Here is a 124,166-nt window from a genome sequence, read left to right on the forward strand (position 1 = left end):
TCTCTGAGAGAGAAAAACTAGCAAGGAATTGCGAGCAAGATTAGGTATAGAAATGATTGGTATGGTAATGCGACGAAATAGACTAAGATGGTTTGGGCATGTGGAACGTATGACAAGAGATGACTGGGTAAAGAGATGCACAATGATGGAAGTAGGAGGATCAAGACATAGAGGAAGACCCAAGGTGACGTGGACAAATGTGATAGCGGCGGATATGAGAAGCATGAATCTTACAAGTATTGATGCTCAGGACCGTCAAAAATGGAAAAGAAAAATCAGAGGGAAAACTAGCCTACCCGGGTAAACCTGGAAATCGCCATAAAACGGAGAAGAAGAAGAATATACAATTATTCAACAATTAGCCCGATATTGGATAAAAAAAATCACTTTACTTTAATAATTTATAATATTGTATTCCCCACCAGGTAAAATTTGTTTTAAAAATTATAATTGATTATTTAATATATTAAATCACACATAATTCTTTGAGCGTAAAAAATAATATATATATACAAACAAAATTTACAACCGCATTGATATGTTTGAATTGAAATTTACACCTTTACTCATTATTTTATTAATGATTATAGGGTTCGAACTCCTCGCCTCGCTAATTGGTTTTTTATTTAAAAAACATATAAAATGCATAGAGGGAAGGATTGATCCCTGTGGATCAGATTTTTTTCTAAAGTGTGGTAATCATCAAACAACGATTTGCTACTTTAAAAAAAAACAAAGATAAAATTATAATAAATTGGCTAGGATTTGCTTTTTAATTAAAAATGATATTTTGATCATGTGTCCCTGATTAACTAAGGAATTTTTGGCATTTGTACTTATATCAATGAAATGGGTACTATTAGGTATATCATAAAATCTTTGTTTCAAGGTTTTGTCGTGATAATTTTTAAGAACGGCTCCGACTATATTCAAATTGTTGTTCCGAATGCTGATTTTAATGAAATTACGAAGTTCACGATCATTCCACGGCGAAGAAATTGGGTAGGTAACGGTTTGATTCTTACTAAAAATAACGATCGAAAAATATAAAGGAATATTATAATTTAAAGGACCAAACAATATTATAAATTATATAAAGTGTTCTTTTTCATTAGCAAATATTCGTGCTGTAAATATTATAAAAAATCGAACGCGTTCAACGTTCATCTAGTTCAAGTTCACTTTCAAAAAAAGGAACGCGTTTACGTTCTTTCAAACCTTTATAAAAAAAAATTTTTTAAATTAAATTTAATATAAATAAATACTATATATTTTTTTACACAATTTATTAGCTATGTTCAAAATTACTAATTTTAAGTATATAGAAAATTATTTTTATTTGTTAAAACAATATTAATTTTTAATATATAAAAACTTTTATCTATCATATAAAATTTAAATATTTATAAAATATATTAAATATTATTTTAAATTGTGCTCAACTATTAAAATATGGAAACCCTTGATAAAAACTTAAAGATAATAGAGAAATTTCAAAAAATCAAACTAAAAATAAATAAATTCGAAAAGATATTAACTATTTTATATCTATGTAAATAATACATCATACAACAGTCTAAAATAAATTATTAACAGGATATTTATATTTATATTATATAAAATAATAAATATTACAATTATGTATCTCTTTAAATTAGAACTTGAAGATTTTGAAACTGATATTATACTTTTAGGACACATTATAAATTTGGTAAGGATAGAAATAGTTTTTTAAAGATATGATGTTATTAAATAGTATTTATTATATTTGAAACATGGTATGTTAATTCATCAAAAATAGTGGCTAGTTAAAAAATTCAAATGTGATAAAGGAAATAGTTGATTAAAATATAACCCTTTTTTTAAAAAAAAATTTGGATAAATATTTTTTTTCAAATGAATAAAAATAAGAAAATTTTCTAAAATTGAACGAACGTAAAAAACGAATGCGTTTGTCAAAAATAAAAGGAAAGTCATACATCAATTTTTCCAAAAAAACGAATGACCGCGTTCTATAACATTAGTAAATATTACAATTATATTGAAGGACACTATAATTTCAAAAAGGATAACATGGGTTTCAAAATCGACATCATATGACAAAAGAGCTATACATTAAAATTGGCAATTTGGACCCTTGATAATTAGGACAACTCCCTAATATGAGCAAAATTTTGAATCCCAATCAAATTTATATTAAATATTATCTATTAGAAAATCCCTTCTAATTGGACAAAAATCTTGGTCCCAACAGTGCCCACATTAGACAAGTTTTACTGTAAATGTTATAAATATTGTTTTATGGTTGCGTCCATGTGTTAAAAATCTAAACAAATTTCAGAAATTTCAAAATTTTAATGAAATCAGATGTTAAATTTTTGAAATTTTCCTAGAAATATATTTATACATGTTATTTATTTAAATATTAAAAAGAATATCTTTATTCATTTTCTGTTTGAAAAAAGATTTTTTTATTTTCAATAAAGTTTTCCAAATTTGTAAATTTTTTAAAAAATCAAATTTTGGACACAACCTCAAAAGCCATATATAAAAAAAATGAGGAAAATAATGAAAAAAAGAAAAAAGTAGAATTAAAGGAACCTAAATCTTAGTAAAAAGTTATTTAAAAAATAACATTTTTCAAAAAAAATCATGCTCATGGAAAACATAGTTAAGCACAGTGACACTGGTATAAACAAGGCTGGGGGGTTGGATTGTTAATTTGGCAAATTATTAATAATTCTTTTTTATTATATTGGTTAAAGAACTCGTAGGTAAATCTACTAGAATATGAATCAAATATTTGCATTATTCGTGTTTCGAATTGAATTATTCGTATTTGTACAAATGGAAAAACATTATTCCATTTGATTCGTCAAATATTGAAAAATTAAGTTCTTAAAAAATATTTATAAAATTGATTTATACATGTGGAGAAATAGTAAAAAAAATAAAAAGGTCCACAAGGAACATGTTAAATAATAATTTAAGATATTTAAAATTATTTTGAATAATTTGCAATTATACGAATTTCGAAAAATAGATAAAAAAAATATTTGACGGATATTATATTTTCCTTATTCGTAGTCGATTCGAATAATTGTGTTATTCATATTTGTAAAATACCAATCGAAAGCCTGAAATATTGAAATAGATTTTAGAATTAATGTTTCCAATTTTAAGACCAACTTATAGGATAAAAAAGATATAAAGCATTATATTTTTAAAAATTAATCAAAATTTCTCATAGATGTGACCCCACCAAAATCCAGGTAAATGAGGGTGGGGGGGGGTGTTGAAGGCAAAGGCTAATTCCTCCCCCTATCCACTCCCAAATAATTCCTAGTTACATCACTGATTGGGCAGTATCGCAAATATATTTTAACAAATTTTTATATAGATCAGAGACCTGCAGAGGTACCATTTGCAGGGCGTGGCCCGGGTATAATATTTTCAACTCAGGTCCGAATTTTTTAAATTATATTATATATTTTTTGATTTAAAATAGTGGTGATTTAAAATATACGGCTCCCTCTGGATATTTTTTTAAAATTTTAGGCCCAACTTGGCCCGGGTATTTTTTAAAAAAAATTTTAGGCCCAGCCTGGGTATATATAAAAAAAAATTAAAATATGGCTCTGCCCGGCCAGTTCTCTGATCTAGATACCTTTAAAAAATATTTTTAACAACTAGTCTTATAAAAACGGCTAACTCAATATTCCATCCAGAATACTATCATGCAAGCTAGAAGATTTTGTTTGCAGAAGAAACAAAGGTTTTGGACATCTATTAGAGAAATCTCGAGGCTTAGGCAATATTTTTCTGGCTAAAATATTGAGTTAGCCGTTTAACAACACTATCTTATATATAAAAAATGATAACTTGAAAGCGGGATAAATTTTCAAAGTAGGATAATATTTGACTCCGTATTTTTTGGGAAGTTCGTTTTTGGCTAAATTTATCCTGTATAATAAAAAATATAAAAAGAAAAAAATATATGTGCATCTTTCGAGGTTAATTTATTAATTGTAATAAATAATTTTTAAATATTTTGGTGTCAAATTTATAATTGTTTTATGCATCGGAGACAAGCTATAAAAAAACCCAGATCAAACCTAGCCGATTTTTTATTTTAAATTTAACAAACCATTAGTTTTTACTAAAGCTACTAGAGCCAAGTACGGAAATGTCCGATCAGATAAAACTGTCCGAGAACCATTTTGCAAAAAATGTCAGCCTCAAAAAAGTGTTGTTAAATGGATTGATTTGAGCAGATTGAAAAATATTCCCTAGGCCTTAAGAATTTGCTAATAGATACTTAGACCTTTGTGCCATATATGAGAAAACCTTCAGGCTTGCATAATATTTTACTGGATAATGAGTTAGCCGTTTTAAAAAATTCACTTAAATCAAACCGTTTAACAACTTTACCTCAAAAAATTCAAAAAATAATTTGATAACAAAATCTATTAGTAAATATGGAATTTGTATTAGAAGAAATTAAAGGTGACTCAAAAGTTTCTATTTTTATATAAAATTTCGGTATCTCCATAAAAAATTACATGTGATTTGTGAAGCCTGCCATAATAATTTTTTTTAAATATTTCCTGTTTGTGCGAGGGCTGGGGCTTTACAAATCTCTAGTACAGAGAGATCTACATCGGGTACCTATTTTTAAAAGTCCAATACAATCTGATATTGTTTTTTTCGTTTGAGTGATTCTATTCATCAGGTTAGCTAATAAAGGACCTATACATGTTTAATAAATGTAATTTTTCCTGTTATATTATAACTTATGATATGTACAATAATATTTTAAAAAAATTAGATTTAGTTATGTTATAATTGCTTGTTTTAAAAAATAATTATTATTTTCAGGGATGTTATTCTATCTGGATCCGAACTTAAATGCACATTTCATTAGGTTCCAATCATTGCTGAAAATAGGTCCAGTTACATGGCTAATTTATATTTATACTAGGATGGTGTCAATATTTACATTTTTTTAAATCGAATTGGACCGATATTTTCAAAAAATCCCGATCAGATTTGTTTATCATTGTTATGGTTATTTTATGAATATATATAATCATGTAAATATTTTTTACATATAAATTTCTAATTTATTTAAAAAAATGAATAGAGAGAAGAAAGACAGCTAAAAATATAATTAAAAATAGTAAACGAGTCACTCACATTCAGCGATAAACATAGTAAATATTTAAAATGAGATGACTAAGTTTAAATAAAAACAAAATACATGTAATTTTGATACACTTTAAAAAGTTTATTTTCTCATGGCCAAGGTGCTTTAATGAATTATCCACGTTTGGCCCCATTGATGTAAGTATACTACAATATTGACAATTCATGCATCATATTTCTTGAATTTAATAGTGTACATATATAGGAGTCAGCAGCAGTGCATTGAGTGATTTGCACGTCGATTAGACCACAAAATGGCGCTTCAGCGGACTCCTAAACCACTTTTAATTAATGATAGTATTATTGGTTAGCCCATAGTTTAGTTATTTTTTTAGATAGATAATATTAATTTTTTATATGAAATTTGTTCAAAGTTAGATGGTAAATATTAATAAAAAAAATTAAATATTTGATCAGTATCGAATCGGTTTTGTATGAATATCGGGTTTGTAAAAAAGGACTTAATTTAAACCACATTTATGTAATGTTATTAAAGAAGTATAATAATAAATATATTCACCTTGAAAATAGAGTATTCTTATTCTCACGGGATTGATGAGCAATTAACATGAAAATGTTGGTTACGGATAAACAATAGCCACAATAATGGGTGTAAAACATCACTATCACATTCTTAAGTTATTTTTATTTTTAAAAATCTTGATATTAGAAAAAATGTAAATTGTGCTGTAAAAAAAGATTAACAATCATTTTAATTAGAAATCTTAATACATAGAGGTAGACTATTTTAAAAACCTGGGCTAGGGTCATATTTAAAATTTTTCCAAATTAATATAAAAATTATTCAGCTGTAATTTCCGGCTTATATTCTTAAATTCCAATTTGCTTTTGAAGCAATCAAAATTGAACCATAATTTAATCAAAATAATTTCGGAACAAATGATAAAATTTAAAAAAAGATCATCGCCGAATCCAAGCAGAGTCTGAAAATAGAAATTTATTTCTAGGTAAGCCTTAAAATTTTGATCTCTGCTCTGCAAATCCAAAGTTAAAAGAAGAAATTGGGAGAAATATAGAAACCGTAAACCCCCTTTAAAATTCATGTAAAGCGAAAGCGATTTTAAAATTTCCATGAAACCGGCTTCAACAAAAGTGCAACAATGCAGAACTCTTTGGTCCGGCTAAATTCTAAAATCTGGTAAATCATATGTTATATATGGATGTGTACTTTGGAAGCCTGGTAAATAATGGATTCAAAGTTGACGCTGTTTAACTCGACGATATTGTTTTGCATTGATATAGGAGGGGCGGGTAAAATTTCGGATATCATAAAACGCGGCAACAAACCGTTTGCATAATCCAGTATAAATTTAACTATATTATTTTATCGTTGTAATATATATATATATAAATATCAAAGATTTATATCGGAACCTAGAACTAATAGGAACCAAAGATGGAAAATTTCCCAGAATCAATTAAACAATAGTGCGGGAAATGGGGTAGGGAAGGGGTAGTATGATACTTTTATTTTAAAAATTTAAATAAAAATTAGAATAACAAAATTTATCACAAATGATACTATATAAAATTTCCAAAACGAACCTAGATTATTGGGATTGAAATCTTGGTGTTCAAGCAAATATTTCGTCCGAACCTTGATATATTTTTTTTATAAGATTTGATTTTATATATTCTCAGAGAAAACTAATAATTTCTCCTTTAAGTATTATAGAGAGTAAACACACCTCATAGCGCTTACCTATTTTTAACATTTTTCATTTATGCTCCCTGGAGGATCATTATAAGCGCGGTTTTAATTATTTTTTTTTAAAAAGAATACAGGAAAACTAAATGTTTAAATAAAATTATCATATTAGATATATATACCTTTTAAAAAAATTTTTACTTATGAAAGCTGCATCATAATCGGAGCGTATGAGCGTCTTGGTATAGCGTTGCGAAATCGGTAAATTCTGTGGGTGAGTACCGAAAAAAATTTGGGAAATATTTAAGGCATTAAATTATTTTTTTTCCCACCGACTTTCCTCAAGATTGAGCCACACTTTGGGGCTAAAAACTAGAGAATCCACTAAAAATCGATTTTCACGAAAGTACACGTTCTAAACGTGCATGCGCGCAATGATCACTCATAAATTCCGATTAGGAGGCAGTGTTAAAATATAAGGATTAAGCTAATACGTTTTAAGTAAATAGTATTTAAGAAAGAAATAGAGGTAATTCCGGAAATAATTTTTTTTTCTTCATTCAATTACTTTTTCATCTATTATCAAAACGGAGGGATTATCTTTGATCAACGAATTGAAATCGTCGACACCCAAAAAGAAAGAGTGAGCGCCATCTAGCAAAGACGTATCGAGTATTTTAAAATGCAATTTCGTGTGTTTAATATTTTTAAAACTTTTTCGAATTTGAGCCACGATAGATTCGAGATGGGTAATTGTTTTACTGACTATGTAGATTTCGCTAGACGCAGTCCGATAGTCGTTAAACAATTTTTGGCAAAATTGTAAGGCTCTTGTTTCCAAGGGAGAATTTCTTTTCCAGGAAAATTCGCGATTAGATAAGCTTTCACGTATGGATTCGATGTAAAGTTTATGCAATATTTTAGGGTAATAGATTAACAAGGTATGGGGCGAGTAAAAACTCGATTCATAATAATATGGAGGTTCGATATACTCATGGCTATTATTGCGAAGCGCATGGTATAGAGTTTCCAAGTTTGGGCAACGCTTTTCCTCGTTTTTTACGGTGGCAAAGGATCGTAAATAATCGTGGTGCAGGTTCTTGCATTGAAAATTGGCGGAAGCAAATGGATGACGAATAGCTAGGCAGTAAGATAACGATTCGTTGAAACGTTCTAGAGGGTTATTAGGGCCGAGCGTGTAAAAGGAATGTTTGAAAGAATAGTTGTTGGTAACGTCAAAATCGGAAATGGCGTAAAGGTAGATGTCGTAAATAGTATGCATCTTTATATTTGTAAATTAAAAAATAGTGAGTATATTTAAAATTTCTATAAAACTCCAAAATAAAGGAACTACAAAATTAATTGAATGAGTGAATTAGGAAAATCAGATATGTAACGATTTACAATATTAATAAGGATATATAATTCTTTTTAAAATAAAAATCTAAGAATGGGGGAAGGGCTGTTAAAATTAAAATCACAAATTAAAACAAAAAAAAGAGTACAAGTAATGGGCTATAATAGTATTTCCCCAAATGTATTTTAAAAAAAAATACTTTCTATCGCCTGCAAACTGGAAAATCTAAGCGTTCCGTAAACAAGTGATTCAGCAAAGTTTTTTAATATTAGAATTTTCTTGTTAGCTATTGACCATCTTTTTGTAAAACTATTTAAAAATTCTCAGTCACCATTCCTCTCAAATTTTCATAATCATAATGCTTAGGGAAGCAGGAATGTTTTATGAGAACCCAGAAACTGAAATCATAAGAATGCATTCCGGATATGGCTCAATTCAACATTTAATAACGGATCAAGTCCGATACTAATCATTTTTCGGATTGGACGGATATTTAAAAAAACCCGATCCATTATATTTGTATATATCGAAAATTAGTGATCTGCATCGGGCCTAATTTTTCAAGCCCGGCCCGACTCGAAATTTTTTTAGAAAAAATTTACCGGCCCGTCGCAGCAGAATTTATTTAAATATAGAAATTAATTTTTATAATTACTCTACATAAAAAATTCAATATAAAATTGAGAAATTTAGATATATTTTAAAAAAATTCGAAGGTCCGACCCAACCCGGCCCGAATTTTTATAAAAAATATTAGGCCCGGCCCGAACCCGATTTTTTTAAATAGAATTGGCCTAACTTTGCAGATCTCTATCGAAAATAGTTGTAAAAAAAATGTCGAAATTTTAAACGTTTGTATGTATAAATTTTTGATGGACGAAAATTTTGGGTGGAGATTCATATATATATTTTCTTTGACATTATATATCATAGTATCAAGCAAAGAATTTAAACGAAAAAAAAAATTCGAGTCATAATAAACATTGCAAATATTTTAAATTAAATTTTAGTCTTGGATGTAATTCTAAGATATCATATCAGTTCTTGTCCTTTTAAATGATTACTTGTCCCCCAAAATCATTTGCTGCAAAACGATTTTATTCAATTTAAACATATTAATAGGGTTAATCAACCCGATTTTGTCAAATCTTGAGGCTTACATAATATTATTTTGGCTAAAATCTTAATCGGATCGTTTTTAAAAATCGACCCAAATCAGGCTTCTTAACAACCTTATATATTACATAATATTTAGCTAAACCATAAGTAATGATATAAAATATAGTTAATTATACCAGGTTAATCGTATTGTCGAAAAACGTATTGCTAAAGTTGACAAGTAACAGCAAAGAGGTCTCATCTCCCTTGTTGTATGAATTGTAGTTGGAGATATCCTTCTCAGTTAAAAACTCTATTTTCTAATTTAAATATTTAAAATAATTTTATATAATGAATAATGATGGTAACAAATAATTTTTCATTTTAAAATATTGGATTCAGGCAATATTAATTATCAGATCTGATCTGAAAATAAAAATGGTAAATAGATACATTTACAAATTTGATAAAATGCTAATAATGGATCATATATATTTTTAAATACTAATTAGTATTAAAATAGATCAAAAGTACTAGAGGCCAAACTTGCTAGCCCAAACTGGCTTATAGAGATTTTTATATTCGGTAAAACCTGTAATAATTCTTATGAAGTAAAACAACAAAAATTTGCCTAATAATTAGCTTTAAAAAATTATACCAAATTTTGGCCAGGTTTATAAAAATATTTTGTACAACTATTTTTTTGGTCAGGCCATACAGATCTCTAAATATTAAAACATGTGAATTGAATTATATTTAAAAGAACTAATGAAAATAAGGGGATTTGAGATTAATGTTAAATTATTTCAATTCATTGACATGTAAACCAAAAATAATAGATGATTGTCTACTATTCTTGATTGATCAGTGATGATAATATTATATTACAAACATTTTTAAAAATGTAACCACACCTATGTGGCCACATTAGGAGGCTAAACTGTAATCTTAAGAAAATTATTATAATTTTTTGAGGGTTTAAGAGTAAAATAAAATAACCAAATTATTTTTGAAAGAAACTACAAAAAGTTTCTAATGAAATTATAGATTATCTTCCTTTTTGTTCCTATAACTTCATCAGATTTTAAAGAATAAAATGTAAATCAGTTAATATTTTTAAAATTTTAACTAACTTTCTCAGCATGATTTTGAAGCCATTTTAAAACATCAAATGGTTTATTTGTTTCAATCAATAACTATTATTTAATTTTAATATTATAATATAATAAAAACAAATTACTTCTTGTTTTTTATAGGAATCAAAAAATATAAAAAATGTCTTATTGATATAACCAGGATATATTTTATTTTGTAGCTTAAAATTTGTGCTCAACCCAAATCCAATGGTATTTAATGCCTCTCCTGATATGATGATAAATTATTTTATAATATTAATCTATTTTCTAACCTTTTGATTTATATTTTAATATTTCATGTAAGAAATCATCAAAATAAGTTTCTTTAAATGAAGGAGAGTGATATATTAAGGTATACTAAAAAAATTTATTATATTAGAGTGTAAAGTCTTGAATAACTTGATAATATGAATTTAATATTTGTATATCATTTATATTACGAATATGAATAAAAGGTTCATATAATATATTATGTAAATATTGATTTAAATATTTGATATTTTGAGAGCCTTGATAATGAATAGTTGGATAATTGCCATAAAATAAGTAATATGATGGAATATTTTCTAATTCTTTAAATATTTTATTATAATCATATTCACTTGAATATTTTAAAGTGGAGAAATGTATCTATATTTATGAAATAATTTTTTGCTTTTATAAGTATTTACTTTGTAATTGTGTAGAAGCTTGAGCTTCTTTAAATTTTTCAATTGTAATTTTGAATTATATTCCCAATTTGTGTATATTAAGCAAAATGTTATATCATAATTTTTATATGAATTAAAAACAATAGAATTTGATGAGGCAACTATGATGATATTCCAACAATATCTAAATAAAAAGATTGATTCATTAGAATTTATATTAAATCATATTTACATCAAACAAATGATAATGCATGATTTAACTAGGGCTAAAAGCATTAGAATAATAACTGAGCAAGGTTGGACGCTTTATTAAAATTAGACGCATCAAAATAATCTGAGAATAAATTCAAATAGCGAAGCCGTACGTGTAAAAAAATTGGTATGGTGCTATAACATTTAATATAAAAGTTTTGCAATATTTGCGAAAAAATAACTAAAATGTCACTTACAAAATTGCCTTGAGATCAGTGGCGTCGCTAAGGGAGGCGCGCAAGGGCTCGAGCCCCCTGAAAAATTTAAATAGCCCCCTGAAGCAAAAAAAATTTTTTTTAATGGCTTCTTAATATCCCCTTGAACTAAAAATAAATTTTTTTTGATTACCCACTGGATTTCTTTTATAATTTAGAAATTAATAAGACTATTTAAATTTTTATTAAATGAATATTATTTTAATTATTAGATTAGATTTATACATATAAATTATATTTTCATTATGTCAGCTTGCAATCAAATTCTGTATAAAAATATAATATCAATAACTCAGTAAATTTTAATTTAGCTTTAACACTTGAAGTTTAATTGACTTTTATTATTTAAATTATTATTTAGCTCTAATTAAATAAATATAATCATATATTATTTGAAAATTAACAAATTTAATATTGTAATTAGCTGAGTTCAAAATGACTAATCAACTGTATATTTATTTTGAAATTTTATTATTATACCTTAAAAATAATTTCAAGGTCCTAATAAGCATAAGAGATTTCTTTATAAAAAGTAAGTAGACATATAGCCTCTACTATATACAGTTGTTTATAAAATATTTGATATAATGCCACTTTTATAGACGTATTTGACAGTTATATAATATATTACAGTTAATATTATAATAAATTTTACTAATAAATATAATAACGAATTGCAAAGTTTTTAACGCCATCTATTTAGTTAAAAAAAGGTTTTTAAAATAAACATTTTATTATTCATCCTGCAATAGATGTAATAAATTTTATAACTTTTCTTCTCTTTACGTGTTTTTAGGAAATTTTTTTCTTTTTCGAAAAACAGTCTTGAGTTAAATTTTTAATACAAGTATATTTTTGATATTATTACAAACTTATTATTTTAAGATATAATATACCAAGGTGGTGCGTCATATATAAAATCTTAATTGTTTCATCATATCATTCTGGTCCTAATTTTATAGTTAATAAATGTTTCATTTCTAATATGGCATTGCTGTGTAAATAACTCCAGGCTTCAATATATTTGTTTTATTTTATCAATTTATCCAACATAATAAATTCTGATATTAGTTTACATCGTGAGTGTCATGGCTATTAATGCAAATTAACCAGCATCTATTATTTGTGTTGCTATGTAATTTAAGATTATTACTATAACGGCTGAGAGCATATAATTGCATATGTTAGATAAACAATAATGGTCAACTTTGTAGTCGTTTATATATCATTTAAAATGGAAGATAATCTTTTAGAAAAATATCTCACAATAATTTTCTCGATTACTTATCTAGCTTCCATAATGTCATCTAAGAGGAAGCTATAACCACCATATAGTTTTATGATTTAGATTGGTCGTTTATACTCTCTTCTACAAAAATTGTTGATTTGGTCTATAAATTTTTCCTTATTAGTCCACTCTATAAAACATTGTCTAAAATGGTTACAGAGAATTATACTAGTTTGATAACCTTTTGTGAATGTAAGTTGCTAAGAATTATATTATTGAGTTATGATTTTTTATATGCCAGTTTATTTTGTATGCATAATATAATAAATGACAAAATATGAAAATCAGAATAATTGTTCAGAGTTAACAAATTTTAAAAAAGTATAATATATTAATATAAAACCCGGCCGAAGGCCCGCAAATTGGGGGGAATGAGGGGCGAAACCCCCCATAAACCTTTTTTTTAGTTGGAACCCCTGAGATTGTGAAGGCTAGTGACGCCCTTGCTTGAGATATAGCTTTAATTTGGGGGATTACATTTTTCTTGTTAGTTTTTTTTTTACTATTTTTATAAACTTTTATTTTCACTTCTTTACTTTTTATTTTGTTTATCACCTTTTATTTTACGGATTAAAATTAAATTATGATTATTGGATAAATTAAGATTATTAAAAAAGAATTATTTTATTAATTATGACTTTTATATTTATATATAAGAATTTCTTACAAGTGTTACTCTAATCTGCTTTTACAAATATTATCTAATTATTAATTTACAAATAAATCTTAAAAAAAAAATATAATTTTCTTATAAGAATTAAAATTTAACCTAATTGCTCTAATCTTAATTAATCATAATTTATTCTAACGTCTCCCACATTTTTAAAAAAATTTTTTCGGAATCAAATTAATATAATAAAATGGAGAATTAATTCACAAGCACGTTGCGAATTGCTTCCTTTAATATAAATGGAATGAAAAACAAATTAGCAATTCTCTGTAGGAAGTTTGAAGCAAAGAAAGTAGACCTTATAGGTATTCAAGAAACCCACTGTCAAGGAAATAACAATGCTAACTTAAATGATTATAAAATATTTATCTCGGGCACCACCTCCAAGCCAACAGTTCATGTGTGATAGCACTCTTAATAAATAAACGAATTCAATATTTCATCATCAAATTTGTATCAATCGCTGAAAGATTTGATTTTTTCTATTTGAATAAAAAATTTAGGCCCACAATATTAGCAAATTTCTATGCCCCACCTAATAGAAATGAAAGATTAGGCTTCATCAATATGATGATAAATATGATTCACTCCCTACAACGTAGATAAAATATATTAATTTTAGGCCATCTAAATAAAATATTTGTAAAGAAGCCGAATATATTAGTAGAAGTTGTTGTATCTGTCAATTTGTATTTGACTTTTTATCAATATATTTTATAGAATAAATATCATCGGTGCCGCGTTTTAAAACTATATGATTGATACTTTGAGAAAATGGAACAATACTTTGAAAAACTACTATACAGAGCCAAAATAAAAAAGTAAAAGAATTATGTATGAGATATGATTAAGAAAAGGTAGAGAAAATTAATAGATGGGAAGGATAAAGGAAAGAGAAGAAAAAAGAGAGGTTTAAATGTAATATGTTGTGAAAATAAAAATTTGGGTAATTTAAAAACTAATTAAGTTAATTAGTTTTTAAATAAAAAAATATATTAATCGAATTAAATTAGGTGACAAAATATATATATTTGTAAATTAATTGAATTGGTTAAAAATCAGAAATTTATTCGAATTTATAAAAAAGAATGTTGAAAATATTGACAGAAAATGAAGAATGAAATATAAAAATAATATGTTAAAATGAAAGTATGTTAAGTCCCAGATATGAAATTTAGATGAAGAATAATTAGAAGGTTGAGGTTAAGCACATAATGCAAATCAGCTGGAGACGCGATTAACGCCATATTAATTTCTGCTTAGTAAAATCTGTATAAAAAATATGTAAAACTAAGGCAATGATTCTAAATAAAATATTTTATCAATTATTCCAAAGCTATTCTTATATATTTACCAGAAATTCAAAATATCAATTTTTAGCTCTAGCGCTAAAAGAATACCTTTTGCAACTAGGCTATTAAAAACTTGAACTACAAGTTTAAGCCATAAAAAAAATATTTTATAAGTTTAATTCTTTTTAGTGTACATTCATTTTCTGCTTATGTTACTCAATATGAGACCGGCCAATTTTATTCGCAGCTCTTAGTCCTTCCTTTTCCTGTGAATCATGAGGATTTGTTATACATTTCTAATTTATTACCTATTTATATAAAATAAACTACCTTTAGGAAATACTTTAAAAGTAATTACTGCTCCAGTATTATCATCGGATAAAATTTCACCGAGCAGATTTCTAAGTAGCTTCATTTATATTTCATCTATTTTCTCTCTCAAGAAAAGCCTTTATCTTTTTTCATAACTTTTGATATATATCTCTCGACAAATCGCTTTCCTTTTTAAGGATGATATATTTGTGTCATATATATGATTATCTCGATATTTGAAAAATTTAGGGTCATTATTATTAGATCTTGCATCTCCATTGTTATTTACAGTTGATAAAAATGTTTATATGGAGAAGTTTTTTAACTTAGTATATCCTATTAATATTATTTAAAGGTATTCATTCAGGTTAATGATTCATTAATTTTTAGTTAGAACTCTTATTAATTTTCATCGTTAATGCATAAAATTAACTAAAAAAAATGTTAAAAGTTGGTTAAGAAAGTCGAAATATGGCGAAGAAAAGATTTGGATAGCAGTGGCAAATTATAATGATAGCCTAAAATGGGAAGAATTGTCCCCGGTGGAAAAGTTTTTGGGCCGTAGAACTCGCATTCAGTTAGATTTCTTAAATAAAGAGATAACTCGAGAGGTGGATTCGAAAGATAATCCATCCTAATATGTGGTTGATTAGGTCTGGGCTAGAATTATACTGGGGTACCCGAAAAAGGGAATCAGGAGTGCTTGTAGAAAACATTGGGCATAAATTAGTGAGTGAAGTTTGTGGACGGAAAGGAAGGAGTTAGATACTTGGAACAAATACAAAAAAGGGTAGAGTGTGAAAGATTAAGATCAAGCCATGATACGGTGAGAAGAGATGGATTAATACCTTAGTAATTTTTTGGGGTTAAAGCTCATATTTAAAAAAATATTTAATATAAATGATGAAATGAAAAGGGCTGAAAAGGAAATGCAGTTCCTTAATAATTTTCCATGAAAGTAAAGTTTATGTTGGATAATTGTTAAAGAAAAATTATGAGAATAATTAGAGACTAGTAGAATTATGTTCTATTAGCGGCAATTCTTTGGTAAAGTTCTGCCTAATGTCAAAACCATTTATTACTTTTTTAAAATTTGCTATCTCTGAACAAATCCTGAATTTCATATTTTGTCATTTATTATATTATGAATACAAAACAAACTAACATATAAATAATTAAAACAATACAAGACATTTATAAATCTTTTTAATGCAAAATCTATTCATTATAATATAAAATATTTTCGATTGTTGATATAAAAAAATTTTACGTCTAAAAATGATAAAAAAAAGGTTAATTAATTCATACATATGCCTCATTTGATAATAGTTTTTTCAACCACATAATATAATGTCACAACGACAAGATTGTCATTGTGCATCAAAACCTAAATATAAAAATAGAAAACAAATATATATATATATAAAAGGAAATTAATAATAATTAGGAATTACGAAATCATAAAATCAACTTTAATTCTTTATTCAAAATTATAATAGTAAAAATCATAAAAAAATAAAATTAAATTAAATAAAATTAAAAAAATTAATAATTTAAAAAAAAACAAAGATTTTTTATATCGTAAAAATTTGCCTTTTTAAACTCTTTTCAATCTTCTTATAACTAATCATAACTATTCAAATATAATCTTTTTATCACGCGTTATAACAATAAATCCACAAAAATTCTTTATGCAAATTACATATAAAGTACAACAAAATCCAAAAGAAATCTTTATGCAAATTAATTCTAAATTCACAACACCTCCCTACTTAAATTAGACCCAACATTCTGCGAATGATCAATCTTCTTTCGATCTCGACTTATTCTTCTTAATTTTTGCTGTCTTCTAAGTTCTAACGAAGGCTTTGTCGCTTGAAATTTTTGAATTCTTTCTGTCGCTTGTCACCCTGGGAAATGATCAGCTTTTTATCTCTGTAGGCCACTGACGAACTTGATAAAGGCTTGTTTTCCACGATCCACGCTTGATGAACGATTACCGATGCCATCCAGTTTCATCGTAGGTTGTTTTCTATCATTCTCTTGTAATCCACGATTAGCTTTTTATCTCGATAAACGATTGGCCTGCGATAAACGATGGTTTTCACGAATTCTTGTTCCTATGATTGTCGATTTCCGTATCTTAGACTCAAGTCTCGATAATAATTGGCTATTATTGATCCGCGATTAACTATTGTAGCATAACGTCTTGACCCTCCTTTCTATCAATTTGCTTGTTTTCCCCCTTTCTCTTGTAATTGATTGGTTGTTGCCTCTAATTCTTGTAATCGTATCTATCTTTCGGGTCTTCTACGACAGTTTGCCCTTGCTGAGATATCGGGTAATCACATCTAATCTACTTCTACCTAACATAATCTATTTACATATCTACATTTATCTCCTCTAAACTAATTCTGCCTTTAATAAATGGCGTAAATTATACTAAATCTTAAATTTTATAATACGTAGCAAAATATAATAAATTATATAAATATATCACATTCTATCACCCCTCTCCCCTTAATGAAGCCTAGACCCATATTTTCATTGAACAATTTACTTGTACTCATCCTTTAGCTATTGATCTCATTCAGCCATGTCTAAATTTATATCTAAAAATCCTATTCTAAAATATATATCAAAACCTATCTTTTTAAAAAAATTATCATTGTGTATTTATTTCCTCATGTACTCTTTGACACTCAGTCTTTAAAAAAAACTGCTGAAATATATAAATCTCTTTTCATACATACGTTGTTGAGAAATCAATGACCTAATCATAAAAGCTTTCATACTTACGTTTATGAACAACCTCTTAATTCTAATCACTATGGTTTTCACCCCACGTCTTTGAAGAACTTATGAAATCTAATCATTATAATTTTTCGCACAACCGTTGTTGAAAACTGATATGTATATTTCTAAAGCATGTTTTTCCTTTTGTATTATTAGAATAATATTGTATGATTCTTCTTAAATCTTATTCATGATTCAAAATAAAAATCCGATCTCAAATTGAGCTCTATTGCGGCATAAATTTTCTAATGACGAAAAGCCGATTCTCTCTATGAAGATTTTTTGGTTAATCTACAACCTAATATACTAATTCACATTAATCCTTGAGGCTGTTTTATCTCTCGCAGCCCTTAAAATAAAAGTTAAACGTAAATCTTCAATAAGAATTTAATCAACTATTTCCTAACAATAAAGTTATATTCTAATCTTATTCACCGAATTTTTTAATTATTATATCTCAGCAACCTATTAGTTAAATATTAACTTTCGCAATTTATGTTTCTATTTCTTTGTCAAAGTTATTTCTAGTGATCACTTGATAATGATTCTAAAATCTAAAATATCATAGTCTTTATTAGTTTCAAAATTCCATTGGTTTTTAGTTTATCAGTAACTTCTAAATATAAAATTCCTAATTATCACCTTTAAATAACTAAACACAATTATCTCTATCTACTATGAATGTTACCTTTGTCTTTAATTTTAGATTTTATATTCCTACATAAACATAATCTTAACAACATAATTTTTCCTTTTCATCTTTATTTACATATTTTTCTTACGTTCTTCTGGAATTTTTTTTTTGTATTAGAATACAGTTTGACACATCTCCTTGTTGTCCCACCGGTCACAGACTGAAGGTTGTAAAGGGTCGGTCTCCTCCGCTCTCCAACACCATTGTCACAACGACAAGATTGTCATTGTGCATCAAAACCTAAATATAAAAATAGAAAACAAATATATATATATATAAAAGGAAATTAATAATAATTAGGAATTACGAAATCATAAAATCAACTTTAATTCTTTATTCAAAATTATAATAGTAAAAATCATAAAAAAATAAAATTAAATTAAATAAAATTAAAAAAATTAATAATTTAAAAAAAAACAAAGATTTTTTATATCGTAAAAATTTGCCTTTTTATACTCTTTTCAATCTTCTTATAACTAATCATAACTATTCAAATATAATCTTTTTATCACGCGTTATAACAATAAATCCACAAAAATTCTTTATGCAAATTACATATAAAGTACAACAAAATCCAAAAGAAATCTTTATGCAAATTAATTCTAAAATTCACAACATATAATATAATTCTTAGCAACTTACATTGACAAAAGGTCATGAAATTAATATAACGCTCTGTTACCATTTTAGACAATGTTTTATAGAATGGACTAATTAGGAAATAGGCTTTACCAAATCAATAATTCTTGAAGAAGAATATAAACGACCAATTCAAATCATAAACTATTAGAGCTTCCTCTTAGATGATAATATGATGAATGGAAGCTAGATAAGTAATCGAGAAAATTATTGTAAGATATTAAATTTCTAAAAGAAAATCTTCCATTTTTAATGATATATAAAATACTACACAGTTGACCATTATTGCTTATCTAAAATATGCAATCATGTGCTCTCAGCAGCTGTAGTAATAATCTTAAATTACATAGCCATATTAATAATAGATGCTGGTTAATTTGCAGTCAAAGCCATGACACTCACGATGGTAATGCATATCAGAATTTATTATGTTAAATAAATTGATAAAACAAAAACGCTAAAAATAATTAGAAGAAATTGTGCAAATATATAGAAGCCTTGAGTTATTTATACGGCAAGGATGCCATATTAGAAATGAAACATTTTCTAACTATAAAATAAGGACCAGAATGATATGATGAAACACTAATAATTTATATATTATCGCACCACCTATAGTTGGTATATTATATCTTAAAATAATAGTAGTTTGTAATAATATAAAAAATATACTTGTATTAAAAATTTAACTCAAAACTGTTTTTCGAAAAAGAAAAAAATAGCATTCCTAAAAACACATAAGAAAAGAGATAAAAGATATCTGATTTATTACATCCATTATGGGATGAATACATACGTCTGTAAAAGGGGTATTTTACCTAATATTTTATAAATAATTATATATAATAGAGGATTATAAACTATATGTCTACTTACTTTTATAAATAAATCTCTTATACTTATTTGGATTTGGACTTTTAAAATAATTTTAGGAAGAGACATGATAATTAAATTTAAAAATCAATAATATAGTTGATTAGTGATTTTGAATTCGGCTAATTACAATATTAAATTTGTTAATTTTCAATTAATAAATAATTAATAGTAGAAAGCCCGTCAAAAATGACGGGGAATGAGATTTTTATTCATTTTTTTATGATAGATGTCATGCCAGATCCAAGCTCACAATATTAGCGAGCATATAATTATTAAAAAGTTTATCCAGCCGAGCTCAACCCTTAATAATATGTTAAAGATATTCCCATGTCAGGTGCAAGCTAATATAAATTTTGAAGTTCCAAGCCCAGTCGTATCCAATATAATCTTGAAAATTTTTTCCCACCTCGGAGATAGTTAAATTTTTAATTGATTTATCATCACATGAAGGGGAATTATCTAATTTACCAATTAGTTTAAGATGTAAAAAAAAACATGTGAATTCCGTATTAAGGGAAACTGGGAAGGCCTGGGCAAACCATTTATTAGAGAATCATGACAAATAAAATAAAAATAACCGACTCTTATACTTTTTGGTAATATGATCAATTATAATTATATATAAAAAATAAATTGTTGTTTTTCGGATAAATTTAATGTATGTCTTACATTTCCCAAATTATTTGTCTATATTTTATGTCAAGTAAAAAAAATGCTATCTATTTAAATAACAAAAATGCCATTAAACACTAATGAAACTTATATGCAAATTATATATATATTTTTTAAGAAAATATTTTTTATTGACATATAAATTTTGGCTAATTTTTTTTAAATAATGAGGAATAATTATTATGTTGTGTATTTGTTAAAATTAAGAGCAAATCCTTGTTGACATTTTTATTTTTGATGGAAAAAGCGACAAAATAAATCTGGAAGGTTGTCTGGAAAGGAAATAATTAATGTACAATTTCATATCATTTAGGGTTGTAGATGGAAAGTAATGACGGATTACCGAAGTAGTGTACAAAACACAATACGTCCTGATAAGGATGAGTCATACGCCTATGCCTTGGGATACTGGTAAAAGAAGAACGCAAAATGATATTTCTGTTAATGTCGGCATTGGTAGCCCCCTCTAAAATAGAATCATGAACGACAATGTTAACTCAACCATAAAAAGGTAGTAAGAATTGTTATAAAGGCCACGACAGAACTACTGCATATTTTTCAATTAATAAATATGATGAAAATGGCCGTACTGCACATTCAAGTTTGAACATTCCTCTAAATAATCATGAAAGTTTCTCAGAGATTTGGATAAAGTAATATTTATAATAACTCCTAGTGAAGTGAATGATAGTACGGAATTGAATGCTTATATTTGTTAAAAAATAGGCAGAGGTGGCATAGGGATTGTGGTAGTGGTGATAAATATCATTTGGAGGCAACTGGGTGAAAATAAAATAAACATAAATATAAAACATAAGATAAAAAAAATAAATAAACCTCCGGAGGAGTTAATTTCAAGCATAGTTTTTTATTATTTTGGCTACCAGTAACTCTAGAACGGGCAAAGCGTTTGTTTATTCGTCATTATTTTATTTGCTTATCTTTAATAGATTCATCATGTTTTGTAGCAATATGAGGGATTAAGGTTGGGTTAGAACATTAAAATTCTGTAAACCAGTAGATGGATCAATATTAGATGCATATATCTAGTAGTTGGAGGGATATCATCAAAAAATATTTTTGGGGGGTGGGCTTATCAAGCCTATTATGATATTCTAAAGGTATATTTTGCATTTGTGCACTATTAATGGCCGATATATCAATATTTGAACAATTCTAAAGAGGAAATAAGATGGAGATAGTTATATAAAACATAAAATAATTCTCAAGTTGAATTTATAAGGTAGGAATAAAGTAAAATACCATTCGGAGAGATCAATTGGCAAATTTTAAAAAAATTAATAGGATCCTTGTGAATAAGTATAGAATAATTTAAATAATATATATATACCGTAATATGTATTTTTTTTGAATAAATATAAAAATAGAAAACCCCGTTTAGTATTTTTTTATTGAAAGAATAAAAAGGAGTAATGTTAAAAAGGTATGAACCTTAAGAATAGATATATAATTTTAATTGAATATAAATAAATATTGTAATATATAATGATTTTTTAGAATAGATATATCATATATAAAAATAATAATAATAAAAATAATATACTATGTATATTATTTTGAGCATTATACAAAATAATCAACAGGAATAATAGAGCAATGGTGGATCCGACAAAATGGTTAGCTTTTAAAAAAGTAGGATCCTTAAAAATTGTTATATTAATTTAGTTAAATTTTAAAAATGTACTTTGTATAATTTTCAGTTAGACAAAATATTCATCAGAGATAAAAGGGTATATTGTGCGGCCCGAGAAAATGGATAGCCTTAAAAATACGTAGGATGCTTAAAATAATATAAATTTATTTAAATTATAAAAAAATATTCGATTTTTTGGAATAGATATAAAATCATATATATAATTATTTAAAATATACATAATGTACTTATTTTTTTGTGAGTTATTCAAAATAATCAGCAGGGATGGTTAACCTCTCTAGAAATAGTGGGAATATCATCCATCAGAAGCTTAAATAGATGTATTCTAAAATGAAAAGTATAAGAATTTTTAGTATATATAGATGAATAACTTTATTTTGCATTTGGTATATTTTATTGGGCTTCACGTCATATGAAGTATAATTTTTTTGCTTGAATATGAGTTGAATTAAAAATTGAATGTTATTTTTTTTTGATAAGCCCAGCCTTCGGCTGGAGTGTGTAGCCTGAGGTAGGGAAATAAGAGAAAATTAAATGGAAAGAAAATAGGGAAATTAAAAGGGAAAGGAAGGTAAAGATAATGAAAAAGGAAATTAAAAAGTGAAGATAGGAAAGGGAAATGATGAGAAAGGGGAAGATAATAAAAGAAATTAAAAGGGAAATAAAGGAAAAGGGTAGTAATTTTAAATTTTGATTTTTCCCATATTATTTGAGACTGTTGTTAAAATAATGAATGTTAGTGATATCTTTAGTAGGGATACATATGTTGTCGGCATAGCATAGACAGTCTACATTTTGTATGCTCCTGAAAACTATTCTTTGAGTTAAAATATATATCTTTATAAAAATATTAACATAAGACTAACATTTAACATTAAAAAATCCCAATCTAAGTTCAAGCCTACAATATCTGTAAAAAATATCCAAGCATCCAAGATCTTAATAATTTAAAATGATTTTCTCAAGCCCACCTCAATCCCTAATAATTTTGAAACCAAGCCCAGAGATAATTAATGAAGGGGATATCTCTGATTTACCAATTAGTCTACGGGTAAAATATAATATTATAAAAATATTAACATAAGACTAACATTTAACATTAAAAAATCTCAATATAGGTTCAATACAATATTTGGAAAAAATTTCCAAGCATCCAAGATCTTAATAATTTTAAAAAATTTCTCAAGCCCATTTCAATCCCTAATAATTTTTGAAAACCAAGCCAATATTAATTTTGAGAAATATTTTCTAAGCCCAGTCCAACCCATAATAATTAGAAAAAAATTTCCCAAGCCTAGTGATATTAAATTTATTGAATTAACTCAGTTATGAATTTCTATATAAAATATTAATAACTTGTAATATTTAGTAAATAATGTATTACTATGACAATTGGTTTTAATAAGCCTCCTACAGTTGCACTAATTTTGAAAAAAAATCATGTGAATTGGTAATAAGGGAAACTGAGAAAGCCTGAACAAAGCACTTATTAGAGAATCATGACAAAATAAAGTCTGCCCTAATATTATTTATGTTTTTTTTTTACATTTTAAACTAATGGGTAAATCAGATATTTACCCATCATGTGATGATAAATCAATTAAAAATTTAACTATTTCCGAGGTGGGAAAAAATTTTCAAAATCATATTGGATACGACTGGGCATGGAACCTCAAAATTAATATTAGCTTGCACCTGACATGGGAATATCTTTTACAAATTATTAAGGGTTGAGCTGGGCTTGATAAACTTTTTTATAATTATATGCTTCTTAATATTGTGAGCTTGGACCTGTCATGACACTATCGTAAAAAATGAATAAAAATCTCATTCCCCGTCATTTTTGATGGACTTTCTTAATAATTTGTAATATTTAGTAAATAATGTATTACTTTTCTATATATAAACATTGGTATAAACTCAAGACTGATCAATGGACATGGGAATATCTTTTACAAATTATTAAAGATTGAGCTGGGCTTGATAAACTTTTTTATAATTATATGCTTCTTAATTAGCTTCCTAATATTGTGCCTCCTACAGTTGCATTAATTTTGAAAAAAATTTCTGAAGCCTAGAGATAATATTAATAATTTTTAATATTTAGTAAATAATGTATTACTTTTTGGTTTTAATATGGCCTCCTACAGTTGCATAGAAAATTTAAGTTATAGGATCATCTGTTTGTATAAAATAAATAAACAAATAATAAACAAATACGTACCGATGACATGACGTAACGATGACATGACGTAGCGATGACATGACGTCACGATGACGTAGTGAGGACATCGGAAAATTATAATATAGATATTTATTTTATTAGGGTTATATAATTAAATAATAAAAGTCAATTAAGGTTAAACGATTAATGCTAAATTAATATTTAGTGAGTGATATTGATATATTTTTAACACAAAATATGACTGCAAGCTGACATAGTGAAAATATAATTTATATGTATTAATCTAATCTAAATTTTTATTAAATAGTATTCATTTAATAAAAATTTAGATAGTCTTATTAATTTTTAAATAATAAAATTAAATCTATATAATACTCATTAGAATTATAAAATAAATCGTTCAGGGGGAAATTAAAAAAATATATTTTTAGTTCAATGGGATATTAAGGAGCAATTAAAAAAATTCTAATATTACACTAAGGAGGAGACGTATGGAAAATAAACAAAACATAAATTAGACGACTCCTACGCTTTATTAATAATTGTCTCCAAATCATAAATTGTATCTTCCATCAAAAAATCACCTCAAATACCAATCTTTGGAAAAGGTCAGATTATACGCCAATAATTATAACATTAAAAAAACGCCAAATTCAGTTTCTAGCCTACATAATAATAAAAACTCTGATCACAATCTAGTGATGATATAACATGGCTTCCTACATACATAAGGAAACAGTACACAAAGTACAAATCTCTATGATACTATAAACCTATAAAAGGTGTGATGGAATTAAATATCAATAAGACACAATTTATAAAACTAAATAACTGTAAGAAATCTATCAAAAAACTATTTCGGATCAAAGAGAGATACTTCAAATGAAAGCTCACAATCCAAAATCTCATGCAATCAAATAACAAACAATATTATTATCAAATACATCTCTAGTAGATTTTATGTTTTGACAAATTATTATAAAGATATGGAATTTAAAAGATGAGATATATTAAATTCGTAATTTTTCATGGGCGTTTCCAATAAGGAATCCCAACCCGAACTCAGAGTTTTTCCCATACAAGTGAATGCTACAAAGAATATTAGAATTGAACATTTTATTTTTACCAGAAGTTAAATAATAAATATTATTAAATTTTTGTTCTTTTAGGATGAATTGAAATTTAATTGAACATTAATTCTTAAATATCGTCAGTAATCATTTAAAGCTTACATTAAAGGGTTTAAACTGAAAATCTGCCACTTCCCACCGTTAAGGTACTTTATACTGTAGTTCACGGTCATTAGCTTTTGTCTTGCCCAGAACTTATTTTAATAGCCTGTGGGAGTTTAAATAACAGTTCTCTAACTGTTGTGTATATAGTACGTGCGACTTTCACACAAGTAGAGAGCTAATCATTTTTATTATTTCACCAAAATTTCCCGCTGGTTCATCATTATTTCTTCCCCTTCTAAAACTTAGAGTACAAGGTATTGTATTGGTATTTGTTTTCATATGTGTCATTTCATTATTAAGAGGTATGATACTCGTTGACCTTTTTTTGATTTGGTCTAAATGTCTTTTAATAATTCTGTTTCCTGTATCTATCTCATATAATAAATTCCCATTTTTGCGTTTTACCGTGCCTTTGTCCCATATATTATCCTTGAAGGTTTTATACCAATCTTTGTCACCATTCATGATATTTTTATTTGACGATATATTACGATTAAATTCATTCTTGTGGTATGTTTAACTCCCTTCCAGTGAGTTGGAAATGAAGAATACCTAGCGCAGCTCTATTGAATTTTCAAAGTCAGAGAGCTATAAATCACATATCACCAAAATTTACCCAATCTGTAAAAACTTTTCTCCAAACATTTTGCATAAAATTACATCTTTAACATATTATTTACATCATAAAAAAAAAAAATTCTTCAAATTTATAATGTATAAAAAAACAATAGGTTAAATATTTATGAAATATTTTATGAAATATTTTATTTTCAATAAAAATAAATAGAGACCCATTACCTCCACTGTTTTTAACTAATAGAATGTTATTATATTTTTATTTCTAATTTTATATTTAATACCTCCAATTTTAGTTAAATTTATGAAATATAATTCCATTTTTTGACGTTGCAAAACTTTTTTTAAAAACCGACATATGACTTTTAACTTTTCCAATTTATCATGATCAAAGACCTTTTTCGCTATATAATCTATCACTCCATAGAGTATTTTGTTTCTCTGGAAAAAGGAAAAAATAACCGTTTGTTGTGTGGTGTTCGTTGCTGGATAGTCATAAACCGATTACTGACTAGTTTTTGCCTATTCACTGGAATTTTCACCTATTTTAAACAATTTGTGGTAAACCCATTTTAGCTTTTCCTTATTTTCATGAATAAATTCTAATCTCAATTGATATGAACACATTTTCAATTATTTGTTAGTAACTATCAAGGCTTACATTAGATGTTAAACTTAAAATTAGCCACCACCCACCCTTAAAGTAATTAAATTATTTTGGCAGTTCATGGGTATAGGCTTTTGTTTTGCCCATTTCTTTTGTTGATTAGCCTATAGACGTTTAAGCTACAGTTTCTCGGACTCCTGCATGTACAAGTACGTGCGGCTTGCCCACAAACGCGTGAAGGGCTCCTCATTTTTTTTCTCCCCTAAATTAACTATCCAGTTTGATGGATTTTTGAGGAAAACCTAGCGTAGCTCTGTTGTACAACCAGAGGGCAAAAACTCTTTTATCACGTATCACGTAAATGATCATATAAAATTTTATCATTTATATGCATTATTAATTTTTACTATATCTTTATTATAAATTAGCAATATTAAAATCCTTGATCTAACACATAAAATGTTCTGATTTTGTGAGAGCAAGTATAAAAATATTTATATAAATATCTAAATTTTTTTTAAAAAATGTCTAAAAGACATGGAAATTTTAAAATTTACCTTATAGAAAATTTATTTTTATTTTGTTTTAACATTTTATTAATTAAATTCAGAGATGCACTGATACTCATGGTATTTTTATTGATGATTACCATGTCAGTGTTGGTTCGTACTTTCAATCTGATATTCATAAGAGTTAGTATTTAAAAAAAAATATATTTATTAAAGCATGATTCACAGATTTTTTTTAAATAGATAAAAAAATTATTTAGAAATAAAATATACTGTTAATTTAATGCCTAATATTTTAAATAATAAGGACTAATATTAATTATAAGGAGATTATTCTTTTCCTAATTAAAATTTTATTGTGGAATTAATATTATAAACTTACAAATATATGAATCATGACTCTAAGCTTCATTAAAAGTTAAAGGCATTATGGCTTAAATTTAAAATCAAAGTCTAATTTGTGGAAATAAAAGCTGTAAAAATATCTATATTTCAAATACCAAAGTTTTTTAGATTATTATTTAATTGTAAAAAAATGGTGTAGTTATGATGATATTTAAAATATTCATTATCATTTCTATATTTACAATGAAATATAAATAATTATATTTGCAATTAATATATTTAGTGATATTATATACTAGTGATATGCATTGGGCCTGGGTAATTCCATACCAAATCGATAACTTTTTGGCCCGACCTTTTTAATTTCAATAAAAATTTTTATGCTGAGAGAATATCATTAGAAAGCATCGAATGCAAAATTTTGCCCTCCTAGTACTCATAGTTCCTGAGATATCAATGGTCAAAAGTGTCAAAAATGACCTTTTTTCGAAAAATATGATTTTTTGAAATTGAGATAAGTTAAAAAATAATGATTTTAAAAATATAAGTTATATGTCATTTTGTAACTCTATTAAAGGCCTTTTATTAAATATTGAGGATTTTTTTGAAATAATATTGTGGTTTTTATTTACGTTATAAATTTTAAACATAAAAATTACAGGTGTTTCGCTTTCCATATTTTTTTGAACTTAATATTTTCTTATTCTCTAACCTTATATCTATTCATAAAAAAAATTTAAACTTGGGACAGCCATGGGTTTTTTACTTATTACTATAAAAAATCAAAAATTAAATATTTTTTCAAAAATAAATGGCTCCTTTATAACGCGTTTTGTTAAGATTATTATTTTTTTAAACTTTTTTTTATGTTTAAACATAAATAACAAGATTTTCTATCATTAATATCATGAAATGAGATTATTTAGCTGCGGTTATAATCATTTTTTTTATAAAAAATTTTAACTTTCGAAAAATTATTTTATAAATTTTGAAGATATAATAGATAAATTAAAATTCATGAAAGATATTACCTATTTTCGGGTTTTCATTAAATTTAGTTTTTTTGACGCCAAGTTAATTTCGTATTGCGATAAATTATATGTACGCCCAGTAGCCGTTGATGGGCTAACTAACTATTGTTAAAATATTATTTTTTGGTATGAAAAGGATATCTTGTGCAGCTGGATAAACAAAAAAATTTGCTGGTCCTTTAGGGTGAAGAAAATTATTTTTTACTTCATCTCTAATTACATTCACTTCTTGTACAAATCCTAACCACCAATCATTTTCATATGCACATGTTACATATCCTCTAATCTCATTGATTAACAGAACCCCAATCAAAGGATCCTCACGTGGATATATTATATTCTCCAAAATAAATTTTTGCGATTTAGAATATAGTTTAGTGTTGAGTTTAGTTAAGCCAATCGGAAACACTGCATGAATTTTTTGTCTGCCGGGTATTGAGATAGATTTACTAAAAAAATATTAAGTTCAAAAAAATATGGAAAGCGAAACACCTGTAATTTTTATGTTTAAAATTTATATCGTAAATAAAGTCCACAAAAATATTATTTCAAAAAAATCCTTAATATATGACATATAACTTATATTTTTAAAATCAATATTTTTTAACTTATCTCAATTTCAAAAAATCGTATTTTTCGAAAAAAGGTCATTTTTGGCACTTTTGACCATTGATATCTCAGGAACTATGAGTACTAGGAGGCTAAAATTTTGGATTCGATGCTTTCTAATGATATTCTCTCAGCATACAAAATTTTATCCAAATTAAAAAGGTCGGGCCGAAAAGTTATCAATCTGGTATGGAATTACCCGCCTAATTTTTCAAGCCCGACACAGCCCGAAATTTTTTTAAAAAAGTTTTGCCGGCCCGAACTTGAATTTTTTTAAAAAAGTTTTGCCGGCCCAACACAAACCCGAAATTTATTTTAAAAAAATTACCGGCCCAGCCAGGCCCGAATTTATTTAAATATAGAAAATAATCTTTATTATTACTTAAAATCAGAGACCTGCAGGCCCGGCCCTAAGCCGGGTCAATTTAAAAATTTTAAAATATACGTGGGCCGGTGTAGTATTGTAAAAACAATACCATCTAAATTCAATACGGTATTGATTCTACAATATTGTAAAATCAATACCGTATTGATAATTTATGACCGAACCTCAACTTTTAAGAATAAAACCTAAAATTTATGAATGAAATCGGTACATTTAAAATTTTAATTATATTTATATCAAGCAATAACAATTAAATATCAAAATAAGAGAATATAAGTAACAGAAAAATATCATTTGCTGCTAATACTTAGTGACAGAAAATATCCTTCCTTTACTGCTTTAAAATATCACAAATTTTTTAATGATGTTACACTTAAATTTATTATAATTTTATATCAAGCAAGTACAGATAAATGTCAAAAATATTCTTTATTGCTAATACTTATAACAGGAAAATATTCTTCTTTATTGCTTTAAAATATCACAAAATTTTTAATGAATCATATTGGTACATTTAAATTTATAATTATATTTATATCAATTGCTGCCAATACTTGCTTTAAAATATCACCTAATTTTTAATGAATCAAATTGGTACATTTAATTTATAATTATATTTATATCAAGCAATAAAAATTAAATATCAAACAATAAGAGAGTATAAGTAACAGAAAAATATCATTTTCTGCCAATACTTAATGACAGAAAATATCCTTCCTTTACTGCTTTAAAATATCACAATTTTTTAATGATCAGATTGGCACATTTAAATTTATAATTATAATTTTATATCAAGCAGGAACAGATAAATATCAAAAATATCCTTTATTGCTAATACTTATAACAGGAAAATATTCTACTGCTTTAAAATATCACAAAATTTTTAATGAATCAAATTGATACATTTAGATTTATAATTATAAATTTATATCAAGCAATAACAGATAAATATCAAACAATAAAAGAATGTCTAGTAACAGGAAAATATCCTTTACTCCTTAAAAATGATCCAGGTAAAAAAAGTAATTTTAGATGTACGGCAAAATTTTATTGTTAGAGAAGATATTCTTTATAGAAAAATAAAGAATAAAGAAGGTAAATGTGATCACAAAATAATAATTTTTATTTATTTATTAGCTTTAGTAATAATGGATGAAGCAGAGAAACAAAGGGTAATATCTAATATTCACCAAGGATCAGATATATCCCTAGAATCTAAAGCTATTGGTGCCCACCTAGGCATTAATAAAACTCAACTTAAACTCTCTGAAAGGTATTTATTATGGTGTTAATTTGTTAATTTTGTGTTTATAGATATTGGTGGCCAAAATTATTTCAAGACACTATTGATTTTATAAAATCATGTGATAGATGTCAGAAGGCCAATACAAGATTTTCTAAAATTTCTTCTACATTGAATCCAATAGATGTACCACCTCTTTCATGGGGTCAAATAGGAATTGATCTTTGCAGCCTGCCCACTTCAGAAGAAGGCTACACATGTATTGCAGTTGCCTCTGATTATTTCACAAAATAGGTTGAGGCAGAACCTATGAAATCAAAGACAGCTGAAGAGACTTGTAAATTTATTTATGGTCTGATTTGCCGCCGTGGCTGCGCAACTGTAAATCGAATTATATAAATATATATCGGTTAAAAAATGTGCATTGATAATTTATAAACTTTTGATTTTATACAATATAGATACAAATCAATGATCAAGACCGAGAGTTTGTGAATGGAATGGCCACGAGATTACATAAAATGACAGGGACGGAGCAACGCATTTGCAGTGCATATCATCCTCAAGCTAATGGGTTGACAGAAAGGAATAATCGTACTATTCAAAACTTAATGTTAAAGGTTTTGAGTGATGATCAAACACTATGGCCTAGGGTTCTTCCGGGGGTACTGTTTGCAATGGGAACCAGTGTCCACAAATCTACAGGATTCACCTCATTTTATATGATGTATGGTCGGAACGCAAAGCTGCCATCAGACTTAAATTCGAAAATTGAGCCAGATATTGTTAAGGAAATCAATAATAATATTGAGAATAACTTTGAAGAGAGTGAATTATTAGAAAGAATAGTTAGCCTATCAGTCATATGGAAAAGGGCAAAAGAAAATATACTTTAGCCCCAGATAGACAAAAAAGGGATTATCAAAAAAGACAAAAGGATAAAATCCCTTATGAAGTCGGGCAACAGGTCCTGATCTGGAACTCACGACGTGCGAATAGAAAGGGTGTAAAAATGTCCGAATCGCTGCTTGAGCAAAGAGATCACAGGCAGCGAGGATCACCATGCAATTATAAGGGGATCTATAATCTCTTATATGATGCTGTTGGAAAATAATGATATTTTTACTGATTTTATGGGGAAGGACATAATAAAACATTTGGTTGATACAAAAAAATATCAACTTGGAACGTGGGCGTATGAATTAGATATCGTAGCATCTGCTACGTTTTTCCAGACATTATTATTTATTGTAAATATGGAAATGAAATGAAATATATTACATATTCTGCATTATCAAAAATGGACTATAAAAAATTTTAATTTAAATATATATTTGATAAATGCATCTTCAGATCATTTTAATCGTATTATAGTGTAATATACACTCAATTTTTTGTGATAATTATGTTTCCTTTTTATGGGATATATTTTCTTTTTATAATATTTTTCTTGTTTTTTTGAAATAAATTTATTTAAATAGTATTAAGAAATCAGCCAGTTTTAATATCATTGCAATAAAATATATATATACAAACAAAAATAGTTGTTTCAGTTTAAAAGAATAATTTAAACATTAAGATTTGATTTTAAACTTAATTTTATATCTGTATAAAAAATTTTGTATTCCATAAATATAAGTGTTAAATTTTAATCAGCTAATAATATAATTATATATACATCTAATAAATAAAATGACGATTTTAAGAGGCCAAGAGGAAATGATTAATCAGAGTGATAGATAGTGATTGAGATGCTTGACATAATAGAAAACCTTATTTGTTTGTGTGCTTACTTTTGTCTATTAAAATTTTAAGGCATGAGATTCCAATAATACGATGTATGAAGAAAATTTGCATACATTTTATTTATTTAAAATTTTCTGCAATAATTATATATACATCTAATAAATAAAATGACGATTTTAAGAGGCCAAGAGGAAATGATTAATCAGAGTGAGTGATTGAGATCCTATGACGTAATAGAAACCCTTATTTGTTTGTGATTAGCTTACTTTTGTCTATTAAAATTTTAAGGCTTGAGATTTCAATAATATGATGTATGAAGAAAACTTGTATATATTAAACAAATAAAATTTATATAGTATATTAAGAATTGTAAAATAAATAAACTCCCTTAAAAATTATATAAAAGAATAGAAAATCATTTATATAATCATTTAAATCTATTTTAAATAAATTTTTACAAATCGAAAATGGCCGCCAATATTTTTGAAGCGATGAAAAATATATATAATAAAAAATATTTTATAATTTTAATGGCCGCCATTATATTTGAAGCGATGAAGAATATATATATAAAAAAAATATTTTATAATTTTAATGGCCGCCAATATATTTGAAGCGATGAATAAATATATAATAATATTTATTTTAAAATTTTAATGGCCCCCAATATATTTGAAGCGATGAATAAATATATAATAATAAATATTTTAAAATTTTAATGGCCCCCAATATATTTGAAACGATGAAAAAATATATAATGAACAGATATTTTACAATTTTAATGGCCGCCGATATATTTGAAGCGATGAAAACATCTCTTAAAAATCAATACAGTATTGATTCTACAATACCAAAATATCACTACGGTATTGAATCTACAATGATAATATCAATACGGTATTGAAACTACATTGGGTATTGATTTCACAATCCTACACCGGGCCTGAAATTTAAAAAAAAATACCTGGGCCGGGCCGTATTTCTTTAAAAAATTTATACAATATGAATCATTATATTTGTCAATTAGATATGGTTATAATGATTATATATAGTTATGATTAATATAATGTTTGGTGAAAGTTAACACTAGCTAACACTCAAAGTATCTCTTACATAATAAAATTATAGTTTTCCTGCCATGGAATAAATACGCAAAGGATTAAATACATTATTATATAATATATAAAATATGTTATATGTTTTATTTTTTTTATAAATACATAGTATATTCTCAAAATATTATTTACACAAATTTTTTAGAGTATCAATTTGTAATATACTAAATATCTGTTTAGAATAAAAAAAAATAAAATATGTTAGTGTTGTTAAACGGCTCGTTTTGAGCCGATTTTAAAAAACGGCTAACTCAGTTTTTTATCCAGAAAAATATTATACAAGCCTGAAAATTTTGCTCATAGAAGGAGCAAAGGTCTAGACATATAGTATCGAAATTTCGAGGCTTAGTCAATATTTTTCTGGCGAAAATATTGAGTTAACCGTTTTTAAAGGTCAAAACGAGCCGTTTAACAACATTAGCTAATATACTTGCTTATTAAATGATAATACTCGCCGAAAAATATGATAAAATACGAAATAATCATTTTTTTGTATATACCAGGTCGAATATTATTTTAAAAAATTCCGGGGCCTAAAAATTTTTTTTAAAAAAAATCCAGGCCGAGCCGAGCCCCAAAATTTTTTTAAAATAAAAAAAATGCGGGCCGCACCTGGCTGAAAATTTTTTAATCTGGGCCGGGCCGTACAAATGGTACCTCTGCAGGTCTCTGCTTAAAATAAAAGACATATGTTATATAGCGTTTAGTTTCAATAAATTAAATCAAAAATTTTTATTTTACATAAAAAATTCAATATAAAATTGATAAATTTAGATATATTTAATAAAATTTCCAAGGTCCGACCCGACCCGATTTTTTTAAAAAATATTAGGCCCGGCCCGAACCCGATTATTTTAAATAGAATTAGTGCCGGACTCGGGCCGGGTACGGGCCGGGTCTAACTTTGCAGATCTCTATTATATACTACAATATATTTATCTTCTTTTTTTTTGCAATACTTATTAAAAAATTTTTTTTAAATTATCCATTGTTATTGCTTCTTTATTCAGGAAAGCACTGTTATGTTAATAATATGAATACCATTCTCTCTATCTTTGTATCAATAATTAAGGGGTTTCAGTTGTAGTGTTTTTTATATTTAGTATCCTAGCTAGTGGTAAATATTAATTTTTGAAGGTTGGTATAAATAATTTAGGAAGAGGAAAACCTGCTGATCTTAGACATATTATATTTAAAATCCATTTTATTATTATAAAATGATGATTATATTAGAATTGTAGATATAATTTTGAAAATATTCCTGACACAAACTATTTAATTCCAAGAGTCCTTCTAGGCATAAAAATATATAATTTTTATTAGAGTTGTATAAATTAGTTATATGCATCTGCCCTAATTTTCTGAGCCCAGCCTGGTCCGAAATTTGTCTGGACGATATTTTTTATTTGTTCCAAAAAGGCTGATCTTAAATAAAAATGAAAATTATTTATCCACCTGGCCCGACCAGAATTTATTTCTACAAATAAATAATATTAGTGTCTTGTTTATGGCAAGAATTTTAAGATATATTAATTTATTTGACAAAATGTAATGATATAAAGTAAAAAAATTTAAGCCCAACCTGGTCCAGCCCAAAATTTTTAATAAATGTTAGGCAGCCAGCCCAGCATGAAGCAAAATTTTTTAAAAAATAGACCTGGCCTGGGTATGGGCTGGGCTGTGATTTACAGATTTCTAGTATTATGTATAAATATTAAATTTGCATTGGTTCTTGTAACTTATAATTTTAACAAAATCTAACTATTTTGTCAGATAAGAGAGAGAGCTAAAAAGTACATTATTATGAAAAGGGGTTTCAATTTATCAAGTCTTCAGCCATAAAATTGATCATATTTTAAATGAGACAACGTTTTAACACATCTCGGATCTCCAGTAGGTAAAGACGAGTCCTTTACCAAGTTCTTTGCCGATATCCTACGAGAGATATCCCTGCTCCCAGCTCACCAAGCTTTCTTCTTATTAAAGAACTACCTTTTAATTCCAAGAATTTTATATACACTTCGAGCGTCTCGGATCTTTCAATATGACGTCAACCTCGCTTCACATGAACTGGAGATTAAACGTCTAACAGAAGATATACTCAATCTTAAATTTGGGGAGTTATCATGGCTACAGGCTACCTTACCAACCAAATCCGGCAGTATTGGTATAAGGTCACCTTCCCTACTTTCTGTTAGTGCGTTCATATCCTCTCGCTTGTCCTGCGAGTCCATCATTCAAACGCTAACACAACATCCTGACCCCTTACTCCAACAGGCAATTGATCTATGGAAGTCCCTCTCATTAGTCGATCCTCCATCGTCGGCATTACAGAAGGATTGGGATAAACCCCTAGTTGGCAACTCCGTTGCATTCCTTAAATCGAGGAGCCGACCAGAGGACCATTCTCTACTCTTCTCCATTTCCGAAGGTAGTAGATACGAATTTCTTGAAGCCTTCCCATCCCGAAACCTTGACCAGCTCCTAAGCAATGATGAGTTACGTCACGCCATCGGTCTTAAACTGAATTGCGATATGGTAATACCTTATAACTGTATCCTCTGTCAAACGTCGGTCAACTCCAAAGGCCTTCACTCTCTACACTGCAAGCGCTGTAAAGGCAGATTCATTAGGCATTCAAAATGCAATGATACCATTGCCAGGGCCTTAAAATCCGCCGGCATCCCATCAACCCTCGAACCTACTGGTTTTTACAATTCAGATGGTAAGCGGCCCGATGGTTCGACTATGATCCCTTGGAAGAGGGGGAATTCCTATTGGGATTTCTCATGCATTGATCCTCTTGCCCCTTCCAAATAGAGATGCCATACTAGATGCCGAGGCGAATAAATTAGCTAAATATTCACCATCTCTTCCCGCCAATTATACATTCCTACCATTAATCGCCACTACCTTAACGTCGTTCGGCTCTCATGCCCTAGACTTCTTTAAAGAGCTAGGAAAACGGATCTCTGCTAGGACCGAGAATCCCAACGAGGGATTCTACCTACGCCAACGATTAGCCATAAACATAGTAAAATACAATTATCTCAGCTTTATTTTTTCAATATCCGAAACGCCGTAATTGAACATCCTATGCATAGTATAGACTTTGGCCATTTTGTTGCATATTATTATAATGTTAGCGCTAAATTTATATTAATGTATAATTAATCTATGATATTTTATTTTATTAAATAATTTTACTAATAATGTAAAATATCTTATTATTATAATGAATATAATATTTATATTTTAAATAATCGCTTTTTATTTGTAAATTGATTTCTATAATCATAAAATATGTCCAATTTTTAAAAAAAAAATAAAAAAAAATAATGGAATAAAAAAAACAAAATACATTTGATCTTTTGTGATTATGCACCTAATATTGCCATAGCTACAAGAAATAGGAAATTTTAGAATGCTTATTGTTTTGCACATAGCTAGCAGTTTATTTATTTGCATAGAAAGTGTTTAATCTTTTTTATAACATTGATTGAAAAGTAAGATCATAAATAAAAACAATGAAAAGATTGGCCATCAGATTGGTTTTATTTGAGTATCAGGTCAGATTGGTGAAAAATTAGTGGATCAGCACATCGTCTAAAAATACATTATGAACATGATATAATTTTATTAATTTCTTTTACAACTCCAGTAGCATTGTGACCAGTTTAGGTATTGAAAATGGGTCTAAAGCAAAAAAAATGCAAATATTTCAATTTTAAGCCTTAAATTGGCATCACTCTTTCACCTTTATTTAATTTATTTTAGCATCTTTTTTATATTCTGCTCAACACTTCCTATTGGTATATGACTTTCTTGTGTGTATAAAGTGATTTACATTTTATTTTTATATTGGCGCATGTTGAGATTTCCTTACATCAACATTATTAAGTCAGTATATTTCGATTTTATTAAATTGTTTTCCTATGGACATATTTGTATGTTTTAAATTTTGATTTAGCTTAACTACGTTTGATACTGTGATACTGTTAATAAGATTTCATTTGGTTTATTGTTCAAAATTTAGAGTCAAATAAATTGATTTAAAAAGCTAAAAAAACCTCATTTTCCGTTTATTCAGATAATTCGAAAGAAAACAATAATTATTTTTACCAAACATTCTAATATATTTTACCATTTTTATTAGTCATAATTTCAAAGATTAATATAAATTTAGTCAAAAATACAATGAATGCTAGGTTGCTTAATTCGAAAAGTCAAACCAAAAATGCCAAAGAACATTGCGCAAAAGTGCTAATGCTTGGGGATGTGAGAATAGTGAGGGATGAGAATAAAGATTACAATGGAAAGTATCTTAAATTTCGGAATGGACATTATTAAGAAGAAAAGGTAAAATAAGGTGTCTTCTTCTTGAATATTTAGAAAAGAAAAACACTCCACGAATTCAAACACCGAAAGTAGAATTGAGAAAGAATAATGTTAACGAGAAAAGAAAATCATTTCGTATTATAGAAACCAGATTTAAAAGGCCGAAGAAACAAAAAATAAGGGAAAACACTAAATTAAAAGGTTTAATAGAATGTTTGGGTGTATATAATTCTTGGATTTTTACGATCTTTTTCTCCATTGGATTTACGGAAAATGAGATGTAGAAATCACCATTTTGATGATTATGTTTCTAATCATCCAAGCACATTGACAAATTTTTTGAACCATTGAAAAATCTAAGTTTCATAACCACAAAATATTACCGGAAAAATAAAATTCCTAACCCTGCATTCGTATTAGCCAGAATTCGCGGCGTAGTATACAAAATACGAAGATATCTAAGAAGTGGTGGCCTGCATAGAGACGAATAAAATATCTATTCAAAAATTGTTTTTATTTTAATTAAAAATATATGTAGACGTAATTCCATTTCACGGTACCCATGTTGGTAAGTATACCTAAAGCTATTCGATGACCTCGTAATTCTTAAAGGTCTTAAGGGTGAAGAGGTATTAAATGTAGCTTTAATAACATTCATGAACAGATTAGACGTTGCAAAAAATATTTACTCCTAAGACTATGCTCCTTTTATCAAAAGATTGGAAGGGGGGATCATACGTGTGAGTTTGCTGCAACTGTCTCCACCGAGGTTAGAAATTTTTATTTTCGGGTACAATAACAAAACAGTTATAACAGACGATAATTGCACTCCAATGACGATATAAAGTGATTTACAACAAATAGAGATGGCCTGCAGCTAAGTTTTCGCCGGAAACGAATGAATTACAAGAGATATAAGAATAACGACAGGTTTCTCAGTAATTTTACAATTAACGTAAAAATAAATGATACAAATTAAAAATGTTATTTACTTAAAACTGGTTCCACAATAACAATGATGCCTAGTACCTTCCAAACATGCATAAACTAATTATTTATTGTGAAAACAGATGTAAACAACATTAATTTTTTTTTTAAACATTTTTTTATTTAACCATTTAAAAAAAAACAATTATGATTTAAAATATTTTTCGAATTATTTAAACTCTTGTCTAATAATCATAAAATTGTTGTTAACTAACAGACGATCTTATTCTATTTTATTTCATAATTTATATTTAAAAAATTCGATTTTCAAATTCATTTAACTTGTAATCTTAAGCAATAAATAGATAAATGGATGAAGATGTTTTCTTGTGGCCAATAACTGATATCGATTTCCCTAATCGTGAACATCCTGGTATATAATATTATATTTAAGAATGATAAAAATAATAGGAATATATAAATTTAAATTTATAGAAATTTATCCATTGGTTTCTTTTAAAAAATATTTTAAACTTGAAGAATTAAAAGCAATTAAACTTTCTACCTAATCTGTCTAAAGTATTTTACAGTTTTAGCACTGATCCAAATTTTAAAAAAAATATAGGCTTAGTTTAGATTTGGGTTCATAGTACAATAACGGGTTAGGCTGTTTGTGTTGAAAAAAAAAATTTCGGTTCGTTTTGTACATTTAGATTAAGGGTCGAACCATTTATAATATTAGAAATATGTATAAACAGGCAAATTTTTAAAATTATATTATTTAAAAACCATATACTATTATATATGATATAAAGCATCTAATGTTTTTAAATTATTTATTGCACATACAAATAATACATACCTATTATAAAATTATAACTAATAAATAGTATTTTATTAACTATTATATAAAATATTTATTCTAAAAACGGTGACTGACACTGACCTGCAAATCAATATTGAATGTTAATAATCTTCAAAATAAATAAAATATCAAACGGCTCAAACCTGTTTAACATTCTTTTAGAAGTTTAAGCTCGGCTAACATATCTTTTATAGCCCAAGTTCCGTTTTGGTTCAATAAATTAAATATCGGTTTAAATCCCCTGAGTTTAAAGTGATACTTTTTAAGTTTAAAAATAATATTTTACACGGGTCTTGTAATGATGAGTTAATTATAAATTTTATTATATATTCCTCAAATAAAAGATATCCACTTAACATCAAAAAATTCATTCGATTCTAATCATTCTGAATCAATTGCTATCTGGAGAAAGGTTGCTCGGAAAGCTTTCCATTTGAATAAAGATCCTTGGGACGATTTTGATGTTGACAATGTAAATGTAAATTTTGATTCATTTTTGAATATAAAAAAATTATAAGAGCCCAAAGTAGTGTTGTTAAACGGCTCGATTTTTAAAAAACGGCTGACCCAATATTTTAGCCAAAAAAATATTACGCAAGCCTCAAGATTTCGCTAATAGATCCCCAAATCTTTCTGCCATCTGTGAGCGAAATCTCCAGGCTTGCCTATATTTTTTGTTCCCAAAATATTGGATTAACTTTTTTTAAACCAAAGTTGTTTGACAACATTTTTTGTAAACTGTAAAAAAAACAAGAAGATTCGGTAAGTTGGTAGCTATTGATTTTTTTTGCTTTTGCTAGAATATACGCTGGGATTGAAATTTTTGTAACTAAGAAATTCTGTTGTAATCTCGTGATTCATCTAAATTTCTATTGGGTCTTATGTAAATATATGTTACCATGCTGCTAACTAAAATACTACAATGTTAAAATTAATTAATCTCACTCTACACTGTTTTAACCTTTCTCGCCCGACTTTTTTTCCCTCGATGAAAAATTTTTTTTTTTAAAGAGATACTTATTATAGACACAAATAACACATTTTTATCAAAAAAACTTATTTCGAGTATTTCTATCAAAAAATATTCAATGATTCCAAATGTCATCAATGGGCAAAACGCAAGTTCATTTAAAAAAATATTTTATTTCATATGAAATGACAAATAACAATTTCGTTTATTATTTAAACATAAATAAATATTACACTTTTGACACATAATTCTTGAATATGAATCTACGCAATACTTGCACCTTTGTTTAATTGTTACGGGCTTTGGGAAATGACCTACTTGGTCATACCTTATATCCGATATGGGGACAATATTTATGGCTTTTCTTCTCTTTACAACTATACTGGAAGGTCTTCCAGTCTTCTTGTTACTATCCTTTCCTGCTAGCATCAGCCCTTTTGCTATTTGAGATTTAAATACCAATAATGTCTTAAATTTGATATTATTTGCTTTCATATGGCGTCTATAAAGGAGCCATGCATTTATTACACAAAAATCCAATAAATGGAAAACCATTCGCATATAATATCTTTTCCATTTAATATCTGTCCTATGTAACTCCACCAGCATATCGTGAAGATCTACTCCACCCATTCCCTCATTATAGTTTTAGTTTTTAATTATAGCAGGCATTTCTACGTTTATAAAGGTTATGTCCGATACAGACCATCGTTTAATTTTGGTCATAGGTAAAACACCTATAAAATTAGATATTGTAATAACAGCTTTATTGTCCTGTCATTTGCAGATAATAATACCGTTTTTTTCACTTTTATAATCTACAGCGCCTCTCCTTTTTTCTTATCGTTTTTAAGTGCGCATCCTGATAATCGATTAGACCTTACCGTTCCGGACACCAAATTTCCCTTTTTTTTAAGAATTATAAATAATTGGTATGAGGAGAAAAAATTATCCATATATAATTTATGGTTTTTATTTGATGGTATTATTTCAGACAGGCGAAGTACGATATCTCCACTGATACCTAAATATGATTTTATAGTATTAGTAGACTTTCCCTGGTATATTTCAAAATCATACATAAATCCAGAAGAGCCACATAGGGCAAACACTTTTATCCCCCATTTACGGGGCTTCGATTTAATGTATTGCCTTAATTTAGAGCTGAAAGGAATTATGAATTCGTCTACAGCTAACTTCTCTAGTTGAATTTTTTTTTAGCTGGCATATGAAAAGTTGAATTTTGAATAATTTGTCGTAACCTTTATCTTCTCTATTTACCATATTTTTGTTATTATTAATATGGAAAAATTTTCGGATCAAAAGAAAACGATTGCGGGACATAGTTTCTGATACTTGTGGAATGGATGTCTCAACCGACCAATACTGCCGTATAGAAGGCATCTTAACTAAGCTAGTCAAATGTATTCCAATAAATTTTTCAATTTCATTGCTATCAGTATTTATAGATTTTCCACAACATTGGAAGGAATAAATATTTATTTCTGATACAAAATTGCTGTTCATTTGGTTGTCCAAAAATTTACGAAAATAGGTTAGAGGAGTTGAATCTGGTTCAGGAATTTCCACCATAGGAGTAAATTCTGTATTCATGTTTCCAATGTCTTTCTTAGACCAAAGAGGGTTATCTTTTATTTTAGTTATAGTAATATCTTCGATTATATCCTCCAATTCAAGACCTAGTTCATTTGTAATATAAGATGAGGTTGGCAAATCATCTCCTACCAAAGGATAATAATTGTCTTCTTCATCTGAGCTCTCTATATTAGCTTCAGAAATATCACCCTCGGGGATAAGTGTAGTCATATCTAAATGCATAGTGATTAAAAGGTATCTCATATTATTTATTACATGTTATATATAGAAAATATTTATTAGGACCTCTCCCTATATCCAAGAAAACTATTAAACATTAAATAATCAAAACAGTTAACTATTATCAAAATATAATCTGATTACCCCTCCCCACTTCCGTTTTAACCCTAAATCTAAATATCCTAAATAATTTGACTAAAATTCCCATTTATTGATATAAAAATATTTTAGTGCATAAGAAATGATCATTGATGCCAAATGGCATTATGCTCAAATTCCAGCACCTAAAATGTTTAAAAAGATGATAATTTTTATATAAAAATATTAATTATATATATTAATAATAAAATTATTACTTATATTTTTAGCAAGTTTTGATAACCGAAAATATGAACTAAAATTTTGGCGCGAAAATGGTAAGAAAAAATTGATTTTTTAAAACTATAATATGATATAATAACATATGAAACAAAAGAGTTAGTGATAAAATACGAAAGAGCAAATATTAAAAATTAAAAATATGATTTCAAAAGTTATCAGTGACCATTTTTAATGCATATAAATTACTATTAAAAAATTATGATTCCAAAAGTTATCCATGGGCGCGAAAGGGAAAAAGTTAAAATATTTAAACAAAAAAAGAGGATATCTTCTTTAAAAAATAAATAAAGTTAAAATAGACATTTATGTACCAAATATGCATTTTCAAGGTCTTTTCATCTTTTTATAAATTGGCATAAACAAAAACTTAATAAAAACACGTTTGCAAGAAAAAAAAATACCAAAGAATCCATCCCGAATTTTATGAAAGCGAAACACGAACTTAATAGTAAACTTAATTTTTTTTGAAATTGGATTTTCATTCCTAAATTGTTTTCATGAGAGTGAAAGTAGAAAAAAAATGACACTCAGCACGCTTAGATCTTACTAGATTATACATTATACTTCCCTACATTTTTATTCCTTACCACTTTAGAGATTACCCCCCCCCCCCCTTCGAAAGGTATTTTAAGGCAAATGGCTCCTGCTCCTCCCCGCCATTCACGTAGACACTTCATAAATTAAATAGTATATATCGGGGATTTAAAGATTTTTTTTTATAGCCAGATATTTTATAATTGTTATAAAAACCATTGCAGTTTTGAAATTTATTTTTAAACGTTATGAAGGGAAAGTTTGACTTAAAGCTTCAATTTTTCTTTCTTTATTTTCGGTGCATAGTTATTTAATATTGGCCCGCTAGTTATATTTATATATAATATTACTCATAGATTAAATCCGAGTTAGCTATTAGATATAAATACCACCCAAAGACTCAAGAATGGGCCCATCAAAACATTCGCGTTAAACTCGAGGACCAACCTTTTGATTCTGGTGCTCAAAGGCTTTGCTTTAGATTGTAAATTTTAAAAAATATAAATATTATTATATCATGGAGAAAAATAGAAATGTAATATAAGGATATGAGAAACCGAAGAAGAAGAAGCTTTAAAAAATGCTAAAAACTAGAAAATAAAATGGAGTCACGATCTAATATTAAATTAAGCATAAAATATTTGTGTTACTCATGAGAACTAGAGAATAATTTTTATAGTTTTCTAAGAATTTGAAGTTTTGAATTGATGACAGGGGAAAAAAATGGAACGGAGAAATCTATGGGTAATAATGTATAGCGTTGAACGTTATTGATTTTTTTAAAGAAGCGTATATGGCCTACTCGGCGAGTTCATATAACACCTATCATATAGATCTGGGTCCGAATCCAGCAAGGACCCTTTTTTTCTGAAGCCATTTACGTGGTGTGCTAATGCTGGATGGAGTATATTATTAAGAGTATCGGATGCGATATCGCGATTCTGTAAATTTTAGTCATTGTTTAGAAAATTGCTATAAACGCTATAATATCATTACCCGAAATTTTGCATCAAATTTTAACTAAGGATGTAAAAAATATATGAACAAAAAATTTTGTTTATTTCAAAAACAAAAAATGGGGAAAAACAACGAAAAAAATGTATAAGCGCAAATATCATTTTAACGAAATTTTTAAACATTTTTAAAAAGGTCAAAGCAAAATATCAAAAAATACGGTTCGCAGACTTTTCAAACTTTATGGGGGAAAAATATATAAGCCTTCTTTAATATAAAAATAAAAACATGTTCAAAATATAATTCCAGAAAATTTCAATAATTTAACATACTATTTCATTAAAATTTTAAAACTTTTAAAAATAATTGCTCACCGTTTTCCTTTATGCTTTTGACATAAAACTTACATATTTTTTTTTATATAATGACATCTGACCTTTTTTTCTGATCTGGGCAAAATAGAAATGTCTTCTTCTGACTAGTATCCAGTTTAAAATAAGGGGCCACGTTCTAATCCTGATAAATGATAAAAGGTCTCGTCTTACTCTGCATTATAATGAGAGCGATTCGCTCAAATGATGCGAAATTTATATAATCAAGACAATTATAGGTATAATTTATAAAAACTGAGCGAAATAATGAAATCGCATAAAAACATGTTGCTATGTGATAATAGACGAATAATTTGTTATTTCGCATCGTTTAAGCGTATCGCGCTTGTTATTTGTCTTTAATATTTGGCGTCTTTGGTTCACCGCTATTTTTAACGAGTAATATTTTGATCATAAATTATTAAAATATTTGTAAAGAAAAATAATATAATAATTTTTATCTAAAAATGCAATGCGTTTAATTATTGAATACTTTTGCTCTAATTATTAAAACTTTAAATTTCAACAATTGTTTGTTTGTAGTTGGGTGTTAATAGCACCCTGTTAAATCCTGAAAAATAATTAAGAAGACCCCCCCCCCCCACCACCCGCTAAGATATTAGGTATTAGAGTTAAAACACCCATTTTTAATAATGTTTTTCCAAGTTTTTTTACCGTATTTTATGCTTGACGCATTCTGGATAAAAAATAAAAAATAATGAATAGCTGCCGATTTAATGATATTTATTCTTTTTTACTATTGAAGATATACGAATAAAATTTAAATATATTTTTTAATGATATAAAAAATCTACTTTCCACGTGATAGAGTTGAAAAATATATTTTTTTAAATAAGCCTCAATACCGAACTCTACCCGGTAATTAAAAATTTTTTAGGATCCGATACCAGTGAAAAATTGCATCTATTACCAGTGAAAAATTTTTATCTGGTACATCTTTCTTTACCTAGGGGATCTACATTTTGACAGAATCAGATGTTTATGAGTAATTTTAACAGTTAAGATTAGTAATTTCTTTTTTTGTATACAAAAGGATTTATGGCTAGAATTGCCGAAAAAAATAGGCTCTAGTCAAAAATAATTATTTTGTTAATATTTAATATTTCTTGTGGAACATTATATATATTTTTTTTTAAATTTTAATTCTTCATATTTGAAATATTTGTAAATAATTTTAGTATCGCTCAAACTAGTGATCTGCATCGAGCCTAATTTTTCAAGACTGGGCCAACATTTTTTATTTGTCTCGAAAAGCCTGACCCAAAATAAAAATAAAAATTATTTGTTCGCCAGGCCTAGTCCGAATTGTTTAAATATAAAAAAAATTAATCTCTTTTTTTAATTAAAAAAAAATATTAGCGCCTCGTTTCTTACAAGAATTTTAAAATATATCAATTTTTTTCGAAATTGAATGATATATTTAAAAATACAAGGATAACTCGGCCAGGCCCTATTTAAAAAAAATTATTCGACCCGACCCAGCCCTGTACGTCCCATAAGGCCTCCAGTAATATATGCACATATAATAGAGGTCTGCGGAGTGTCTATAATTATTGTTTTCTCAGGCCTGGTCCCGTAAAATAAGTCTTTCCAGAATCATGGTAGTTTTTTTAATCAGGGGAAAAAACCATGAATGTTTCTAATTCGGGATCGTAAAATTTTTTGGTCCCACCAGATTCTGAAATCAAAATATCGCTAATATATAAATGTTTTTGCATTACGCCATCTAATGGATTTTTATATATTACATTTTAAAATCGTAAATAAATTTTTCGGACATATTGTGTTAGAAACATATGTTTTACTTATAGTGAATATTAAATAAACGACATATTTATATAATATAAAAATTTATATTTTGCACTTAAAAATATTTTTGAGTAGTTATTAAAAACTAGATTTCATAATAGTTACCGCATTACAAAACATTCATGACTTAAATTCATCTACCTATCTTATTTTGCGTTTGACCTGTAAAGGGTGGGCATGTTGTATTGTTTATTTAACCAATAATATATAATAAATATATTATTAATTTTTAAGAAGAACAATGTCATATATAAAATGTAAACACATCACGATTTTGATGAGATGATTTTGATCAATTTCGCACGCACCATTCTTAAAGTGGGTAAACAGACAGATTTGGGTCGATTTTTATAAACGGTCTGATTAAGATTTTAGCCAGAATAATATTATATAAGATCTGGAGATTTCGCTCATAGATGGCAGAAAGGTCTGGACCTCTATTTTCCAAATCTCAAGGCTTACATGATATTATTTTAACTGAAATTAATAGAATCGTTTTTTGAAATCGATACAAATTGGGCCGTTTAACAAAACTAGTTAGGACCATAAATTCGTGATCTGGAAATGGCAAAATTCTCAGGTCCGTAGTGTTTCAATTTTACACTAAGGTTGTCAGGTCCAGCCCGGTTTTTAATTTTTTTTTAAATATAAGGCTTAAACCAAAATATTAACAAAAAAATTTCCCCTGGCCCTATTACTTTGCCTCGACCCGACAAAAAAATTTTCAGTCGTTACCCGGCCCAAGTCAGACCGAGTATTGCGGACCATTTATAGCATGAATTAATTTTAGGTTTTAATGAGTAATTAGGCTTGGCTGGTTTTTCTAAAAAAATCCCCATGGTTGATTGGACGGAATCTTTAATGAGGCCAATTTTTCACAATATTTTTTTACTTCCAAACAACAAACGTTTTTTATTATTACAGCTGATTTTTTTATATTACAAAATTATTAAATATAGTTGAATTGTGCAAAAAAAGTAAAAACTAATGTTACTTAAAGCTAATATTATTTAATTTACTTATTAAAATAATGACACAAAAATGTAGGTAATAATTAAGAATATATAATAAATACATGTTTTACAATATTCAATTAAGAGATGCATTTAAGAAAAAATCAGGAATAAAGATAGAAGATGAATTGATGCAGCTATAACTTTTAAAGAATGATATTAAGTGACATTCCTTATTAATGTAGTAAATAATTTTCAAGGTTTTTATTTGTAAATATGTGTTTATAATACTTTAATAAATATGTGCAAATTGTTAAAAGTATCTAAATAGAAACATATCTATCCTGTTACTATTTTTTACGGTATTTAATTAATAAAAAAATTCTTTGATTAAAAGTTATTGATAAAGAGGTGTTTAGTAAACTCTGCATGATAAGATGCAATATCAAAATACTTTTTTATATATAAAAATCACAATTCATCTAATACATTATTTGAGTAATTATATTTCATATGGTTTAAAGTGATTGCATAATATAAATTTAAAAAAAACAACTTGTTCACTTCAATCGTTTAAGACCCCATTTAATCGTTATATCAAGTTTGACATGAAAAAAACGGAGAATTTTTCGCATTAAAAATATGTTGTGTTTGGTAGGTTTTTTAAGCTGTTTTTTTCTGGCAACATTTTGTTTGGAAATGACCATTGATAGAATACTTAATTTTTTAAATTATTTTAAGGAATAAATTGCCCACTCCTATGATATCTCTTTACTTTAGCTCAAAATATATTACTGGCTTGATGCCTTACCTAGTCAGAATTTAGGGATATTGTTAAGTGACGAAGAATTAAGAATTCCAGTAGGCCTTCACCTATGATACGACATTATAAGCCACACTAGTTCGCTAGATGTTTCACATTAGCCGATAGTAAAAGGGAAGAATTGACGTTCTTACTCTAATTCTACAGGTCGTGTCTTGCGACATTGAACAATCAATGCATTAATAGCTAAAAAAAATACTAGATAAGGCTGATTTTCCAGTTAGGCTCTTCTGCGGCATAGAAAGGGGGTCATTCATTTGGGATATTCATGCGTTACCAGGTTTCCTTCAACATTTTGACTTAACCGAGAACTTCAATATAAATAAATACTCTTAATTTATCATCAAGATTCATATTCATACCTCCTTATTTCGAATACATTAGGATGTTTCGGTTCCCAAATTTGAATGCTTTTTAAAATCAAATATATCAAAAACTAAAAATCCTGTCAAACGACCCTAATCATAATTTATACCTAAAGCAAAAAATTCCATTTGAAATATTCAGAGGTAACATGTCTTCGGAATACATTTCATCTATTTATTTATAGGCATACTAGTGTTGTTAAGCAGCCCTATTTTTAAAACTGCTAACCCAAGGTTTTCGTCAAAAAATAGCATAATTTTTTTGTCTAAAATATTGGGTTGGCCGTTTTTAAAAATCGATCCTTTTAACAATACAAATTTTTACAAAAAAAGTATATTAATTAATAATTAATTTAAATACTCATAAATTTTTTTTTATAAATTGTAATTGTATACTTTTTTTAAAAAAAAGAAAAATCCTTGAAAACTAAGCATCCACTTACATTTTATGTTTATCAGAGACCTTCAGAGGTACCATTTACATGGCTCGGTTCGGCTCGGATTTTTTAAAAAGGCTTGGCACTAACCGTGTTTTATAGACTCGGCCTTAATGTGCATTTATTCTTGATCATAGCTAATAATGTCGATTTCAAATATTCGGTTTTAAAATATCCAGCCACTCCCAGTTATTTTATGTAAAAAGAATTTTAAGCCCGGCTCTTTAAAAAAATTGGTCTTTTATGTCAGGCCCGGATATAAAAAAAAAATTAAAATACGGGTGGCCTCTTCAGGTCTCTGATAATTATTATATGCACTCAAAATGCAAAAATGAATCAAAAACACTTTAAAGAGAAATGAACGGAAAAGAGAAACGTGATATATAATAGTAAGCATCAAATAAATAAGGTATAAGGAAAAAATAACTGTGGGGGAAAAAATTAAGAATGACCAAGCTGGAATCCTCAGTCTTCTATAATTGTAAATATTCTTGTTTAATTAATTACTGTTTATAGTCAAACGCATTTGCGATTTGCTAAAACGCTTGTCACAATTTGGAAAATATAAAAGATATTTTTTGATGTCTTGAAAGGAGGAGGGTAGAGGCAAAATTTATATATGTCCCTGTCATTGAGATTAGGACGATTTAATCTTAAGGATACTATAGTTGTGTAATGGCTAAATGATTAGCTAATTTAGTTAAATCTTCAAGCACTTGCCAGAGGAAATCCGTTAACATTACGGCGTTTTAATTTATATTAATTTATTCCAAATTTGAATTGCTATATTTTTAAGAAAAATCCCGATGACTTAATGATATTTTTCGATTAAAAACTTGGTTTAGCCGGCTAATAATTGCCTTAAAACGGCTTAAGTTACTACATATATAATTATATTTATATATTTTGACCTGTCTCTAAAGTTGCTATATCAGTTTGATGATGATTTAAAAAAATTATGCAAAAATGTCATTATCAAATCCTTCTTTTATATATTATGAAGAAATTTTTTAATTTGTTACAAGATAAGAAAAACTTAATGCATAAAATCAGGGCTTCGAACTAGTGTTGTTAAACGGCTCGATTTGAGCTAATTTTTAAAAACGGCTTACTCAATATATTATTCAGAAAAATATTACGCCAGCCTGAATATTTTGCTCATATATGGTACAAAGGTTTGGACATCTATTAGCGAAATCTCAAGTCACAGGCAATATTTTTCTGGCTAAAATATGGAGTCCGTTTTTAAAAATCGGTTTAAATAAAGCCGTCTAGCAACACTACTTCAAACCTAAACGCGAAACCGGAATAAACTGTTATATCTGAACCATAGCCATAACCGAACCCTTATAAAGGAAATATAAAAAGAGCGAACCGAACTGTTATAAATGCTTTGAACCCGTTAATTACAGTTTTTATTAATAATTAATTTTAAATTATTAACCTAAATTTGAAATTTTGATTTTTCTTGGGGACAATTTTTAAATTCGTGATTTCTCAAATTAAATTTTTTAATATTATCTACATATCAATCAATACCAAGTTTATTGTTTTTACTTTATATACTCAATTTAATAGAGATTAGGCAAATTAATAGTTAAATAGATAAGAAATAATCTTAATGGTTAAATTAAATAAGGAATTTAAAAAAAATATATATATGGTTTATGATTAAAAAATTAAATTTAAAAACCGGAATGAACTGAAAAGAACTGTAAATTCCAAACCGAACCGATATGAATTTCTTCAAAAATAACCGAAATGGAATAAAAATTTTACTAAAGTAAAAAACGAACCTAACCGCTATACTTAACGTTTCGAAGCCCTGCATAAAATCATGATAGTGGGAAAATATTTTTTATTATCATATTTTGTAAAATTAGATATATATTGTCGAATTAAATTTAATGCTTAATATTTTTTAAATAAATTTGAGAATAAAAATTAATTTCGAGTTTTGAGATGTATCTTCTGATTATTTAAAAGGTCAGGTCACTGGTCGGGTCTTGATCCTAATAATTAAAAATTGCCACACGCCTTCTAAATTGAATTTACAGGGATCTTAGTTTGTATAGTTGAACAAAATTGGGAGAAAGTGGACAGAGTAGAACAAGTATATATTTATCAAAATAAGAGTTATGGAGTGTGTATTTAAAACGTATTATTTTACGAATAATAAACAATTATTCATTTCAAAAATAATAATTCAATTCATAATAAACCTTTTTATTATATAATAATAGCCTTTTTTAAAAAATATTATTTGGGGAAAATATTGGTAATTATTAGTGTTGTTAAACGGCTTGATTTTTAAAAACGGACCCAATATTTTAGCCAAAAATATTACGCAAGCCTGGAGATTTTGCTCATAGATAGCAGAAAGGTTTGGACAACTATTAATGAAATCACGAGGCATGCTTAATATTATTTTGGTTATCGGCTAAATCGAGCCTTTTAACAACACAAGAAATTATTTGTTTATCATGTTCTTGAGGAACTTCTTATTTGTACATTTTTCATTTTTGAAAAAATTTTTTTTTAAAGAATTTTTCGAATCAATCATTCGATTAGTAAACCTATGGACTACTAAATTATTCGGGAAATGTATAAAGAAAAGTGATTTACGGCAATAAAAAAGCTGTAAAATAAGATTGAGCTTACAAATTAAAACAATGAGTGAAATGACTGTCAAATTTTAATTTTTTTCTTATACACAAAGGACTACCTAAAAATAATTTAAAATTCAATATTGGCCTATTTTTAAAAAAATATAATCTATCAAAACCAATAGAAACTGGCAAATTTTCTGTTCTAAGCCGAATGTTTTAAAAAACCTATCATTTAGTTTTAAGCTCTTTTCCTGTAATTAAACATAGATCAGAATTGGCCCGGTTAGTAAAATAATTTTTTATGAACGAAAAAGCCGATAAATTTGTTTAATTCTAAGCGTAAAAATATTGCGAAATTGTGGTCCGACCCTTATACTTTGTACAATTTGTTGAACTAGCAAAAATATTTTAGCCCTTCCCCTATTTCTAATATTAAAATAGCGCAATTTTTTATCATTAGTTTTGAAACGATATTTTAAAAATCAATCCCTTTTTACTTTACGCTATTTAACGGATTTTTATATATTAAATGTTAATGTCGTAAATTTTCTTTTCGCACATATAATGTTAAAAATATATGCTTACCTTTATTGAATATGAATATTTACAAGATAACATATAATTTATATTTTGTGCCCGATAATATATTAAGCATATTTTTCAGAAAAGCTATTATATTACAAAAATTTAAAACTTATAAAAATTTAGCAATATAATTCATATTTTGTATTTTGATTGTGTAATACGATGTTATGTAATATGGTAATTAAATTTTGTAATAATCTTAAAAATTTTTTATTTAAATTTTGGGCAAAAGAAATTTTCATATTCTCATTTAAAGATTTTTTCTAAACCCTGATCAAATCAAAATCAATAGAAACTGGCAAATTTTCTGTTCTAAGCTGAAGCTGAAAAGGTCAAGGTTTAAAAAAACCTATCATTTAATTTTAAGATCTTTACTTATAAAATACAGGTAAATTAGAGATTGGACTGACCCGTAAATTAATTTTTATGAACGAAAATGCCCTTAAATTTGTTTAATTCTAAGCGTAATAAAATACGAAATGCTTGACCCTTAAAAATATTTTCCCGCAAGTTTTTCAGCCCGCGAAAATCTTTTGGCCCAGCCCCAATCTCTAATATTAAAATATCGCCAATTTTAATCATTAATTTTATCTACAACAATATTTTAAATATAAATTACTTCTTACTTTACGCCATCTAATGGATTTATATTTATTAAATGTTAAGGTCATAAATTAACCTTTCAGACGTAAATGTTAAAAAAATATGTTTACTTTTATTAAATACTAAAATTTACAAGTTTATATAATAATAAATAATTTATATTTTATACCTGAATATAAAGTTACTAACACATGCATTTCATGAAAATCATCGTATTACAAAAAATTTATAACTTATGAAAATTTAGATATTCCAATCATATTTTACCTTTGAACTCTTGAAAGGGGGAGTTGTTGTAATTGTTGATTATTTAACTAATAATATATAATTAATATATTATTAATTTTTCAGAAAGGCGATGACATTTAAAAAGCGTGACAGGTTATTTCCGTCAATTTAGTTTTTGGTACCTGCACACAAATATTTTTCTTAGAGGAGGATGCGGATCATGAGAATCTCCGTGATGAGCATGAACGAATTTTAAATTTTGAGCCGTACTATCTTTTACCAGATCGATTAACGGACCAGATTTTTTTCAGAGGACCGAGGTCCATATCGGCTCTTAAATTCTTTGGCCCGGTCTTTCATTAATATTTAAGTCGACCTTTACTATTCAATTCATATAATTTTATATGTGTATTTTATTTTATTTTTTATGATTGTTTTTCCTTTTTAGTACATTTTTATTTTGCAATATACTATAAAAATGAAAAGTTTGTCAAAAAAGAATTTTACTTTTTAAAAGTAAAATTTTAATAAATTTATAAATATTTCTAGAATAGTTGTCTAAACTTGACCATTTAAATCACTATTAAAAAAAATATAAGATATCAAAACCAATAGAAGCTAGCAAAATTTCTTCTAAGCCGAAGCTGGTAGGGATACTATAAAAAAACATTCCCTTACCTCTCCACCTCCTTATCTTACTTACTTTCAAACCTTCCGGAAAAGAAAATTTGATTTGCACTACTTTATTTTCTGAATATTACCAGATGATTTTACCGAATACAAAACAAAAGAGAATCCAAGACAATGATAATTAATAATTGCTCCACGAGCAATATATGTATAAACATTTCATATATAATATTATAAATATATGTATGAATACAAATAACGTTGAAAATAATTGACATCTCCTATATATAAATATATATATATATATGTATGACTACATATAATGTAGAAGTTAACTGACATCTCGTATCTAAAATTATATATATGCGTAATTGTAAAAGTACAAAACACAACATAACAAAATTAAGACTTTACTTGAAACCTAATCTTATTGTTTTACAGCTAACTCAAAATTTACACAACCTTTTTCTATAACTCAATTTATTTTTTCTACGAAAAACAAAATAATAATTTATTATCCATAATTATATATATAAAAAATAAATAAAATTTTCTTCCAAAAAAATAATAATCATCTTTTTTTAATTTTTTAAAAAAAATCTAAAAAAAATATATCACGTGTCTTATTATTATAATTATTAACCAATCAACCTTATTTTCATCGGTTGATTGGCATTACGCATAAAAATGTATAAATTCGTATAAAAATACGACATGCCACCCCTTTATGGGATCAGGGCATGTCGGTAAATCAAAAAAATTTTTTTACATGTATCTATTTATATTTGCGAGGAAAAAAAAAATTAACATTCATGCTTACATTAATGTTACACGAATATTCCCATACATAGTCACCTTAGGCCGACATGGGACTGCTCCAAAAATCATCGGCACTAGTCGTCGGTAGAACACCAGTGGCTATAGTGGCCATAGCTCTCTGCAACACATCTCCTTCTCTATGTCCACGAGATTCCCCCAATTGTTGCACTCATCATTATAATTTTGTCTTTTCGGAGGACGTCTATCAGTAGGTATGGCCGGTCCTATAAGAACGGAAGATGTCGGCTGCCCCAAATTCATCTCGTTATATATCCTCTTTTGTCCCTCATGTGGCTCTACCCGCGGATTCTCCGATAACACCCCCATAGGTACACGATCCCTGAATAGTTGCGTGCATTGATGTCTAAGATGACCCCCGCCCTGACAATTATAACATCTTTTCCGTCTAATCCCATATGTCGGTGGCTGATTTTCATTCCGGCGTCCTTCTCCCAGGGTCATACCATCATGCTTCTTGATTAACGTGACCTGGAGATAAAAATCTCAAGGTCCACAAGGCGGGAGGTTGTCTCCATCTCTCGAATGTGATGAAATATTTATGGATATCTGGCTCAAGGATATACGTTGACTTTTTCTTTATCTTAGTTTTCAGAAAACTAGTAGTAATGATTTAATTTAAAAAAAAAATGACTTTACAACAACAAAAATTTCAATTTAATAAAAAAAATATAATTTACTGGTTCAAGGATATACGTTGACTTTTTCTTTATCTTAGTTTTCAGAAAACTGGTAGTAATGATTTAATGTTAAAAAAAAATGACTTTACAACAACAAAAATTTCAATTTAATAAAAAAATATAATTTACAATTTAAAAAAAACAGATATTAAAAAAACTATTATTTAGTTTTGTCTTTACCTGTCATTATACATAAATAGAGGTTGGCCTGATTTTAAGTAATATTTTTACGCCATCTAACGGATTTTTATTAATAAATGTTAATGTCATTAATTTACTTTTCGGACATATAATGTAAAAAAATATATGATTACTTTTATTGAATATGAAATAAATGATAATAAATAATTTATATCTTATGCCCAATGATATTTTAAATAGTTATTAAATATATATTTCAGAAAAATTATCATATTACAAGAAGGCATAAGTTATACATCTTTGTAATATGAAAAATTATTTTCTCCTCTATTAGATATAATTTATATGGATTATAAATGCCTAAATGTTATTTCTAATTTTTAAAAAATAATATAAAAATATATTATAGAGGAATTTGTTGAACCCTTTATCATTTTTTTTGTACAGGTTTGACTCAGCCTGCACATTGTCTTTTTCGACTTAAATTAATTTAAAAAAATTCCATCTAAAATTTTGAGATTTGATTCAAAGGAACGTATTTCCATAATTTCACTTTCATTACCTTCTTCCTCACTATCATGAGTATTAATCATCCTACAAATTAAAAAATATTACATAAAATTGGTAATGATATTTTATCGAGTTAAATGTATATATATAATATATTCTTTACTTATTTCGTTTTGGGTTGTTATTTTTATCTATCTATCTTCAGAGTTATAAATTTTCCAGCTGATTTTGGTTGTAAATAATAAAAAATGGCGGGAAAAGATAAGGAAATTAAATTAATACAAAATTTTAGAAGAATATAAGGTTATATTCTGTTATATGATTTTAGACAAGTATTAAAAGTATCTGTATCTTTTTGCAAGAAAATAAAAAAGACACAAGATTATTTTCAGAAAATGTATCTTAGATACAGTTACTAGTATCTTATTAAAAATGTAAAAAGATACTGAGTACAAGATACAAAAGGATCTCTATCTTAGATACAAGTATTCGCTGTACTGCCCAACTCTGTGTAAAACCTATAAAATTTAGCAATGCCATTCATATTTTGTATTATGATTTTTTAATGTAATTATGTAAAATGATGGATGTTTATTTAACCAATAATATATAATAAATATATTATTAATTTTTCACAGCAACAATATTATAGGAATTTTAAAGATCGATTTAGACAACAATTAAAGATATTTATTTTAGTAATAAAATAATGATATATATAACAATTAGTATATATATATATATATTTCGGTAAAAGTTAATTGTATATAAAACCAATTAAATAATATTTCAACGAGAAAATAATTATATTATCTATTTAGTATATATTATTATCTAACAAAAAGAAAGTTAATATATAAATTATCCATTATGTTAACCTATAGCCGCAAACAATATACATATTATATTGTAATCTTCTAAATACATTTTAAACAGTATTTCTCCTAACGAACATTCTTTATTTTAAACTATATTTTATAATTTATGATTATTTAAATCTCAAAATCATCAGAGAATTTGGATTTTGAAAACCAAGACAATTATTTTGGCAAAAAGGAAAATGGACTAAAAGTACGTAATAAAACTGCTTACAAAAATAAAGATTAACAAAACTGGAAAATCTCTGCCGGTGACTACGGTGTCCCTAATTAATAAATATTCCTTTTGATAAATAATTGTTTATAAATTGCTAAAATTCAATTATTGTCTTGTCTTGTTAAAGATAATTATAAAATTTTTGATTTATTTGTGCAAAAAAAATATTGGAAGGAGTTGGTAGATTAAATAGGCAAAAGTTTTAAATGTTGTTGTGTCAATAGGAGAGTAATCTTTTTAGAGACATCTATATTTCGATTTAGACAACTTATTATTTCTTTTAAACGGTATTTTATTTGTTTCTAATATATAAAAAATCTATAGTATAAAACTGAAAGCATATCATGAAGTTAAATACAGGGTTTCCCATCCAAAAAAGGAAAAGTCCCAATCAAAAAAGGAAAAGGTTCAATCAAAAAAGGAAAAGTGTCAAACAAAAAAGGAAAAAGTTCAATCAAAAAAGGAAAAGTCCCAAAGGTTAAGGAAAAAGTTCAATCAAAAAAGGAAAAGTGTCAAACAAAAAAGGAAAAGATTCAATCAAAAAAGGAAAGTGTCAAACAAAAAAGGAAAAGGTCCAATCAAAAAAGGAAAAGTGTCAATTGAGAAAGGAAAATTCCCAAAAGAAAAGGAATCAAAAAAGGAAAATTCCCATTCAAAAAAGGAAAATCGTAATTTTTTTAAAAAAATATATAAACTTTTCAATTTTTCTTAAATTTATTTATTTTTGTCATTCCTTCTTATTTTATTTCTAACTTTTTGCGATTTCTTTATTTTATTTGTATCTTTTCTCACTATATCTTTTCTCAATTTTTTTCTTCTCATTCTTGTGGTTTGACTGAAAGTCTTCATTCTTGGTCTGGATGGGTATGACTTGGTCTGAGGGTGGTTGGGGGGGGGTGTGTAGGGGGGGGGTAAAAAATAATTTTTTTTGATATGGGTATCAAATAAAAGCTAATAAAAATATTTTTAGATTTAAATTATTCATTTTTTGTCTTGATGGGTATGACTGTCATGCCCTCAACATACAGGGTTTCCCATTCAAAAAAGGAAAAGGTCCAATCAAAAAAGGGAAAGTTTCAATCTTATAAAAGGAAAATTCCCATTCAAAAAGCAAAATCGTAATTTTTTATAATTTTTCAATTTTTCTTAAATTTTATTTATTTTTTGTCATTCCTTCTTATTTTATTCCTAACTTTTTGCTATTTCTTTACTTTATTTGTATCTTTTCTCAATTTATTTTTCTTACTATATCTTTTCTCTATTTCTTTTCTTCTCATTTTTGATAATTCTTTTTTAAAATGCCACCATAATATTTATGGAAGGCACGGTATAAAAGGTATAGGTAAAATAAACTTTATTTCAAAATATTTATTATGATATTTTACATTAATATTTTACAGTTTATATACAATTTCTTTAATCAGTTTTATAAGTATTCACAAAATAAGTGAAGTTGTTTGCATTTAACCTTCACATTTCCATTTATCTGCTTTCAAAATTTATTTTTATCAAATATTTTATTTATTTATAATAATCATGTTTTTCTAGATCGTAAGTCATAATTCCGGTTTTGAACTTGAACTTATATTTGACTTTGAATTTCTTCACCTCTTCCCCCTCTAAAAATCCGTGTAATATTATTGTTTGTTATTGTGTTTGTTGTTCTTTTCTTTATTTGATCAAGATGTCTCCTAATAATGTTATGTCCATTATCTATTCTATATGTCAAGTTTCCTTCTTTTTGTACTACTACTCCTTTGTCCCAAATATTTTCTTTGAACGTTTTGTACCAAATATTGTCTCCTATTCCTATTTCTCTATTCTTGCATATTTTTCTTCTTAAAACATTCTCGTTATCTTCCGTAGGTTTGATTAAGTCCCATTTCGCCCTGATATTTCTTGAAAACATTACTTTACTGGGTATCATATTTGTTTTATCATTCGGCGTATTTCTATAATTAAGCAAAAATTTTTCTAAAGCTATGTCCAAATCTATGTTCGTGTTATTTTCCATATTTCTTTTAAGACTCATTTTCATAGTTTTTATCATCCGTTCACATTGCCCATTCGATTGTTGATGATGAGGTGCTGTAAGGATGTGTTTTATGCCATGATCTTCACAAAACTTTTTAAATAATTGACTAGTAAAATTCGTACCATTATCCATCACGATTTTATGTGGTATTCCGAATAAGCTTATTATTCTCATCAATTCTTTTACTGTTGATTCCTTCGTAATGTTTTTCATTCGTTTTATAATCGGAAATTTGCTATATGCATCCACAAATACCATAAAATTGTTGTTTTCAAATTGTGCAAAATCTACATGTACACGTTCAAAAATCTTTGTTGCTGGTCCCTTGGGTTTTGTATATTGTGAGGATTGTCCGAAAATCTATTACATGAGTCACAATTTTTTACCTCCAGATCTCCGTGTTTATACCAGGCCACCACAAATAATCTCTCGCTAACATTTTTGTTTTGCCTGCACCCAGATGTCCTTTATGTAGTTCGTGTAAAATCTCTTTTCAATGTTTTATCAAACTCAATTCCATTTCCATGTTTCTGTATGTTTTGTTTTTTATTGGTTCATTATTTCTAATATTATCAATTATCTCCATTAATTCTTTATCATTCTTTGTTTCTTTAACTAATTGATTGAAGTTTATTGGTATATCCCATAATTTATCATCAACTTTTTCAACTACAACATTCTTTTTCATGTTTTCTTTATTTTCCTGTGGTAATCTCGATAAGCAATCTGGCACTAAATATCTTTTCCCCGGTCTATGTACTATTGTATAGTCATACACTCCCATTGCCAAGTTCCATTTTTGTAAACGCATCGATATTGTAGTGTTTTCTTTGAGTGTCTTTGAAAAAATGTATATAAGAGGCTTGTGGTCGGTTATTAATACGAATTTGGTCCCTATTAAATATTCCTGAAATTTTTTTACCGCAAATATTATAGACAACGCTTCCCTTTCGATATTTGTGTAATTTGTTTCAGCTTTTAACAAAGTTCTTGATGCGAACGCAATAGGTTTTTCTTTACCATCTCCTTCGATGTGAAATAAGACTGCTCCTAGTCCTTTTTTCGACGCGTCCGTCGCAATTCCAATTGGTAGATCAGGGTTGTAAAAATTTAAAGTTGGCGGACTACTAATCAACGTTTTCAAATCATCAAAACTCTTTCGGTGCGCATTATCCATTTTTCCTTGTTAACCATTTTATAAAGAGGATCAGCTAAGTCAGCAAAGTTGCACAAATATTTCCTGTAATAACTGGCCATGCCTAAAAATGTCGCTAGTTCTTCTTTTGTTGTCGGTTTTGGCATGTTTGTAATGGCATCTATTTTGTTTTCGTTCGGGTGAATGCCAGTTTCATCTATATCGTGTCCTAAAAATCTGACCTCTTTTTTTCATAAACACGCTTTTTTCGAAATTTGGTGTGAGCCCATATTTAGTTATTCTGTCGAAGACTTTTTTTATATTATTAATATGTATTTCATCATTATCACCAGTTATCGGTAAGTCATCTATGTAGAATATCACGTCCTTCATATCCCCAAATATTCGATCCATGGTACTTTGAAATATCGCAGATGAAGTTTTTAAACCAAAAGGTAATCTTGTGAATTGATAATACCCTTTGTGTGTTGAAATGGTCAAAATGTTTCGGCTATTCTTGTCGATCGGAATTTGCAAGAAGGCCTCTTTGAAATCTATTTTGGTGAACTTTTTTTCCTTTTGATAATTTTGCAATTAGATCGTTTATCCGTGGAATTGGGTATTTGAAGTCCTCCAAAGCAGGATTTACCGTGCTTTTGAAATCCGCGCATAATATGAGCGATCCATCACTTTTGTAAACAGGAGTAAGTGGACTTGCCCAGCGTACCTCTTCTACTGGTTCTATTATCTTGTTGTCGAGCCATTTCTGTAACTCTTTTGTTATTAAATCAATTCTTTTGTATGGAATTCTTCTTGGTGGTATTATTTTGGGTGTGGCGTTTTCTTTTAGATATAACTTGACGTTGCTTCTACAGATCTATTTTTTATTGATTTTTGACTTGCATTCTTTTATCAAATTTTCTATCGTATCATTATGATTTTCTTCGATCTGATTTACAAATTTATCCAATATATTTCCAAAAACTCTTATCCAGGTCCTTCCTAGAAGTGCAATCTTGTCACTTTGGACCACATACGCGTTTAATTTATGAGTTTTCTTTTAAATCTTGCATTGACTTGTGTAGTTCCCAATACTTCTATTCTCTTGCCATCATAGCCCGTGAGTTTTATGCCGATTTATTTAAGATTTTGATTCCTATCTTGCAATATTAATCGGCAATATCGTGTATCTTGAACCAGTGTCTATCTGTATCATTGTTGGGACATCGTTTATGTATACTGTTACTTTATATGCATCATTTGCTTTATTGTCCTCGTTCAAGTTCTTTGCACCCAAATTAAATAAATTGTGTTCTTTTTTTATTATTTTATCATTATTATCTTCTTTTATTTCCTATATATCGACAGTGTTTACGTTGTTAGAGTATCTGAGTTGATTGTTATTGCTCTGATTTCTATTGTTATATGATTGGTTGTAATTTTGATTATTGTTGTAACGAGGTGTGTATCGTGATTCATTTTGATGTCTATCAAATCTATTATTATAATCATTGTAGTATCGATTATCATTATTATAATAATTATTTCTATTATAGAATCTTGAATTACAGTTGTTTCGATATCTATAGTTGTTTTGGTATCGCGGATTAAAATTTTGTTGTCTTGGGTAATAACTGTTTTGATATCTTGGGTTGTAGTTATTCCCCTGATAATTGTTCCATTGATGGTTGCTCCCTTGATAATTGTTCCCTTGATAATTGTTCCCTTGATAATTGTTCCCTTGATAATTGTTCCCTTGATAATTGTTAAATCTTGATGTCCATTGATATCTATTTGTATAATTCATTTGTGCGTTAGACCCTTTGTTATGATCATCATATTTAACCATGCGCCTATCCATTTTATCATCCCTGCGTCCTTCTATTTGTTTGATAGCTCCATTGCTAGTTTCTATTTTTCTGTTTTATTAATTATATTTACGACAGCTTCTTGTTCCTCAAACTCCATTCCTAATTTTAATATTTCTGATATTGTTAACCCTTCTGACTTTGCAATTTTTTTTTGTAATTCTTTGTTAATGGTCGACACTCTTATTTTTTCTATCGCTCTATCAAAATTAGCATATTTACATTTAGTATTTAATCTACATACTTTGCTTACCCAATTTTCGAACGTTTCACCTATTACTTGTTCAGCTGCATTGAATTCTTTTATGTAAGAGTCCACCGATTTTTCCGGATCTAAAAGCTTGAACCTTTCGATAACGATTGCCGGGTTAGTGAATTCTGCCACCGTACAAATAGCTTCTAATTTTAGATATTCCTCTTCTGGAAGTCTCTGTGTGAAAGCATACGCCTTTTCAGCCTCAGTATACTGTGGATCTTTTAGTATTGCATCAAATCTTTTTAAGAAATATTCTACGTTATTACAATATATAGGGCATTCAAGTATAGAATTTTTCAATGGTTTCATTTTATTATAATCTTATAATATTTTAATATTTAATTATTTATAATTTATATGAAATTCATAATATATATCATACTATATTTATTTAATATTTTTGATACATCTTCGCTTTTAAAATAAATCTTTTTCCATCGCTGTCTATATTCCTTGTTGTTGATGCTCCTGTAAACGTGTTGCATGTCGTCAAAATTTTCGTAATATACATGAGCAATCGTCCTGGTTTTGTGTCTTAAGTAAACGTAATTGTTGGTAGCTTCATCATAAATTCGTTTAATAGTGTATTTCGAAGGTAACTTTATGACTAACAGGTAGTTATTAACTGCCACCATAATATTTATGGAAGGCACGGTATAAAAGGTACAGGTAAAATAAACTTTATTTCAAAATATTTATTATGATATTTTACATTAATATTTTACAGTTTATATACAATTTCTTTAATCAGTTTTATAAGTATTCACAAAATAAGTGAAATAAAAAATTATATAAAATTAACGTTTTTTAGTATGTTGTTACTATTCAATACTAAAATATCTTACAAAAATAAGATTTTATAAAAAAACTAATTTTTAAGATACTTTGAATATTACTCAAGGTAAGAAATATAAAATTTATCTAAAAATTATATAACTTTATTTTTTGAATAATAAAATATAATCAGTCATATTAACATCTCCCCCTTTTTCAATTGACTTCGTTCGTTCCTCCGTTGTTCGTCTCCTTCACTATTTATTTGTTGATCTATCTGTGCATTGTACATCGCTCTTTAGATATCGTCGGTTGACTGTTTGCATTTAACCTTCAATATTTTATTATTCAAAAAATAAAGTTATATAATTTTTAGATAAATTTTATATTTCTTACCTTGAGTAATATTCAAAGTATCTTAAAAATTAGTTTTTGTAAAATCTTATTTTTGTAAGATATTTTAGTATTGAATAGTAACAACATACTAAAAAACGTTAATTTTATATAATTTTTTATTTCACTTATTTTGTGAATACTTATAAAACTGATTAAAGAAATTGTATATAAACTGTAAAATATTAATGTAAAATATCATAATAAATATTTTGAAATAAAGTTTATTTTACCTATACCTTTTATACCGTGCCTTCCATAAATATTATGGTGGCAGTTAATAACTACCTGTTAGTCATAAAGTTACCTTCGAAATACACTATTAAACGAATTTATGATGAAGCTACCAACAATTACGTTTACTTAAGACACAAAACCAGGACGATTGCTCATGTATATTACGAAAATTTTGACGACATAACACGTTTACAGGAGCATCAACAACAAGGAATATATAGACAGCGATGGAAAAAGATTTATTTTAAAAGCGAAGATGTATCAAAAATATTAAATAAATATAGTATGATATATATTATGAATTTCATATAAATTATAAATAATTAAATATTATAAGATTATAATAAAATGAAACCATTGAAAAATTCTATACTTGAATGCCCTATATATTGTAATAACGTAGAATATTTCTTAAAAAGATTTGATGCAATACTAAAAGATCCATAGTATACAGAGGCTGAAAAGGCGTATGCTTTCACACAGAGACTTCCAGAAGAGGAATATCTAAAATTAGAAGCTATTTGTACGGTGGCAGCTGGAGACCATCCTGCAAATCTCGAACGACATATAGAAAGATTCACGATAGGCAATTCAAATAATTTAAAAAAAAGAAAGAAAATTTGACTATTAAAAAAACTCAAATAACGACAAATGCAAATCAGTATAATATAATTCAAAATGCTCTTGAGCACAGAACTACTACAATATAAATTGTTACAATTCCTTATTAAATTGTAATCAAATTGTCGAAGGCTCGTGTGAGAGACTTTAATGAATTTAATGGAACCTAGTATTAATAAAAAAGAATATATAAAAAATTAAATAAATCGGTTAATAAATCTTACGACTCCTGTTTTTTGCTAAACAAATCTTATATCTTGAATTTTTCACAACAATACTAAATTTCTTCAAATTATAAAACCATACACTAATTTTTATTTTAAAATTTTTTCATTTATATACATTTTTTTAATATGCAAAAAAAATTACAAGAACATTCAAAATTCATAAAAAATAATAAAAATTACAAGTATTCATAAAAAATAATAAAAATTACAAGTATATTAAAGTCCATAAAAAAATAAATTTATAGACTGCATATTCAAATTAATACTTAACAATCGTCGGTAACATATTCACAAACTATCTAATTATATAAAAATATAATTTATATTCAAATGATTTACACGAATATAACACCTCCACCCTTAAGACTAACCTTCCACTGCATCTTTCGTTGGTTCCCCATTCTCCCGCACCGAAAACGCTGTATTGTTACTTGAAGTCTCTACTGCTATTGGACAGAACCTCAACTTGTGCATCCCTCTGCACGACCAACATTCTAGACGGTTTTTCTTCACCCAATAGGGTTCAATTCTTCGTTCGAATCGTCTGTTGGGTACTTCCTGCAAGAGTTCCCCATATCTTTGTTGCACTTCCGTTCTCGCAGCTTCCATCCATCTGTTAGATTCTACTGATCCGTCCACCTCTCTAATTTCCATCTTTATAATCTTATTTCCTAAGCGGAAGTATGATGCCATCTACAAAAATTACTATAAAAATATATATATTCCATAATCTTCTAATGATCTACAATACATTCTATGATAATTCTCTTAACCGTTTTAACCCTTATAAATTATGATTCTCATAATTAGGTCTATCATCAATTTTATTTCATCAAGAATTATGATTCTCCTAATTAAGTCTATTATCAATTTATGCCTTTATAAATTATGATTATCCTAATTATGTCTATCATCAATTTCATTTCATCCGAAAATATGATTCTCATATTTAGGTCTATCATCAATTTATCTCTTTATAAATTTTAATTCTCATCATTATGTCTATCATCAATATGATTCTCATAATTATGTCTATCATCAATTTATCTCTTTAAATTATGATTCTCATAATTATGTCTATCATCAATATGATTCTCATAATAATGTCTATCATCAATTTATCTCTTTATAAATTATGATTCTCATAATTATGTCTATCATCAATTTCATTCTATCTGAAAATATGATATCATCAATTTATCTGTTTATAAATTATGATTCTCATCAATTTATCTGTTTATAAATTATGATTCTCATCATTATGTCTATTATCAATATGATTCTCATAATTATGTTTATCATCAATTTATCTCTTTATAAATTATGATTCTCATAATTATGTCTATCATCAATAAGATTCTCATAATAATGTCTATCATCAATATGATTCTCATAATAATGTCTATCATCTATTTATCAATTGATCTCTTTATAAATTATGATTCTCATAACTATGTCTATCATCAATTTCATTCTATCTGAAAATATGATTCTCATAATTATGTCTATCATCTATTTATTTCTTCTAATTATATCCAATATCTCTTTCTTGCCCTTAGCTTCTAAGTCTTACTTGTTTCAGGTGTCTAGTAAAGGCTCCTTCTTGCCCTTCAATTTCTACTTCTACTTTTTTTCTTCCTATATTCTTACTTACTATACCCTTCCCCCTTTTAACTGGACCATCAAACAGTCGAATCCATACTAAACTTCCAACTTTAAATTTTTCATCATATGTATTATTCTTTTGCTTTATTTTTTCTTTCAAAAAATCTAATTCAGTTCTAGTTTTTCTACCTAAAACATCTCTGCTGGTGAATTTCCTTTGCCAGTCTTAGTATTGTTATATGCTAATAATAATAACCACCATTTTCCCTCTCCACATTTTTCTTTTTTTAGCCAGCTTTTAACAATAGCTACCATTCTCTCGGCTTGCCCATTACTTCTCGGGTAATGTGGTGGCGATACTAAATGCTTAATATTCCACCTATCACAAAATTGGTTAAAAACTCTACCTTTAAACGCTGGGCATCCATCTGATACCAAAGTTTCCATTAATCCATATTTACCTGCAAAATCTTTTATTTTAGTCAACGCTATTTTCGTCGTTAAACCTGAAACCTATTGACAATCTATCCATTTCGATCCAGCATCTACCATGATAAAATATTTTCTTTTTTCATATTCTAAAAAATCTACATGTATTCTTTTACCTGGCGTTTCTGGCCATTTATCTGCTTTATTCTTTGCTGGTACATTAGCCCACATGTTACAAGTCTCACAGCTTCTAGCTAATTATTCAATTTCACTATTCATCTTGGGCCACCAAATATATTCTCTTGCTTTATTCTTCATTCTTTCTATGCCTTGATGTCCTGTATGTATTACGGCTAATGTATCTTTTCTTAACTTACGCTGTATCACTAATCGATATCCTCTCTATAAACAATTGATAAACGACAAAAAGCAAATAATCCTCTATGCGCTGTAATCGTTAATATCTTACTTGTTTTCTCACTCACCTTTATTTGCAAGCAAGCATTTGAAAAGTCTATCTTTGAAAAAATTGTTGCTCCTCTTAAATTAACTAGCAATTGCTCTATTCTAGGTAATGGATATCTTTCGTTTAATTCCCACGCTTTAACTGATACTCTACAGTCTATACACAGTCTTAAACTGTTATCTGGTTTTCTTATGGGAACTAACGGTGTTGCCCACACACTATGCACTATTGGTTTTATAATTCCTTCTTTTAACCATTTGTCTAATTCTTTATCTATATCTTATATTCACGAAAACGGCAATCTTCTTGTGCAGCAATATTTAGGTCGATAATTTTGTTCTAATCGTATATCTACCTCAATATTCTTTATTTCTTTGTTAAAATTATCCTCAACAACATTCAATTCTACCATCTTATTAATTCCTTGTTGTTTGTCGTCGACTGTATTTACCTCTATTGTCTTTATATCTTCTGTTTCCTTATTTTCTTATAAGTTACTATATCTAATTAAAACTTCTGGTGTTCAATTTTTGAGTTCATCGAGAATTATATCCTGTTTGACTCTTAAACAAGGTAAATCAGTCTTCTCTTTATTCTAACTTCTTATTATCTCCTTCTTTATTTTGTTGTTCTCACGGACATTTTCAAACAAAGACCATCAATTATACTCAGGACCCATCTTCTTAATGTCATTCCAACCTAAAATAGGCTCCATCTTTAGTGTCGTAATCCATAACTTTATTTCCTTATTTATATCTAACAATTTTATAACATAAAAACCTAGAATTTTAACCATGCTACCGTCTAATTGTCTAACTTTTACTCTCTTTGCAATGAATCTTTCTTTGAAAAATATTTATTAAAATCTTTTACACTCATTAAACTAATCTAAGCTCCTGTATCCAATAAAAAGCATATTTCAATTTCACCTATTTTTATTTTAATCCTCGGACATTTATTTTTCCTAATTATTTTTTCTAAATCAATTTTGCATACGTTTTCTATTTCAACTTTTTCCTTTAAAATTTTTTTATCATCAACATTATATTTATTCATATATTTTAAATCAATATTATTATCATTTATTACTAAATTATAACTAAAATTATAAAAATCAGATATACTATTAATATTATAATTTATAACATTAACCTTATCTTTATAGTCATTTATTACACGCTTCTTGAGCATACCCTCTTTGACCACATTTTAAACACACTAAATTATTGTCCAAGAAACTTCTACAATTGGTAACTATGTGCCCTTTACGTCCACATCTCGCGCAATTTAAATGGTGGTTAATTCACATTGCCTCGAAATGTGTCCATATCTTCCGCAACTGTAACACTTGACTAACCTAACATTATCTAAATGATTTATCTTGTTTTCATTTCTTATAACATTTTTAATTTTTTCTAGCTCTTTATTTTCTAATCTTATAAAAGATGTATTTCTTTCTACTATTAATCCTAAAGTAAAACTTAAAACTAGAAACACAAATATAACTATACTTATATTTTCAAGTATTAAACTTAATAAATTTATTTGTGTAATATACATTTTAACGTACTCAATAACCACTTAATTAAAATAATCTTGATTAATCTTAAAAAATTAAATAAATATAAAAATACGAATTAAACCAATAATATGATAAATTTATATAAATAAACAAAAATTTTCCTTTTTAACCGAAAAATATCTAAAAATTTATATATAAATATTTATTTTTTTACCTAGTTCCAAAGTATATTAGACTGACCTTCGGTCTTCTAAAGCCTGTATCAATCAATAAGGCACCAATGTTACAATTCCTTATTAAATTGAATCAAATTGTCAAAGGCTCGTGGGAGAGACTTTAATAAATTTAATGGAACCTAGTATTAATAAAAAAGAATATATAAAAATTAAATAAAACGGTTAATAAATCTTACGACTCCTGTTTTTTGCTAAACAAATTTTATATCTTGAATTTTTCACAACAATACTAAATTTCTTCAAATTATAAAACCATACACTAACTTTTATTTTAAAATTTTTTCATTTATATACATTTTTTTAATATGCAAAAAAAATTACAAGTACATTCAAAATTCAAAAAAATAAAAATTACAAGTATTCATAAAAAATAATAAAAATTACAAGTATATTAAGTTCATGAAAAAATAATTTCCTAGACTGCATATTTAAATTAATACTTAACAATCGTCGATAACATACACAAACTATCTAATTATATTAAAATATAATTTATATTCAAATGATTTTTTGAATATAACAATTAATATCAATAAAAAAAACTTTAATTCGCTCCTGCACCGAGTTAGTAACAGTTCATGGTAGACAATCAATTGATGACAAAGCATTTGAAATATTATAGACCATTAGTTATAGGATTGGATAACTCCACCTACATGACCTAATTTGTCAAGTTGGATTTCCTAAATTTAGTAGCGATGACAGCGCCTACATAGGGAAATTGCAAAATTGCTTCGATACAAAGAAGATTTCCAACAGAGAAAACGCCGCTTTGTTTCTTCGAAGTTTTCCTGACAACGAGAACAACATTGGTGCAATCTGTACGGAGGCAGATCTCCAAGACCCAAAACTCTCCTTATTCTACGCAGCCACGCAAGGTAAGGAGGAGACGTTTATAGCATGGGTTACGCGCATAGCCAGACTCAATAAAGAATGCATATTTGGTGGCATTCAACGCATATCGAGAAGGTCAGAGTGGCTACTATTTCCAAAGAGATCAGGAGAGCGGTTAGGTCTATGACCATAGAAGACATGTATATAATATAGGTCTAGATGAAAATATCAGGGAGCCAAATGATATCAAGGGCATGGTGAAAGTAGACACCATATATTCGGGTGAATCATCTGGAATACAAGAGGAGATCAATTACATGGGCAAAGCTAAGAGTAGCTACGAGACCGCGAAACCCAAATAGGACTTGCAAATCGTAAATCTCTTGTTAAATATGATGTTTTCATCAAGCAACCTTAGCTCATGTATGGCAACCGCCACGAACAACGTTTCAAAGGACGCTACGACAACTGCCGCGACAAACTATGATATTAGTCGACAACCGTTTCGATCAACGCTACGATAATCGTCATGACAGTTTCAACAATCGCCACGACGATCGATACGACAATCGCTACAACTACTATGTCTACCGCCACGACTGTCGTTATGGCCATAGTCAAAGTCATGATCAACGCGAGAGGCGACAATTGAAACAACACCCACGTCGCGGTCATCATAGACATAACCCTCATAACATCAATGGTTTTCCGAAATGTTCGCCTAGGCTCAACCATTACAATAATGACAACGATACCAATAACAGATCTTATGATTATAAAGATCGTACTTTTCAATCGAACATTAACTATATGAGGATGTCTCAAACACCGACGTCAAAGAGTGCAATCTTTAGGATCTGAAGATGAACAATCTGGGAGTCAATGACATCAGATAAAATGCTTAAAATATTAGGGTGAACATCATCGACACCCATGTTTATGCAAGTGGACACCGCACCAAGTATACGATATTACCGAGGCACACAGCTAAGGCTGTAGGCATAGCCACGATACGCAAGACTGATATGAGGCTAACAGGATATAACGGCAGCGCTATCAAGATCATAGGTTTAGCCAATGTTAACATGAAGCTTGAAGGGAACAAAACGCTAGAGGCCATACTGGTGGATAATGATAAGTACCCCTTGCTAGGACGTGTATGGCTCCACGCCTTCAATAATATATTAAAAACATTCATTGTTGGTAGCATAGACGATGATCTCGAGAAAGTGATTTTGTTTTGACAATAAAACAATGGCTATTCTGTCCAAATTAAATTTGAAAAAACCACGAATAGATTGTTGCACAAGATGGAACTCGATCTATTTAATGTTGGAGAGATTACTAGAGTTTGCCAAGAAATATCACTCCAAAGCAATGATCGCGAAAAATGTTTATCAAAGAATGAATGGAAAATAATTAGCGATATATTAAAAGCTTTATATCCAGCTTATATTTCGACAAAATATATACAAAGTGAACAATTGACAATGGGATGCAAACGAGCAAATTAGACACTCCATTTGCCAGACTTTTAGTTTCTACGATAAAAGCACCAGAAATAAATTTGTAAAATTATGTTTTTTGCCCAACTTATATCTCGACCCATGATATAATGTATTTTTAACATTTGAAGAAAGAGAGATCGTCAAAAAACATCTTTCTAAAACTTGGAACTTATTACAAAATTTAAATAATCAGAATATTGAATATGCCCACGTGTTCACATTCGAAGAATAATTTAGATGATGATTTTGAAGATTTATTAAAGTCGCATGAAAGCCTTAATAAGAATAATTGTCAGGGCATAGAAAATTATACTAAATGTATAGAAATAGAATATATAATTCGATCAGAGATTAAAAAAAGATACTAATCTTTTGAATGATTGGGAAAATGTAAAGAATAAATAGTATGCCAGAACTTTTTAAATTAGCTATAACTGTGCTAACAGTTCCAGCTACGCAGGTATCCGTAGATAGAGCATTTTCTAGCCTTAAGTTTATACTCTGCGCAGAGAACTAAATTAAATCCTGAAATATTAGACAATCTTTTAATTATCTGTTCTAATTCTCTTTAACATAAATAGTATATATTTCATTATATTTATGCGTTATTTTATTTCTCATTGTATTTGCGCATGTTTGTTTATATTATTTATGATATAAAAAAATTTAATTTGAAAAAATATCCATTATCATGGTTAAATTAAATAAGAAATTATAAAAATATAAATCAAAAAGATTTTTCTCTAAGATTAATATATATTGTTTATGATTAATTTTTTTTAAAATCAAATTTATAAAATTCGAAGCAAACCGAAAAGAACCGTTATAAACCGATATGAAAATTTTCAAAAAAAACAGAAATGGAGCGAAATCTTTATATTAAATTAAAAACCGAAACTACTTAACGGTTCGGAACTCTGCTAAATAGTATATTCTCATTTTTAATCTATGCAATTTTTTTCTTAAATCTATATTTAATAATCAACGCTTTTCATTTGAACTTTACGCCATCTATTGGATTTTTATTTAATAAATTTTAAAATTGTTTTTTTAACTTTTGGGACATTCTGTTTAAATAAAAATGTTTACTTTCATACCAAATTAATCACAAGTTTATATAATAATAAATGATTTATATTTTGTGCTCGAAAATATTTTACATGGTTATTAAAACATGCGTAACATAAAAATGATTATATTACAAAAAATGCGTAAGCTATAAAAATTTAACAATACCAATCATATTTTTGCCTTGGACTTCTTAAAAAAGGGGTGGCGTGTTGTAATTGATTTATTTAACCAATAATATATAAAACATATATTATTAATTTTTCAAATGTACATTATATTTAAAAAAATGCGATCAGTTAATTTCGATCAATTTGGCTTCTGGTACATACCTTGGGTATTAATCATGACTTGAATATGAATGAATTTTAAATTTTAAACCGTGATTCGTCATCATTGGTTTTTTCAAAAAAACAAAAAATTACAAAATAAGAAAAGTTTAAAAAAAAAATCAATAGGTGTGAAAATATTTTTTGATAAATCAGATGATATTACATATTATTTAAAAAAATAGATAATAATATTAATTATTTTGAGAGATATACTTTGTGATTACATTTTAAACAGGTCACCGACCGAGCCTAGATCATTGTTTTTTAAATCTTAAAACATACAAGATATAGTGACCTTCATGGGTTGGGTTGACCCGCGGATGGGACGGGTATGAGCCTAATATATTCTGGCAGGCCTCGGTTTTTGAATTTTTTTTTAATGGGCTTAGGTCGGCCTTGGGCCTAAAATTTTTTCATTTATATCTATATAGCTTATTTAAAACAATTGCTAACTTAAAAAAATATTGCAAATTTTTTTTCATAATAATAATAAATTTCAGTATTACAAACAATTGATTTGATACGGTAATATTGTCTATTTTCATTGAATAAAATAAATTAAATTTTTGGATATGGGCTTGGGAAGGTTGAGCAAAATTTTTGAAACTATGTATTTAGGAATTTTTTTTAATATTAAATATGGGTCTAGCCTGAGTCTATAAATTTTTTTTAGTGAGGGTCTGGGTCGGGCCGATAAAAGATGATAAGAACATGAGATATAGTGGAGATAGATCTGACCCACCAGATTTTACATGCAATTGGAAAAGAATCCAGTTTAAACCGATCCGTTAATTTAATATTTTAAAGAGTATCTGCAATTTGTCGGTAAAAAAATTAAGGGGAGGGCCTAAAAATATGTTGAAATATTTTGTTCTATAGACATTTGCAAATTAAAAATAACCTTTAATCGTGGGTTAAGAGCATTGCAAACATTTCCAAAAGATTTTTTTAATTTTTATTAAAAGCTTCTCCAATCATTAAATTATTAGCGAATGGAGAACTTATAAAATTAATTTATCTTTTGTGGTAATCGCCCTAAGTTTTTATTAAAAGAATTTAACCAACTCATCTTTAGAAATATTGATTGATTGGGGGCTTCGTAATGCACTAGAATACAGAGACATTTATGGGCCGGCCTGCAGGCCCCTAATATTATATATTCTTGGATCTAGTTTGGGTTGATTTTTTTAATGAGCTTGTGTCTAATTTTCTTATTTAGCTTATTTTAAGATATTTAATAGGAAGAATATAACATCATAATTATTTTCTTTGTATTATTTATCACACTATACTATCCTACATACCTTGGAGTAATTTCGTTTTTATTGCTTAATTTAGTATTTTACTTGTATTTGACAATAACTATAAAATTTAAACTATATAGATAATAAATATTATTTACATTTTGAGGGATCCTATTTTATTAATAATAACATGTTTTATATATATATATGTGTGTGTGCAGTGAAAGATTTAAATAAATATTATTTTATTTTTTCAAATAAAATTTTGAAGTTCAAAAGATACAATAACTTCAAAAACAATGACATATAACATTAATCGAAAATAATACAATTCAAATAATAAATAATCTATTAAATTGATAGATTGATAAATATAACATATAATCAAATACCATTAATCGATACATTACAATCTGCTTGTATGGATTAGGTTTAATATTAATGGTTATTATAGCATAAAAAGATAAAATGCATCAATTTATAACTTTTAGCAGATAAATTTTTCAATATACTAATTTTAATAAAAAAAATTTTATCATAACATTTATATTAAAACCTTTTCTTTCTATATATTATAAATCAAAAATGGCATAAAAAATTTATAGTATTTTCATTTAGATATAATGAATAAAAATCAAGAAATACTTTAAAAAGTACATTCTCAGGTATATAAATTATTTGAAAATAATTCATTAGAGCAAAGTATGGTATAATTTTATTACAATAATAGACAATCACAATGAAAAAATTAGATTTGTTCAATGTAAATAATGGGAGGACATACTTACACATTCACGTAAAGTAGAGTCTTTTCATTTATCTAGACATAAATGCAAATCTGTTAGATATGTCGATTTAAAATTTTATTTTCTTCAATGTCTTTCGGCGAGATTTTATTTTTAGTTTATATTAACGTTTTATTTTATCGTTGCAATTTATATTTTTTGTTAAATCATTTTTTTTGTTTCTTAACTTAAAAAATTAATTTATATTATCTTTTTATATTTTCACTAAAATTAACAATTTATATTTTTTGTTAAGAACATTTTTTATTGAACCCATGACTATGTTTATATATGAGCCCTGCTCTTATAGATTTAGAATGGCAAATGGTATGGTATCCTTAATCATTGTAAAACTAAATTTATATTAAAATGGTTGTGCTCTGTTTTAGTAGAGTTTACATTAGCTCTCACCATGTAAGCGGCCAATTAAGATAGAATATGTTTTCAATACTTTAATTTTAAATGTTAGTTTACACTGTTGTTTTTGTTGTTACTGAACTGAAGAGGTGTGATAGTTAATAAAAAATAAATTTATAATGGTTCTTCATTTTATGATTATCGTGATATATACAGAAAGAAAGAGAAAGAAAGAAAAACACTACTTAAATTATACCTTGATTTATCAAAAAAATATTTTAAACATCAGGAAAAAGATTCCGACGGCATATGACAAAGACGGAAACATTATCGTAAATGATGAAGAAAATGATTGCCACGAGAAGTATATTTTAAATCATGCATTCTTTTCCTATTTTTTTCCGCGCTTTGAAAAAAAAATAATAAGATTTTTTTGAAAGATTTAGAATTTTTAATAAAATTTGTGCATTCTCAGAAACAATTTTATTTTAAAAAATCGTCAGAGATCAAAAATCTTTCAAGATTTTTTTATTTTGAAGAACATTTCAAATTCTGCTCTGATTCATTATCTTCCTTTCTCACACCACTTTACCCTGCAAGTAAATGTAGAATTAAGCTATGACCATATAAATTCATGACGAACCCGTTCTCCTATAAAATTTTACCGAAGAAGGGTTGAAACCTTGTAATAAATCGCGCTACGATTTGCTTTGGAATTTTGTTTATATTATGAATTATTTCAGATATAGAAATATTGTTTTTTTTCCAAAGTACTTCTTCGAAAAACGACGTAAAAATGAAAATCGCCAACATTTTATTAGCAAATATTTATTTCATTTTTTTTAAACAAATTAATTTTTTTTTTTTAAATTGTGTTCTTACTGGCAATATATTTTTTATATGAGTAATTTTTATTTAAAATGATATTGAACTATTTCAAGCAGAATATGCAAAAAAATCTTTAAAAACTTTATGATTTTTTTTTACAAAAGTTACATAAAAATGACAGAATTTTTTACAAAAAAATATTTCGCATTTCTAGGTAAAATTTGATTAAAAACTTTCTTTAAAAACAAATCAAAAAAATTTTGAAGATATTTTTTCTTTCAAACTCTAATTTTATTTATAAAAAAATTGATATAGATGGAAAAGTGGTTCTAATTACATAGCGAAATGTTACAAAGAACCAACGCCTAAAACCACCTACATTAAGGATGTCCAACTACAAATGGACGCTAAATTATGGGGCGAAGAATATAGTAGGCATAAACCACCCAAACCGGTATAAAGCTGCCACTTTTTTGGAACTCAAAATTTGATTATCTTTTTTTAAGATTAATTATTGAATAATATTTTTATCAATATATATTTGGCAATCCATTATTTAAACATTAGTAACAAAATGGCGCGTTACTTTCTTCGACATTTGAGTCACAATACCACCTATACAATAATATTTTATATCCCGATAAGGTTGACATACTTCAAATGACATACATAGAATTTCCCGAAAGACAGAGTGACAAATTTTATCATTTAGAACGGTACATAGAAGGAGAATACATCAAATACAATTCAAACACTGGTTTCGTAAGGGACGAAAACGTTAGAATGACACCACAAGTTTTGGAATATATTTCTTATTTAACTTACCCGTTAGATATCGTCAGGCTCAATTTTTTTTTAGTTTGAATTTATTACGACTTTCATCCGGTAAAAATTGAAAAATTGATTCTAAGATTTGGCGCGGTTCTCGGTTTACGCTTCCTAGATTTGTCCCTGTTTCGTAAATTTTGTTTCCGATTCCAAACCAATTATAACATTTATCGAGGATTAAAAGTTTTATTCGATTTAGAAAAAGATTTTAATCGGCCCCTGTAATATGTTTCACCTTTTTTTACGAGTTCCTTATTTTTAATTTAAAATGCCTATTTATAAACTTATAAAAATTTTCCCTTTCTGGAAAAATTTAAAGAAAAAAATAATTTCTTTAAAATGATAAATATGCTCATAGGCTTTTAGTCATTTTACCTTTGAACGCTCTGGACACGCTTTGTTAGTGGTTGACATACAAGGTGTGGGCGATTTATGGACCGACCCTCAAATACACACTGCTGACGGCATAGAATATAATGACGGAAATTTAGGTTTATATTTATTATTTTTAAATATTCGATCCTTCGCATGATCAGAATTGCTCTTACAGGCATTTTACAGAAAATAATGTATAATTTTGCCATTCCTATTCTTAAGATTGGAGGTTGACTAAGATAAATGTGACGAACCGGTCCATTATACTTTTAAATAGGTTTTTCGCCCCGACCCCCATAAAACTTGGATAAGTTCCCACCCGATAAGTATATACTTTATTTTAAAAGTAACGAAGGATATTTTTTCCATGACACTTATAAGAACCAATAAAAATTAGCGCCTTTTTTTAGGAAACTTGCTTAAACATTTGTATAATAAGCATGATGATAAAATTAAAGCTCTATCCTTTTAATAACCAGAATTTACTGAAAATCAAGTTTTATAGCCATAAATATCATGATAAAAATGATTAAAGTAAACTCATTTAAATAAATATATTTGTCAATTTATAGTTTGAGAATTATAGTTTAAAAAATGCATAAAAATGTAAAATAATTATGATCTACTAAATATAAACAGCTGATACTTTCTTCTATCACCATATTCCAAAAAATCTGCGATACATATATAATGAATATTGTGAAAATTAAAATTGGCGTGCCATTCAATGATATTATAATCATTTGTCAAATTATTTTTATATCTATATTATTATATTTTTTTTATAATATTTTTCCAATATATAACTTAATTGAACACTAAATCATATATTAAAGAATAATTATGTTTTCACCTGCTTATTATTAGAATGTTTTGTCAAGTTTCCTAAATAATTTTTATATAAACACAGTTTATTCATTTACAATTATTATATTAATTTAATCGGAATACATAAGGGATTCGAGGTATAGCCTTGTTTTTCCATTCCCATGTCTGCAATCAAATTTGCCAAAGTCTCAAGCTTTCCCAATTTGATCTTTCTCCCCGAGAATTGTCAGAACACCGAAAATTTGTTTGTTCCATGAAGGTAATTAATTAGTATAAAACACGATTTTATGTTATAGAGAACGAAGGGTATAAAAATATAATCAAATAAAAAGATGGAGAAGATGTGAAAGTTGGAATAAAAGTTGTTTGGATGGAATTTTTAAATTTTTTTATGAATTGATAAAAAAAATTTATTAAATTTTATCTTGCGCCCACCTCCCTCTTTGCCCCTACCTAAAAAAACTCAGTCATACGTTGTACCCTCACTAGTATTAAGCAACTCGTTTTGAGCCGATTTTAATAAACTGCTAACTCAATTCATCCTGAAAAATATTACGCAAGTCTGGAGATCTTGTTCATAAAAGGAACAAAGGTCTAAACATATATTATCTAAATCTCAAAGCTTACTCAATATTTTTTTGGCTAAAATATTGAGTTAACCGTTTTTAAAAAATATCTCAAACGAGCCGTTTAACAACACTACCTCTCACCTTATTACTTTAAACTATCTCTCCCCTCTTTACTTTATATATTACCTCCTTATATATATTATTTTATTCCTTAAACCATTTTATCCCAGGTCCTTTCTGGATAACTTTATCCTAACCTTTATTCTATTCTCTTATTAAAATTAGTATTAAAAATACTCCTTTTCATTCTGCCTATGATCTACTTGGTTGGATAAAAGAAAATTGACAAATTTAACCGCTAGCATTACCCCCCCCCCCCTCCAATGATATTTTATCAACAGAATAATTGTTATTATAAAGTTATAGGCTATTTTATAATACAGAATTTGTCAAAAGTAAAGTGCAAACAAATATTTTTGGCGAAAAAAGACATTTTTAGAACTATAATGCCAAATATATTATGGAGTTAGTTTCCGGGTTTAGTACTTTATATAGAGGGCTACATTCTATCTACAAACAACATTGGTTAAAATTTTGAAAATCAAGGTTTAAAAATATTTTTATAACTGTTTATTTTTACCCATAATGTTAGAACCCTTAAAACAACCTTTTTTCACTCTTATTATACTAAAATTGACTATAAAATCTATCTCCTCTTTTCTAAAATCACTTTTTTGCAGTTTTCAATTAAATTTTAATATAAATACTAAAATTAAAATGACTTGCGAAGTATAATTTCTGAAAAACACTCTCCTCTCTTTTGGTTATGCTAAGCTGTAGTGATGCAAAATTACTCCATTTGCGTCGATTTTTAAAAATGGCTAACTCAATATTTAACCATAAAAATATTGGCTAAACCTCGAGATTTAGCTAATAGATGATCAAACCTTTATACCATATGTAAGCAAAATCTCAGCCTTGGACAATATTTTTCTGGATAAAAACGGGCTCAAGTGGAACGATTTTGTATCACTAAGATGGTGGGTGAATTATTTTATATTTTTAAAAAAATTTAGATTTATGCAGCTATTTTGAAAAAATATTGTACACATAATATCAATTAAGGATTCAAAGACGCAAATAAAGGGTGATCATGAAATCTGCGTTAGTCCGAAACAATCTCAATTATTAGACATTAAAATCAGTATTCATCCGAATCACGAAACTAGTAAAACTAAATTTTTGGGATGAAATCATACATACCAAGAATAAGCATAGAAAGAGTTCCTGTTAGAATGCCAAAATAAAGGAAGATTTGGGTCAGCGAGTTATATGGTCGACAATTATATATTATAACCCTGTGCCAAATTTACCGAAGTCACTATAAAATACTTAATTTCATAGAAATAGCAGAGAAAATAGAACTAGCTGTAAAGGAAAGTAATTTAGAATAATGAAAATTTAAGGAAGCAGTAAAAATGAATTACACGACTGGCAATATTTATACGAATATTTTTTGGCTTTTAAACGCATAAATTAGATGGCAATACTCTTGAAGAATATCAGAAAATCGAAGTAAAATAAAATTTAAATATTTTATCCTGTCAGATTTACTTTAAAGGAGTATATTTTTTAAATTATACAAATACTGATATATCGTCTACAATCAACTTGCTAAAATAGTTTTAAAAAAATTTTATAAACATTTTTAAGTGTGTTGAGAACTATTTTGTTCAAATGATTGACCATTATGATTTCTAAAACAAGATATATTTCCGTATTTTATTTTAAAGTCAAATTATTATAATACCTTTAAAAAAACAAAACAAAAGAGCGAAATATTATTTCATCAAACTCGTCTGAGGCATAGACCCTCGTGCGTCGAAAACGAAATTGACCTAATAGTGTTGGATAATGAGTTTAGCGATCCACTCTTTCGGTATACCGAGACTTCTATCCTAGGAAAAGTTCTAACAAAATTAAAATATATAAAGTTAATATCCCCCCCTCTCATAGATCTATTATTTTAAATAAATATTCTAGAATTTTTAAGAAAAAGTCCCACATTAGTATAAGGTTGAAACTTAGTTTTAGAATTTTTTAGATGTTTGACTAACTTGGGGGAGGTATAATGGTTCGAAGTTATTACCAAGAATTTTTTTTAAAAAAAAATTTCGGATCGGCCCTGCTTGTGCTTTATATTTTCAGGCTAGCCCGGATTTTTTTTTAAATATATTATATTTATTTTAATTTTTATAGATAATAATAGAAATTTAAAATACGGCTCGGTCTGGCCAGAATTTTAAATTTTTTTTAGAACCGATTCCGGTATATTTGAAGAAATCAAAATAGGGGCCGGGCCTGCTGACATTTATTCTTAATGACAATAAATAAAAATTTTTTAAAAAAGGTTCATTTGGACCTATGTAGATGTCATGAAAACGGTAGATTTCTTGCCGATAAAAACCAAAGCTTATTGTCAGACCTAGAATCCGCTTTTTATCATCTAAGATTAGCGGCCAAGTGTCAAATCGCCGAAGCTTGCTTAGCCCTAGCAAAAATTTACCTCGATATGCCAAGGGATACGTTGCAGGATTATAGGATTGTTGATGTATTACGCTTTTGGCTATCAATTTGATATATAATATTTATGGACGGTTATTTACGTAATATAATTTTGTTAAAATTTTTTGAGTTCAATTTCAAAAATTAATTTGTATATTGGCTCCACTTTTTCAAATAAATGGCATTCCTTACTCAGAAGACTACTTAAAATGTATATATGAAATATCAAATTTATCAATATTATATTTTTAAAAAAGAAAACTGACATACATAAGGTAGAACAAGGTAACAAGTATATGGAAGAAGCAGCTATATTAGGGGATAGGTGTGCTATGCTCCATTTGGCCAAAGCTTTCCAAACTGATATCGAAAAGTTTATTAAAATATTATATTTTAATATTGTCCATTATAAGAATTGAAAATTTTGCTTTTATTCCTTCTAAAAATTTGGTCATTTTTATTTTTTATGAATATCAGCCAAACATCCATTAAGAAATCTCTCCATTGGTATAATAAAGCCATAGAATGCGAGGAAAACGCCCTAAATAATTTTTCGGACGTTGTCTCGATGGAACAACCTATATATCTGCTCTACGCTGACATGGCAAAATTATACAAAGATTACTTTATCGACGAGAGCCAAAACCTAACACTTGCTGGTTATTATTTTATTTCATAAATTTTTCCTTTATATGATAGCTCGTTAACCTATATGATATCGAAACTAATAATGATTTTAATTTTTAAACTAGATCCAAGCTTGATTTTATTTATTTTACTGCTAATGCCCGAAGCCCTAAAGATTAACTTTATTTTCAAAATTCTACTACAAATTTTTAGATGCAAAAATAGTTATTGAGCTTTTTTTTACAAAATAGACCTTTAGCCTTTGTCCTCGTTAGCAATTAAAAATGAGTATACATTTTATTCCGTAAATTTTTGTAAACAAAATAAACAGACGTGAGACGTCTCAAATATTCGCGCGTCAATAAAAAAAGCATTATTCAAAATGTGCGTATTCGCGTCACTCATTTTTTTAAATTGCCTGCGAAGACAAATATCTCAATCTATTCGAGCGATGGTTTGGGTACTAGTAATTTGAAACATAAAATTAAAAATTACAAAAGCAAGAATGTTATTATTTTAAGTTGATTTTTTGTGGATACATATACTATGCTATATTAAGAGTTGCATTGTTAATTTGGGTTTAGAAAAATGCATTCAAAGTATTTTTTTAAATTTATTACACGAGATCTTTACTAGATTAGCTTTTTTAAATCTAAAATTAAAAGATAAAGTTTATTCTGAGAATGAAATGAAGATTTATGCGTTTACAAAATATTATTATAATATCATCAATAAATGGGAAACGAACGTTATAAACACCCATGTTTTATGAACAATATATTTAAATATAAAAATTTTAAGACTTCAACTTAAAAATAAAATAAAATGCGCGTGTTAATTCAACATCAGCCAACTTTTTATGCGCTCAAAAGAAGGGTTTAGCTCGATGAAAGAATATTTTACTGAGCATGAATTTTTAAATTTATTCTTTATATTGTCGTCAAAATAAATATGTCATAAAGCCGAATGTTACAATAAAGCAGCCGAATATGCCATGAAAAATATGAAAGGAAATCTGGCTAACAAATATTTTATCTTGGCCGAAGAATGTGGGAGTTAATATATTATATTTTTTATAAAACTTTTTTTTAAATTAAATTTAATATATAAAAAAAATTGTTTTGTATTATCGATGATTTCATATTCTTTAGCTATTATATTTAAACCAATATGTTTAAATTTATTTTATCATTGCAACATCATTATATTTATATTTAAAATAAAATGAAACGTAGATGATATAAAATATTTATAGGGTAATAAGTTAAACAAATTAAAAAATAGTATAATGTAATGAGATATAATATTTTAAATATAATAAAATACAAACAAATATTTGGGCTTTTACATATCAAAAAAACGTTGTCAAGATTATTATATCGTTTATATTAAATATTAATCAAAACTAATTAACTGAGGACTGGTATCTTCTTGCGGATTTTGCGACGCTTTAGTCTCCGATTTCGTATTTTCGATTGGTAGAGAAATGTTTAAATGCTCTCCTTTAAGCTTAGAAGAATTTTCAAGGGAGACATTTAATTGAGGTCCTGATTCCTTAATAATAGATTTTGAATCTACCGAGAAAAAGGGACCATTATGATTTTCAGTTACGGGTAATTGAGTGGGTTGTTGAAATATGGGTAAGGCTTGATTCATGCCTTAAAGAATTAAATTTAAATTATTTTTCATATTTCATTGTAAATTATTAAGCATACTTTGCATATTATAAGCTAAAGCGGGGTTAGGTTGTGCATGCATCCAAGGATTAATCATTTGATCAACTGGTTGCTGTTGTTGATAATGAGCATAGTTATTGTTGCCGGTTGGTTGATTTCCTACATTTTGATTTAAATTGGTAGCATACTGTAAAGTTTGTGGATTTTGTACCATATTAAGTTGGGAGCTCAAGGTTGAGTTATCATTAGGCGGATAATTAAAATACAAGGGAGGATTTCCTTCTATTTATATATTTTTTAAATATATTTCTTATTACAAAAATATTATATTTTACGGTGTTGAGTGGGGTAAAATTGATTATTATTCATATAAGAGAACTGGGGTTGATCGTTGTTTGCAAGTCCATCATCTTTGTTGGAGGGAACAGTGTTAGGTTGGTAAGCCATATTAGTATTACCGATCCATCTAAAATGTGAATTATTAAAGTAAAGGAGTATTAATTTAAATTTCTAAATAAAATTATCATTATCATAAGAATATTGACATTCGAAAAACTAGACTTGATTTTCAAAAAATGTTTCATTTGTCCATTTTTTTACTGATTATTCATGACCGGAACTGGTTGCGAATTAGGAAATGTATTAACACCTCCAATCATAGGATTCATAGCTTGGGCATGTTGAGAAAAGTTACTATATTGCTGATTAAAAGGTTGGTTTCCAAAATTATTTTGATATGGATAATTTATAGGAACATTCATTTTTTGGTGTTCGCCCATTCTTTGAAGAGTGATTTGTCGTTGGTATTCTAAATATTCCTGTTTTTAAATTTGAATAAATAAATTATAATTTTTTTTTGATCTAATAATGTTTACCAAATATTATTGAGAATTTTAAGATATGATGAGATTTAAAAGAGAAAATACTACTCGAAAACAATGAAAATAATCAAAGCTAGCAGATATTACAGTCTTGGGGGCCTGCCCGTAAATAGTCAATAAAATATAGTCTTAGTGCGTGGTCTGAAAAGTATTAATCTTATATTTACTTCTATTCTTATTATTTCGCCTGATTGATGACACAATTTAAAAAAGAAGAAAAGTATAAAAAAAATCAGGTGGGAAATATATATTATTAAGTTATTGCTGAATATTTAAATTTAACGCACAACGTTAAAATAGAGAATAAAATAAATATTTTGAGTAAAATTCTTCTCTTATTAACATTTAAAAAAATATCGGTCCGGGACTAAGTTTAAAAATTTTGCTATGCTGCGGGCGAGCTTGTGCTAAAAATATTTTAAATTTGCAGGTCTTAAGCAGAGATTATAAATCCAGAAAAAAGTAAGGCTAACCGAAAACATTACGCCGTAAAAAAAATTCTTTTAGAATTCATCACAAAATATAATCTCCAAAAATACAACAATTTTTTTTAACTAACTTCAGATATATTTAGTAATTATATATCTTAAGCTTTTTACCAAGGAATCATCAATTACCTCTATATCTACTTCTACCTTTTCTTTATAATATTAATTTTTCAGTTATTGAGGTACCGCTATCTATACTAAGATGGACCCAAACAGTAGGTTAAATTAGTGCCAATCAGCGAACTCTATAACAATTACTGATACTCTATAGTTGAGTGCCATTATTATAAACCAAGTTACTTCATAATTCCAACATTTACGAGGTAAACCTTGCTATCCTACATGCATCTTAGAGTCCTGTGGAGTCGGCCTACACCTGGATGGATATGAACAGTATATATCATCGCCTGAGAATTAGATTATTCCATCTCCTCTTTAAATAATTTTACAGGAGAGCAATTTTAATAATTAAGTTTCTAATATTTTCAATAGGATTGTTAACGTTATATTTGTTGAGTTTACTATAAAAGAAATATGTTTCTTTTGTTTTGTTCCCACTCAAAACAGTATTATACTTTATTTAGTCTTACCCGAATCGTAATTTATAGACAAAGCCTGTTTTTATATTTTATTCACTTAAAACAGGTCCTAGCCGCATGAAAAAATATAACAATACGGCGATATATTTTTTAAAATCGTTTTGTTGGAAAATGTATAGTAATATAAGGACCCCCTAAAAAGAATTATAGATCATGAATTAATTTATTATCTGTATTTTATATGGATTGTACTTATTTCAAAGCGACTATTCTTAACTAAAAAAAATATTCTCTTTTATGCTATATATCCGTGCTTGAATATGAGGTGGTTTACTTCACTGGACTTGAGTACGATGACAACAATGCCCGCTAAGTACGGTTCCCCAGTCCTATTCTCCGACAATCCCTGACCATCGAACTCCGCCGATTCCTCCCCTTCCCCAAAGGTTGGACTCTGTCCAACTAAAGAAAGAAACGGAATTACTCTCCTCCCTGCTTAAATACTGCTACCCTGGGGAGGGGTTAAACGATCTGGCGGTGCTTTCTGGCCATTTGGAATAGGCATCTACCAGAATTCGCCAATGTAAGTTGTGTAGTGGTCCTGCAAGGTCCACGCGCACCATTTCTCTTACGGTGTGGGCGACGAGCTAATTGGGGAATAGTATCCGTGGGGAGTTTTCTTTGAATTGTTGACAACGGTCGCACGTTTCCTGATTTTTGTGATATCCCTGTTTAATACCAGACATACTTCCGAACTGTTTCTTTTATTCGTACAATTCCCGGGTGTCCACTGTGAATTTCTTGCAATATTGTGGGTCGTAAGGTTTGTGGAATGATTAATCTGGTTCCCAGGACAATTATCTCCGTCTATCGACAATTAGATTTCAATTCTGCTACAAAACAGGAGCATCAAATATGAATGCCGACGCACTATCCCGACCACTGCTCGCCGACCAAGACGAAACCGAAATAAACCAAATTATACAAACCCAAATTAAAGCCCTACCCTTTACTCGAGATAAAATAAAATCCAGAACCATGCAAGACCCTGAATTATCACAAATCAAAGAAAACATACGAAATGACTGGCACCCAAAGATAACAACCACCGAATTACAAAAAATTTGGAATATAGAACTAATTGTAGATAGACGGAGACATAATTGTCCGGGGAACCAGATTAATCATTCTACAAACCTTACGGCCCATAAGTGGACACCCGGGAATTGTACGAATAAAAGAAACAGCCAGGAAGTATGTCTGGTGGTCCCAATTAAACAGGGATATCACAAAAATCAGGAAACGTGCGACCGTTGTCAACAATTCAATGCCCCATGGATACTATTCCACAACTGGCCCGTGGCCCACACTGTAGGAGAAATGGTACGCGTCGACCTTGCAGGACCACTACACAACGTACATTGGCTAATTCTGGTAGACGCCTATTCCAAATGGCCAGAAGGCACCTGCCAGATTGTTTAACCTCTCCCCAGGGTAGCAGTATTTAAACGGGGAGGAGAGTGGTAATCTAACAAAACTCCGTTTCTTTTTCCCCCCTTTTGGAATAATTTATTCCCTCTCCCCCTTTTCTATTTATGTACCTTTTTTAAAACTAATTTATCCCCTCGCTCACCCCCCCCCCCTCTATTTTTTATGTACTTTACATTTTTTTAAAAAAATTAAATTATCTTAGATATAAATCCACCCTGATCCGGCTCCGCGAGGGCCGTGTTATTTTTTTTTATATAGAATTAAGGTAGAAATTATAGTCGCTCTGAACCGGCTTGAGTGGCGTATGCCGTTAATTTTTTTTGGTTATTGACTATGTGTTTAATTAAATTAACTTAGGATTAATTAAAATCCGTCCTGACACCGTGGAGCGGCTATGCCGCTTATTTTTGTTTGATGTTTTGTGAGTCTAAGAAAATGAACTTAGGGCTAAACACCGCTCTAGTTCAGCGGCATGGCGAAGGCCATTCGATTTTTTTAAATTTTTTTTAATGGATAAGGTAAGAATTAAATCCGCTCTGATTCGGCGGCGGTGTATGCCATTCTTTCTTTTTGGTTGTTTAATAAAAAATTTTTATTTAGGCCTGAAATCCACCCTGATTTGGCGGTGCGGCGGTAGTAGAAGTTAAGCTAAGAGGAGTGTTGTGTTTATTAGTACATAAAAGAAATGTTCCTTTTTTGTTTTGTTTCCACTAAAAACAGTATTATACTTTATTTAGTCTTCAAATCATATTTTATAGACAAAACCTGTTTTTATATTTTATCCACTTAAAAATTGTCCTAGCCAGTTTCGAGATTGACCATTACATGAAAAAATATTTTAACAATTCGTAGATAGATTTTTTTATTGTTTTGTTGGAAAATGTATAGTATATAATGACCCCCTAAAAAGAATTATAGATCATGAAATAATTTATTATCTTCTTCTTTTTACTTCTTATGTAACGATTATAGATATTACTTTAATGTATTTTATTTGGATTGTAATTATTTCGAAGACTATTCTTACTTAACTAAATAAAATTCTCTTTTATGCTATATAACCGTGCTTGAATATGAGGTGGTTTACTTCATTCTGAGTGACCCGCGTCTGGACTTGAGTACGATGACAAAAATGCCCACTAAGTCCGGTTCCCCAGTCCCATTGTCAATCCCGGACCATCAAACTCCGCCGACCCCCCCCCCCCCCCCGAAGGTTGGACTCGACTATCCAATTATATCAATATTGGCTATCATTTGGACTATTTGTAAATATTATGGATTTTATTAAAAAATAGATTTATGTAAAAATGCCATTTTTGACAAAAAATGGATATGGAAATAACCTATTTTTCAGGCGATGATATATATAATACTACTGTTCATCCCAAGATGATCAGTAATTTAGGAATTTTTGGTGATTGAATATTTAATTTTTTTTTAAAAAATAAATAAAACAAGAGCTTTTAAAAATTGTTAAAATCTTATCCTAGAAAATAAAATAATATTCATTTACTAGTCATCATTTTTTAAACATCGGGAGGGGGGGAAGGTAACAAATTGCCCAAATGTGCTGGCGGGATAATTCCTTTTAATAACAACGACGGACTTAAATAATTCAAATGAATATTCATTCTCTAATTATATTTAAATATAGAAAATCTGATAATATTATAATGCTATCCTATTTTATTCTATTATTTATTATGTTACGACCTCGCAGAACTTTAATTCAAGTTTTAAATCCTATTTAAAAAGTATATAAACTTGTTTTTGTATCCTCATCAATTGTAATTTTTGAGACATTTGCAGTTTCTTTTGTCTTTCAATCTCTTCAGCTTCCTTTCTCTCTCTCTCCCTGAAATCTTCCCTAAGTGCATTTAAGGCGGCTCTAGCATCCTTTATTTGAGATATTTTGTCTTGCAAAGATTCCAAATTGTCTTAAAGTTGTAAAATAAAAGTACTTTTAATTTTATATTAAATCAGCTTATGTGAAGTAAATTGGAAATTTAAAAGTTATTTCCATATCAATTCTTTTTATTTTAATTTTGACAATCCATTTATTATAGTAGATTGGCAAACATGAATTGAGACAACCGAGATAAATTTAATGAATTTTGGTGTATTTTTTTCAAAAATTTATATAAAAGTATATTTTAAAAAATTTACGGTAAAAATATCTGAAATTCACGATAAAAAAGGTCTGAAATTTACATATATCGGATCCGTCACTGCAAAACCTCGTAACATTTTTCATAATTTTTTTTGGAGAAAGTTGTGTTTTATAGGTTCTCTATTATCTACCTAAAGGCTCAAATCTTTGTAATGATTAAAAACAGGATTTTTATCAAATCGGGATACATATGAACATCTCTAAAAGTGTCCATATTTTAATAATAAAAAATATTTATGAGGCACACTCATAAAATTATATAAAGCTTTAATAATAATGAAACATGTTCTTTTTAAAATCTCATTATCAAAAATATTTTCTATTAAAATAGGATTATTCAAAAATATTTTTTCTTCCGCCTGAACATTTTTTTTTTAAAAAAAGAAGCTACTTACGAGGTCTAGCAGCGAGGATGACGATATGCTGAATTATAATTCCGGTCAAATCTGGTATTTTCAAATTTAAAAAACTGCCCTCAGTTAAATGATTAAAAATTGCGAGATTCTGAATCCCCAATGGATCTCATATCCCAAGATATATCGCCGGTTGTGTATTAAAGTGTTCCATTAAAGATACATTTTTTCGACAAATAAATTCTTTAATTTATTTTGGGCAAATTAGTGTTGTGAAATGGCTCAATTTAAACCGATTTTTAAAAATGGATAACTTCACATTTCGCCCAAAATATTGCCTAAACCTCGAGATTTTACTAATAGATGTCCAAACCTTTGCTATCTATGAACAATATCTCCAGACTCGTGTAATATTTTTTTCTAGACAATATTGAGCTAGCCTTTTAACAACACTATGGAAAATTTATAAACTTCGCTTATCCTCTTGAATCCGTATTTTATCGCATAACTTAGGTTGCAACTGACTAAGCGTAACAAATAGTGTTTGCACGGAACTGTCGTTGACGATAGATCTGTTACGAGAAGCGTTACTCTGCATCCTTTTGACGAAAATGTTTATCCCATTTTGAAGGGCATCGGAAAATTCTTCAATGTCTTTATACGTCGAGATGGAGTTATTATGAGATTGTAGTTTCTGTAAGATTTTTTGTGGGAGATGGATTAGATAAGTTAAAATAGTATGAGCTGGAGAATTATTGTGGAGCTAATAGTTAACAAATGGGCAGCAGCGTTTAGCACTATTTTTCTATACAACGCTTCGATAATTTTAGGTCATATTTTTTCAATGCAAAAATTACCAATTTCCACGTCAATCCTATTGTTTCAAAAATAATATTAAAAAAACAAACTCTTGCGATTTTTAATGCAAAAAAAGTTTACCAATTTGCACGTTACGTTAAAAAAATATAATTAGAAGAAGAACCCAAAAGGAAAAGAATTCAATTTATAAGCACTAAGTAGTCAATGGCAATTAGGAAATCAAATTGTAACAAAATAATTTAGTCATTTGATTAATATTATTAAATATTTAAATTCTAACTCCATTTCTTGTTCAAAACTTAATTAGCAAACAAAACTTCAAACTAAAAATTAATTTTAAATATATTTATATTCTATGAATCGAAATATAATTTTATCTATTTTATAAACCTAATGGTCGGGTTATCCGGTTTTTTAAACACGGATAACTCAATATTTTGTCCAGAAAAATATTATTCAAGCCTTAAGATATTGCTAATAGAGGGCACAGAGATTTGAACATCCCTTAATAAAATCTCGAAGCATAGGAAATATTTTTCTGACTAAAATATCGGGCCGTTTTTAAAAATCGGCTCAAATCTAACCACTAGGTTGTAGATTATATTAAATTGATTTAAATCAATTCATTTTTTTGTTTTTATTTTCTAGTAGTTTTTTTTCATCCGAAAACATTTTTCTTTTACTAAACTTTGCTTGTAAGTTTTGAATTAATCACTAAATTTTATTATCATAAATTTTTATTTAAAATTTTGTTTGAAATAATACGAAAATTATTTTAAGATTGTTGTTTACTAAGGAAATGTAAAAAAATTATTCATTTCTGATCTCATCCTCGACAACCAAACTAGACCGAACCCGATGGGGTAACTCTATTCCTTGGAAAGTTATACCACTGCATGGAATTATACTTGTGTGGACCATTCCGCATAATCATTTTCTAACAACTCTCAAGGGCAAAAAATTGAAAAAAATAGTCACCTACCTGTTACATGTTTGTAACTTTATATTTTAATAAACTTTATTATTTTAGAAGGCTTAAGGCGATCGTTTTTTAGTAACGATATATTATATTGTAATAACATATATATGTTGTAATTTGGATAACGTGATTTTATGTTATACAATTTTAGATAATGGATTTACTAAAAAACGAAGATATATTATTTTTGATCAGTTAACTTTTTTATAATAAATAATCATTTTAAAATCTTATATTTAAATTAAATTCTTTATATTGAACTAAATTCCGACTAATTCCTCGTACAAGTCAAGCTAACATCTCCGCTTGTCAACAGTACCAAACAACCTTCCCCCCCCCCCATAATTTAGGCCCTATTGGCTCATTAGGAGTTTAAGTCTTATAAAGTTTTCAAGAATGTCAATGTAATAAAATGAATCTATGCTCAATTAAAAAACCTTTTTATCGTAAGTTATTTTCACAATTTTTATTCTATTATAAAATTTGATTTAAAAAAAATTTATTCGTGCCAACTCTAACAGATGGCATGACATTTTTTTTTTAAATCGATCCCTTGCAGAAAGAAAGAGTTAAAACCGCCAAAATATGGGTTAGAGATTTAACGGGTTTAATATTTAATAAATTTTGGTGTCCGCAATACCCCAAAAATATCGTTTTCTAAACCTTGTTCTTATTTCGAATAAAAATTTATATGAAATTGATTCGTAAAAATTTAGTTATTTAATTTATTTTTAAAATCAAATTTATAAATAATAAGTGAGCGTATGATTTGAAAGAATAACTAGGAGATTTAACGTGAAATGTCTAATAATTTTTTATTTTAATACTCAAAATAAAATCTTATTACGAAATTAAGCATACATAGAAATCCATATAATTATGCCATTACAAAAACTATGAAATATTTTTAAATAAATTTTATATTATGGATTAACAAAGAATACGACACCTAATCATCAAGACCTGCAGACCCGGCCCTAAGACTGCCCTGGATTTTTATTTTTTTAAATATAACCGGGCCTGGCCTGATTTTTTTTATAATACCTGGAGGCTTTAATTTTTTTTAATACCCGGACCGGGCGGTATATTTTATAACCAAATATTTTAATCGCCATTATTAGCTATAAAATTAAAAATTATCTATTTTAAAAAAAATCCAGGCTGGGCCTGAAAATATAAAACTCGGACTGGGCTGGGCTGAAAAAAAAATCCGGGTTGGGCCGTGCAAAAATAATCCAAAAATGGCGCTAATAAATTCAATTTCAGTTTTAGTATGAAATGTAGCTTAGGATCAATCCGAACTAAAATCGGAAGAATGGAAATTTAAAATATATATGTAATGACATGTATTTAAAATATAAAAAAAACTAATAATCTTAATACTTCGTAAGCCAGCCCTCCATAATTATTATTGAAATTGGGTTGAGCTAGGGAAGCGTTAGTTTGCTTCGGAAAAACACTTTTAGCATTAGAAATGGCGTCATTATTAGAGTTCCAATTAGGCTGATAATTGGAGATAGACACAAAGCTTGATATGTTAGAGAGAGTCGGGGATGGGCATGAATTAGTGTTAGTCATTGCTTCCGGAGCTGATGGCAAAGTTATATTATTGCTAATATTACCTTTTTTTAAGTGTTAAATTAAAACCATTAGTATCGGTACCAGTTGCATCACTGAAAATAAACCTTAATCTTTCTAGGTTCTGAATTTTACCTGGAGCATATGAACGATCGAGAGTTTCAAATGTTAAATTTCAAATCCTATTGGAAAGCTCATATGCTACCGCCTAGGTCTTATGCTGCATTTATGGAAAGCGCAATTGGCTACCAAGTAATGCAAAATGAATTGCTAGAATCACAGCTGATTCATCACATCGATAATACGAAATATATGTTAACAAGCTATCGCATTTCCATCATTAGGCCCAGTATTTATCAATTAAACGTATTATTGGCTTGATTATCTAAATTATGTAGCGAATAATTTCGCGTCGCTTGAGCGAATCATGCTGACTATAAATGAACTTAAACATATGACTAATAAAAAAAATGATCTACAAAAGAAGGAGGAAAAAAAGCTTGATCTGATAAACAATATTGATAAGAAAAAAAATACAAAAATAAAACCAGGAGGTTGGGACTTCATGGAGAGTTGTTTCTGTTTAATTTCCCAATAATCCCGATCCAAATAACGTGCCAGTTCATTCTCCATATCATTTTCAACGGATGAATAATAACTGCTGGATGGAGCATTGTGATAATTCGAGGTGTTTTTATTCGTAGCTTGCGTCTGATAAGCGAATCAATTGAATCGTTTAAATGATAATGACCAGAAAGTAAATTAAAAAATGGCGATTAAAATATATATTTCTTTCAAAATAAATAAACTTAAGATTTTTTTAAAAAATAAATGAGGAGTATACAATAGATAAACATTTGTAAAATTTTTAAATATATAGGAGCCAAAAATCATAAAGACGAAATTTTTAAAACACATACCCTATTTTGTTGTTGTCGATCGTCGATATTTGAAGTCGGACCAACGCCCAAATACAGATATTTTGAGGCCTATTTATTATTTGACGTAACGTTGATTAATATAATATTTAATTAATTTGGAAATATACATTCGGTATTAAAAAAATTCAGAAAAACTTAGTTAATATAAAGCATAGGATTTTTTTAACCGAACACGCGTGTCTTAATATTACACGCAATTTTATAATAGTTTGTGGGATGAATCGCCATTTTTTTCTTAATAAAGTACCAGGTCACATTATTTTTAAATAATAACGTTTAAACACAAAATAATATTATTCCGATATCGAATATATTAGACTAAAAAAAGGGAGTAATATTTTAGGCAGAACAAGATATTAATTCTCCAAAAATAGTAAATTAAAAAAATATATGTATTTTGGCAAGTGAATAAAATGAAGAAGCACTTGACTAACAATGACTTTTTCATTATTAAAATGGCGACTCGTTGCGCCTATTTCTCATATACACCACATCTTTGTGGAAATTTAACTTATTAAAATAAGGAACAACCTTAGCAGCTTTAGCCAAATTTGATTCCGCTTCGCTAGCTGACAGCGCGAGCGCTAATTCGATTTCCTCCCTCTCCTCAATTTCAGTCTTTTTGGGTGGCTCTTGACTTTGCTTACTCAAAGGACTGTTTAGGTATTCAAAGGGCAGTGAAGATTTATCATTCGTAGGAACATTGTGCGACGGGCCATTTTTCGTATTCTACAAAAATGAGAAAAAATAATTAGTAACTACAATAATAGGGATTCCTAACGGATTGGTCCGAGCCCCAGAATCAGACATTTTTTAAGAGCTGATTTTTTTTACTTCGATTCATTCCTAAACTTAAAATTTTATTTACCTACCATACTTTGTTTTCTTTTTAAACTATGTTTCTATTAATATTTATATCGTATGAATCCTCCAGGTATTACTATTAAAAGTATTTAACTAACCTCCTTGGCCTCATTTCTAAAAATCAATTTTAGACAGAACATGATTTTTGTTTTTAAATTGAACATAATACCAAAAACAAGTTAATATATTTAAAAAAAGAGAGAAATGCCAATCATAAGAGATACTCCTTTTTCGAATATAAGGATTTTTTCCTGACTATTTCTCTGACTTATTTTGTTTGAAATTTATTTGCCATTTTTCCTAATATAATTGACTCTCTTCCTAATAACTGCTATAATATTTCCTTTCATGGTTAAATTTTAGGATATTTTCATGATTAAAAATTTTCTATTTGTAGATGTATAACTCAAGTTAATTGGTATATATTTAAAATGAATTCCAGAAAGATGTCCTGTTCAAAAAGACCCAGACAAAAATACAAAAATACCCATGGACAAAATGACACCAAAATATCACAATTTTTAGAAAAATTAAAATGCTTAAAAAATGTGGAGTATTTTTGTCCTGGATTTATTTAAGTTTCAACTTTAAGTCTCCAATTTTAATGTTAAATAAATAATTTAATTTTAATGAAGTCCACTCTACCATATCTATTTTATTTTAAGCATTAAACTGAACTTACTTTATTAATTGGTATGGTATCATAGTGTGAAAAATCTTGATAATCATCATCATACAGAGTTTCTTTAGTGGATTCATGATCTAGTTCTAAAGAATTAGCCACATTTATATTTTTGTTATTAGCAACAAAGCAATCATCACATACCCTAACTTCTCTCTCGATTCCAAATTTAGGTATGATCGAGGACTTGGATGAACATTTTTGACAGAAAACTTGTCCACAACATCTACAATGATGCTAAATACAATTTAAAAAATTAACTATTATTTTAGTATATATTATAAGTTAATCAGAGAAAATGGTATGGTATAGGCTACCTGGGCTCTCTAACACAGGATATGAATCAATCATGGTGCCCATCAATGTATAGTCAGTATATATTTAAAATTTCAGTTATGGATGAATGGGTTACAATGACTTAGGAAGATTTAGAGAGCTCTGTAGCCAACCCTTCCATTTAATTAATTTTTTTTAATTCAAAATCATGGATATTTGTATAATTAATTAATATTGAAGATAAAAAACCTTTCTTTGAACTAATGTAAATGTCGTTTTGCAATTATAACAAGTTTCTCCGTCAATCCAATCAGGAGGAGTTTCTGTCATAAACATGGCATCATTCTCTTTTAACATTGGAAAATTATAACCTATTAAATAATAAAACATTAGAGTTTAAAATTTTTAATAAATGGTGAAAAATTATATAAGAATTATTTTGTGGTGGGGGTGGGGTCTATATCAGAGACGATTTACAACTGTTTAAGGCTGCATTCAAAGTGGAGATGGATCCATTTTTTACTTCCGTTCCGTCAAGTCAATCTCATTAAAAATGATATATATATTCATAGTGTGTCCATTCCCCATATTAAAAATGGATCTGGAAAATTTTATAGAGCGTTATGTTACTTATAATTTTTTAAAGGCCTAATTCATATAATTTAAATTCATTTTCTAAAATTGTTTCTGGCTCAAGTTTTGTAAAAAAAATTAGGGTTCATTTTTATATAATTTATGAACTCCCAAATAGCCGGTGCAGATGTGTCAGGCTTTATCTGATCCAGGTCTCTGTAGAATATATATACTTTATATATAATAAAAGAGATATTTAGTGCCCCATTACCAAACTCTCTAAGTAATACATTTTTGGTCATAAATAATTTAAATTAGTATATATTAATATATACCTTCCATTTTCATTAATACATAGGTATCTTTAACTATATGATAATTAGGTTCATTTCTAAAAGCATGGGACCAAATTTGAATCAATTCAAGAACTTTTTGTCTGATTTGTTCATTGGTTGTTTCCTATTAATGGGATTTTATTTCAATAAATAAATGTGTGTGAAAAACCTTCAGAACTTCCCGAAAATCTATCATAAATTCCTTTGTAGCAACCTCTTTATGTATACTTATTCCACAATTTTTTACAACAGATTCAAGTACCTATAAAATAAATATTGTAAATAAAATAAAGGTAATACTTTAAGGTACTTGTAGGGTATATAAAATTACATTTGGGTTTGTTGAAAATAACTTTCTTTTAATAGCTTGCATCGCTGTTTTAGGTCTATTAAACTTATTATATATTAGATGTTTAATATATGTTACGTTATATCTTTTTGCCTAATCATATCACATATCTGCATGATAGAATTCCAATCAGGTTCTAATAGCATGTTACTAGTTGCCTTTTCTACAAAAATATAGTATGAGTGATTAATAATCATTTTACCTAAAGCATTTTCAAAAGCTGATAAACGAAACATTATCCTTTTGATGCTGTGATTAATGAATGTTTGAAAATTATGTAAAGGGCTATTATATATGATGTCACTCAACATAATGACATATATATGAATATCATTGGTCAACATATGGCAATTTGCTAAACAACAACCAAACCTTATTAATGCAATGAGAGTAAGGCTCGTATAAATATTTACCAATGACGAAGCGTCCATAGAAGCAAGGGAAGCATTGCTTTCCTTGAAATTTTTCTTACAAAATTTTTAAATAAACTTAATATAATCTTTGTACTATGCTAAATAACTAAACTGACTTCGTTAAAAAAATTAATATTTTTATGTTAAAAAGATTAATATAATTCTTATAATGATAAAAAGATTAATATTATTTTTACTACGTTAAAAAGGTTACTATTATTTTTACTACGTTAAAAATAATATACATGAGGGAAGCAAATTAATATTGCTTATTTTTTTTTAATAAATAAAGAGAAAATCATGCCATGGTATTGTGTAATTTTACCAAAAATAAGCATTGGGGAAGCAAATAAAAAATGCTTATTTTTTTTAATAAATAAAAGAGAAAGAAATTTTTTTATATAATACTTTTTCCTTACTTTTTTAAATAAAAAATTTTTTGTTTTTAAAATCGTTAATTTATGTTTGATAAATGTAATTGTATTATTGAAAATTTATTAACATTTTTATTTAGCTCAAATAATTTTGATGCGAAAAAATTGATTATTGAAAAAGGAAGACCAAAACCAATTTTACAAAACTTTAAAAAAGAAATCAAAACTTGCATCCGTAGTTTTTTTATCGAAAATATGAATGGCTCACTGGATGTGAATTTTTTAATTCTCTATATTGTTGGTCATGCCTATTATTCCCAAAGGAAAAATATGTTTGTAATGATAAAGGATTTTCGGCAAAGGCAGTTAAACGGCAAAGAATCAACCGCTCATTTGCAGTCGATGATTCAATTAAAAATATTGGCCAAAATCGTATTGAAAATATGATAGATTCGATGCGCAAAATATCAATCGAACAACATAATTCTAAAGTCAAATCAAATAGAGAAATATTGATCAACTCTATATTTTTACTGGAATTTAGGAGCTCGTATTTTATGGTGATGATGAATCTTCTAATCAGTAAATAAAGGAAATTAAATTTATTTGCTGGCGGAAGAAAATTTACTATTGAAACATCATTTAGAAATAGTGCAGTTTTTATTGGACTATCAAGTAATATTCAAAATGATTTGATTAATTCTATTTCATATGCCTTTCACCAAAAAATATTAAATTCGACGAATTGTTAGTAATTAGTAAATTCCAAATAATCAAAATTTCCCAAAATATTTATTAAATAATTTAAACGACACTTATTCTCAATTTTTCGACTTATACAAGCTGGAAACCGAATTAAAGGTAGTGTTTCGGATTGAATTTAGAAAGAAAAAGAATGTTAATGAAATACTTTTAATATGCACCGATTTGATGAAAAGTTTTAAAGAGTTTTTTAAATTATGCAAATTCATCTTAACTTTGGCTTCAACAACAGCAAGTGCAGAACGGAGTTTTTCATCTTTAAAAAGAATCATATCTTGCAGAAACAGGATGAGCCAAAATCGATTATCGAATTTATCTTTGATTTTGATTGAAAAAAAATTATTAAAAAATTTAAAATCTAGCGATAATTTTTATAAAGCAGTACTTGATCATTTTACTCATAAACAAAGACGAATACCAGTTATTTATAAATCTTAATGTTTTCATGATTTGAATTTGACTACAGGGTTGCATGTGTTTTATTTGGTGATATAATAAAAACAAAAACTATTAAGTGGTATAATAATAATAAGTTTGAAGTGTTTAAAAAAACAGAAATACCACATTTATGTATTAGGAAAAAAATTTAACAATTAATAAAAAAATTTTATAAAACTTTTTAATTATAAAAAAATAATTTTTTAAATTTAAAATGTTTAATATTAATAATATTTTATCCAATAATACCAATAATAGTTTTAGAAGTTCTTCTTTATATAATAATAATTCCTTTTTATCTAATCATTCCTTTTCCACATCATTTTCGCAATCTGCTAAAGTGCCAATTTTACTATAATAAACCCTATAAACTCACCGGCAATTCAAAACCCAAAAAGAAAATTTAATTGCTGGAATAAAGAGAAAATTGACATAGTAACCAAATTGTTGTCCCAGCCTGAAATGGAAAGAATGAAAATAAAGTTATAAAAATAAAGATGCCAATTTCGGAACACTCAAAACTAAACGAGAATGCAATTTAAAAATATAATATTTTCTTACAAAATTAAATCATTATGTAAATTATTATTATTATGTTTGTATTTGTAATTATAGATTATTATAATATATACAAAATAAAATATTCTTTGGTTGATAATTTTTATATTTCGTTCTTCTGAGCGCCTTTCTATAGAAAAAAACGAATGGCATTTACATTTATCTGCAATATAAGTTAATTACTTTAAAGGTGGGGGCTGATTTTTTAAATTCTTAGTATAAGTCTTTATGATCAATATTGAAATTTAAGGTTAGAATCTGAAATAAAGATCATTAAATACTACAATACAGTATTACACTTCCAAATCTTCCAAAAAATTAATTTTCCAATTACATACGATATTCTAGAAACATTTCATAGGTAAATTCTTTTGTTACTTTTTTTAAAAAAATTATTGTAAAAATTTGAAAAAATATTCACTTAAACTATTTTTTTCCTAATACATAAATGTGGTATTTCTGTTTTTTTAAACACTTCAAACTTATTATTATACCACTTAATAGTTTTTGTTTTTATTATATCACCAAATAAAACACATGCAACCCTGTAAAATAAAAATAAAAATTTTTTTTTGATTGCTTCCCTAATAGTAAACTTGACTCTTCGTCACTAATATTTACTAATAGTTGTTAATCCGTTGAGAATATGCTTATCACAATTTATTTTCTATTTTTTGCGATTCACTTTTTATTTCAATTAATTTTATAATTTCCTAAGTAGTCATTGGGTATATTGGCGTAACTCAAATCGAATTGCTATTTTCTTTTTATTTTAAATCTTAAAGTCAAATTGTTACTTTTTAAATTAACTTATATTATTTTAACGCGTTACTTTTTATCGTTCAATTAATTTAACTTAAGTTAACATTTACCATTTTTTATTTAAGTCGATTAAACTAATGCATATATGCTACAACTATCTGGTATGAGGTATAATATTTTATATAAATAGAACTATACACATAAAAGATTCGTAAAATGTAATTTGATAATAGTTTTTTATAATATAATAAAATGATAAAGTATGTTCTGTCTGCTGTAATTATAAGAACCAAATGAAGATAATTTTAACACAATACTTCAGTTTTAATTAAAGCATTTAAATAAAAAAAAATAAATAGTACAATGATTTTTAATTTATTTTACAAAGTTCTATTTAGTGACTTGAATTATCTTTATATAATCAACCACAAAAATAGATAAATATATGTAGATGTAGTCACTAATATAATTTTAATTCATGTAAATTATAATTTATTTGAATAATAGTATTCAAGACTTATATTATCATTAGGAAGTTTATAATCAGTTATCAAAAATTATTTACGATAAAAAATATAGATATAATTAAGTGGATGGGTATAAGTTTTTTTTAGTGAGTTTTGCATTCAATAAATTTTTTGTCATCTAAACGCTAGGATTGACAGTTGAGAAAGATGTCTTAAATTTGAGTCCAAGTTGGGAAATTTATTTTAAGAATTTTTTTATTTAAAACAAATTTGTAATGCTGTATATATAAGTATTTCATAGATTTAAGAGCATCGGGGACACCGCTGAAAAAGTTAGCCTAGTATGGACACGAACCTAAGGCTTTAAGCTAAACATTTTAACGTTGTAAAGTATATGACTCGTTTATTAAATCTGTCTCAAATTTCTTCAACAAATTTTGGGTCGAATTGGGAGAATAAAAGAAAATAGATTTTTGTTCAGGCTGGACCGCAAAAATGTATATGAAACGAGGCTCTAATGTGGATACAAATTTTAAAAAAATGGTCAGTGGCCAAATATATATTATTTTTTGGGAGTATTATGTTAAATTACTCTTTTTTTTAGTCTAATGGCGTTTTTTTGAAACACCTTTTCCTTTTTTTCAATGCCAACTATATGTGAGAGAAGGGCACTATTATTTTGGGAGAAAAGTTATTAAGTGGCTGTAAAAACTTTAATATTACAAATATCTTAAATAAAATATGAAATAATTGAATTGAAAGACATAAAATGGACCAAAAACCTGCGCTGATCTGTCCGAGTCATGTCCGAGTTCTCCCTCTAGTAATCATATGAATCTGAACAATATTCATCAATTGGTTTCATTAAATCCATTTTAAAAGTTAATGTAAAAATTTTAAATGTCCCAATAAATATAAAAACTCAAAAATCTGACCAAAAATTTAAAATACTTGCCAAATTATTTTAAAACTACCTATTTATTTTAAATACTGCCCAAATCAATAAAAAAACTTGAAAATTAAATATTGACTTCTCAAAAATTTGAAATACCAATAAAATATTGTTCTACTACATATTTAATTAAAATACTACCCATTTCTTAAAACTGCCCGAATAATTTGTCATCTTTGAAATATAACAGGGTTATAATGAGTAGTGTTGTTGAATAGTTGAGTTCATAAGATTCCTAATAGGTACTCGATTTAGTTGACTAACTTAGTTCACAACTCGAGGACAGGTAGTTCATAATTACCTTAAATTAAAAAAATAATCATCAATCTTTTCATTTTTTTTGAAATAAATAAAATAATAATATGGGCCTAGCCAATATATTGGTAAAACCCAATTTATCTGTATAAATTCCATTTTTTCGGTAAAAAATCTCGAATTTTTTTATGAACTCAAGTCGTTTAATTCAGAATTAAAATCAATTAAATATTAATTGTTCAATATTTTATATTTTTACTTAACCCTATATAAATATTCGAAACAAATATAGATATTCAAACTAGTGTAATACGGCTTACTCGATATTTTGGCTAGAAAAATTTTGCATAAGACTCCGGATTTCGCTAATAGATGATCAGCATAATATTTTTTTTTGATTAAAATACTAATTCGCCGTTTTTAAAAAACGGCCCAAATTGATCGAGCTGTTTGACAATACTAAAAAATTATCAAAGTTATTCAATCAAGATAATAAATTTTTATATGGAATATTCATTAAAAACTCAAAATTACTTATTAACTGCTTTTACCAGAATAAACATTATAATCCTTTACCTATAACAACTTAACCCCAAGAAGATGCTTATTATATCGATTATATTCAATAACTTATATTTGATAGCTGCAAGATTTTTGGCATAGGTGATGGAAAATTATCATATTCTTAAAAGCGGCAAATTTGAGAATTGTAGGGACCTGATTCTTTAAGTGTTCTTTTATTATAATCCGTTGCCGTGCACAGGTTATCTTCTATTTATAATAGGAATACTTCACTTCAAAGTCTAAATTCTGATATAATTTAACCTAAGTTGAGTCAAATTTTGAAATAGAATTAAACCAAGATCATGTATAGAATAAGGTTGCCTTACATATACTTTCTAACTTATTGCTTGATTAAGGTTTAAATTTTTTTTATTATTTTTAAACATAAAATCACATTAAATATAGAAATTTAATAATATTCTTCTTTTTACGGTTGATATTTTTTTAAAAAATAAATTTGTTATTTTTGACATTATAAAATTTAGAATTTTAGCTCATTAGTCATTATAAAAAAGATTGTTCTAAAAATATTTAATTAAAAATCCCTATTTGAGTGTTATAAAAATTTTTTGATCTTTGATTTTAAGCAATTTGTGAAAGCTTTAAATAGCCTCATAATATTATACTAAATAGATTTTTACTAGTCTCTTCAAAATAATCTATAAAATACACAATATTTATTTATTTGTAAATAAATAATGAGAGTTTTATGATACAAAGATTATAGTTAATAAGATACAGTATATATAATAAATAATTTATTTTATTTGAATTATTTAAGCTTAACAATGTTTAAATGTTTTCGGTGACATCCTGTTTCGCTTCTTGGTCAACATTTTAACGCCATTGCTGAAAGCACTTTTACTCAGAAGGCTGGACGTTTGTCGAGCAAGGTAATCCTTAGCTATCAGCTACAAGGTTGGGTAAAAAGCGCGGTTTTTTGCCCATCAATCAAGTATATTGGTTAAGGCGGGTGCAACCGGTTCTTTAATGTATTTCATAATGTCACCTCTTGAGATCTGGAAATTTAAAAGCTTCCCTAAAATTTATAAATTAATATAACCAAACAGTTATAATTACTTTCTATTAGTTATGTACTAACTGAATAGGATTGTGTTTCAATACCATCTAGAGAGAACTCATATATACTCGCTTTGTGCGATGGCCACCCATAGACTTTATACATTGACTTATTAATCCTGCTTCGATACAAAGTTAGGCATATATTTCATTTTAGTGTTGGGATCTACCATGGTAGCTATATAAATGCTTATGACCCACATTTTATCAGCATCTTACTTGCCGCAGTTTTAATATCATCACTAGGATTTTGGAAGCCTCCTCATACTATCCATCTTTGTTACAAATAAAACATTTTATAAATATATAAATGAATTATGAGCTTTCTTTTATAATATTAATTGTTTTTAATTACATTATATTTTTGAAAAGTTTTAAATGAAATCAAGAATGATAAGTGGTAAATTTAAAAGATAATCTGTGTGATAGTTAGTAATGTGTGGAGAGATCGATGGTTATCCTCCAAGAATTAAAAGACATGAAAGATGTAATCAGAGTTATATATCAATAAGTATATAATTGATGAATATGAATAAAAATGGTTTTGAAATATATATATAAATACTAGTAGATAGCCCGTCAAAAATGACGGGGAATGAAAATTTTCTTCTTGCTTTTATGCATGTTAACTGTTATTTGAAAATAATATCCAATTTTAATTCTTCTTACCCCCTCATCCCTTCAGGCCAGGTTTAATCCATTAAAACTAAGTGCTATGGTTTGAGTAAAAATAAATTTAAAGCATTTACTTGATAATACCAATATTATTTGTTAAATATTACTGATTTAATACTAATATTTAATATTAAAAATAATTCCCAGGAAAAGTCCAAAGCCATATTAATTATGAAAAATTCTTCCAAGCCCAATGACAATTATTTTGGTAGGTAAGAACTGAAATAAAATATTTAAATAATCATAATGAATTTAAAAATACAATCAAAATTCAGATTTTCATGGGCCTTGGTTTCTTGATCAGGTTAAGCCCAGGCCTACAAAAAAATTTGTTTTGGGCCAATGTCTGACCTATAATTATTAATAAAAAAATTCTCAAGCGTCCAAGCATATAATAATTTTGAAAATTTTTCCCAAGCCCAACCCAATATAATTTATAAAAATATTTTCCAGGCCCAGCCCAACCCATAATAATTTTATAAAAAAAATTTCTCAAACCTGGCCAACCGATAGTAATTTAAATTTTTTTTCCAAGCATGGAGATAGATAAATCTCTAAAAATCATATCTATTTTTTAGTCTATTTTAACCCAGCTCACCCCAACCAAGGCCAACCCATTAAGACTAAGAGTGAATACTATTTTTTTGAATAAAAATATATTTAAATTAGATTTTACCTGAGGGCCATATAAATATTCTGTGTTAAATATTACACCTATGCCTAATATTAAAAAAATTCCCAAGCCAGGTCCTCGCACTTGGTTTTCTCAAACCCGCAAAAGACCATTATAATTTTGATAGCTGAGGACTGAAATAAAATATATAAAAAGTCACAATGCATTTAAGAATACAATCAGAATATGAAAGTTGCATGGGCCTTGGTTTTTGATCAGGCCTTGCCATGTCTTCAAAAGAAATTTTGAGGCCAATTTCTAGCCCATATTTAAAATTAAAAAATTTACAGGAATCTTAGACTATAATAATTATGAAAAATGTATCAGAATATGAAAGTTGCATGGGCCTTGGTTTTTGATCAGGCCTTGCCATGTCTTCAAAAGAAATTTTGAGGCCAATTTCTAGCCCATATTTAAAATAAAAAAATTTACAGGAATCTTAGACTATAATAATTATGAAAAATGTTTCTCAAGCTATGTCCAAGTCCATATTAATGGTGAAAAATATTTCCCAAGCCCAGGAAAACCCAAATAATTTATTTTGATCCAGAAAAATAGGTCTGATGTAAGGGGTTTATAAGAATTAAATCTGTCATATTTCAAAATTATCATCAAATGAAGGGTAAATATCTGATTTACCTATGATTCTACTGGTGGGGACATGGTTTTTTTGATCAGGCCTGGCTATGTCTGCAAAAAAAATTTCAGACCAATCTATAACCCATATTTAAAATAATTTTGATATTTCTAATACATGCTCACAGTATACATTGCAACAATTTTACCTCTTTTACTCTTAAATTTTAATATTTATAAAAAATTTATAAATAAATTATATTTAATAAAACACAAACTAAATAATTACCCTTAATTATATTCAAGTTGGTGCATGCGTGAAACATTAATATCTAATATATATAATCTCCATAATCATAACACGATCGTTTTCGTATCTCCCTAATGTATTTTAAATTTAAGGAGACTAGATAGTGTAATGTTATTTTTTTGCTCTCTACGAGAATCGAACTCAAGTCTCCCTTTTCAAAGGCATATGCTTTACCGCATGCACCAACTTGAATACAAATATATTAAAAATATTAATTATATATATATTAAAGTTTTACGCATGCAACAACTTGAATATAATTAAATTTAAAATATTAATTATATAGATGTTGAAGGGTAATTATTTAGTTTGTGTGTATGGTATAAATATTAAAGTTTAAGAGTAAAAGAGGTAAAATTGTTGCAATGTTAGAAATATCCAAATTTAAAAATGTGATGGAAATCATATTGAATAAAATTTAAAATAGAGGTGCTTTAAGATTTTTGAATTTTAAATATGGTTTATAGATTGGTTTGAAATTTTTTTTGCAGACGTAGCCAGGCCTGATCAAAAACCATGGGTTGAAGGATAATTATTTAGTTTGTGTGTATGGTATTAAATATACTCTATTAATAAATTTTATATAAATATTAAAATTTAAGAGTAAAAGAGGTAAAATTGTTGCAATGTATACTGTGAGCATGTATTAGAAATATCAAAATTTAAAAATGTGATGGAAATCATATTGGATAAAATTTAAAATTGAGGTGCTTTAAGATTTTTGAATTTTAAATATGGGTTATAGATTGGTCTGAAATTTTTTTTTGCTGACATAGCCAGGCCTGATCAAAAAACCATGTCCCATGCAACTTTCATAAATTAATTAATAGTTGACATTTTTAAAATTTTGCCTGTGATGCACTGAATACACACCTAATATTATACATATTTCTGAATATTTAGGGGTAAATAGAACTTTAAATGCATCAAGTACCAATTCAATAGGAATAAGGTAGAATTTTAAATGGCAAGTACCCATTCAATAGTAATAAGAGATTTATTTAAATACTATTTTAATTCTTGAATTTATGTATAATTTAGGGGTTTCAGAAAAGATAAGAGAGATATGGAAGGGACAAAGCACACTTTGGTAACACAAACTCTTATCTAGCAAGAATAGATTTTTAGATTATAAATTACAAATACAAATACAAATAAATAACATAAATAAAATTACTAAATATATCATTAACATATTTTATAAAAATAATGGAAAATTTTAGAATAACCCCAAAATAAATATAAATTTTTAAATAAAACCTCATAAGATAGGAAAATTTTTTATATTTACTCATAACTTCATAATTGTAGAATGTATGTTATTCATAACTTATTATAACATTTTTGATTAAATGTATAACCTTTTTGTTTTACTTATATATAATTTGACTAGGATTGAACCTCTATTATTTGTTAACTTAGACATATCTTTTTATTTTTTCTCTTGTAATTTAATAACAATTTCTTAAATTTAATTTTATATTTTGTAACTAAGTAATAAATCATTTGGTTTGTTTAAAATTTAAATTAGGATGAACATATTTTCAGAATGGTACTTTAATATGTATTCATGAATTTCATATAAATACCAGGAGCTCACCAGTAGAATCATAGGTAAATCAGATATTTACCCTTCATTTTATGATAATTTTGAAATTAGACAGATATTAATTCTTATAAACCCCTTACATCAGACCTATTTTCTGGATCAAAATAAATTATTTGGGTTTTCCAGGGCTTGGAAAATATTTTTCACCATAATATGGACTTGTATGGTCTTTTGCGGGTTTGAGAAAACCAAGTGCGAGGACCTGGCTTGGGAATTTTTTTTAATATTAGGCATAGGTGTAATATTTAACACAGAATATTTATATTGCCCCAGGTAAAATCTAATTTAAATATATTTTTATTCAAAAAAATAGTATTCACTCTAATGGGTTGGCCTTGATTGGGTTTGAGCTGGGTTAAAATAGATATTGTTTTTAGAGATTTACCTATCTCCAGGCTTGGAAAAAAAATTTAAATTACTATCGGTTGGCCAGGTTTAATAAAATTTTTTTATAAAATTATTATGGGTTGGACTGGGCTTGGGGAAAATTTTTCAAAATTATTATGAGCTTGGACGCTTGAGAATTTTTTTATTATTAATTATAGGTCAGACATTTGCCCAAAACAATTTTTTTTGCAGGCCTGGTCTTGATCTGATCAAAAAACCAAGGCCCATGAATATCTGAATTTTGATTGTATATTTAAATTCATTATGATTATTTAAATATTTTATTTCAGTTCTTAACTACCAAAATTATTATGATCTTTCGTTGGGCTTGGAAGAATTTTTCATAATTAATATGGCTTTGGACTTTGCCTGGGAATTTTTTTTTAATATTAAATATTAGGTATAAGTAGACCTGTGCGCCGGCCGGCCGTTGGTCGGCCGCCGACCTTTTTTGGTTACGCCGAAAACGCCGCCGTTTAAGAAAATCACGCCGGCGCAGAAATTTCTTTCTACCTTTTTATTCTAATAATTGGTCAACTTCACTCTTGTAATTTTTTAATGTCAATCAGGATTTTGATGAATTTTTATTTTCTACTATTTTAAAATCTTAATTATATTGACGTCATTATAGAATTCAATCAATCAAAAATCTAAAATTCCAAAAGTTACCATAATTTTACATATTTTTAAAATGGATGCATCTACTTTAATAATTTAAATAATTTTAGTATCCTAACTCTGGATAATAAAAAATCCATAGTCTGGAAATTTTTTGCAAAAGAATTAGAGAAATTATTACTGCTCTAAGATATAAAACTGCAGAGGTTGAATTTGAATTCGAGTAATATCAAAAAAAATGCCTAAATACAATAGATTTAACAACCGAAATGTTAGATCTTGACAGAATTGATCCATACCCTGATACCCGTTTTCAAATTTGCAATTCCAATGATAAAAATAACAATAATTCTACGCATATGAAAACCTTAATATGAAATATCCCAACGTTGGCATAGTATATTAATTATGCCAGAAAGCATATCTGGATTAAATAAGAATTTAATTAATAATGTTTTGAAAAGAATTGGGAAGCACTTTCTCAAATTATAAAATTATGAAGCTGATCTGGTAGAAGAACTATTAGCATTTCTTTCAAATAAAGAAACTGTCGAATTTCTTTCAGTACAAAAAGGGCCTACTTTAAACTTGGCGTTACTTTTTAGAAGTGAAATTGAAACACATTTAATAGTAAATGATAGTGATAGTTCTGAAATTATTTCACTTAAGGAAAATATTCTAAAAAAACTTGCGTTACGATCTCCGGTTTGTAATCTGCAAGTAATATTATAATATTCTTTTATTTTTTATTTAAAATTATCTAGGTATTGGCTTCTCTTTTAGATTCAAGATTTTAATTGTGTCAAAGTATTTAATAGAGCAAAATTGCTCAACTTCAGAATTTATAATAAAATATCTTAAACTTATAAAGAATGATGATAATCAGGTAGTAAATATAGCTAATGAGGATGACGATGAATTATTAAATTCAAGTTATTTGACAAAATTGGCAAATAAACATTCAACATATATAAATTATGATTCAAAGTTAGGTGACTTAGAACAAGAATGCCACAGTTTTCTTGGAAAACGACATTCACATGATATTGACGTTCTAAATTTTCGGAGAGAAAAGAAGAGTGAACTTCCCAATCTTTCCAGGCTCTCCAAAAAAATTCTTTGCATCCCGGCGACTAGCACACCTAGTGAAAGAGTTTTCTCTACCGCTGGATTGACGTTAAATTCAAGGAGATCATCATTGTGTCCCAAAAATTTAAATAAAATAATTTTTATATATGATAATTATAAAATTACGAAATCGATTTTGGTTATAATAAGTTTTCTATTAAATGAATATTAAAAAATATGCCGAGATATCTGTAGAATAGTGTATATTTATTTGTTTTTTTAAAAAATTAATAAGCAATTAAAAAAATTTATCTTATATAAAAATTTATATATGCGCCGATTTTATTTATAGCGGCTAAAAATCGGCATGCCGACGGTCGTCGATTAGATTTTTTTTAAAATTACGCCGGCAGCCGATATTTCATCGGCACACAGGTCTAGGTATAAGTAATCAGTAATATTTAATAAATAATATTGGTATTATCAAGTAAATGCTTTAAATTTATTTTTACTCAAACCATAGCATTTAGTTTTAATGGATTAAACCTGGCCTGAAGGGATGAGGGGGTAAGAAGAATAAAAATTGGATTGGATATTATTTTCAAATAACAGGTAACATGCATAAAAGTAAGAAAAAATTTTTCATTCCCCGTCATTTTTGACGGGCTATCTACTAGTACTATATAGTCTCCTTAAATTTAAAATTACGAAAACGATCGCGTTTTGATTATGGAGATTATATATATTAGATTATATTAAATGTTTGAACTAGCCTATATCGTAAAAGGGTACCAATTAACACATATACCATATGATATTCATTAAACACCATGTGAGAAAGTGAGATTTATTAAATAATTATGTCTAATTCAGACAGGTCCAAATTGTTGTGGATTTTTTTTAGATATGGTATGGTAAATAATGAATATCATAATACATTCGACATTACAACATATGTTAATTTAAAGAGAGGAAGGTTCGTATTTTTTTTAAAAAAACCAAATGGTTGAAATTTGTTAATATTATTTTCTTATGTATATTTATTGTGTAGTAAATTTAAACTTCAATTTGTAATTATTAATATATTGACCCCTTGAATAAAAAAAAGAATCATATTTTAATTATAAAATCATGTAATAACTACGAAAATTTTAAATAAGCAAACGAGATAAACTCTTATAATATTATATAAAGATAAACCGTCCTTTACTATACATATAAGATTTATTTAAAAATTCGAAAAGTATATATTATAAATCAGTAAATTTTAACTATACGATTCGATAAATACTATGGACTATAAAAAAGGTCAAAAGTTGATACAATTCAAAGATGCGATTCGATAAATAATAAAAGAAATGACCAATCCCAGAAATACGATAATGGGATAAATCTGAAGATCGATAAATTTCAACTTCACAGACACTAGGAGGAGATGCACACTGGGCTTATGAGGGGTGGGCGTGTTGCAGTTGTTCAAAATAGCAATTAAATAATTTAAATAACAATATTTATATGGAATGTCATTTAATTTGAATTTTGTTATTTGGTTTTTATTTTTATATAAATAATTATTATTGTTATTTTTGACTTTGGAAAAATAAAATTCATGGTATCATGATTCATGAAGGATATAAGGGGTTGTTGATAATAAGTATCCTAAATTAATCATTTTCACCAAACAAAAAAAATGTAAAACAAGATTTTTATAGAAAGAGGAACTAAAAACAATTTATTTAGGATACTTTTTTATTGGATCGCTCTAATCAATAAATGAACTTAGGTTACATATCATAAATATACACATTTTGATTAATTTTGAGATCAATTGGTCAAATAGATAAAATTTAAAAAGGTGGTGTCCAGTCATCAAACATGGCCATTTATGCCACATCTCCTTTATATATTTTAGGAATAATATCTATCGTTGTTTGTGGGATTATTTTATGATATATTTTTTTTTAACAAACCAATACAAAGTTGTAAAGATTTTTAAGTTAAATTGATTGGAATGATAATGTTGGAATTTAAGTTAAATTAATTTAACACGATTTAAATGTAAATTCTTTATTCAATCATCTTCAATAAAAAAAAATCAAAATTCAATATCATTTTTATAAGTATTAGTATTACCATGCATTATTAATAAAATTATAATAAAATTACATAAATAAAAATACCACAAAATACAAGAAAAGTAATGGTTGATTTTTAATTAAAATATTACTTTGATTCACAGAGTAGGATGAGAAGGAAACCTTTAAATTTTTCTCCTAAAAAATGGACATCTAAAAAAATTCTCAAAAGATATCTTTTCATAAGTGTCTATTAGCGGGTTTTTTTTGAAATGGAAGGTGGCCAGTTAGGCAAAAAAACTTTAACTTAATTCCTAAAAAAATGGTTTTGGGTGATTTTTTTCTATGAACATGAATAATTATCTAAATTTTTACAAAATACCGAATGTAATATTCTATAAAAATATAGCCTACCGATTAATCTTGTTCCAAGATGTTTAGTTTAAAAAAAAGCTACTATGGCAATTGGTCAGGGATAAAATGGCAAGGGTGGGAGAGGGGAGGGGTAAATTGGCAAAGAAAGAGTAATGAGATAATAATCTCGCCTTTTTGCAAAAATAAATTAAGCAAAATAAAATATGGTAAAATAGAAAAATGCGTGTTTCTGCTTGACCTATACTCATCAATTTCGATAAAAAGTCAATGAATTTTTATCATTATACTTTATGATGATCATAGAAACATAATGATCCATACAGTCAGGATTAGAAGCATCAGTAAGGAAAATATATCCATTTCCAAACAAATTTAGTTTAAAATACTGTGACAATTTTTCTTAGATTATTAACAATAATATAATATTAAGAAGAGAGTTTTAAGATGCAAATTTTAATCTTATTATCAATTTTTACAGTAATTATATTTAAAAAGTAATGTTTTTTTTAAAAAAATGATATAAATTATTTCAAAAATGTAAATTATGAATTTTATAATATTTTATTTACTAAATTGTGTTGTGTGTGTAGTATATAAAAGTAGTTCAATTAAAATTAAAATTTGCCATTATATTATTTATAGGATTGGTGGGAGGGGGGGGGGTAGATTTTAAATCGGGTACTAAATATTCTTCTGTCACCCTTCCTCCGTAGTTATGCTACTGACATTTTGGAAGTCTAAATAAAACTTAAATTTTTTTATATATTTAAGTTAATTTAAATGTTACATCATAATTTTGATCCATCATATGTTAAAATATAATTAGCCTTATTTTTAAAATTGACAAGTCCAAAATGTGTTTTTAACCTGTATAAAGACAAATTAACTATATTTGCAATTATCGCATTTAAAAATATACATTTTTTTAGAAATGTAGATAATCGATGTTAATGCATAAAAGCGTATAAAATCGTCTGATTTAAATCGTTTGGTAATATTTCTGACGAAAAATGTTTTCCGATAGCCACGTACATCACGAGAAAGAATTTTTCATTGATTCCTCGATATCTTCGAGACGTTTGTGCCTTTTATGCTTATTCGTTAATTTGAAAGACAATAAGGTAAAAACCTTAAACTTATTTTTTTATTATCCGTTTAAATATTTCTTTTTATTATTCATAAATTGTTAAACTTATTATAAAACAAATTAATATTTGGTGTTAATTATGGAGATTATAACATCCTTTAGATTTGAAAAAATAATTTAAAGAATATGAAATTTTTTACGTATATTAGCTTCTTATTCTCTTTTTAATTTTTGATCTTGTTTTAATTTCAATTAAGGTTCCATTAGTGAAGAAATCCTATATTTGTGAAGAAATTAAATCATGTCTTATTTCACCTAATTCAAAAGAAAGCTGCGCTAAAATTTTTGACCAATATCCAGTCACTTTATTTTCTTTATTCAATTTGTTATTGGGTAAAAAAGAAATAAACCTAATAATTCATATTCTTTTTACCTATATAATTATAATAAAAATTATAAAGAATTTCTTGTTCAAAAATTTGACGATCTATCTCTTAATGTATACGAAAGTTTAAAAAAAAAAATATATATGTAATTTTAAATTTCTAATATAGTCATGATCTTGCTTTTAAACCTGAATATCACTGGCGACAAAATTAAATTCGAGATTGGAACCCAAATATCTTTAAAAGTATCACTTTATTTTCAAAGAAAGTTTATATTAATCTTCTCTACAAACAAAATTCTTCTTACTGGGCAATAGATAAAGAATAAAAAATGTATTGATGCCCTTAACCCACCCAATTATTTGCTACTCAAATTATTTGGCTTATTGATGGAAACTTTTCCTCCGATAATCACATATACCCTGAACAATGAAAGTTTAAAAAAAAATATATATACAAATGGAATTAAACATTGTAGGGTACAGGGGCATTCCGCTAGTTGTGCAAACGCCTGTCCACTAACGCGTATAGGTTGTTAAAAAAACTAGCAACACTCCCCGCACCGAATGGAATGGTTCGAGCCAAATTTTTGGTTACCGGGCCCTCGTCAGATTAGGGGAAGGGGCTACATTTTTTTTTGCGGATAGGATTGAGAATTTGAGCTAAGCCACTTGAAGATATAAAAAATTGCGAAAAATTTGCCAAAATAAGATTTAATTTTCATGTTTAATTTTCTTTTTGAACAAAAATTTTTACAAAGTTGGTAGTTTAGAATATCTGATTGATGTGCTCGATAACGCCGATCAATCTGTGAGAGTGTCTACGGTTCATATCTGGAAAATGGTGTATTACCATCATAAAACCTTATCACCCGATCTACCAATATCTTTTAAATTATCCATGCCTTTATTTAACAAGGTAATTATAATAAATAATGTATATTATAAAATAATTGAATTAAACACTTATTTAATTATTTATAACACCATTTTTCTTGATTATACTCAAAGAATGCTGATAAGTCAGCTAAGTATAAAAAACTAGGCTTTATGGTATGAGTAATTATATTTAATTAATAAACATTTTTTAACTATAAGAATAATGAAAATTTACTGACTATTTTATTTCTGTCTTCCCCCCCCCCCTCCCTAACTTAGAGAATTAAGTAAATGAAATGAAGGCTTAGTTTATAGTAAGGACGAAAATACCGCTTATGCGTAATTCAGAGTTAAAGGTAGCAGGGCTATGCAATTTATTACGTATATTGTAAATTACGTATCGCTTGAAGCGACATCGCGGCATTTATTAGCTTATTATAAAAGTGGCCTAAATACTTTTAGGAACTCGCTACAAATTAACTTTTCGTTTATATTTATTAACCAGTTTAAACTACTTTCAAAATCTTCAAAGATTTGAAATCTCCAAAGATTGGAATCTCTAAAGATTTGGAATCTCCAAAGATTGGAATCTCTAAAGATTTGGAATCTCTAAAGATTTGGAATCTCTAAAGATTTGGAATCTCTAAAGATTTGGAATCTCTAAAGATTTGGAATCTCTAAAGATTTGGAATCTCTAAAGATTTGGAATCTCTAAAGATTTGGAATCTCTAAAGATTTGGAATCTAAAGATTTCAAATCTCCTAAGATTTTTTTCGATCACAGCTTTTTGATCAAATTGTATCTAATTTTCGAAATCTTTTAGTAAAATTTTTTTATAAATATATCTTTTGGATTTTTATGCATAAAAAAACTTTCATGTTGAAATCACAATTTTTTTTTGATCTTCATTTTGTGATCTTCAAAAATATTTTCCTCAAAATTCTGGGGAAAGAAAATTTAAAATTTTGTAATCTTCAAAAGATATTTTGCTCAAAATTTCTGGCATAAATCTTCAAATTTGTCATCTTAAAAGATTTCCTGCTCAAAATTCTGGGCAAAAAAATCTTCAAATTTGTAATCTCCAAATGTATTTTGCTCAAAATCTTGGGCAAAAATATCTTCAATAAATTTTTGAAGAATTTTTTTAACATTGATTATTAAATTTATTAATCTAAGTTTTACTGTACCATTTCAAAATGGTTAGATTTTTCTTTTCTTTTTTGGGACTTTTGCTGCACACAAAATATTATATATATTTTTTTTTTAAAACATAGTTTAAAATGTTTATTAAATTTATTATTATTATATAATGAAAGATTATGGTTATTCTTAAAGATTCTCAACTAGAAAATTATCTAACAGAATTAATAGGTATGTTATATAAAATAAAATTTCTTCATTTTATCATTTTCTAATTATATATTATCTTTTTTTCCTTTTTAAATAAGTTATATCATAGCAATCTTAAAATAACTTTTACAAAACAAATAATAATATATTATGCAGTGATCAAATTCCTTATCCAGGACTTATTTTTTAAATTGGTTATTTTACGCACCAAATCAGAATTTAGTCTGTCCCGTTTAGTTTGAACCAAAATTATAATTAGGCTCGGCGCTAGTTTTTTAAAATAAGAATTTAAGTTTCGTGTTTTTAGATCAAATTACATTTTGTTTATTTGGGTAAACTTAATAAAATATAAATTATCATTTGACAGACAAGATATCTTGTTAATATCACCAAAAATTTATATTAATGGATATTATTATTTTATTTTTTTTAAAAAAAGAACTTCTCATTTTAATGGTGACTGAACAAAACATTGAGTTTGACAAATATTTAAACGAAAATAAATCTTTGCAAAATGAAGTGTGCAAAAACATCAGGAATATTCTGATGAAAAAAAGGAATGATACAAAAGTAAAAAAAATTATCTCTCACTCACAAAGGACTTGATTAGGGGAGGGAGGGGGGGGGTTAAGAAAAATTCCTATTAGCAAAGTTGGGTGTTTTGTTTTCATAAATTGAGTTTAAAACTCACGCCACTTATCCCCTCCCCCTACCCACTTATCATTTATAAACAATAACATAAAGTAAAGCCTTTTTCCCCGACCTTAAAAATTTTAATAGAATTAATGGGGGGAAAAAAATCTTCTTTTTTACAAAAATTCTCGATATTTTTCAATCACTTAGGGTAAATTTTATTTATCTTTCCCTTCCTTGCCTATCCTTTCCTTCCTTCTTAATTATTTTAATAATAATAAAAACATAAAAGGCCATAATTTTAAGGTTTCTGGTCAGTTTCGGATATGATCATCGAGCGGACGAAGTTAATAAGTCTCGAGTTGAAACGATGTTGGAAAATGAGCTATCGGAATACGTCGCGGAAACCATTTTAACGTGCGACATCGATTCCGTTCTTCATTCGCTAGAAGCATTGTTGATATTTTCCAAGCACCCCCATTTTTATAGCAAATGTCATACCCTGTATTGTTTCGACAACCTTTGCAAATGTTGCAAATATTTGAGCGATACGGAAAATATTGATTTGATGAATAAGAGCATCAAGTTGGTTTCCGTAATACTTACGAAGTTTGTAAAATTGTGATCTATTATTAACTAATTCTCCAACCTTAAAAAAGAAAGAAAGTTAATTAACTGTAACCCGCTATCTATGTGTTATCTTTCAGAAGTAACACATAAATATTATTTGTTTTTTAGCGTTACAATTACTCATTATTTGGCTAGCCCTACCCCGTAAAAGGTAACGTACAGTTACTCGTTTCTTTCCAAAAGAGTTTAATGTACAAAAATGTAATATTTTTAAATATTATTTTGATTAAATTTTAATTTATCTTCCTTTTTCGAAATATGATAAGACAACCGAGCCAAATGAATATATTTACTAATAGACAAGATTATTTAATTTTGATCGAAGCCTTCATGAACGTCGCCACTAAATATTCTTTTGCATACATGGAAGTATACCAAGTACTAGCTAACATATTCAAGTTATAAAATCATCAATATATTTTTATCATTTGAATGAAACCGTGCCGTTAATATATTAGCGTCTAATTCCTAACCCTAATTAACTTCCTTTTTTATTATGTAAGTTCCTAAAAATATCCGCATAACAACATAATAATTTAATACCCGTGGCTAAAATCATTTTGAAAGGAATCTTTTTCAGATTGCCTTAGCTATTAGACTTTGTATTAGATAGGCTCTCCAAAAGTGCAGGTTTTGGCCATTCCAGCGCATGAAATCCTTGCATGGTTCGCTATCCGACCTTTGTGGATACTACCCTATTAATATATTTTCTTTTTTGAGAGGATGTGTTACATATTTTTTTTCCTGGAATATCGTTCAATTTATTAATAAAAATAGTTCTTAAAAATCAAATGTGATATAAGAGTTCCTCTCGAAAATTCGAAATTACATAATTTAAATAAAAAATTCTTATTCATTTAGCTCAAAATATCTGAACTCCTTCGAATTGTACTTTACAGAACAATTTATCGCGTACTTTTACGATTTCTTACATTTGACACTCATAACCTTAAAACATAAATTAGAAGTGATCAATAATAATTGTCGCGAATATCTAGCTAATGATATAATATTGATCTGGATAGATTGTTACAAGATGTTAAATTTCGTGTCCCAATATTATTGTTCCAACAATGAAGATCTTCGTCAAAACGATAATAATCCAATAGATCTCATGCCAGAGAATAATATATCGCAGAAAATAAAAAAATTATTGAATGTCACTTTGGCGATATTGATACAAGTAAACATAATATATACAAATGTTTTTTCTATTATAGTGTGTGTATATATGTTTTGTCTGCCAAAATAACATCGCTTGTTTTGAGAAGTTTACCCTACGTTATATCCCTTATCTGGTTACCCAACCCATTATATTTTTAAGAAAATTCGATCAAATGAATTTTATATGTTTCCGCCTGAATTCGCATTTTTAACGGTTTAGACTGAACCTTAAATAGAGTTATATATGTCCTTTTAAAAAAAATATTATATCAAACTATGGGACTATTAAAAGTATGGCTGTGCCGATATTAAAATTCCCAGGTTAATCTGCATATCTCAAAATTGGCATCAGATTGTCAGCTAATTTTTTTTATACATAAACATCTTGGAATATTCACATAAAATTAAAACTTGTTATAAAACTATTATAAGGAGCCTTTATATTCTGTCAGGATTGGATAGGCAAAAATAACTTTTCCTTGTAATATTTTTTTCCATTTAATAACTTATTTTTAAAGTTTAATTAATATTCCAAGAATGGTCTTTATATAAAAATTTATTGCCTGTCTTGTGCCAATTCCAATGTGCATTAAAACCAGGTCATTTTAATATCGTAAAAAATATAGACATGACCCTATTTAAAAGTTAATTATCAACCTTCCAACCTTCTTCTTTTTTATTTATAAATAAAATATAAAAAAACAACAGTTTAGTGATTCCTCTCATTGTGCTAAAATACCAAATATGGCAGTTAAATTGTGGGAAGAATTGACCATGTTTTTGAACCAAACATTAAAAAGAAAAGAAAGCGCTTCTCAGTTCGCATTATTGACTCCTAACGTGAAAACGGCTCTTTTAAATGTGGATGTTAAGTTATTATACAGGGGTATCACAGTCCTTTACAATATTAATATCCAACCCGATAATAATTTATTGAAATTGAGAAACTCTTGCAACAATATAATGGTTCAAATACTAATGCGTTTATATCAGGATACGAATTCAAATGAAAAGCAACACGAGAAATATTCAAGTTCTTTTATATAAATATATATTTTTTAAAAAATTTTAAAAAAATTATAACTTTTTTAAGCTGATTTTGACGATGGCTTTACATCTATTATTCGAAAAATACCAAATGTTTTATCCTCGAATTTTAATAAGGAAGAGAATTTGATGAGTCCGCACTTTTTCGTGATAGATAATAATCCTGCAAGTAAAAATACCTCAGAAAATGTCAAATTAATGGTACTACAGTTCAATATTTACTTGCATTGTTTGGTCTCAAAGCAGCTACGAGAGTAATTGATTATTTTATTTTCCTAGTGTTTAACTTAATATCAACCAGAGTTCTCTAGGTCCTCTAATGATTAAAATATAAAATGAGCCGATTATAAAATGGACAATAACTATGGTTCAGGGTTTACAAGCCTGTTAATTGACCATTTATATTCAAACACCCAACTGTGATATTAACTACCCCCTCCCCTCCCCCGGATTTCCATGTTGAAATTGATGGGCCTTAACCTACAAAATAGTAACGACATTCCTTTTAAAAAAAATAAAAAGTAACGTGTTACTTTTTAAAATTCACAGCACTATATTTATATGAATTAATCACTTTAAAAAAAGCTGGTATCGCTCTTTTCGATTGCTGCGTGTTAAATTATGAATGTATTTTTTAGAGTTAAAAACGAAAAGATAGAAAATTTTATAATCAACGCCACAAACTATTTATTATATCACATAGACGCCGTCTTACCTATAACTGTCAAATCAATTCTGCATTTATTATCGGTATTTATTTATTTTTCGTTATCCTAAGTCTAAAGCTGACATTTGGCAACGCAATAATATTAAGAAGATACAAATATCTTAAGTTTTAAATGCATTAAGAAAAGTCTTTTTTTTGTTGGACAATTAAGAAATTATAGCTCAGGAAAAAGCTAATCAGATTTAGAAGTAGTCTTATTAATTCGTTGATATATATATTTTTTAAAACTTAGATATTCTTTTCAGTACTGTCCGATGAGCCTATGAATTATCAATATACCACATATTTAAACACCTTTGACAAACTTATTCATATGATTAGCAAATTATTAGAAATAAAGAAAATTGTTTTAGCCGATATAACGTATTTCATTCATCACGAGGAACCGTCTAGATTTAGTGCCTGGTTTCTCGAATGTTTAACAGCAGTACCTTATAAAGAAGATTCTTCACAATTTAAAAGTAACTTTAGTTGATTAAAAATTCCCCCCAGAAAAATTATCATATTTTATTATAGTCTCAGGTATGCTATCAGACATTGTTTACGTTATATTGCTAAACCCTGGTTTTGATATTAAAAGTCCTGATATGACTATCAATAAACCGCTGTTAGACCTAAATAAAGTTACTTTTATATAATTATTTTGAAATGGTTCTACTTAAATTGTTTTAAATTTATCAGATATCCTTAGAGAAGGTTCTATGCATAAATGCTACAATTTTCTGCCAATTCATGAATTTCGTCAAAAAATTTCTTTCCCTTTATTACAACTTCCCTGAAGATGGCATTAAAACCAAATGGTTCGATAGAGAAATGAAAACCGAGATGGATACCTGTATATTCAAGTCACTTGAATTAAACATGCCAGGTATCATAGCGCGAGCTGTTAAAAATTCCAATGTTTCCGTCAATTTCAATCAGGGGCTTAAATTGTTATATTCTTTTGTGCTCACTTCTATAGAAAAAGTATGCGATTATAAAGACATACCATATGATATGTCAATGCTATTGTCCTGGGTAGAGCTTTGGCATCTCAAGTTTGATAGTAATACACAAAATGGTGTTTATTGGTTCCCACAAATCGAAGAAAATGAAAAACTTAAAATGGGAAAAATTAGTATTTTTAATATTTTATGAATATATAATATCATTTTAAAAAGTAAAAATATCATTTTAACTATAACCATTTAAGCCCTTTAAAACTAATCATTTAATTAAAATATCACTTTAAAATTGCAAAAAACATTTTAAATAATATAAGGCAGTGATTCAAATCGTAACGAATATCATGAGGTTTAATATAAAAATAACGGTTTAGGATTTAATCTCGGTTTAGAGAAATAATAATATTGGTTCGGTTTAAACCTTTAAAACCTGGTTTAAACTTTTTCATATAAAACTTAGTTAGAGGAAAATTTATATTATTATTGGATTGCAAATATTTATATATCGAATTTAGAAATAAAAAACAAATAAATAATATCAATGGCTAAAAATAAATATTTATTATAAAAATGAAGACCGACAATGATTGACCAATCATAATTGATTGATGGGAATTTTAAAAAAATTTAGGATATCTATAAGGGTCAAATCAAGAAACTTTTTTATATATTCAGTTCAAGTTCCGGTGACAAAATTTATCAAATCAGTTATTACCTATTTACAGATTTGGTTCGGATCCCTGGTGGAAAAAAGTTCAAGTTCGCCAGGTCAAGTTCATTCTTGAAAGCGATCCTAAAAACATTCGATTCTCCATAAAATTAAGACTAAACGATTTTTTTTATTAAATAAGCAAATCATATTATAATTTTAGAAATAATATAAATGAATATGAAGAAAATTATTATTTCCAAAAGCTTTCATCATTTATTCATTAGTATACAGTAATTTAGTATAGAATTTCTAAAAAACCGGACCGGGTTAGGAATTTAAAAAAACCAGGCAGAGCTTGGCAACCTTAGTAGGAAATTGGAACCGGACCGGGCGGGTATAAATTGAAGAACCAAATCCTAACTAGGCCGGGTAGGAAAATTTTCAATTTGCAGACCTCTAATGGATATAGAAGAGAAGTATTTTATATTAAATGAAATCATATATTTTTGCGTTAAGGCGTGTCCCAAAATGAAAAAAGGTTGTAGGAGGGAAAGTTCCGATTCTCTAATCACTGGTAGCAGGGCTTCGAACCTAACCCAAAGCCAAGTGGGGGGGGGGGAGGATTCTTTTGGGTTTAGAGTAATTATTTTAATTCACCTCGATCTTTCATGAAGGAAAAAAAATGATTAAACAATCTCGTCCTACGTTCCACGTAATTTAAAATTTGACTTATACATTTTTACTTAATCATCAAAATTGGTATTTATTTTTTTAAAATATGACTGAAATCTCTTAACCCTTTCGGTCGCGGTAGTGCAAATATAAAACCACCTTTTAACCTTTATATCTTCTAAAGGAGTTAATCATATAAAATGAAACCACCACGAATATATATTAAAAGATATTCTTTTTCATGTTTGTGGAGGAGTTATTTTTTAATTTTTTTTTCGCGCCTTTATTTCAAAATACGTTTTTTACGATGATTTTTCTTAAAATTCCAATTTTAATTATAAGTAAGTATATTTATCAAATATTTTTAAATGTATATATTCCTCACTATTTTATCTATCTTTCTAATATTTATTTTTGCTCAAATAAATAATATTTATATATTATTTTGATCTCTTTAATGTGGTATATTAAACTAACCACTGCCACTTAACAACAATATTTTTAATATTTATTTTTTTAAATAATTGATAAATTTTGCCAACTCATTTCGCAATAATTTTAGCTTGTTATATATATGGATGATTATCTGGACATTCCATCTGAAGGTTCTTCGTTCATCCACTGATTCCGAAGATAATTATGAATCGGATACACGTTACCAAATTGATAGTGATGATTATGAATCGGATACACCTTATCAAATTGAAATTGATCGATTTAAAAAAGAAAGGTATATATGCTACCGGAACACTAAACAAAAATAGGAGATACTTGCCCATAAAGAATATGGAAACAAAATTAAAAAGAGGTGAGTTTGACTGGAGAAGTGACAAAAATAATATAAGTATAATTAAATGGCGAGATAATCGTGACGTATTTATAATGCCCAATTATATTGATCCGAGATCAGTGGATACTGTGAAGAGAAAAAATAAAAAAGGGGAAGTATTTGACGTAAAATGTCCAATAATGATAAAGATGTATAATAAATATATGGGGTCTGTTGACCATTTCAAGTCTTTATATGAAATTTCGCGAAAATGGTGACTACCAATATTTTTTTGGCTGATAGATGCGGCGATTATCAATTCATTCATAATATACAATATTCTTACAGATAATAAACTCTCATCGAAAGAATTCCGAAGACAAATAATTGCTAGCGAATTGGCATACTGTAAAAATGTTAATAGGGATGATAATATTCATAATGATAATAATTATATATCAATGCAAAGAAAAATAATAAAGCTTATATCCTTCTAGAAATTAGACTAAAAAACTCAGCTCATCAACCTCAGGCAGGAACCTCACGAAGGTGTACCTTCTGTAGTACAAAGTTAAATCCCAGAAGAACAAGGTGGTCGTGCAAATCATGCAACGTACCACTATGTCTAAATAAAAATAGAAACTGTTTCGAAAGTTTCCATAAGGTGTCAATGATATGAATTTGAAACCACCAGGGAGAGCCGCCATTTTGAATTTAAAAAACTTTTTTTGTGTGTTTTATATTATATTATCCTAGAATCAATATAAAAATTACTAAATATCGTGTTGCAACATATTAATTTTATGAGGGAACCTAAAGGGTTAAACCGAGCCGGGTTTAAAATTTTGTTGATTCCGAATCAGACAAATTTCTCGGGTTGGAAATCCTAAATAGTATAATTGATAAAATGTTTTAGTAAGTGTTAATTTATATTTTTAAAATTGAAAAGTGTTGAATATTATATCCAAGCACTCCAGTATATCGTGCATCTCGATGTGCCTTAAAATATTGTCCCATTACTTCAAAGTTTATTCCTCTCCTCAAAGCTTAGATGATAGATCAAATTTCACTATACAAGGTAATGGTAACGTCAAATTTATCGAGAA

The 124,166-nt window shown here is 27.5% G+C and overlaps 3 protein-coding genes across 12 annotated transcripts; 1 reads left to right on the plus strand and 2 right to left on the minus strand.

Moving 5' to 3' along the window:
- Positions 1-369: 369 nt before the first annotated feature.
- LOC135931444 (uncharacterized) lies at positions 370-11,674 on the minus strand. 4 transcript variants are annotated; one of them, XM_065468558.1, is made up of 14 exons: positions 11,565-11,674; positions 11,348-11,502; positions 11,137-11,299; positions 10,865-11,095; positions 10,738-10,822; positions 10,570-10,691; positions 10,463-10,525; positions 9,527-9,649; positions 7,443-8,156; positions 6,772-6,823; positions 6,395-6,540; positions 5,726-5,838; positions 3,883-3,963; positions 370-1,024 (listed from the first exon to the last, which is right to left on the minus strand). In XM_065468558.1, the coding sequence occupies exons 2-14, from the start codon at positions 11,389-11,391 to the stop codon at positions 745-747; spliced, it is 2,217 nt and encodes a 738-aa protein (XP_065324630.1). In that variant the 5' UTR covers positions 11,392-11,502; positions 11,565-11,674; the 3' UTR covers positions 370-744. The 4 variants fall into 4 exon arrangements, with proteins under 4 accessions (XP_065324630.1, XP_065324631.1, XP_065324633.1 ...); XM_065468559.1 differs by lacking the exon at positions 3,883-3,963; XM_065468560.1 differs by lacking the exons at positions 370-1,024; positions 3,883-3,963 and adding an exon at positions 5,165-5,486.
- Positions 11,675-26,881: 15,207 nt separating this feature from the next.
- LOC135922411 (eukaryotic elongation factor 2 kinase-like) lies at positions 26,882-83,342 on the plus strand. 5 transcript variants are annotated; one of them, XM_065456793.1, is made up of 17 exons: positions 26,882-27,053; positions 39,703-39,780; positions 40,557-40,690; positions 44,290-44,417; positions 75,806-75,880; positions 76,660-76,798; positions 76,990-77,139; positions 77,531-77,663; positions 78,504-78,634; positions 80,070-80,172; positions 80,485-80,519; positions 80,777-80,911; positions 81,355-81,555; positions 81,767-81,882; positions 81,987-82,168; positions 82,468-82,596; positions 83,099-83,341. In XM_065456793.1, exons 2-17 carry the CDS (start codon positions 39,717-39,719, stop codon positions 83,194-83,196), a joined length of 1,953 nt encoding a protein of 650 aa, XP_065312865.1. In that variant the 5' UTR covers positions 26,882-27,053; positions 39,703-39,716; the 3' UTR covers positions 83,197-83,341. The 5 variants fall into 5 exon arrangements, with proteins under 5 accessions (XP_065312865.1, XP_065312867.1, XP_065312864.1 ...); XM_065456792.1 differs by lacking the exon at positions 26,882-27,053 and having other exon boundaries at positions 39,618-39,780; XM_065456794.1 differs by lacking the exon at positions 26,882-27,053 and having other exon boundaries at positions 39,619-39,780; positions 40,557-40,684; positions 83,099-83,340.
- Positions 82,828-97,406, minus strand: LOC135922410 (hepatocyte growth factor-regulated tyrosine kinase substrate-like). Of its 3 annotated transcripts, none has more exons than XM_065456790.1 (17): positions 97,333-97,406; positions 97,209-97,293; positions 97,088-97,167; positions 96,951-97,039; positions 96,782-96,905; positions 96,123-96,244; positions 95,598-95,834; positions 94,583-94,780; positions 94,031-94,099; positions 93,659-93,821; positions 92,916-93,154; positions 90,206-90,428; positions 88,976-89,148; positions 84,413-84,630; positions 84,148-84,278; positions 83,852-83,971; positions 82,828-83,794 (listed from the first exon to the last, which is right to left on the minus strand). In XM_065456790.1, exons 1-17 carry the CDS (start codon positions 97,364-97,366, stop codon positions 83,532-83,534), a joined length of 2,568 nt encoding a protein of 855 aa, XP_065312862.1. In that variant the 5' UTR covers positions 97,367-97,406; the 3' UTR covers positions 82,828-83,531. The 3 variants fall into 3 exon arrangements, with proteins under 3 accessions (XP_065312862.1, XP_065312863.1, XP_065312861.1); XM_065456791.1 differs by having other exon boundaries at positions 82,830-83,794; positions 83,852-84,094; positions 95,742-95,834; positions 97,333-97,405; XM_065456789.1 differs by having other exon boundaries at positions 82,830-83,794; positions 83,852-84,094; positions 97,333-97,405.
- Between the last annotated feature and the right edge of the window lie 26,760 nt (positions 97,407-124,166).

The sequence above is a fragment of the Gordionus sp. m RMFG-2023 genome, chromosome 1, assembly GCF_954871325.1.
Source record: "Gordionus sp. m RMFG-2023 chromosome 1, tfGorSpeb1-WG-v2, whole genome shotgun sequence".
Classification (NCBI taxonomy): Eukaryota; Metazoa; Nematomorpha; class Gordioida; order Chordodea; family Parachordodidae; genus Gordionus; species Gordionus sp. m RMFG-2023.

What these genes read in the sequence shown, in the direction of transcription:
- LOC135922411 (XM_065456793.1), top strand. Translation starts at nt 39,717, where the DNA reads ATGGATGAAGATGTTTTCTTGTGGCCAATAACTGATATCGATTTCCCT. An exon ending in ACGTTAGAATGACACCACAA is followed by an intron (nt 77,140 to 77,530) that starts GTTTTGGAATAT and finishes ATATGCTCATAG; the next exon opens with GCTTTTAGTCATTTTACCTT. An exon ending in AGACTTCTATCCTAGGAAAA is followed by an intron (nt 80,912 to 81,354) that starts GTTCTAACAAAA and finishes TTTTTAAAAAAG; the next exon opens with GTTCATTTGGACCTATGTAG.
- LOC135922410 (XM_065456789.1), bottom strand. Translation starts at nt 97,366, where the DNA reads ATGTTTCGTTTATCAGCTTTTGAAAATGCTTTAG. An exon ending in ATCGACAACAACAAAATAGG is followed by an intron (nt 93,822 to 94,030) that starts GTATGTGTTTTA and finishes TTCGCTTATCAG; the next exon opens with ACGCAAGCTACGAATAAAAA. An exon ending in GTTCCGGTCATGAATAATCA is followed by an intron (nt 84,279 to 84,412) that starts GTAAAAAAATGG and finishes TTCACATTTTAG; the next exon opens with ATGGATCGGTAATACTAATA.
- LOC135931444 (XM_065468558.1), bottom strand. Translation starts at nt 11,391, where the DNA reads ATGCTTTTAGCCCTAGTTAAATCATGCATTATCATTTGTTTGAT. An exon ending in TCGACAATACGATTAACCTG is followed by an intron (nt 8,157 to 9,526) that starts GTATAATTAACT and finishes ACAAATATAAAG; the next exon opens with ATGCATACTATTTACGACAT. An exon ending in TTATTTACCAGGCTTCCAAA is followed by an intron (nt 5,839 to 6,394) that starts GTACACATCCAT and finishes AAATAACTTAAG; the next exon opens with AATGTGATAGTGATGTTTTA.